At 39.8% G+C, this 127,728-nt stretch overlaps 7 protein-coding genes across 10 annotated transcripts; 2 read left to right on the top strand and 5 right to left on the bottom strand.

The window, feature by feature from the left end:
• Positions 1–6,976: 6,976 nt before the first annotated feature.
• Positions 6,977–16,219, bottom strand: pde9ac (phosphodiesterase 9ac). The gene is made up of 18 exons (XM_044354396.1): positions 16,095–16,219; positions 14,351–14,421; positions 13,669–13,746; positions 13,264–13,307; positions 13,048–13,102; positions 12,700–12,770; positions 12,449–12,536; positions 12,274–12,355; positions 12,101–12,175; positions 11,789–11,875; positions 11,598–11,702; positions 11,366–11,448; positions 10,935–11,091; positions 10,631–10,744; positions 10,196–10,300; positions 9,918–10,046; positions 9,724–9,819; positions 6,977–7,788 (listed from the first exon to the last, which is right to left on the bottom strand). The coding sequence occupies exons 1-18, from the start codon at positions 16,161–16,163 to the stop codon at positions 7,738–7,740; spliced, it is 1,560 nt and encodes a 519-aa protein (XP_044210331.1). The 5' UTR covers positions 16,164–16,219; the 3' UTR covers positions 6,977–7,737.
• A 3,722-nt stretch (positions 16,220–19,941) lies between these two features.
• hepacama (hepatic and glial cell adhesion molecule a) lies at positions 19,942–27,000 on the bottom strand. Its single transcript, XM_044353169.1, has 7 exons — positions 26,640–27,000; positions 23,866–24,213; positions 23,305–23,586; positions 21,897–21,987; positions 21,591–21,658; positions 21,385–21,455; positions 19,942–20,730 (listed from the first exon to the last, which is right to left on the bottom strand). The coding sequence occupies exons 1-7, from the start codon at positions 26,734–26,736 to the stop codon at positions 20,368–20,370; spliced, it is 1,320 nt and encodes a 439-aa protein (XP_044209104.1). The 5' UTR covers positions 26,737–27,000; the 3' UTR covers positions 19,942–20,367.
• A 3,099-nt stretch (positions 27,001–30,099) lies between these two features.
• On the bottom strand, positions 30,100–36,156 carry LOC122983661 (neurogranin-like). Of its 2 annotated transcripts, none has more exons than XM_044353628.1 (3): positions 34,264–36,156; positions 32,557–32,758; positions 30,100–31,066 (listed from the first exon to the last, which is right to left on the bottom strand). In XM_044353628.1, exons 1-3 carry the CDS (start codon positions 34,276–34,278, stop codon positions 31,011–31,013), a joined length of 273 nt encoding a protein of 90 aa, XP_044209563.1. In that variant the 5' UTR covers positions 34,279–36,156; the 3' UTR covers positions 30,100–31,010. The 2 variants fall into 2 exon arrangements, with proteins under 2 accessions (XP_044209563.1, XP_044209564.1); XM_044353629.1 differs by having other exon boundaries at positions 32,603–32,758.
• Positions 36,157–36,162: 6 nt separating this feature from the next.
• LOC122983660 (protein starmaker-like) lies at positions 36,163–39,913 on the bottom strand. Its single transcript, XM_044353627.1, has 6 exons — positions 39,812–39,913; positions 39,479–39,692; positions 39,299–39,369; positions 39,094–39,137; positions 36,516–38,313; positions 36,163–36,244 (listed from the first exon to the last, which is right to left on the bottom strand). Exons 2-6 carry the CDS (start codon positions 39,630–39,632, stop codon positions 36,197–36,199), a joined length of 2,115 nt encoding a protein of 704 aa, XP_044209562.1. The 5' UTR covers positions 39,633–39,692; positions 39,812–39,913; the 3' UTR covers positions 36,163–36,196.
• A 17-nt stretch (positions 39,914–39,930) lies between these two features.
• On the bottom strand, positions 39,931–42,792 carry LOC122983658. Of its 2 annotated transcripts, none has more exons than XM_044353625.1 (10): positions 42,539–42,792; positions 42,098–42,403; positions 41,914–41,955; positions 41,782–41,817; positions 41,500–41,616; positions 41,357–41,381; positions 41,191–41,231; positions 41,045–41,095; positions 40,841–40,953; positions 39,931–40,241 (listed from the first exon to the last, which is right to left on the bottom strand). In XM_044353625.1, the coding sequence occupies exons 1-10, from the start codon at positions 42,585–42,587 to the stop codon at positions 40,110–40,112; spliced, it is 912 nt and encodes a 303-aa protein (XP_044209560.1). In that variant the 5' UTR covers positions 42,588–42,792; the 3' UTR covers positions 39,931–40,109. The 2 variants fall into 2 exon arrangements, with proteins under 2 accessions (XP_044209560.1, XP_044209561.1); XM_044353626.1 differs by having other exon boundaries at positions 41,506–41,616.
• si:ch211-286b4.4 lies at positions 40,183–95,008 on the top strand. The gene is made up of 104 exons (XM_044353624.1): positions 40,183–40,214; positions 43,481–43,525; positions 43,651–43,765; positions 43,994–44,081; positions 44,598–44,786; positions 44,906–45,011; positions 45,125–45,358; positions 45,459–45,560; positions 45,798–45,989; positions 46,237–46,347; positions 47,021–47,213; positions 47,382–47,518; positions 48,017–48,241; positions 48,471–48,612; positions 48,769–48,892; positions 49,296–49,487; positions 49,604–49,741; positions 49,949–50,131; positions 50,292–50,486; positions 50,836–50,984; positions 51,099–51,267; positions 51,374–51,508; positions 51,681–51,833; positions 52,718–52,919; positions 53,233–53,373; positions 53,475–53,660; positions 53,955–54,026; positions 54,154–54,280; positions 54,395–54,528; positions 54,947–55,144; positions 55,374–55,523; positions 56,093–56,272; positions 56,680–56,796; positions 57,696–57,845; positions 58,053–58,205; positions 58,498–58,713; positions 59,248–59,352; positions 59,933–60,077; positions 60,223–60,434; positions 60,659–60,877; positions 61,089–61,195; positions 62,057–62,210; positions 62,604–62,703; positions 62,933–63,105; positions 63,321–63,557; positions 63,727–63,914; positions 64,283–64,403; positions 64,745–64,895; positions 65,102–65,241; positions 65,431–65,577; positions 65,925–66,053; positions 66,546–66,701; positions 67,670–67,786; positions 67,894–68,055; positions 68,219–68,437; positions 68,697–68,867; positions 69,214–69,348; positions 70,077–70,292; positions 71,003–71,181; positions 71,453–71,555; positions 71,697–71,855; positions 72,035–72,197; positions 72,571–72,674; positions 72,779–72,958; positions 73,338–73,559; positions 73,983–74,162; positions 74,287–74,478; positions 74,982–75,131; positions 75,243–75,346; positions 76,220–76,422; positions 77,658–77,878; positions 78,040–78,186; positions 78,329–78,493; positions 78,663–78,814; positions 79,035–79,203; positions 79,445–79,553; positions 80,080–80,216; positions 80,439–80,564; positions 81,205–81,384; positions 82,108–82,332; positions 82,484–82,610; positions 82,791–82,990; positions 83,118–83,330; positions 83,438–83,583; positions 84,019–84,146; positions 84,985–85,129; positions 86,075–86,207; positions 86,359–86,517; positions 86,621–86,747; positions 86,849–87,060; positions 87,164–87,326; positions 87,491–87,579; positions 88,933–89,093; positions 89,197–89,311; positions 89,836–90,032; positions 90,120–90,168; positions 90,263–90,409; positions 90,549–90,881; positions 91,037–91,134; positions 91,212–91,318; positions 91,405–91,484; positions 93,374–93,402; positions 93,510–93,641; positions 93,994–95,008. The coding sequence occupies exons 7-104, from the start codon at positions 45,148–45,150 to the stop codon at positions 94,537–94,539; spliced, it is 15,687 nt and encodes a 5,228-aa protein (XP_044209559.1). The 5' UTR covers positions 40,183–40,214; positions 43,481–43,525; positions 43,651–43,765; positions 43,994–44,081; positions 44,598–44,786; positions 44,906–45,011; positions 45,125–45,147; the 3' UTR covers positions 94,540–95,008.
• Positions 95,009–99,150: 4,142 nt separating this feature from the next.
• On the top strand, positions 99,151–110,436 carry scn3b (sodium channel, voltage-gated, type III, beta). 2 transcript variants are annotated; one of them, XM_044354664.1, is made up of 5 exons: positions 99,151–99,934; positions 101,543–101,730; positions 101,846–102,074; positions 104,692–104,830; positions 106,982–107,684. In XM_044354664.1, the coding sequence occupies exons 1-5, from the start codon at positions 99,880–99,882 to the stop codon at positions 107,043–107,045; spliced, it is 675 nt and encodes a 224-aa protein (XP_044210599.1). In that variant the 5' UTR covers positions 99,151–99,879; the 3' UTR covers positions 107,046–107,684. The 2 variants fall into 2 exon arrangements, with proteins under 2 accessions (XP_044210599.1, XP_044210598.1); XM_044354663.1 differs by lacking the exon at positions 106,982–107,684 and adding an exon at positions 107,711–110,436 and having other exon boundaries at positions 99,154–99,934.
• Positions 110,437–127,728: the final 17,292 nt, after the last annotated feature.

Below are 127,728 nucleotides of genomic sequence, written 5' to 3'. Positions count from 1 at the left end.
CACAATCAAGATTCTTGCTCCAGATTATCAAGCTGTAAACAAACTGGTGCGGGCCTCTCCCTCAGTGAACTGTCAGGCCTCTTTCATGCGCTGGGATTAGTATGTCCAACTGTCAGCTGCCAGACTGGGCTCACTGCTCCGCTCTACTAAGTGAATGTGTCTATAACAAAAGATTCAGATAAACAGTAACACAAATCCTTGCCAACCAGAGCTCCATGAGAGCATTCATTGATCATCATATTTGTTATTATTTATAATATTATAATCTCTTTGATCTGATAGTGGCATCCACATTTATTTCCGGTTCTCTGTTGCTCTGTTTTAATGGGTGGACTGATAGTTTAATTGTTTTTCCTGTGAGGAACAGCAAACCAGTAAAATGTCTGTTTTTGACATGTTGTAAATTGTAAATGAGGGAAAACATTAAAACTGTTTTTTTTAATAACAGTGAGCCATTGTTTTTATGTGTGCAGAGTTTAATTAAAAGAAAAGAAACACTGTAAGTGGTTAATATAACAATTGAGCCTGTGTCAACACATAAAAAATGTTACAGTATGAAGAAATAACCACAGGGATTTTGCCTTCATATTAGTGTATTTTGTTGTACAGAGTTTAAATGGAACAAAATGTGTCCTAGTGTTTCACAATAGCCATGACTGCTTGTGGAAAACAAACATCTTTCCATGTCCCAATTTTTGTTGTTTGCATATTTCTGAGAAAAGCAGCGATAAACACAACAATATAGACTTAGGTAAAGTCATTCTCTGACATGTATCACCAGAGTAGACTGGTCTTACTGTAGGGGTTAAAGCCTGCATGAGGGAGCTGAGAAAGCCAAGGATACTAACTAAACGCTGCTGGTATGTCGGAAATGGATACTTGAGCTCAGATAGCCTGTATGTGCACAGCTCTTTGGAAATCAGATCTTTCAATATTTACTCAAGCCCATGTTGCCTTTGATAGTTAATCCCCACTGACCTAAAAGTGAACCAAATGCACTGCGTGGTATTGGGTTGATGTGATATATTGATGGCTGATCTAGTCTATGAATGCAATGAATGACACATCATGAGAAAGCGGGAATACAAAATACAATAAATACATTGTATAAAGAAATGTTTTCAGTTAAGTTAAAGGTACTAGTTTTTGACCACTGGAGGTGCTGTAGAGCAGTGTTTTAATGAACATGTCTCCACATTGCGTTTTACAGCCCATAAACAAGGTTGCACATGTACACCTGGAGCATGGGGGTGATGTAATATAAATATAAATAAAATGGTGAATGGAGAGGGCAGAATTGCATATCAGCTGTTAGCGGTTACCCTTATGTGTCCTAATCATAGACTGTGAAAAATATGGACGTCACCCATTGGTTTTCGGACTGTCGATTTGAAGCCTCAAGTGTAGCGATTTGACCATCACCATCTTGGATTTGACTTGGATTTTGGAGCTAGAAGTGACCACATTTGGATGAGAGGGTTGAGCTGACCATAGTGCGAGCTGCTAGCTCTGTTAGCACAGTGCATTTATAATCTACGATTAACAGTGATCATGCTAATGCTAATGCTAATTTCTGCTAGCGAAAAACAGGCCTAAAACTGTTAAAACAAAATGTAGTCACCCGAAAAACTGATCATCGGACTCATTGATGGGTCTTTTATTAAAACCAAACGCTGAACAAGACTTTTTTTCTGAAAACACACTGTGAAATAGCAGCAGTTAGGCCTATGGTTACATTACGTAAGCAACGTTGTCGCCGTGGTAGCACCTTGTCAATCATAAGGTAGCCACACCCTAAAGCATACCCTGCTTTATTGTCAAATTTAAATTAAATGGGACCATAATTTACAAAATGGACATCATGCTGTATTGAGGAAGACTTGAAACTAGTGATTGAGATCATAAACTCAGTAGGAAACAGTTTACTGAGGTAATAAATCAAGAGAGACATAGGGTCATTTTCTCATAGAGTTCCATACAATAGGACTTCTTTTTGCAGCCAGCCCCCTGATGGCCATTAGATACAATGCAGGTTTTTGGCACTTCCGCATTGGCTTAATTTTTCAGCCTTGGAGGTTGGCGCTTGGTCCTAATGGTGCCAATAAAAGAGGAGAAGAAGACATCTGCAAGTCAATGTAACAAATGGAGGTTTCAAAACGTAAAAAAGGCTTTGCAAATTTTTATGATGTATGAAATGCTTTCAGTGTGCTAAAGGATATACACAAGAAAAATGTTTGTTTATAATGAAAAATCCACATGGATAAAAAATGAGACCAGTTTTTACACACAAGCCAGATGTCAAAAGAGCCTTCTATTTCTTTCTTAAATGAGTCATTTTCTCTTGACAGCACTTCATGGAAATTTTAAGACCTGTTTTATCAGGATGTTGCACAGGTGTCTCAGAGCCCTGTGGCTGAGTGTGTGAGGTCTGCTTAGCTTGTAAAAAATGGAGCTGTTCAACCAACTTTTGAGTTATTGGATGGGCTTATAACTAAACCTAAAACATTAACAAGGAAATTTTAAGGTGAGAGGGGGGAGCTCAATTAAAGAGAAAATTAGAGAGAGCCTCTGTTGCAGTAGATGTGGGTTTTTTTTTTTCAGAGAGAAAGATAAGAAAAACAGTTTTGTTTTGGTACCCAGATTTACACCACCTGACACTGCTCTTTGTTTTGTCTGTCACAGAGTCTTTAGTCGCTGACACAAAAATGCAGGGCCTGAATTTAGGGTTAGCTTTCTCTTCTGACCTTTGACTTCATGCCATTCTTTGCAGGGATGTAACTGTCTTCAGTAAATCTTGCTTGTGTCCTCACAGTCCAGTGGCCAAACAAGGAACTGGGCATTCCTGTGAATGTCAGTGTCAGGGGAAAGCGACATCCATGATGGTTTAACTGCCTCTCCCACAAGCAAAGCTTTGTCTGCGTGCATGTTTGCTCACACGAAGCAGGTCTGGGCCGCGACTGTTGTCTGGTCAGCAGAGAAAAGCCTGTGTGGCTGACTCATTCCCCTGACCGATGCCACAGTCTAATCTGTGGTTTGACAAAAGATAAATGGGGAATCGCATGTGTTTACATAGACGTAACTGTAGAGAATCCTACAGCTTACACACTCAGTAAATTCAGAATACATTAAAAACTGCTGCACAAGCTGTACCTAATGAAGAACAGATTAATGGACAGTGAGGTAATAAAACAGCTAGGTAGAACTACAGTCAGAATTTATTCCACACCATGTGTTTTGCATTTCACCCAGTTCCCCATGAAACTAGGCCATGGATCATCCACAGCTTCCTGCTGTAAGACTTCAGTTTTGGAAAGCCTGTTGACAACACACACACACACACACACATGCACACACACAAAATGCCCTTTTACCTCAACCCCTGGAAGAGCGCATGCTGGGAGGAATTCTCCACAGTGTGCTCTGACCTGAGAAAGTAATGTAATGAGAATTTAGCAGAACACACATGAAAATGAAACAGCTTTTCCGAGATTGTTCCAAGATGCTTTTCAAACAAAGCAGGAGAGAAAGGGGTTCGATTTAGTACTATCCATTTCTGCTCTCATGAATGCATGTACTATAATCGTACAAAAGTAAGTTCATCATGCAGCACAAACCTTTACAGGGCAGTAATACTGCAGACACAACAGACAGTGAGTATGTTTTTTTCTGTGTGCTGCTTTGCAAGAGGAATATTTTATCAACTTTCATCAACATTCCCGTATACTGTACATCCCTCTCACATGGTCTTTACCTGATAAGCTGCGATAATATGTGAGAGAAAAGCTTGTATCAAATTACCTTTTGGTTTCCAAACTTTCTCCTGGCTCAGGATAAGGATTCATCGGTAGACCACCAGTGAAGATCAGAGAGATCAGTTAAAGCTCTGACTGGGTGGTACCTGCACAATTCATATGGATAATATGTATCTGTACGAATTACAACACATAACTTTTGACAGACAGCCTCTAATGAGGGGATTTCAAAGGTTTTTCCATGTTAATAATGTATTAAATCAAACAAACATAAGGGAAGTCCGAGTTGAATCTGAGGCAAATTGTTGAAAATAGGACTGAAAATCAATTAAAAGAGCTCTCAGGAGCATCAGATGAAAATAAAGTGAATATAACATGGAATGAAAATTAAAGCCACTATGTTCAGAATTTGAACTTCTAATTATAGGGTTTGAATTTCAAAATTTGTCACTCCCAAGTGGTAGGGTCAAAAAAGACCCCATGGATCCAACTTTGGGATGAATGACTGAAAGTATTACACAGTCCGTAACAGTTTTTAAAACAACAGAAACTGTTGCCGTTTAAATAATTTGAAAGATATCATAATCACATAAAAATTGTACATATATGATGGCTTTAAGTCACATATCTCTCTGGAACATCAATGCTCAGAGTTTCTATGGCAGATTTTGGCCATTACTTCTCCAATAAACCAATAGAATACTGACAGTATAATGCTGATGCATGTTACCAGCAATGGCCTTTTCATTTTCATAGCCACAAAAATTGAGGATGATGGAACATCATGAAAATACATGAACAAGGTTTTCTTCACTTAAAATTGGACTTATTTTGTTTAACGTCCCAAAATTTCATAAAACTGACAAAAAGGTATTTTTACTTTATTCCCTTATTTTTGGAAATAAGGTAAAGGTTGTATTTGTTTTTAATGTTGTCATTGTAAAGCAACTTGTAATCTCTGGTTTTAAAGTAAGGACACTGAAAAATACATTATGAAGACTGTTTTATACCTGCAAAGTTAAACATTTTTGTTTTAGTGGTATGAAACTTTGCTTTGATTCCTGTTAAAAAATTCTATGCAGAAAAAAAATCATTATCATAGAGAGCATTTCTGTAGATCTATCTTTACACTTTTCTCATGTACAGTAATAAGTGATTAAAACTACTGCAAGTTTTGACTACTGACTGTGAGGTAGTACGGATAATGTTCCAAACCCCTGATCGAATGTCACTGTAATAGATGCCACACCTTCCTTTGCACACTAAGGTCCAATGTCGTGCACACCCAGTGAAAGAATAATTAAACACTTGCTCATTTCACCCAAATAATGGTACTTTTGTAACAGATACAGTGTTCACTGTCACATCAGAAAACAGGCCTAGTGAAGTTTTGTGGTAGTTTAAGATGTGACACCCGCCTCAAGGCAAAGAGAATGAATTAAGGGTTTCAGATATCAGTTACTTTAATTAGTGCTGCACTCATACTTGGCAGGCTGGGATGCTCAATCTGAGAGATTAATCTTTTGATGTAGGATAGAGAACTGAAATGTGAACAAATTATGAAAACATCAGAATACTGTGTGCGCAATTTGATGTCAGTCATTTACAGAGAATATAGAAAGAAGCATTTTAGCAAACCTTTCTTTCAAAACAAACAAGCAAGACAATAACAAAATATCATTAAAGTTGTGCCTCGACGTGTCACTCAGAAACTCCTTTTGCTTGTTGACCGCAGTGCTTTAATTATTTGCCATGCAGGAGGATGTAGTGCAGAATCCTTTAGACAACATGTTGTTTAATCAGAGCATTCCTTCAGGCTAATGTCAATACACTCTGCCATGCTATGTGGAGGAGGTGACGGGTAATTACATCCATTCAAACAACACATGAACTCAAATATGTTTACCCACTTCCCATATTTCTCTCATCTTAACTGCAATCACAACATGTGATCGAGTGTTTTTCTTTTTTATTGCTTTGAGATCATTAGCTTACAAGTAGGATTGCAGTAGTATATGCACACAAAAGATCAGATTATTCCAAAATAACCCATCAGATCATTTCTGTAATATGTGAATAAATGGATTAGTGGAGGGACTTAGATAAAGCTAACTAGAGAAGTGAAATTGAAGTTTATTAATTCTCCTACTTGATTTTTGAATGCACAAACAAACCTAAACAAAAAGATGCAGGACAAATAATGTCTTTGGTGATTCATAGCATGCGTTACTCTGTATTATTAACATGATTTCATGTTAGGTGTTGTTTGTGGTGTGTGAGGCGAGGCCAACAGGTGAGGCGTAATCACTCTGGAGTAATCAGCAACAAATTGTTGCCAAAAAACACAGTGATAAAATCACTGCAGAGTAGCTGGAGGAAACCACCCAGTTCTGATATGGCTGAGAGGGAAGCCGTGGAGAGAGAGGGGCGTAGTGCGGGCTGAGTTAAGTGGCACCTTTGGGTGGTACACAACAGGATAACTAGTCATATTTCAACACATGTTGACTGTATTCTAGCCCTCCAGTCTCAAATGTGCCAATAAAATGTGTCTCAATCAGAATGATGGGCAGAGAAGCAGTGAATAACTGGAATGTGTGCACAACATTTTACAATGCAGCCTTTCACAAGGGCTCAAGTAAAGCATCTATCCAGGATTGAAAAAAGGGTGAAAGAAGACTCGGTTTGTTTTCAGGTATAAAGATTCAGGTATGATGTGATATTGATGCTACCAAGTTTGTTTTTTATCAACATGATTCATTTGGTGAAAATTATGTATCATTGTTACATTTTTAACATTCAAATATTCAGTATAAACAGTATGTTGAAAAAGATGTACACCAAGAAATTATCAAATCGTTGAGTAGTGATTAGTTAGAGGAATCATACTTGCAACATTCTCACCTTTATAAAATAGGTAAACAAAATAAATGAAGTGTTACCACAGTGATCTAAATAGCCACTTGCTGTTGTATGTTATGGCCTCTCTGGATTAACAGCATATTTGTAATAAACAGTAATATGATTAATATGAAACACATGTGGAACAATGCAAAGCATAAATAAAGGGTTAATTTATGTCAATTAGTTGTTTTCTAGTATACAACACCAGGTTTATTTTAATGATCTGTAGCTGTATTTTTTTTAACTTCTTTTAAAAGAACTTTGACTAACATTTATTGTTTTTAAATGTGCTCTATTATTAAAGTGACAGTGGACAGACACTCTGAAATGTATGTTGTCTAAACTTTATATATAAAGACATAACAGATGAACAGACATATAAAGCACAGTTCTACATACATTTTGAGATGTAAAAACACAGAATGAATTGTGAAACATACTTGGAACTTACAACTTGTGAAACGTTTGCCCCTATGTGGCTTTTTAAAAAAATGTATAAGTGAACCAGAGAAGATACCTAGAATCGTGATGGTTTGCTGAACAGCTCATTGTGTGTGTACAAAAAAAAGTAAAGCATTATTCTTTGGAAAACACTCTCATAGTGCACCATGTCAATCAAAAATATTTATTGCTACAGTGAGGTGAAAATGTCCCACTTTGACGTAGTTTATTTTTCTACTGGAAATATTTTGGGGAAATATCATCATTTACTGTTTGTGCAAGCTATTTGCCTGAACCTTTAGCTCATGAGGCTTTTAAAAAATGCATTGCCATCAATCTAAAATAACATTTTTCTTGAAATTTGTTGTCAGAGAAACTGGTCTTTCAAGCTGTTGCAGCTCTATGAAATGAAAATAAAAAAAGAGTAGAGAGAAACAACAGAAACACTATAAATATACATCGAGGTCGCCAGGTCCCTCTCTGTTACATCCAGTGCAAAAGTCTAAGTCAAAGTTCAAGATATGCCACCTTGACGCCTAAGTTTAGTTCAGTATGTAGCCAAGCAGTCTCTTTTCTCTGCCTCCTGCTCGGTCTCTCCATCTGTCATCTTCAGAACGCAGCACAGAACGTCTTTGTCCAGGCCTCACTCACGTTTTTTAAAGTCTGTCCTGAGTTTGAACACAAAAGAAGACCCCTGCAATAAAACAAGAGCTTAAATTAGACAGAGAGAAACAGATGGGTTTTAAGGAGGAAAGCTGAGACTAAAACTAGGTTTAAACAACAACTCATCGACGGAGAGTTGTGCCTAGATCAGCACAAACCATGCCTGACCACCAAAAGATCGTCCATCACAGAAGAAGGCTATTGGACTGAAGTTGCCCTACAGCTGTGAGTTAGACTTGGCTTCCCTCTGCGGAAAGTCAAATCTTACCCTAAATCTAGTAGCAACTTCATTCTAGTTCTGTGGAAAGGTTCAATGTGAAATGGGAAAAGAAAGGAAAAGAGGTTATAATTTCAATTCATGAGCAGAAATTGTTGTCTTGTCACTGTAAAAAAAAAAAAAGTGTTTAAGAGGGTAACTAATGAGTGACAGTTTCATCACTTTCAGTATTGCAGCAGTGACAGTCAAAACTATAATGACAGCTGCAAAATTAATCTTTTCAAGGAAGTCATATTTGAGTCATACTCTGGTGTTAGTTTTAATAACTTAAGTATTTTTTGTAGGATTTCTTTCTCCTTTTGGTTCTTAGGCTGTAACATTTTCTCTTTCTTTGTAGGCTGTAAAATTTCTAATGCTGAACCAATTTTGCTTGAGCCAACTGAATGGGATTGCTCCGTTGCTTTTTCCTTTTTTGTGAGGGAATCCATACGAACTCCTTGGTGTTAACTTAAAAGGCGAATCCAAAGTGATGAAAGTGCTGCACATTCCTAAAGGTCTGGCTTTTGTCGATAGAGTTCAGTACAGAGAAGAGTTGCTGTGGAGGGGCCAGAGACAGCGGCAGAGACAGAGAGCACTCATGACACGAACACTAAACACTAAAGCACAACCAAGGAGTCAGTTGCTTTTACTTACACAGATACCACTGCACTCACTCACTGCAGAGCTTACTTCTTCTTCCCGCCTAATGACATATTTTCAGTTTTTTTCTTCTGTGCCTCATTGAACAAAAGACACACCTTTATGTTAGCAAGTGGTTTGATGGGTGCGTGCATGCATGTGTCCATGTACTGTATGTGTGTGTGTGTGTGTGTGTGTGTGTGTGTGTGTGTGTGTGTGTGTGTGTGTGACCCCTCCCATGTGAAACAAATTGCATAACTGTTCATTCGTAGTGTTTAGGTGGCTCCAGGTGATAAGCTTGAGTGAGCTTGGATCTGTTGACTAAATGCCTCCTTTTCATTGCAGAGAACCTGTTACTGCTATTGTTTTAACCCTTTACATTCCGATTAAGCTAAATTTCATTTGTTATGTCCACACAGGCAAAATGGCATGTTTGCGACCATAAAGGAGTGTCACTTTTGGCTTTTGACACATATTTCTCTGCAATGTGTGCAGGTTTAAACCTGTCTTCATTGCAGTTTTGTTCACTGCGTCTCCTAGTGTCTCAATAAAAAATAATATTGCAATATTGTGATAATTTCAGATTTAATTTTTTTCTTACATTATTTATGTTGCTTAAAATATTATATTGCAAAATTGGACATTGTGACTCCCCCACTGACAGCTTTACAATATCCAGATCATTTATAGCCATGGGAGCTGGATGGTAAATCAGATTAGTGATTTCCTTGAAGATTTTCTCTTTTTACGTGCATTTGTATGTGTCTGTGGGAGCAACCTGGCCAAAGTTACAGCCACTCTACCTTTGCTAGTCACCAAGGTTGAAAATAAGGTCGTTGTAATAGTGCTACAACTTGCTGTCTCTGTTTTGCACAGTATCATAGAGAATAGATGACTATTGACAGGTGATTTTTTTCGACTCATTTGACATCTTTTGAAAATATGGAGCGTTAGTAAGAATTTAACATAAAAATGTGTGTGTTTGAACAAAGCTTGACTGTACATCATGCTTTTTCCCTGATAGATAGATAGATATAGATATAGATAGATAGATAGATAGGAAGGTTCTACCTCTGTCATGGCATCGTCAATCTGTTTCAGCTCCTCATAGTGGTCACGAGAGTCTCTCAAAGGCTGAACCATGATCTCCTCAATCTGAGGGAAAAGCTGTCATAAAACACCGCAGCCGTTAAAGGACATTAACTTTTTTTTTTTCTTTATCAAAGTGTTCATATAGGCACACATCGTTAGACAGTTGGTCCTACCTTCATGACAGTTTCAAACATCGGGATGAGGACAAACTTGATGAATCCAATCTGAGCAGTGGGTTTGGTGACTTTATCTCTGTCCATGAAGGGGGCCACAGGGAGACCCTCAGACTTCTCCCTGTCACTCTGGGAGCCACAGAAGTGGAAATATTGTCATTTGATGCTGTAAGCTTCACTTATCATTGCTCATGATGTACAGAATCCTTTATTTGAGTTGACTTTTTGGCTGTAGATCATGGATTTAGGGGTAATGTAAATATTTTGGATGAGGTCACCTGCATGAAGTACTCCTCCAGTAGACAGTCCACCCATGGCTCAGCTACCTCAGTTGGCCTCACTTCGTTGGAAATATCACAGCACTTGATCAAAACCATCTTCAGCTGAAAACACAAACACATGCATGTACAACCACCCCCCCACCCCATACACACACACACCACACACACACACACACACACACACACAGACACACACACCAAACAGAGAATAAAGGAGCCTATTCATTTCCACATTTTCCACTGTATTTCTGTGACTACTTTCCCAATTACGCTAATACAATCCCTGTGGCTTCTGCTGATTGCAACACTCTCAGAAAGGATAAAGGCCTGCTTGTGCTGAGGGTCAAATCCTATATACATAGCGCAGTACAGTAAACAGCTGGTGTCAGCTGGAGATGTAACATGATCTTGTATGGCACAATGTATACGTACACATGTGACATGCTCTTCGTTGGTGAAGTCAAAGTTGTCCACTTTTTGCTTAAAGGAGTCTAGTATCTCTCCGTGTCTGGCCATGTCGGTGGCCAGAATGAGGGTGATAATTGCCTGGAGACATAAAAGCAAAGTCAAGGTTTGAAGGTTTGAATGAAAATTGGTTACATTTTAAGTTAAATAGTCTTTAGATAAATGTGACAAGACAGTAGAATTACAATAAGATAAATAAGATGTTTGTCATGAATCTGAATGAATTCTGTTTTTCCTGCTCACTAAGGAGACTTTTGCATGCACATTTCACCTGTCGAATCTGTTTGAATGCTTCAGGATCCACGTTTGCAAAGATATTGCACTCAGGAAGAGAGAGGATCTGGAAGGCCACGGCACAGTGATGGTTCTCCAGTGGAGAGATGTCGTTGTAGCGCACTGCCAACTCTGTGCGGGCATTGATTTGGTACCTGATAGATGGATGACATGGATGAAACGGATGGATTTAAGATGGATGGATATATTCTCACGAAGTTTCCTTGATAAGAGAGGTCTTCACCTGCCCAAAACTTCAACATGATAATCTAAATCGGCGTGTTTTCATACCTGAACTCTCCCCATGCTGAACTAGTTTCACAGTTCATTGACAACAGTGTTGTGTAAAAGATGTCAAAACATACTGGGGTCAACGGGCATCTGTACTCCATCTTTCAACACCCCTACAGACAGAATAGCGAGTCTTACGTGTTGTTGTAGCCAGGGTGGTCCAGGTCGTGACACACTGCAGCTGTCATTAAAATGCCCATATCTGTGAGAGTCAACTTCTCCTGGACAACAGTATAAATCAAAGGTGTTGTTACAAAATGCAAAATATCCAGCGTTACATAATTTTGTAAACATGGTTGTTGAATGGTAGATGATTCACTTGATATCCTTGACATGCATGAACACTCATACCCACAAACATACACCTCACCTGTAGGTTACAGAGGTGGATCATGCCATACATCATCTGACTAACGCAGAAGCAATGACGGAAGTTGTGGAAAGGGTTGTTTCGGTAGTTCTCCTGAATGGCCAACTAGAGGACAGAAAAAATACTTAATTAACTGTGAAGTGCAGATTAGAAAATATATGTGATGCTTCTACTCTCTTCTGTAACTTTACCAGCCAGCGTTTCAGTGTGATAGGGTTCATGTTGAATTCTTTCACCAGTCCCAAGTCATGGTACATATACTCCAGACAGCTCAGCATCTGCAACCACAAAGGAAGTAAAGCATCTTCAGTTCAAATATGCAAAAAAGGGTGAAAAAAGAGCTAAAATAGGCATAAAAATCATATAGAAATATACACTTGCAACTAAACTGCAACCATGTAAGAATAGTGCATACAGACTGATCAGTTGAATGTTAATTGGAGTCAACAAAACTTGGCAAATTATTAAAAGTGTTTTGAATTAAACTGAATTGAATTAAAAACCTCATTGTGTTCCCAATGCCAGACATCAAATGTTGGCTTCTTCAGTGCCTCAACAGTCTCCTGAGACAGTGTGTACTGTGGATGTCAAGCCAAATAAATAAAGTCATCAGAACTTCAAAAAATCTTCAGGGTTCCAGAAGTTTAAATGGTAAAAAAATAGGAGACAGACATACCTTTGGATAACTGGGGACATCTCGTCTAGGAGTGACCTTCTTCCCATCATCTGAGAAGTTGTATTTGCATGGGCAGTTTACTCTAAAGTCGAAAGGAAAGAAGACATTTTATTTTGAATTGAATTACATGATTTGGTTTCTATCGATGTTGGTGGTAAAAGTATAGTCATTTCACCTGCCACCACCTCGTGAAGTCATCTCATCTCGTAGCTTCTTCAGATCATTTTTACACTTCTCAATTTCCACCACCTTCAGGCCCTCCACTGGAACAAGATGACATGAAATATCACTGTTTGGCTTACTTTAAGAATGTGCCTGCACTTGAATTATTTCATGTTTTATTGATATCCTAGATTGTATTGCATTGAAATATTTTTTTTTCCTATGTGATCCTATTAGATAAATGACATAAAATGTACTTCTTACATTCCACTCTCTTCTCCAGCATGGCTAGCCTGTTGGTGACCTCAGTCTTCAGCTCATTGATGCGAAAGGCTCTGTGAGAGCAAAACAAATGACAAAAGACATGTATTTCATATGGTTCATAGGGTCATAATGACAAAACCAAACTAGAAAAGGACCTTCAAAGTTAATGACAAAAGTGAAAGAATTTCTTGTTGTCTGATTTAACTTGCCTCTATGGGTTGCAGCATGTATTATGACTGGATTAGGGTGTTTGAAAGGCACCGGTGTCAGGTATGAGTGTGAGGTATGTGCGAGGGTGGGGAAGGGCAGGCTTCAGTCATAGCATAACATAAACAACTGAGGTGTTACCTGCTGAACTGCTCAGCCACCTGGGACAACACGTTCTGAAACATATCCTCCTTCTCTGCAGACATAAATACATACCTGATAAATCATTGTGAACAGCAATCACGCTGTCAGGTTTGGTATGTTCAAAGCTAATCATTACTTTCACAGTAGATGTGTTGTTGATGCATGAATGTATGTGTGCTTGTCAGCTAGTTAAAGCTGCTGCAGACACTTTACCTCCAAGCTGACCGGTAGACAGGGGGATGATTTTGTACAGAGAGCTGTAAGGAAACCAGATGTGCAATTATTATTCCTAATTCTCACCATAGCAGTTTGCTTGTATTTTTTGCTTGTATTTTTTTTGGAAAGAATTACAGTTGAATTCTACCAAGTTTATAAATGTCTATAAAGAGTTAACAGAACAATTTCAAGGTTAATTTAGTAGCTGTTCTATAGATATGATCAAAAGCTCCATTTCAGATTGTTTTGTCACTGTTTCCAAGGTCAAGAACGAATTTTCATTCTCATCTTATAAAATGTTTGTCAAAAGAGCCTCTGAAATGAGGCACAGATTTGGAAAAAGATGACATGATAGACATGTAATTAGGATATTAATACAATATCATAATGATGCTAGGTTACTTTGGAGAGTTGGTGGGCATGGTGGGATCTATGGAGACCAAGGCACCTTCTGGATCCACCATCATGATGGCAGTGTTCCTGTGATAAGAGGATGAGAGGAAGAAACACTGAGTTGAATTCAGTCCTCTTAACTTTTTCATATTAAATTTAATGTTTAAGTCAAAGTACGTAGTGTTTAATGTTGTTGGAGTGAAAGAGAAATGATCGACATTTATGTTATGAAAGTTACAACACCCAAAAAAAAACAAAAAAACAACCCAAACATTTATTATAGTAATAACACCTTAACTGGGCTAACTTTTGGCATAGATACAATTTTATAGTTTTATAGTACACAAAAATGCATGTGTATTGTGCCTGGGATCTCTGTAGAGACAGAGTGAAGGAAAAGGAGGGAAGAAAAAGGCATGTCTAATGTAGTGTGTCTGACTCATTAGTACATTCAAGTCTTACTTTACTATATGGAGCTACTCAACAAGCTTTTTCTGTCTTTACTTATCATGAGTTATCATGCCTGAAAATAATCTTGCTTTGTTTTATGGCAATCATGCCCAGAGACATGAAATAGGGATCAATGGGACCTCACTGTCCACGTGAATGAAATAAATGAGCAAAAAAACAAACAAGTGAGCAAGCAATGAAGAATTTCTAAAAATTGAAGCTAAAAGCAGGTGAAACAAACCTGGGAATGTTGGATGAGGAACATAGAAGCTCCTTGATGTCGCAGGGACTGCAGTGCCGACTGAACACCACCTGTGAGAGACACACAGTTCTTTTATTGGTTCAAATTCAAATACAAGCAAGTTGGTTCTCCTTTTTGTATTAATGTAGTAATAATGTAGTAATAAAATAACATTCACACATATAGGAGAAAACTTGTTCTGTGCAGCCACTTAGCCCTCAAATCGAACACAGCAGATTCAGTGTATAAGGCTTTCAAAGGGACACCTGGACACAGCTGCTGTGGTTTTGATATAAAGCCTCAGTGCTCTGACAGGGGAGGAAGGTTATCAAATTTCATATCTTTAAGCGACAAAGTCACATGGGAATGTAAAGTAAAGGTTGGTTTGCTGAATATATAGTTGAATGAGGTCAAGTCAGCAGAGAGAACAATGTGACAGAAGTGGACAGCTGGAGTGTGAGAGAAGATAGCGACATTATCCACGGCTGTCATACAAAAACACTCTAGATTACAAGACTCACTACAGCATATGTACACAGATAAAAAAGGGTGTGTGCATATACCCTATGCAAAAACTGCAGCCTTACATCTTGAAGCCAGCAGGTGTAGCAGACAAACATTCAGCCTCAGGCTGTGGGCTTGGGGCTCTTGAACAGACATGTGTCATCGCCAGCTCTCTACTTGAAGCACTCTACATCACCAGATCAGCAAGTGTTTCATTTATCTGTACCTCAGTATGTTTGGAACGCTGAAACATGAAACTCGAGCAAGAAACCATTTGTCATGACTGTTTAAATGTTCACTTGGCCGTTGCTATGTTGTCGGATTAAAGAGCTGAAATAAGCCAGTGCTATACTTTATTTAGTACTTTTTCTGTTTAACTTAAATGCTGCCTCTGAAAAGTTAAAGACAGGAAGAGATCTAAATCCATATTTTGAAATACATTATATTCCCCAGAGCTTTAAGGGATCAGAAATTAATGCCGGAGTGTAAGCTGTTGACAACGGGTGTTTGGTTCTGTCAGAAATAAGGCAAACTGCTCTGCATCACAGTCTAATTTTAGCTCCTCCTCAGGTGAGGCTGGTCCACTGGGAATACCAACAACTGTGAGTCATGAAGGTAAATTAAACATTGAATTATTTAATTGCCATTGCTTAAGTTATTAAAGGATGCTTTTAGAATTCTTACTAATATGAAATTCTGAATTTCTGAATTTTCCGAATTCTGAATTTTCTGCCTCAAAATGGAAAAAAATAAATTTGAACTAACTGAATGAGCTGCAACTGTGATGTTTTTTTTGTTTGTTTTATTTACATATTTGCATTTTTTTACATTAATGTCAATCGTTTTACAGTTACGGTTTGTTACGTAATTCATATGCAAATGCAGTTCTGATTAAAAGAAAGAAATAACCTATTTTCATCAGATGTGTCTCTTATATCTACACTGTATCGTATATCACATTTTATAACACATTTTACAGGCAATTTTTACATCTTTGTAAACACATAATTGAAATCTGTATATGACTGCATATCTGTAACAGATTTTACTGCCAGAAAATTAGATTCTGTGACCATTTTTTGTCAAAACCAGTTGATCTGACACAGCAGAGAAGACATTAGTGAAATGTGTAATGTCACATTACATTTCTAATAGAAATGGGGGGTGAACTGTATTTTGGCAAATGAAATAATAAAAAAAGACAGAATAATTCAAACTTTTCCACTAGAATCGGACCCACCTTTTGCACCTTCCCATCCACATCCAGATAAATGGTTTTGGGGGCATAGGAGGAGGAGCTGGAGCCCATGTTGACCTCCCTCTCCTCTCTTACACACCCGGAGTGATTCTGGCTTGGAGCCCTGATTGACAAACTTTAAAAGCCGACAACCTGGGTGTTTTTCTGAGGATCCACAAGGTAAGCAAATGAGTGGAGGACATCATTTTTTCTCAATACATTACACTAATTCCTAATAAAAAACTAAAAAAATAATGACATGAGAAAAGAATGAAACATCAGCAACAGGTGAGCGTCCTTAGATCTCTGTCAACATATTTGAAATTACATAATTTGTTATGTTTTTGCCATTGCCAATCTCCAGAGGCCGGAAACAACTAAATCAAAGAGGAATACGTATGCAAAATGTTACCAAGGAGCATGTTAGATTCATGTGTAAAACATGATGGAAAAAATGTCTATTTGCCCACAACATTTTCCACAATCCACAGCCAATTTCCACAATATTTAGTTTAAAAAAAACTGAAAAAATGTGCAAATAATAAGGTTAAAAACTCACAGTCAAATTAAATCACAAAAAGCAGCAGCACATCTGCTAAACTCACAGTATCAGCGATGCAGCTTCCCCTGTGGAGACTGGCGGTAATGTCCCAGGTGCTGAGGATGCAGCTGACTCACATGCAGACACACAAGGACCCAAATGCAAAAAAAGTGAAATCTACGGTTACAGCGAGAGAGGCTGTGAGCGATGGAGAAGGTGAGGAAGGGTATGTGTGAGGGAGCCAGAGGGGTATCGAGTACTATGAATATAACTGGCTCTCTTACTGGTTGCCAGGGGACTGTTACTATGGTGAAAAATAAGTCAACCCTAATGTCTTAAGTGGCACAGGGCTTTTACCTGCGGACAAACCTCTTATATACATAGTCTGATTCACTGTATCTGTATCTGAAAAAAACACACAAGCATTATGTGTCTACGGGGCTTTATCAAATAAATTGTTTACTACACTCTTATCTGACTGGTGCTGGAGAAGGAGAATTATATTATACCTGTGTTCTGTTGAAATCAGCTACTATTATTGGCCCAAAAGGCTTGCAGGACAGGAGCAAAACACTGATTAGAGCACTCAAAGATGGAAAATTATATCTTATCGGGGGGACTCCACTTCTAACCGAGGGGCCCCCTAATTTCAAGTGTGGCCTTGTTCTTTTTGTTATAGCTACTATGTATGTGTGTGTGGTGGTGTGTTATGTTCATCTGAGAAGCATTTGTGTTTTTAATTTCTGTGTGTGTTTGTCTTATTATCCCCAGTTCACTCATCCACTCATTGTTGAGAACATGTCTAACAGATGGTTTGGTCAGATGAGTTCAGCAGAGCACTTGAAGAGATTTCAGAGTGTGTTTTATTTTTAGCAGCAATTCATAATTGATCATGTCGGGAATAAAATAAATATATGTCAAAGCACATGGTCTAATAACATTTCATTTGCTGATTTCAGGAAATGTTAGAGACTTACTGATGTTCTGAATCACCTGGATGATTTAATTTCATATCAATTTAATTCATATTAAATCACAAACTTGTCTCATAGGGCTGCACAATCTGTACAACATATGACAACTGTCATCTTTAGACCCTTGGTTTGGATGAGGAAGAACTTCACACACACACACACACATACACACACACACACACATACAAAAGCCATTTGAAGCGAATAAAAGGAGAAACCTCAAATAGAGCAACAGAGGAGGAATCTCTCCTGCAGGATGGACAAACATGCTGTAAAGAGCAGACAAGTGGAGAAACAGAATGACGATAAAAAGTCAATTAAGTACATAGTACAAAATATTAAGTAAATACAGTGTCATAAGTTAAAGCATTTCAGGAAAAAATGGTTTTGAGTAAAGACTGTGGATCAGAGAAAATGTCAAGCAACTACCAGCTGCAGTCAAAAGCTGGTAGGACATCGATCATAAAATCTTCTCTATTTTTCTTTTGTCCATTGACCTGTTACACTAAAACCGTGCTTTACAAGGGCATTAATTATCTGCTATGAAAGCGGTCCTGGCCTACACACACACACACCCACAAACACACACACACATACACAAGAGGCTAGATAAGAGCTTTCCAACAATAAAGTCACCCTCCTCTACTGGGAATTTCACATCAGCAGACTGGTGTGAACAAGGACATTAGTGAGAAGGCTCGACTAGGCAGTAGGAGGAGGTAATTAATTAGAGATGGAGAGTGTCATACGTCTCTATTCAACTCATAGGATACCTCACTCCCCTTACGAATACACACACATACACACATACTGTTTACACACAGATGTGATCCTGCTCCCTAGAGTCTAATTACACCCTGGGCTTCCAAGCTCCTCTGCCACGCTGGATGTGGAGCATGATGGGACGGACTTGGTGACTAATATACAAAATGTGAGATAAAAATATGATAAAATTTTCAATTTCAATTTCCAAAACAATCAATAAGAATGGGCCTCTTTCACTATCTGAGGACATTTCATTTCCACTTACTGTGAGCTACAAGTGATTATGCACATGTTTGTGTGCTTGCCTGCCTGTGCTTTTGTGTGTGTGTGTGTGTGTGTGTATGTGTATTCATGAGGCTGTGTGCCAAGGTGTTTCAAACAGAACAAAGACTGCAAAGCCCAGATCAAAACAGGCGGATCTGATTGCTTATGAAACCGCAAGACTCGTCACACCTTCAGCAACGGAAGATACATTTCAGGATAAAAGCAATAAATGAAATCATGCAGATTTTCATGACAAAAGATGTCCAGCTGGACATCTGAGGGGAACACATTATCCTGATAATAGTGACAGACCAGGCCACATTGTGTGTTTGTGTGTTTGTGCACACTTCCTCCCTTGCAAGCTTATAACTGAATATAGTTCAGAACATCCTTTAATCTTTAATCTTTTTGGTCTTTTTATGCCATGCTCACTGACAATGTGTTTTTTTTAGCAGTGGATAGAATAACATGCTGATGATAAAATAAACCACGTATTAAGTGATTATTACCCCCATACGTGGATACAGTTGCCATCTACTGTAAACTCATCTGGGCATATTAAGGAGTGGTTTATCCACAATCAAGAATGCTTCTATTCATAGCAAACTGATTGGAGGCTACATGATTGCGTGGCCCACTTTAAGTTAAGACTTACTGTAAATATTAAGTCTGTGACTGCGCATTATTGATTTAAAGCCTCCTCTTGAAGTTGATTAGCCCACATTAGGTAACTGTGCAATCAAACAAAGCTTTATCCTCATTGACCTTTTCATATCAAGTAAATGAATATTAAGAATCATCTGTCATCATGCTTCGTTTAGATAAAGCAAAGGGACCAAACGGTAATAAGACATCCACACAAGTATACAACCCAACATGGCACAACAAAATGTCATATGTCAACTGTTACACATGATTGATTTAAAAAGGTTCATTGAAAGTTTAGGAAAAGTGGTGAAGGTAAAATATATTTACAAGTAAAATCTACCCTTTGGAACTGTTTCATCACCAGTGTACACTGAAATCTAAGAAAATGTGTGGGTGACACCTAATGGACTAGAAAGGAATTACACTTGTACTCAGCAATACTCATTCAGCTCATTATGGCTTTGTTGTTTGGTGTGTGTAACATGATAATAATATTATAACACTGTAGTAACACACAGAATGATAGGTAAAAATAAAAAAATGCATGAAATTAATATGCAGGGTTGTGGTGGAGAATATTACAACACTGATGACACACACCATACCAGCTATTTGAATTTTTATTACCTTCGGTTATATAATGATCCAACACAGAAAGTACAGTTTGAGGTTTAATTGTTGAAAGGGAAAACAAGGCAAAACCCCTTACCAACCCAACCCCTTAAAACTATTAACTTACATATGTACAGGCACTTATCAAAAGTTCCCAGTAAAATTCACAATACATCAATATATACCAGAGCTGGAAATTGTTCACTGTCTCAGCATCATATACATAATATACTACATGCTGGTGGACAGGAAGTACTTTTTCATATTACAGGATATCATCGAAAGACTACAGAAAATACTGTGCATGGAGAGATAGATAATAGATAATGGAATTAGCAGAAAGTGGGCTCATCTCTTATCCTAGTGCATCAAATCCATTATCCTCATGGCAGGATACAACAAACTATACATGTACTTTACATATCACAGAATGAAAGCATATTTCCCAGGAATGCTGAGAAATGTGCGGTCGTCACTGCTGGGGTGGACAGTGAGTCTGATCACTGGGGTCTACACACTCTGCCTCTACAGGCAGGTGGCTGGTTGGGATGCCCACTGGTGGACGAACTTTTCTGATCGGGCTGAAACTGCGTGGAGATGAACCGGGGGAGTGAGCGGGGGAGCGTAGAGGGCGTAGGGGAGGACCTGGAAGGGGTTGTGGGAGAGGTTGTGCCAGTGGAGAGGGGCTGCGGGGGTACCTGCGTGGGGCAGTCCAGATGGGCCGCTCAGTTCTGTTGGAGGAGGGGGGAAGGACTGGGGCATAGGTAGCAGGGATACTCATTTCTGATTGGCTGAAGGTATTACTAGAACATTCTTCCAAACGCTCGAGGGTCTCCTGAAACAAGATGATGTGACACATGTTAGAATCATCATTTGCTATAGTGTTTTATTTAAGATTCTCATTTTGATGAAGCCATGATTTTTATAAACTTTAGCTTTAACCTTTACACACTGTCCATGTCAAATATGACCCATTTTTACATTTAATAAAAAGATCCTAAACACTATTCTTTTAACTTGAAATGTTATGACTTTTCCTACAGAGACCAAGAATATAAAAAATGAAAATATTAAAACTTTTTTCATTTTACACATTCACATTTTTGAGGTTGTTTCTGGGTAAAAAAAAAATCACCATTCAAAAATGTTGATGCATCCTTCACATTCAATAACATTAATTGAAATCATGATGGCTGCTATGTTCTCCTGTTTCAGGTAACATAGGACAATAACATAGTGTGATTGCGAATGTTTTTTTTTCTATTCACAAATATCCTTAAACCTAAAGAATACAATCTCTTTGTTCTCTGAAAGCTCAATCAAGGACTTATCACCCATTTATCAATGATTAATGACTGATATTGTGTTTATGAATGAAAAATACATTTGTGGTTCAGAAGTTTGGTATAGAGACTAATTATGAGCGATACTGTGAAGGGTCAGCATATGAACAGTATGTAAGGGTTAAATGGCTTGGAGCATCACTTACATCTTCGTTGAGAACATACAGAGGCATGGGACTCCTTCGACCAAGTGTGGTTGGTTTGGGTACAACATCAACTACAAAAAAAAAAAAAGAAAAAAGAAAAACATGAAACATATTAAATATATATTCATATAATAAAAAATATAATGTGTGACATGTGTATACAAAGGTGTTGTAAAGCTATATGAAAAGGAAACACTGTTGCTCACCATCATGGCCATTTTCACTCTGCTCTACATAGATGGGAGCTCTCTGGGGGACAGGTCTATGTTTCTTTCTTTAGAAGGAAAAAACAGATTAAATCAAAATCTTAAAATGTTATATAATCTACAAGTCACTGTGTTGATCACTTGTCCAATAAGGATAAATGTTAAGAATAGCAGAATATGGTGACACTGTTGAGCTACTTAAGATTCTAGCCACATCCTCAAGTGCAATATCAAAGCCAATGAGAGCGAGAGAGAGAGAGAGAGAGGAGAGGGAAAAAAGGAAAGAGAAGAAAGAGTGGCTCTCACTTGGAAGGTTTCCAACAGGCACACACTGTCACCAGGGTGATTAGGAGGAATATGCCCCCGGTGGACAGGATGATGTATAGCGAGCTCCTTCCTAAACCAGAGGGATACACAGGGAAGGCAAGAAAGAGTGAGAGTGACAGAAAGAAAGAAAGAAAGAAAGAAAGAAAGAAAGAAAGAAGACATTGAGAGAAAGAAAGAAGAAACCGAGAGGTCTGTGTTAACACGTCACTCATGTCTAGCACATTTCCCACCGCTTTTAAGCAGACTCAGCCCTCGGGTAACCCCACAGCTCAAAAAGCCGACACTTGATCCATCGAAAGTAGGAAACTACAGACCAGTTTCTCTTCTCTCATTCTATCCAAAACACTTGAACATACTGTACTTAACCAAGTGTCTAATTTTCTTTCGCAAAACAACCTACTCGATCCTAACCAGTCTGGCTTCAAGAGTGGTTACTCTACTGAGACTGCTCTGTTGGCAGTTCTGGACTCCCTGAAGTCAGCAAGAGCAGCGGATCATCATTTCTCATCCTGCTTGACCTGCCTGCTGCCTTCGACACAGTGAACCACCAGATCCTCATGTCCACTCTCTCCAGCCTCGGCATCACCATCATCAACCTTTTCTTGTTTTTCACAGTGGAAAAGTAAAAGTTTGAAAACATGAAGTTCTGTTTTCAAGGCAAGAAATTAGTTATTTTGGAACATCCTACTTTTCTTTTAAACCTATAATGAGATGTGGCCAGGATATGCAGTATCCAAAAGCAACATTAAATCTTTTTTCTACACTGCTTGGGAAGTCTTATTCATGCCAACACATTGGCATGAATAAGGTGCAGTGAAGTAGCACACTAGTGTAGTCACTTTGAGACTTTGTGCTGTGCTGCTATGCATGCAGAGGGAACAGAGAGCAGTCTGAGGGCCTGTAGCTGTCCCTTCAGGCAGCACATCACAGTACAGCAATAATGAAGTCAGGATTACTGAGGTCCACTGAGGCAAAGCGTCCTCCCCACCTGCTTTCTTTTTCTACTCCCTCCTCATAAATAACTGTCCATTCATTGGATCAGACTGTCTCTCCCTCTCTCTCCCTCTGCTTGACGTGTGGCTCTATAATGGCGCCCAGTAACAACTGCTCTCAGCCAACTCTGCTGCACTCACAGTCTGGATTTGCACTTGTTGTAAACAACATTGTTAGAGAGGCAGACATGCTTGTGTATGGGTCACTGTGAGATGATAATTGCTTCTGCTTACTACTGAAAATAGATTGCTGTTTTCGTCATCAGTTTTGCTGGTATAGAGGAAGAAATTGTAATTCTCAAAAACCATCTGATGTTACTATACCATTATCTCTTCAGCTCAAATGTAAACTTATATCACAACTTAAGATCCTACCGGTGTAACATGCCACCTACTGTAGACAGTGAGCTTGACAGCCATGCTCTTCATGCTGCTGATAGGGTTGTCCACTGTGCAGGCGTAAATGTCATCGTCTGACATCAGAACGCGCGAGATGGTCAGCACCTTTTGGTCGTGTGAAAGCTGCAGGCGTGAGTCATTGGATAGCACCTTGCCTCCCTTCAGCCAACTGTAGATGGGCTTTGTGCCATTATCGTGGGAACAGTGCAGGTGGAAGTGCTCGCTGTACTCCAGGACAGATGAAGCCATCATCTGGATGTAAGGTCTGGACACAGGAACTGAGGATAACAGGACAAAGACATGGGGGGGCTTCAGATTGAAATTCAAATATATTAGAGACTGACCTTTAGTTATATAAGAACAACTGACACTCATTTGAATGTGGTTATAAGATTTCTTAAAAAAAATACCACCAACACTGTGAATCACTCTGTATCGTGTTCTTGGGCAAGATTATGTATTTTCAACTTGTATTGATTTTCTGTTAGCTTATAACTCCTCTTCAGTGTCCTGCGCTGATTGCTCAGATATTTTGAAAAATGAGTAATTCTGCATACCATCCACAGTGAGCTCAATATAGTGCTCTCCAGTGAAGGTGTCATCCGTGATGGAGATCTCCACTTCGTACGCCCCTTCGTCTGACAGCTGCAGGTTGTGAAGCAGCAGTGAGCCATTCTCGAACACCAGGATCCGGTTGCGATATTCTGGCCTCAGGTTCCCTATGATGTCGATTCCTATGGACTGCACAACAGTGATAGGTTTCTCTTTGTCCCGCTTCAGCTGCCACTTAATTACAGGCTTGTCGGAGCTGCTGCTGGAGTAGCTGACTGACAACAGGGCCTCTTTCCCCACCGTGCCCCTCACCAACTGGGTTTGGCTGGTCACATTGACCCCTGACACCTCACCTGGAAAGATGGCAAAGAGGCAGTAAGCTAAGGAGAAGATAGAGAGGAGTACAGGAATAGTAGAGGGTTGCAGAGTAAACAAAGGGCAGCTCCTTTGCAGCCTTTGATGCTCCAGTGAGCAGAGATCAGAGGAATAAACTGTTCATACATTATGAAACAATAGAGGAGAAAAACACACTAATTACTGTTACACTAATTACTACTCTTGCTGCCAGTACAAACATAAATGAAAAATATGAGTATAGAAAATGGGCATGGGTACAGGGGCCCTGCACACCAGATGTAAAAAGTACGTACATTCACTTAAGCACGGTGTAAATACAATTAATTAAGTGCAAGTACAATTTTGAGATACTTTCATTTTACTCTAATACTCTCATCTGTGAGACTTTATCTTTTCCACCACTGCATGGAAATGGATTGAAAGGATGGAAATATCACATAGCCTTTTACTCTAAGTCATTTATATGTATGCTGTCGTACATTTTTAGAGTTAAGTTTCACAAATGTGTGATGTGACCACATAAAACATTAAAATAGTTCTTGCATGTTAATGTATCTTTAATGTAATAATCTCTATTTCACCTTACTTGCAACTCTTAAATTGTAAGCATGTTTTAATTTTAATCAGTAATTTATTCTATTGGCACTTGGTTAACTTGCTAAAACATTTAAAGCAGCAAAGTCACTTCTAATTGACCTTTTTCACAGCCGCCATTTTGACCATACTCCAGTAGGAAAAGCAAAGGTGTCACTAATAACATTAATGATGACTCTGTTCTATTAAAGTGACCCAGTGAGCCATGACAGTGTGTGTGTACTGAAACTGAGGGAGCTAACAGAACTCATTCTTATTAATTTTATATCCATTCTATTATTTATGCCTATACTTATCCTGCTATAACATGTCAAAATGCTGCATTTTTCAGGACTTTCAATACTTTTTTTTGCTTCATTATTTAGGCCTTTGTCTAAGATGTTTGTTTTTTCTTTGATGCAGACTTACTAAACAGAAATGTTATGCATTTTTGCCTTAATACAGCAATTAGCCAGCTCACTGTATGCTACGCACCCGCGTTATGTTCACTTGGGCCCATGATGTCTAGTCACATCTTGATCACTAATCTACTTCTCAGAAACTCCCCCCAGGAATTCCTCATGACCCCTCGTAGTGAACAACTAATACACTAATTTTGATTTGTGCTCCTCAATTATCCTCCACCTCCCACAGGGATGCGGGGATAAGGTATTACAGTCTGAGCCACATTTCATCCTTTATAGAGGAGCCCTGTCTTGGAAACCAAACACAGCAAAGCTATTATGTTCACAGTAGAGGTTCCTATAACTCAGTGCCGCTGGACACATGGAGGCCTAAACATTGGCTGCAGGCCTGTGAGGGGCATCCTACTGTTGGGCCTCAGTGATGGAAAGAACAACCTAGATGAGAGAGAGAGAGAGGGAAAGAGAGAGAGAGGCAGGGGGAGAGACTGCACTGTTCACTATTCTTTGCAGTGAGGCAGTTAGCAGGGCATCGCCTCATTGCCGTGGTAACCATTTGGTCCGCCTGACAGGGGTTGCCAAGGCGATAAGACAAAGGGCATGATTGTTGGAACTAGTTTCCTCCCTTGAAAAGAGTGAGAGAGGGTGAGAAAGAGAGCGAAAGAGAGAGAAAAACTCTTTGTCATTGGTGAAGTTGGAGATAGACACAGAATCCAGTGATTCTACCAAAACTGGCCTGGTCGGGTAAACTGGGCCCTTGGTACGGATCACAGAATTAAATCATACATTTTTAAACCAAAATCACCAAGTTGTTAATGTTTGACATCACTTTTTCTCACCCATGAACTCACCCAGAGCTTCCCAAGTACAAAAAGCAGGCCCTGCCCTTTTCAACAGCTCTTCACAAAACTTGATATCATCACACTTAACCTGCATGTCCTCTTTCTTACATACCTACAATAGCCACTCCAGGCTCCTCTTGAGCTTGTGATGGGGGCCCAGTTTAGAGCATCACACATGAACTAATCCATTGTGCAACCAGCTAGTGGTACACAAGGACAAGAAAAGAAAAATCTGCGACTAACCTGGATTAACTTTACTAGACAAACAGTAAGGATGTGAATTTTGATCTGGCTTTTAAGTGACACAGAGTGTTTTTTAAAACTGATGAAAACAAAGAAAGTAACTCAAGATTGTAAAAGAAAACCAAAAATGTTAAAAATAGGTTAATTGAAATGAGAGTAACTGAACAGGCCCAGTCTGGCTTTGTCTTTACTTGTTACCAACCAATCAGAATCTCACAATTCAAGGAAAAATCAACGTTTTCTGTCAGTCATCTGAAACATGGCACAGTCTCGGTGAGATCCTTTATCCTCTAATTTCTTTGTAGGCAAAAAAAAAAAAAAAAAAAAAATGTTTGGACTTACCTGTGAAGAGAAGGAGGAGGAGGCCAAAGAGCGTCAGTAGTGGAGGAATGTCAGTAAAACTGTTGCCTGTAGAGGAGGTCTTCCTCTCCACCTTCATCTTGTGTCTAGGGCAGAGTCTTTCTCCCACTTAGTGAGCATGGTTTATCCACCCTGGGCACGTCTCTACGAATCAACACTCTCGCCACTGCCTGACTGCCTGCAACACTGGCCTCTGCCTGGTCACACTGAGCCCCACTCTCCTCACAGCACCCCAGTCAGAGCCAACAACAGCCAACTGTGTGTGTGTGTTTGTGTGTGTGTGTGTGTCCATGTGAGACAGAGACATAGTGTAGATGAGCTCTTACATGCCACATTGCCCTTTCAAAAAAGCAGCTCAAAGGAAAATAGTGTTTGCTTTTTTGGGCAATTATTTATCTTAAAGTGTCTGTTTCTTTCTTAAAGCTTCCTGTAAAATAAACACTTTCTTTTTTACACTCTAAGCATACTCTTGCTATAAGTAATAAGGAGTTGCAATAATGAGTTGAGCTACTTTGCAGAAATTCCTGCTGGGAAGAACTAATATACTTCAACCAAAACAGTGGCTCTAAGAGGAGCCCACTTAAACCCTCAAATGTCTGAGTTTGAAAAACAACTCACTTCCCCCCTCTTTGGCCCACCTTTGTCACATTGTGCAAACTCCTCTCTGGACTGGAGCCTCTCAATAAACTCACAATTTGTCACTTGGCAACCAACCCTGCTGTTGACCCACACATATAGCCTTGAAGCATTTTGCTGCTAGACAGTACAGTCAGTACCTGTCAGGTGCGTAGTGCATGGTACTGTATGAAAGCTGCATGATAATAAAAGCAACAAATAAGAGGAAACAAATTAAAGGAAAGATGTTATACCTACTTTGTCCTCTAGGTGGCGTAGCAGCTACATTAAGACAGTGAACTGATGGAGAAATTAGAGGCAAACACTCCTTCTAAAGTGAAGCTGCCAAAAACAGTGTTTTGTGAAGTTGTGGCTTTTATTGCAATACATTTGCTCTTTTTTTACTGACCTTCTAATATTCACTATGCATGTGAAAAAACAGTGAAACACACAGGTCAAAAGGTGTAAAATGAAAGTAAAACATGCTCTTCAAGAATAAGACAGGAAGTCTGAATGAAGAGTCAAAATACACTATGTTGAGTTGATTTAGTTAACTTTATTGCTACAGATATATCTCCTGACTGCCAATCTACCACTAGCTTCAAAGGTCCCACATGCCTAGACTGTCACCATTAATTATTTTAGAAATGACGTGTGTGTAAAATCCGCATTTGCCACATCAGTCATTTGTACTGTGTTGTGAAGATAAAAGCATTAGCTTGTACTCTCTGATGAGTCAATTGCATTATAAGTCATCTCTCCCACTTAAGGAAAGCAGTCTTTTGTTATGAGTTTTTTTTTTCTTCTGAGCATTTTGTTTGACTACAAAGGGAGGTTTTATGCAGAGGAGGAAGCACGGTTGATAGAAAGCTCCAGGAATGTGGGAACAGCTGCCACTCTCCCAGGACTCCTGTGTAGTCGGCCATCAAAGCTGAACCTCTCCCCTCCACCTCTGCCCTCGGTAAGAGCAGCACCTCCCTCTTCCTCTCATCTTCTAACACACTCTAAATCAAGGGGGACACTTTCCAGTCAATAGAGGAAGAGAGAGGGAGTGCAGACGGGGGCCTGTGTACATGTATTATGACAGGAATGATTGTCACATTTAGCCCATAACAAGACTGATGTCATCCTGTGTGGCTCCCACAGTGCAGGTTTACAAGTATATGGATGCAATCAAGATGTGACAAAAATGTATCTTTAGGTTACAATGTGAAGCTGATATCACATCTTCTGAATGTAAATCCTTGATTTTATGGTGTCACTGATGGTGTTGTTTTTACAGCTGTGGTATTAAAGACTACACATTTCATCTCTACCAAGTTGTGTAACCTTAGTAATAAAAAATACTGTATCTTTTAAGATGGTGAGACCACAGGAATAACCACTGGAAAGCAGATAATTGCGCCCCCTGTTGTTTGTCTTGGCTCATACATCTCTAATTACCACCCAGGAGAGTAGAGAGATCTTTCCTCACTGACAAGCTGTCTGAGAAAGAGAACAAACTAACCAAGCAGATCTTTCAGATGATCTTCTCCTGAAATAGTCCATGTTCAACTTAACAAGTCACAAAAAAAGGAGGGGGCTGAACTATAATTCTCTGCTTCACTATGGTACATTTAACAGGCTACCTCGTGCTTCACAAATGTGCTCACATGACACATATGTGGATCTATTTAAGACCTGAACCAACACACTTTTCAGGCTCATTTTTGAAAACCTGTCTTTTCCCTTATTCTCAGAATTCAATCTACAGCACCAAGTGGGTGTTGTGCTATGTTTGGAGGTGTGCATAATATTGATTGTTCACCCACAGTCATTAAAGAGACAGGAGAACATGGCCATGGCACCTCTGGGACTGAGTAGGAGAAAAGAGAGAATAGGTCCATATAAAACCCATAGAGGATGTGTATAAAAGTGTGGCGGAGGAGGGATGTCAGCCTGAGAAGGAAGTGCTTTGCACTCTGCAAAACCACTGACACTCATGTTGGTTGTCCTATCTCTACAGCTGGTGTCACAACCAACATCCCATGTCTGTGTGCGTGTGTGCACAAGAGTTAGAGTGAGTGACTTGAGTGGGATCTGTGCACTAAAGTATGGGTTGTGTTTTTCCTGTGTGTGAATGCATGTGCAGTATGAGTTTGTGCAGAGTGCTGTATGGCTCAGATGTGTGTGGGTGGGCTGAGTGGGAGCACTGGGAGACTGAAGATGCTCTAGCCTGTTTCTCATAAAGTGAACAAGACTGCCTCTGCAAATGAAGCAAAAATGATGTTATTCTTTTGTGATTTAAAAAGCCATATTGCAATAAAGGTAGGCCGTGTATTGGAAAACATTCAACATGTACACACATCACTCGATGGCGTGGGTGTTTATGAAAATGCACCTGTTGACACCATGGATGCATTTTATAGCTTCATGCATACAGGCTTTGCAACTGTAAGCAATCAAATGATCTAAATGGCCTTTTAATAGCTATTATTATTGGTAAAAACTTAATTTGTCAAGTGTTACTGGCAGTTGTAAATATTACAAATGCATAGCATTATGTTTATGAATTATTTATGAAATTCCTTGTTTAAGAGAGCCACATGGGAGACAACACATTGTTTCAGCTTCATGGAAACCTGCTGTTGCCAATTAGCAGCCCCCACTTATGTTGCAGTGAAAAATGAGCAAGTTTGGCTACTGTAATATCGTAAAATAGAAAAACCTCAACTTTACCACCTAATTTAGAAACAGAGGTGGAGGTGACAGGTGACATAAAAGGTACTGTTTGAAAAAAAAAGATCCTTATGTTGAATTAATAAAGTTTAAAAGAGACATTTCACCATATATTTAAGGTGGATTTATTAGTGTAATGCCATGACTCTACAGCAAAGTTCAGCAGGGTACTTTTCAAGCATGAAGGCTCTGCAAAATCTTACAATGGAATTTCATACACCTGATTTAACAAAAGTCAAACCCACCAACACAACAACAGAGCATATTGAATCTATGTCTCATAAGATAAAGCTGTACCAGATGCATCTGGAAAAAAAAAGTGTAATTACTGCATGCTCACTGTTCTGGAAGATCAGATTTATAGAAAATGCTCGATAAGGTGAAAAGAGAACTTATTTGTCATGTGATCAAAAAGATAATCATGTATTTGCAATCTGAATAAGATAACTTAGAATGAATAGAACATACATAGCTACTTCTCTTTTGATGTTTTTGACGTTTAATCATTTTTGTAAGCAAGTCAAATAGGTAAATAATAGTCATGATACAAGCACATCAAAAAACAATGCAAAATAACATTAAAGCCACTAATTACGCAAAGTGTAAAGCTGATGCATACAAGGTTTTACACACAGATGGTATGAACTGATCCATCCGAAATAGGCCCTGTTTAGCATTTAGAGGACATTCATTTTCACATTCACAGATCATCATCTAAAAACTAGCACACTACCAGAAGTTTCACAAGTACATGCAGTGAGTTGCAAATTCTGGGTCAAAGACATCCGTACTGATGAGACTGCTGGACATGCAGAGTTAGAAGTGTTAAAGTTTACAAAATACACATAACACACCCTCAAAACTGTCTGTTCATTTTCTACTGCTAATTTGTGTTGAAAGGAAAATGACTCCTGGGGTAAAAAGGTGTGCCTAAAAGCCAGCCTAGCCAGCTTATGCCAGCCATCTCTCTTGCTACCTTGTTTCCCCTCTTTTCTCTTCATCCAGGTCAGGACAGGGGCGTCACTGCTCTGGCACAGATGTGTCGTCTCTCTCTACTGCCCCCGATCCTCCTGTCTCTAAAAACAGAAATAGGCAAGGTGGAGTTAAGCACTGCAGAGCCTGGAAAGAACAGCTTCTGTATACGCTCTTGTCGTCAAGGTAATTTTTAAGGTTACTTGTGGGTGGATCTATTGTAAAAAAAAGAAAGAAAAAAAAAACACTTGATGGTATTGGTATTAAGTTGCTACTTAAGGAGAATTCATTTTCAAAGGAGGTGAAAGCTTACCGTTATGCAAATATACATTTTTAGAATTTACTTTCAGAGTTTTACATCATTGTGTGATGCTGAGAACTTGATTATCTGTGAGAGGTGATGGCTAACATAACCAATGAACTCAAAAATCCACTTCTGTTGCAAAAAGGGGTCTCCCCCAGTGGGAGGTGCTCGGGATGCTTGGTTCCAATCCGACAGGTCCATTAATTCTGCTTGGCCCTCTGAAGCATATACCGAATGCACCTGGAGCTATAAATATATCTCCTACATGAGGATTGCAAGGCAGCCAGCAACTGGGTTAGAGAGAATCATTGACGTAGATCCCTTGTGTCAGCCACATCCCCAAAGAAAATGCTGCTTTGTCTTACAGGAAAAGGTGAAATTTTGAGGGCTGGAAGGTCTAAAGTTTTCTCTTGATTCTCAAAAGAACCTAGTTCTGGTTCATGTTTAAGAAAAAAAAAATCTGATTTGAGTGGATATCTGATGTAAATGTGTGGTTATGAGTCCTATGAGTTTTATTTATAGCTGTACTGAAATGACAGCATTTTAGCTTTGTGGAGATGTTTGCATAAGCATAAAATCAAAGCTCAACCCTCTGTTGGAATAGTTTATGTCCTCGGGAGAAAGCATTTTTGACTAGTAAAAAAAACTTGTTGTGAGTTGTGAGACTGTAATGTGACTGTTTCCCTGTAGAATTAACTCTAATTATTCTTCTCTTCTAGCGATTAACAGCACATCTACAAGCAGATTCATTTATAACCCTTTAACAAAAGAAGTAATTGAAAGATTCAATCATCTGTTGCTGCTGGAGACTCTATGGGGTAATTAAATGAGTCACTCAGTTATGTACTGCATTAATCACATATAGGGTAACTCATAAGGGGCTCTAATAAGTACATTTAATTATGTATAGCTATTAAGTGGTTTCTTTTTCTACTATGTAAAATGGCAAATCAATGCGTGCTGTATGTTCTGTGCTCCGGGAAAAGGTCACAAAATTTTCTAACATCTTAAAATGACAACTAATGCTCTACCAACAACATGCAGAACATACTTTCATTTGAATTATACCTAACATTATTTTGAATCTTGACTTGCTTTAAACTCAATGTCTCACAAGACACGGTCAAAGATGCAACTTATACTCAACCTCCATCACTTACCTCATATTACCTACTGTAGTTTCAGCTCCTGATAAGAGACTCTGTTACCATCCTTAACGTCACTAGCCATAATGCCCTCTTTAACAGCATTATGTGACCTAGTCTTATCCCGTGGTTCTACACCACTGACCTGTGTCCCCCTGGCTGCCGTTGAGCACATCCCCAGTGCTGCTCACCTCCTCCCCCTCTGCTTTGTCCTCCGGCTTCATCTTCTTACGGGTCATGTGACCACGGAAGCCAGCCTGGATCTTGGCAGCAGCCCTGTTGGCCTCGGGGTCATCCAGGGGGATGTCCATGATGTCCTCCTCCTCCTGGGGCCGGCTACACTCCTCCTGGTGAGAGGACCAAAAAAATAGTGGTTTACCACAGTAGGACAGCATATTACATGATCAAATGAGGATGTTTTCTTCCTGGAACACTGGCAAGAAAATATCATCTTTAACAGACTGTTACACTATATTTTGTAAAGTTAACTGTATGTGCTACAGCACTTTCTTTTTTGACAGTGAGGGTTGTGCGCTTGTTGCTGAGTGTCTCTCCCTTATTCCGTGACTTCAATGGTGCACTCAGGAGGTCAATAACCCACTTTGCCTCCCATTTTCTCTCCCTTTCTCCTCTTGTCATATACTGTATAACACTCTGCTGGCAAAAACATGTCTGAGTCAGCCTATTTTGTAATGAATTAATATTGTTTGCTGTGTTGTTTTGGATGGAACATGGAAAAGGTTCTGTATATTTATCAGACACATGGATTTCCAAACTGATCAATGGCCAATGATTATAAGATCATTGTTTATTACACAAAGAAATCTACATATACTATTAAGAGACAGTGAAAAGCACTGCTACCTCTTTGAGAATATATCCTTAGCTAGAGGAAGATTTATGATTTAAAAGAAACTAAGGGTGTGGTTGAAAAATAGTGAGGTTTAAAAATTCTTTCAAGGGTAACTTGCTCTGCAAACTGGGCTGAAAAAGATGACCCAGCAAAAATGCTGCTGCAGTCAACACCAGCAGCTTATTCGGTCACATTGGAAGTCCAGCATCCACTGTCCCAAAGGAAACATGGGGTGGGCGGAAGAGAAATTCTGGCTCGTCGTAAAGGGTCAGTGGAATAGCACCAAGACTGTCGACAAGTTATGTAAACACCAATCCAAATTCTACACCCCGTGCATTGCTTATGGAAACAGATTGACATTTCACACAAAGGCAGCCCACAGAACGAGCCTACTGTCATCCCACTACCTCGGTGAAGCCGTGCATCATGTCTCCAGTGAAACCCCTCCAGTGTAGGAGTGTGACCACCCACCTGTTCAGGCAGCATTCATTAGCCTCTCTGTCTGACTGCTCACAGACAAGCCAGCATCCAGCTCTTTTGCAGAGATGCAGGACTGGAATTTGCTGTCTATACACCTCAGGGGTCTTTTATTGTGGCTACTGCCTCACAGTCCTTACAAAGATTGATTTTAAATATTCTGATGCAAATCTTGTGCAATATTACCCACTTACAGTATGATGAAAGGAACATGAAAACTAATTCATAATTAAACAAGGAGTTTCTATGTTAGCTTCTCTGTGAAAAATTAATCATTTGTGAGTCATAAATATACACTTGGTTAGTGTAGTAAATTTCACTCTAGAAAAGGTCTATAAACAATAACACACACATGGCAGGATGTAGTTTGTGGGAAACCAAACACTTTTAAATACCATCAGTAACTAACAAAGTGTATTACCCAACTGTATGTGCATCTACCTACAAAACTGATCAGTGGGAAAAAAATTGAAAAAATTACATCTATTAAATTAAGAAAGTTAATCTGAAGCTTCTACTTACATTGTGACAGTCCATGTCTTACTCTCAGAGATGACTTCAGTCTTCAGGTGAGCTGACCTAGTATGACTTGTATGCCTAGTATGCCTCGATTTCTAGTTGGACCAAGGAAGCTCTCTTTAAATGAGTCTCTGGTATAATACAGATGCCTCACTGGCTCTTACTAACAATCACTGTATGTTCAGTAACACCCGCTCACGCACAGAGTGAGAGAGAGACATACAGTCAGAGAGAGGAAGAGAGAAAGAGGGAGGGAGGGAACGAGAGACCTCCTACAAACATGACAGCGTGTGTTCCATCTTTTCAGTCTCATTAAGGTTGATGACCTACTGTGTTCACATTTTTTTACTGTTATAGACCTTTAACAGACCTTATTTCTCAACATACACTGAGCACAGTCTGAAGACTTAAGAAAAGTAACTGACAGATGCTAATGCAATAATGTAAAGTTTGACAATACTGACACAAGAGAAAATAATGGAAGTATTTAGTCTGGGTATTAAATATGAACACAAAGTGACTACCACATGCACTGAGCATAAAAAAAAAAATCACAAGTTTGCAGTGTTGCAACAATAAACTCCACAAATAAAAACAAATGACTAACATAGAAATACTATGTAAAAGCCAGATGGTCATGAAACAATAATTGCTGACTTTCAAATTCTACTAATAGGGTGAAAAATAAAAGAGTGTAAGCATCTTGGACTGTTTTACACTACGAGGTGTTATAAATTTATTAGAGGCAGAGCGAGCTAACAGCCCTCTCCATCCCTCTGATCCCAGCTGGTATGGCCGCCCACACTCCTCTGCCAGCCTCAGAGACAAGACGGAGAGGGAGAGAAACAGAAAACATCCATTTATCTGAGTTATATCTCTGACATTAACACTCTCCTGCTGGTTTACTAACCATTCAGACAATATGTTAACTTATCCTCACGCCTAATTTCACTAAGATGACTTGTTTATCAATCATTTCACTTTGTTAATTTGTAGGAATGACAACTACTGTGTAATTAAATTTACTGTAATCAATCATTACATAGTTGGACTGCTCATATTAGCTGAATCCACTACATGTTAACCTAAGATGATTAGAGCATAGAAACATCTTTGTGGGCACTTGAAAACAGTGAAATAAAGGCATAAAAATTTAAATGAAAAAAGACTAGAGCAGATAGGTCACTTCTAGAATAGATGGCCTATATAGTGTACAGGTATATATTTGTATTTGTGGTAGTTCTGTTTCAGCTGAAATAAATTCTGCAACAGAATACATATAAATAGCACTTTAAATAAAAAATACAGAAAATGCTGTTTTACTGTGCTTTATCAGTCTTTTAGAAACTGCTATTAAAGGTAGATTACTGATACAGATGGTGCCTAGCAACTATCAGCATCACCATCTCCTATTAATTCCATGACGACACTAAGAGAGAGCAGGATAGTGAGGGGTTACCATGGTAACATTCTTAGTGCCGCTTCCTACACTCCCTCCGTGTTTGGAGCCTTGTTGGGTCCAGACAAATCAGACAGGGCTAACTGCAGTAAAATGTTAAAGGCCTAATTCACAAGACACATTGCTCAGTCTGTCTTTCATGATGATAGATTACTGAATCAAGTTTCAATTTGCGGAGGCTGCCGTGGCTCCCAGGAGGAGAGTGGATCTGGCGCTAACAAAAGCACCGTATTACAGTTTTATGACCATGCGGCTGAGCAAACGCCTCAAACAGCATCTCAAAAACTGAGACAGAATATGCTAAAACTGACTCCAAAGGTCTAATTTCCGTACATTTTTGGTTGAGATGATTTTGATCATGGCCGCCTCGATGACATTCAAAGTTTATCAGAACAACGTCATCCAGAAAATGAACTATTTTGGAGATATTTTCAATAACCTACCCCTAGTGAGTCCAGGGGAGAAAAAAAGTGAGGGTCACTGTTGATCAGACTCGTCCTTGAAAAGTTTATGTATATAGGCTACCTGAAACAGAAATGGGAGCACAGCAGAGTGTCGCCTAACAAAAGACACCTCTGTCTAAGACTCTGTGAACATTTAACATTTTATTATGCTGATGAATGTGGAGGCTGTAGAGATGTGGCGAGCCTCTATTAAATTAAAATCATAAAAGTTATGGCCATAAATGATAAAATATCTGGGGTATTTTCTTCACATCACATAAAGAGGTGTAGGTAGATATGACGTAAAATGGGATCTTTAATATTCTTTATTGAGAAGGTTCATCAAACATTACCTTGTCACTTCTCTGGCCCTCAGGCTCTGCTGTGTCCTCTTCAGACTCATGTGGCTTCAGACTCTGCTCTCCTTGTTGGTCAGCAGCCGCCTGATCTGCACTTTGAGTGGGGCTGATGCACACTGCATCACTCCTCTCTTGTGCTTCGGATTCATTTTTTCCTTCTTCCACATCTTCCTCTGCTTCTGACGTTGCCTCCTCTGATGTGACCTCCTTTTCTTCCTCTCTGTCCTCTGGCTGCGACTCTACGAGCGTTCTCTCTTCATTCTCCTCTGGTAGATGTTGTGCACTTGGCTGTAAAGTTTCACTCTCTGCCTCCATTTCAGCTTTTGATATATTTGGCTGGGTTACTTGTGATGAATCATTTTCCGCATCGCCATCATTAATTTCTTTATCCTTCATCTCACTATGACCTTCTGTGTCTTCTCCAGCTGTGTCTGCCGTCTCATCTTCTTTGATGACAGGGTCATTTGACTTTGTCTGTTTTTCTGAATCCTCATTCTGGTCAGATTCGTCTCCACTTATCTTCTCATTATCCTCGATTTTATGATTGGTTTCATCCTCTGGGCTCTCTTTTTCTGCCTCAGTGGTGGGCCGATGTGAGGATATGATGTTTTTAACACCTTCTCCCTTCTCATCATCATCATCATCATCATCATCATCATCATCACTATCATTTAAATCAGAGTCATTTGCATCCACCTTTTCCTTCATGATATTAGATGCCTCCTGCTGACTTTCCATTTCCTCCCTTTCGGTGTTAATTTCCTTTAGTACTCCCTCCATTTCAGGTTCATCAAGGTCTTGTGTACCAGATATATTTTGGTCTGTCACCACTGCAGCAACCTCACTGGACTCTTCATGTTTCCGCATCTCTGACATCTCGGAGTGTAAAACTTCTTCTGAACCCTCGTCTACTGGCTGTTTCTCCCCAATCTCAGTAATCTGCTGAGCCTCTGGAACATCTTCAAAGCTAATCTCAACCAAAGAGTTTTCCTTTGGTATAGCATTGCTGTCCAAACTGCCCTCTATACAAGCTAAAGTTTCATGTGTTTCCCCAGAAGAAGCCTCAGTCTTGGTTCCTTCCTCCTCCATTGTTTTATCTGCCTGATCTTCAGCTTCTCGTTGATTACCCGCAAGTGTTTCAGATTGAGGTAGTGATGACTGTGCGAAAGTTTCTTCAGCATCGACCGTGGTTTCTTCCACTGTTTTCTCAGTTTCTCCGAGTTCTGTAGCACACACGTTTACGTCAGCGAGCCCAGAATACGGAAAGACTTCCACTGGTACTTCAACTTCAGTGCCCTCCTCTCCCTCTCCAACCTCTGTATCATCAGCTGAAGTCTTTTCTTTATGAAATTTTTCACCTCTCTCATCTTCTGCAGTACTCAGCTCCTGTGCACACACTTCTACATTTGAAATCCCACCGAATGACGACAAGTCAGTGGTCTCAAACTCAGACAGAGGTATACCTTGGTCTGGAACAGAGCTGTTATCTTTTTCATTAGCTGCCTCGTCAACTTGATCAAGTGCAGTTATTGTTGGATCTTTCTCCTCCTCTGTCTCACTCAGTTCATCTGACTGTACATCTGCAACTGGGAGTCTGTTGATTGATTCTTCTTGTGAAAGTCCCTCTCCCACTGAAATAATGTGTTTCTCTGTAATGTTTTGTTTTTCTTCTCCCACTGTACTTTCAGTTAAATCAACCTCTTCAGAGACATTAGGTTGTGTGGCGGAGAGAACTGAGGCCTCTGCTGAATGACTGGATTCATCTTCAGTTTGGGACTCATATGATTGTTCTCTAAAAAAGTCCCAGTGAAAATGAAAGACTTGAGGTGAGAAATGTTCAGTATGACGTGGAGAAAATTTATGTGATAAAATGTGATGCTTCTTCAAAACAATACAAGGTCATACAATGCCCTTCTGGCTCATCAGGAACCTGTGAATGTCTTACTGCAGCTGGTGGTCTCTTGTGTAGTTCTGCCTTTCGTTCTTAACCTCAACACTGTAAACCTGACAAAGCTTTCAATAGTGATCTGACTTTTTGTGCTACCTTTCTACTCCACAATGTATTTTTGCTTTTGAGGTTATTTTCACTGACTTGTCTGAAAAATTGAAACATGACATTGGACTGTTCTATTCATACTGTAAACTAAATTAGTATTAATTAATGTATTTGCTAAGGAAATTGGAACACAGTGTTTTAACAAATGTATAATGATTATTTTCTAGCATTTAGAAAGTACACCTCCCATGAGGTTAGGACAATGCATGTATGTCCAACTTCATTGCAGGTGTAGGTGTTCAGTTAATATACTACAATAATTGCAGGTATATGATTAAGATTGTATATCTTGTCCCAATTTGATGTAGTAATTTTCCTACATAAGAAAAACAGCATAACCACATCTACAGAATACCTGATACCAAATGACTCATACTGAAACATTTAAATAATCAACATGAAAAAAATTATATTTTATTTTCATCTCTTCTTAACTTGTCACTTTCCTCTATCCTTTCCCTAAAGTCCACCCTGTCCCTGTCCTCGTCTGTTGATAGCACATAAGGTGAGACTCACTTGGAAAAGGTCACCTCTGTTGCAGGCTCTTTTTGAGGGCTAGCCTGTTGGAAAAAATAACAACAAAAACAACAGTGTAATGGTAAATAACTCACAAAAGCATAGAAACCAGAGTGGATATTTAAGGCTGTAGGTATGATGACAGTAGCAGGTTAAATTTATTTCAATATACAGACTATATAGGTTGATCTAGCACCCAACTAACCTTGAATGCATGGTTGTTATAGAATCTATCTTCCAGTTTGGCAGCCCACTCAGCTGGGTCCATGCCACTATCTATGAGCCAAAAAAGAAGAAAAAATAAGAAAATTATTTCTGCAGTGACACTGACAGCAGTTAATGGCACGTCGTTTCATTTTTTATCAGATATAAAGCTACTAGTTACCTTCTCTTTGTTTAAGAAGGATACTGAAGTAGTCTGCAGCATATTTAGGAATGTCATCAGGTTGGTCTCGTAAAACTTCTCTAACCAGTCCTTCCAGGATGGTACCAAATCCCCTCGGGACCCTCAGGTGATTGTTGGAGAAAGGCACTGACATGTTTTTAGGATACTGCTGTGACAGCTAGGGAATATCTGACCAGGAGAAGTCCAAGTTTTTCTGAAGAACATAAGCTAACGTAAATTAAATGTTTGAAAATGGCAGTAGCTAGTCGCAATTTTATTAACTGCAACTATGTTACGATTTAAAAATGTCTATAACTACTTATTTGTACCTACCTTGTCGTTTGAATGTTTTAGCGAACAACAGTACTGTAATTTGTTGGCAACTGTTTCTAGGCAACGGTTCTAACTACGGGCAGCGACAAGGCTCAAATGTCAGAAAAACTCACAAGAACTAATGGTATACATGCTCCTTTTATTAAACAAAGAACGGGTATATAAAACAATAAAAATACATACATTTAGCATTATTATTAGAAACACAGATAGCGTTTAATAGCATATTTACAACACAAGCGGCGTGTATGTTTATTCCTTCCTTTCTCTCCTCTTCCAGCAGCAGCAGCAGCTTCAGTCAGGCATATGTGATGACTGCATACTCAGAGTTGGTGCTCATCTTGCGGCTGACCTCTCTGGGCTGCGGGACGTGCAGTCTGTCAGCTGAACGTGAAGCCTGGAGGTGAGACCTTGATTCATCTCCCCACCACTGCGGGGGAAGCAGAGACAAACTTATTTAGTGTGTTGGCAATAGCAAGGCTGGCTACAAAACCCCCTAGTGCTCTTAAACATTATTTTCAGTCATTCTAAGAGGTATAACTAGTCTAATACATCATCCCTAGGATATATCTTACCTTCATGACGATTAAAATGTTCGGTTTTTGTTAAAACACTTGTAGAAAGACGTTGCTTCAACTCTGATGTTGAATTGTATTGTGTTTCACTTCTGGGTACTACTAATATTTAGTCTACCTTTCATTAATGAATACCAAGCAAACAGGTAACTGGAGTGTATACCCATGGGTTATGCAAAAACTTAAACATAAGTGATAAATTAGTAAGATAATTATTGATAAGTGCTTGAATTATGATTTAAAAAATAGCTTTGCATTTGTAAGTTTCTTGTTTGGCAGCCCTGTAGTGATTCCTGCTCATTATGTAACTCATTTGAACAACTTTACACTCAGGTGCCAGATCTAGAATAGCAAAAAATGCTCTTATCCAATAGAAATGAATAAACTGGTTAATTTAACTATTAATTTGGGATTAGGATTTGGAAGATGTTGATAGTGCAATCTCGTTCCTTACCTCTTTTTGGTCTCCAGGAGTCAAGTACCCGACCTGAGTGAGCTCTGGTGTACTGACACCTCGGACAGTGATCATTATGTCAGCATATGGAACCTCAGTGTCACTCTCATTATCTGTTTCAAAGGAATGATTTACAGCAATTGTCAGAATTTGTATGTGATGCTGTGTCACTAGTGGTATTACTAATCCGGAAAATGATCTTACCTGGTGTAGGAATCCTCAAAGTCACTCTTTCACTTTGTGTTGACAATGATCCTGAGGAAAATGAAGGGTATGAATGGCAGTATTGTATTTGGGGGTAAAAAAAAAATCTTGCATGTGATTCTTAATATGTTATGATAACTGTTTACCCTTCAATGGTGAAAGGACAGCATGAGAATGTGGTGGTGAGCTAAAACGGTAATGAATAAAGAAATAAACCAATAATTTTATTTGTAATTTTTTTTTTTCAAAAACATAGGTGAAAGATAATTGGACACTGATTTTGTGAAACATTCATTCTAAAATTGTACTCACCCTGGTCTGGAAAGAACAGGCTCCCCTGGAGAATGTGACATGATAAACACAATGACTTAAAGATAAAATAGTGTGTATTTTCATATTCAGAATTCAGAGTTTTTATTGCAGACAAGTGTTGAATGTAATATTCTTATAATCACCTTTACCATTCCAGCTCTGTCTGCTCCGGTTCAGACACAGATAAACAGCCAACGCTGCGAGCACCATGGCCACGGAAACAGTGACTGTTGCCAAAACCTTCATTCCAGTAAACTCTCCTGTTGACACGGAAAAGACAGCATTAACAGAGAGTGTTTGAATCGAAAGGGCGAATCTTACTTTTCAGTTCCATAAATAGATGTACACGATTATATAAAATGTAGTCATGCATTATGTACGTTAATTCATTTCATATTCTGCACTTATTCAAAGCGTCATCTTACCTCCACTCGAATCTTTTGGCTTAGCTGGAACAGATGCTGAGAAATGTAGATCATAGTGTATAAAAATAAAAGTAATGCGTAATGTGCAAGAAAATAACACGTATTTATGAAATATTTTATATCCATACTCACCATTTGTAGTTTCAGTCCTTGGAGTAACTGTCCAGTTTGGAACTGGAAAAAAGCGTTTTCATCATTTAACTTCATGAAATCTGCTTCCGGCTTTGTAACATTTGTTTACTTATAGCTTATTATTACTATAGATTTGTTTTGTCAAAAGCAAGATATATCTCATCTTATAATAATATTTCTGTACCTTCAACATGCAGTGACACAACACGCTCGATTTTTTTTTTAAGTTGAGGGTGATCTGTATCTTCTGTGTAGCAAGAGTAGTTATACTTGAGATCTTCAGTGGACACATTCGGTAGACGAAGAGATACTGTGCAAAAGCTGCCTTGGATGTTGTCCCCGAGACAGACAGGGCTCTCCGATGCTTTGCTCCAACAGCCGCGAACAAATCCAGCAGAGCAATTGTAGCTGCAGTTTAATGTAAGAGGGTCCCCTAATACTACAGTCACCAAATCAAAGGGTATCTTCATATTCACACAGCTCACAGAATCTGCAAGGAGAGGAATTTATATTTACTTTACAGAAAGACCATAATATTATCTAATACAAAGAAGATTGTATTTATTGAATGTGTATACATAATCAACATATTTAATTTCAAGAGAATAAATACTGTTTTCCATACCTTGGATCATCCAAAGAAAGAGCAATGTGAAGTGAACTGAGATCATCATTGTTGCAGCCAATTTCCTTGATAACAGCTGCCTTAAAACACGCAGTCAAATAGACTGTGCTCTTGTAGTTTTGAAACTCTTGCACCTGTGCAGAAAAGCACTAAAATACCCACACATATGCTCCAACCCTTCGGTAAGGGTACAGGAAGTGGTATACAACAGGATTTAGAGCTGCTAAAAAAATAATTCATAACTTTCCATGTATTGCAACCGACTTCCTGTAAATGAAAGTTCAGTTGAGAATGTGAAAGCAAAAAAGCATAAAAAAATAAAATTGTACTCATGCATTTATACTGCAAAGCGTGCATTTCACACCCGATTTGAAAGAAGGGCGCAATAGATGACAATGTGGTTTGCATTGCTGCTCATTAATTGCTCAAACAGTAGGAGGATGTGTCTGACAGTCATTTCTAAATTTTAAGAAAAAAAAAGGTGTGATTGTGATTGAACGTTTGATGTCAACTGCTGAGTCAATATGATTCATTCCTGAAATCTATTTGATTTTCCATATCTTTTCTTTCCATATCCCTCTTTGTAACCTCTAAATGAATTACACTGGTAACATAAATAATTGAAATGATCCACCAACAGAGACAATATCTAGGTTAGCTTTAGCACATGCTCATGCATTATGAAAGTGGAGGGTACTGTTACAGAACATCATTGCACACCATTATAAGCTAGAGCAGTCATCTGGGAATCGCATTTCGTGCTCGTGTTTCACTTTCACTGACTTAGGGCCTCTCACTTTCATGCCTTTACACAATCAGTCTTGTAGACTCAGACCAAACAGTTCCAAATGAGCATATAAAATAACTGAAATTGTGTGGACTTGATTAGAGATTTGTTGATAATGTACTCATGGAAAGTAATGCATCTGTTCTGTTTTTCAGCTGCATGGATTTTTCTGCTGCGGACACATTCTGGACTTGCCTCAGGTAAGAGCAATAACTATTTAAAAGTTATACATATATGTTTTATTTAACTAATTAAGCTAATTTAAGAGGAAACAGACAAACACTGATTCATTACAGACTTCCTGAAATTCATTTATGTGTCTCAGAATCTTTTGAAGCAAGTGCAGACCTCCCTTTCAGTGAAGAGACCAACTCTGATCAGTGTCCAAAAGGAACATACTTCTCCCACCAGCTTTGTTTAGAGTGTCCCTCTGGTCATTTGTAAGTCATCAGTGAATAACTAATATTATCTACCTGTATAGTTTTACTAAGAAAATATATAGGTAAAAACTCATTTTAGTATAAATACAGACACTATTTTTGCTCCTGGGGAACCATGTGTAAGAATTTGAAAACATTTTGATACTGAAATTTGAAAAGAAATATGTTTATGTATATATAAATGAATAATTAATTAATATATTCCTATTTCATTCACCTATTTCATAGTTGTCCTGGCAATGTATCTGCACCTCATAGATGCCCAACAGGAACATTCAACCTCTATACAGGGAAAAGCAGTATCAGTGACTGCAAGGTAATAGATCACTGTGACAAAATGTATCATTATACAATACACTTTTCTTTTGTCATAGCTTCTTTTGAAAGAAGGAAAAATTCATATTTACTTTAACAGCCTTGCAACACTCTTGTTTTGTTATGGTTCTTAAACAAATTTGATTTATATAACTTTTTGTATACCGCAGAGAACATCTTCACTTATCATAGCAGGAAAAGCACAGGTGGAACTAATAACACTAACAATAGCAGTTATTGCAATGCAATGCAGCACTTAATGATCTTATCAGTTACACCTGTGCTTGAAAGGTCAAATTGCCTGCTGTTGAAAAAGGTCTCTACGACTTAAGATTCTCTCCACCCCTCATGTGTTTCCCCCCTGCAATTGCACAGTTTGAGAGCCACTGATATAACAATACATATTACAAGATATTTGTAATGTGATCATCAGAATATTAGTTATTTGCTGTTAACCTCAAACACTGTGCTCAATGCTGTAGAACAGGTAGTCACTACTAATATCTGTATGTTGCAGCCTTGTTTTCCAGGTCTGATCAGTTCAGATGATAGAGTGGATTGCAGACTGTGTCCTGCGGGTTTCTCCTGTGATCCAGCCAATGGGACGCTCTCTTTATGTCCCCCAGGACATCATTCTCCTGAAGGGGTTGTTCAGTGTCTGACCTGCCCTGTAGACTCTGTCTGCACCTCTGGTTTCCCTCATAAGGTAACAGAAGGGCAGACTTTCACAAATTTAACCTCATGTTAAACCAAATGTTTCACAATAGAAAGAAGAAAAACAAATTGTATGTTTTTCACCCTTGTCTTGTATGTTTTGCCTCATAGTGTGGGCCTGGCAAAGAGCCCAACTTAGATCACAATGAGTGTAATGACTGTTCCCCGGGCTTCTATTCCACTGTGTGCACTATCCAGTGTCTTCAGTGTCCTGCAGGTATAAAAGACTATGAACACATGTTTCATACATGTGTAGATTTTAAATAAAACAGTTAATTTGTGATCAAAAGGTCCTTCAACAAGTAAAAGTGAGTCCTCTGCCTGCCACAGGAAGTTACTGTCCAGAAAGGGGGATGTCACAGCCTCTCCCCTGTCCTCCTGGTTGGTCTTCCACATCGGGCCAGACATTCTGCCGTAGCTGTAACAACACTTCCTTACTGTGTGGGGGAGCTGTGTCCCCCCGCTGGAGCCAACCAGTCTACAGGTCCAGTCAACCAATCATCTGTCGACCAGGAACATACAAAGACTCAAGGGAAGGGTTAGCCTGTGTTGTCTGTCCAATAGGTTAGTGTTTATCACGGCATATTGCCATTTATGTTACAGTTTCCTTTCCTACGGGAAGATGCCTAATATATATATTTGAATATGTTTTTTCCTCACCCAGGTCATTACTGTGTAGGAGGTGTAGCTATACCCTGTCCTGCAGGAACTTATGGCCCCAAAGAAGGTCTGCAGAGGCTGAGAGACTGTACAATCTGTCCTGCAGGTAGAGTAAACCTTTGCATTCTATACTGTTATTCTTGGAGTTTAAGGTTGCACACACCGTGATGTGTGCAGAAAATCATAACATCATATCAATGAATACCAAAAGTATGTATACCAATAGACTTGACTAAGTTAATAGGCCAATTTAATTAAGTTAATTGTTTTGCGTGTCCTTAACATATATGATATGCTGTTAATACCAGTTCTTGTGATCGCATCTATAAATACTTTTCTCTAGGGTTTTACTGTCTGGAAGGCATCTCACGGACACCCACCTCCCAGTTCCTGTGCCCACAGGGCTATTACTGTGAAGAGGGCACAGCCACCCTTCATGGGTCACCTTGCCCTGCTGGTACAGCGGGGGAACAACTGGGTCAGACAAGTAGGGCAGCCTGTAAGAGATGTAGAGAAGGACGCTTCTGTCCTGCAGGTAAGTCTTAGCACTAATACAATGACTTTATTGACACAACATGAAATACTAAAATACTAAAGAAATTACAGCCATAATTGTAAAGAACATGAAATGGAGCCTCACACAGAAGAAAATAAGATCTATATTAGAGATAAAATATGACAGCATGATGCACTGGGCCCACTACTTCTCATTTTGTATGTTGTGTGTGTGTGTGTGTGTGTGTGTGTGTGTGTGTGTGTGTGTGTGTGTGTGCACGTGACAGGCTCTTCAGGTCCTGGTCTGCCCTGTGCTCGGGGGAGATACTGCCCTGCTGGCACCTTGGAGGAAGTGATATGTCCTCGAGGCACCTTCACCCCTCATCAAGGAGCAATAAGTGAGGCATTTATATCCCATATCATTACTGTTTTATACTAACCACTCATCAATTAAGGTTTTATATTCGCAGTTATTGATTTCTTTCCAGCATACTGGACAGAAAGCTCTGGTTTGCTATTTATTTCAAAGTGAAATTATCATTTGGGAACAGCTCTGCAGTCCCTCAACAGCTCAGCTAAAACTGATATGGTGCTATAGCAGTCGATCATAGCAAAACTCAGAGATCATATAAAAATATATGTTGTTTAGTTTACATGATGAATAAGTATGTATGGATGAGGAATTGTAACAGATGGATGTTAAGAGGGCAAAGAGAGAATGCATCTAATTTAGCAAAAAAAAAAAAAAAATCCCAACAGCTGTGTGGTGGTAAGCTGGAGCTGTGAGTGCAGAATGGAAAAAATGATGCATGACTGTGAAGTAATCTAACTATGTGCTACATTTTATAATAGGAATAGATCACAAAAAAGTCCAGTTGATTCCTTTAAATATATCAAACAGACACCATAAATAACTTTTCCTTAGCAAATTAGGAGAATTTTAGTTACAAGTTTACAGTTACAATGAGCAATATCAACTAATATAAATAACGTTGGACTACATTGTACTATAAACCTACAACAATCTTAGAGTGACAACAGCATCTTTGTTCTGTTAACTATTTCCTCCAGGTGTGAAGGACTGTCTCAAATGCCCAGCTGGTTTCTACTGTCCTGTGGGGACAAGTGACCCTGTGCCCTGTCCACCAGGCTCCTTCAACCCCTTAGAGGGTCAGGATGAGTTGGCTGATTGCAGGGAGTGCTATGCAGGAAAAGCCTGCACACAGGTAGCTCTGAGAGCCCCTGATGTGGATTGTATGCAAGGGTAGGTAACCTGCTCAGATTAAAGACAATGTTTTCTGTCAGTGACACTCTGACCTTATTTTCTCAAATATATCTGATTTGAAAGAGGTCATAGACTTTCACATTCTGTAAGTATTTTTTTCTTTGTGTGATCTCTATGATTTTGATTAGTTTTCTTGAATTCTGGTAGCTTTGTGTGTCCCCCTGGTTCCTCTAAACCCAACGCCCCGACCAATGCTTGCCCACCCGGGACACTGAGCAACCGCACGGATCTCACTGACCGCTCACAGTGTCAGCGGTGTCCGGCACGATATGCTTGTCTGCGAGGTATATACACATGTTTATCCAGCTGGCTTTCAAAATCACCATTTGATATTTCATAATATCAGAATAGATTACCATAGCTATGATGCCTAATAGGGTTGGGCAATATACCATTATAATATAGAATATATGTTGTGATATGAGACGAGATATTGTTGGGAGCTTAGGTTACCATCGTGATGTAGCTTCAATTTGTGTTCTTCCTAGACCTGAAGGCTGCATTATAGTCAAATTATACATATTTATGGACTTATTTGACTGCTCTAGAGTAATGAAATTACAGTAACTATGAATACCTCTACCTTTTGGATCAGTATATCATCATTGATATTGACATTTTTTCTCAAAACTTTCTTAGGTGTAAACATGTTCTAAAAGCCAATAATCAACCCCCTCCGAAAAAATATTGTCACATTATATCAGTATTGAGGTGTTTGATCAAATAAATAGTGATACTTGATTGATCCCCATATTGAAGCACTTTTTTTTTGCTTTGAATAGGTACTGGTGGTGCCCAGAGACCACCACTCTCCTGCTTTGCAGGGCATTATTGTCCACCTGGAACTATGTTCCCCACCCAGTACAAGTGTCCTGTGGGGACTTGGAGTGGTCACAGTGGATTGGAAGCTGAAAGTGAGTGCCGGCCGTGCCCACAAGGCTGGTACTGTCTGGCAGGGTCAGGTGCTCCATCAGGCCGATGCAGCTCTGGACACTACTGTCCTGAAGGTACACAAGTGGAGAATATAGATAGTATTTACATTACATGAATACATTTGTTCAGTGCTGAAAAACACAAAATTATCTTCCAAGTAATTACGTGTTTTTCTTTGTAAACTGATGAAATATTTAGTAAAGCTATGGGTATAAAATTTATTCCTAAAATAAGATTTCTCTTCAAGAGGTGTCATCATGAGTCTTTCATGTGGATATATCTTTGTTGATGTTGCATCACCAGGGACAGCATATGGCACCCAGTTTCCTTGTCCTGCGGGCACCTACAGCATCCAAATGGGCAACAGGCAAAGAGAAGAATGCCTGGTTTGTCCTGAAGGCTCGTTCTGTCAAGAGGGCACCTCTAAACCTTCACCCTGCCCGCCGTAAGCAATAACTGTATAAGTAGGGAAGATGTAAAAATGATGTTGAAGGATGAGGAGGATGATAAGAAGAGAATTTGCAATATGGGGTAAAATGAAGGATTAAGCTGGTATAATAAGTATGATTTAGTATTTACCCTCTGTTCTGTCTTTCTCTAGCTCCAGTTTTCGCCGTCTGAAAGGAGGTCAGAGGCTTGAGGACTGCTCTGCTTGCCCTGCTGGCTATTTTTGTCCCCACTCAGCCACTGTCAACCCCAGAGTGTGTGGAGCTGGCAGCTACTCTGTAAGGCCCCATCTATAACACAGCCCACTGTGACTGGTCGACTGACAGAACCAGTGGAAACCAGAGCTCGTGTTTTTGGTCTCGTCCTTCCATAAGCCATTCTGATTGTCCTATTTTTAGATTAGCATTTTCCGCCCACAGTGATATCGTCTTACATTGCTCACCATGTATGTACATCTGTAAATGTCATCCACAGACGCAGTTGAAGTCAAATTTTATTATAGTTCATCTTTTGCTCTCAATATTGAATAAATATCAGTGTTTTTCCATCATCTTCCAAGTTAGATCCTCCTCTCCCTTGCGTTTTAAATTTGTATTTCGCTGTGGCCCTCCCCCATACTGGTTGATATCTTTAACTTCACCTCTCTGAATCTTCTGAATTTGAACGTCCTCTTGTGTGTAGGATGAAGGCTCTGTGGAGTGTTCTCCATGCCTGCAGGGCCACTACTGCAGTGATGAGACCACTAGTGAGGAAGCCATGTTAAGCGTCATGGTGTGCCCCCCAGGCTTTCTCTGCTCTCAGGGTTTAGCCAGAGACCCTCAGCGCTCAGCCACCCTCTGCCCTCGTGGCTTCTACTGCCCTGGAGGAGGCATTGTGAGTTAGAGCAATATACATACAGCAGAGGGAGATTTTTTTTTTAATTATGTGGTCTGCTTTTCAAAAATCTATAGCATTTTTGGTCGATCACAGCTGATTGTAATCTCTTATAGGATCCCAACCCCATTCCTTGCCCCAATGGTACCTATAGTGAATTTCCTGGTCTGCGAGAAGTCAGTGAGTGCGTCCAGTGTCCTCTGGGGAGGTACTGTTACTCTCAGCAGCCTCAGGAGCAGCCTATTACCAGACCTGTAAGATCCCAAATGAATGAGATATACAGTATTTGAGATGCAGAACAGAATAGTATGGTACCTTTTTCACTGTAGTAATCATACATAAAAATATAGTCAAATACTGAGTCCAAAAACTTGCATACTATGTTTATTTGATTGTAGGTGAAAATTATACTTGAATAGTAAATGATTTGACCATCTATGCTGTAATCTGTACTGTCTCAGACAGGGGTGTGTCCTGATGGGCACTATTGCCCCCTAGGAACTGGATACCCGTACACCTACCCTTGTCGGGCAGGACAATACAGGAACATCACAGTCGGTCACAGTGGAGAGGCGTGTGTTTTATGTCCATCCAGGTATTACTGTGACAGACCAGGAACTCACACACCCTTGGTCTGCCCTCAGGTAGGAATATCCAGCATTTTGAAAAACCATTTTGTTGCATATATGATAAAGTGTATCTTCCATTTCAGAGTGTTTGCCTCTATCTATGTGAGATCTCAGATAATAAATGTCTGTTTTTCTGTGTCTTCTTTTCTCCCCCTGTCAATCACTCTATTCGTAGGGCTTTTATTGTCAAGAAGGCACTTTCTTTCCCGAGCCTTGTCCTGAGGGAACCTACAGCTCACGCTCTGCTCTCAGTGATGGGTCTGAGTGCTCCCCTTGTGGCGGAGGCCAGTATTGCACTGGTGTGGGACTCAAAGAGCCCTCTGGAAGCTGCGAGGAGCGCTTCTACTGTAGAGAGGGAGCCAAGTCTGCAGTACGAAAATGTTATATTAATATTTTATACAGAGGTTGTTAGTCATTAATAGTAGTGTCCTCTCTGAAAGCTTTCTCAATAAGTGATGCTGCAAAAAGATTAGAGCAAATCTCTACATCTATGACTATAATAGAAAATAATGTCTTATATTTCACATTTAGCAAGACACGCACACTAAGCCAGTTTATAAATGATGATTCTTAATGTAGGGATGAAACTCATATTTCGAAACATTATGTTGTTTTGTGTTACATTCAGTTATTCAGAAAACCGTTTCAGGGATGAAATTACTTCACCATACAGTACAGTCTGGCTTGTCTTTACATGAATATACTGTGACAATGTCCAGACTCCAGTTGATGGGTCGACAGGAGGTTTGTGTCCATCAGGAAGTTACTGCCCTCTAGCTTCTTCCTCTCCCTTTCCCTGTCCCCCCGGCACCTTCGGCAACAGCACTGGCCTCAGCAGGGCTCAGGATTGTGTCAGCTGTCCACCAGGGTAACGTCACTCACACAACTCACTGTTCTCCTTTTGTAATGTGAATATTTTGATATCAGTTGATTTATATAAGTGAACTATGTAAAATGGCCAATATGTCTCTCTCCCTGTCAGTTTCTATTGTTCAGGTTCCAACAACACCTCACCTTCAGGTCCTTGTTTTCCTGGTTATTACTGTACCGGTGGCTCAGCTTCACCAATTCAGTATGAAGCAGAGGAGGGTTATTATTCCTGGAAAGGAGCAGTCAGGGCAGAGCCATGTCCTCTTGGCACTTTCCAGCCAGTAGGAAAAAATCTAGAATATACCAAGTTTAAAGTGTACTGTTAAAATTAGATAATGAGATAACAGCTTATTCAAGGCTATTCCCTTGTGTATAAATCCTCCACAGCGCCGAGGTGCACAGTCATGTGTCGAGTGTCAAGGAGGGAGACTGTGTAACCAGACAGGCTTTTCTCAGCCACCACTGTGTCCCACAGGACACTACTGTCCTCCAGGGTCTTCTGTTCCTCGCCCCTGTCTTCCAGTCAGTATCTGTGTGTTTGTGTGTCTGTGAATGTTTATTCAGCTGTTTATTGCTGTGCTTCAATCTCATCTTTTTTTTGTAAGTCAGTCACATTAGCTGTATCTCTTATTTCTGCATTTTCGATCAAGTTTGCATAATTGATACTGTAATATGAAACCATGTTATTATTCAGGGCACCTACTCTGACCAGTCTGGTAACGATGCTGTGCAGCACTGTCGACCATGTGAGGCAGGGTGGTTTTGCAGCAGAGCCGGTCTCTCTGACCCTCAGGGTCTGTGTGACCCTGGACACTACTGCACCTCTGGAGCCTCCACTGCCTCTCCAGTAAGACATGGAACAACTTTGATAACTGGACTTTAAAAATCTGAATAGTTTGCAATTGAAACGGATACAAAATTACATTCAATCACAATTAAATTTTGATTGCCTGAGTTGTGTTCTGGAGGGTATAACAACATTTTTTACTCCAATGACATATGTTTGATCTCTTTATCTAAAGTATAGACCTGGGCATCTGTCCAAGGATCTTAGGTTATGGACAAATACTGACAGTAACCTGATCACGAATATTATCACAAGAATTGTAATGAATTGAACATGAATTTAATTTACAACTATGTATGGATGTAATATTACCAAACTGTTATACAAATTTATTTTTGTTCAGTCTCTAAATATGTGTTATAGTCTTTTATGCCTATCATATTTACCAAATTAATTTGTGAATAATATATATGATGGAGAAATGTTTTGTCTCCTATGTGCTTGTTGATGATTTATGCTTATAATTTGTCTTTTTGCTCAAGTCAGTCAAGTCTGTCTGTTGGTTACATTATATGAGACAATGTAAAATAGTGCAAGCAGGGAAAATATGAAGCAACTAATGAGGTGGAAACTTACATTTTTTGCTTTCTAGATCATGGCAGCTGTTAATTTCCCACACACTTTAACTGCTAAAATGTTTCCTGCCATTTGATATGAATATTTATTTAGAGGCATGTTTAATACAAGTTTGCATTTATTAAATAAATAAAATTTGTTCCTCAAAAGTGTTTTTTTTGGATAAGCTGCTGATAGTGCGTGGGAAATGAATGACAGCTACAAACTCAAACTGCCTACAGCTTTAACTTTTCTTCTTCTGACTTTAACTGAAAGCCAAAATGGTCCAACTTTGTGGTATTCTGATGATTACGCCAACACTCCCACAGGTGGCTGTGGCCTCTGGCAGTGTGTGTCCTGCAGGCTATGTTTGTCCACGAGGGACCAAGTTCCCCCAGCAGCACCCCTGCCCTGTAGGAACCTGGAGTAATACTGTAGGAAGCCAAAACCTGTCCTCTTGCTGGCCCTGCCCTCCTGGACTCTACTGCAACAGTACTGGGCTCAGCCAGCCCTCGGGAACCTGTGATACAGGTGTGGGAATAAATTATCTGCTACAATGGAAGAAAGCAGATTTGATGTTGTTTCATGTTTTTAAACTGTCAGTAAATACAAACAGCAGTCAACAGAGAATAATATCAAATTATTCGTAAAATTGTAATGAAGTAATTTAGATTTTTGTTGATTGACCATTTGAAACCTGTCCATATAGAATGTCAGTTCATTGTTAAAAACACAAAAACAGTGCAACAAGGAAAAAAAACACAAACAGAAAAGATTTTGTACATGAGATCATCATCGCTTCAGTGTTTTAAGTTACTAAACTTTTGTATCCACTGATTTATAGGATACTACTGTTCTGGAAGGGCAGTGTCCCCGATGCCCTCAGATGGTGTGACAGGGAACATTTGTCCAATTGGACACTTCTGTCCCATGGGCTCAACCTCTCCTGCACTCTGCCCTGATGGGACTTACACAAACACTACAGGTATAGAAAATTCATCTGATGAAATTACATAACATATGAGTTATAAGGATTTTAATGCCTGCATTCCTTTCATTATGTCATTCTTTCTTTATTGCCTAAAGGGGCAGAAGCATGTGATGACTGCCCCTCAGGGACCTACTGTCTATCAGGAGAAGATGTCCAGCGCTGTCCAGCAGGACACTACTGTCTCGGTGGCGGTGTCGAGGGCATCCTGCCCTGCCCTCCTGGCACATACAGCCCCCAGTTTGGCCTCAGCCAAGTGGAGCAGTGCCTCATATGTCCAGCAGGTGAGAGTATTGTCACATGGTTGTCTTAATATCTTTGGAGGACACTGGAAATCCTGCCATTAAATATTTAGTAAGTTGAATTGGGTTTTATTTAATGTAATAAATTCTTATTATTTGCTTGCAAGTGTGGGAAGTTATTGCTTTAAATGAGAGGGAATTAATCATTTTGTTAAGGGAATATTTTATGATATTTAATTAATCAGAGAAGGAATATTTTCTATGCTGACAAGTGTGATAGCCTTTTTGTTCTTCTATCTGCAGTGATGCTTTCAATTCTTTGTGCTGTTCTAACAGGGTTTTACTGTGAGGACTGGGGTCTGTTTGAACCCACTGGGCCATGTCAGGCTGGTTACTACTGCATAGCAGGTACACTTCATGTACACTATGATGCTAGCACAGTTGTTGAGTTTGATAACTACACCATGTGGGCTGCTGATTTGCTGCTAAACTGGATTAGACAACTAAACCTAACTTAAATGTGCAACTTCTCAAGGTGTAAACTTTCAGAATCCGGATGGCAACTTCAGCACAGGAGTGGGAGGAGCATGTCCAAAGGGGAAGTACTGTCCTGAGGGCACCAGCCGTCCACTGCCCTGTCCAGCAGGAACATATTCTAACAGGTTGGTGTATATCAGTATCACATAATACACATTTTTAAGCAGCTAAACCCTTTTGTTTTACCACGTAAATCTTTATGTTTGTGTATGCATGTGTTTATATGTGTATGGTTGCAGTCTTTATTTGACAGACATCTCTGGCTGTAATCAATGTCCAGCGGGTCAGTTCTGTAATACTGCAGGTCTGAGCCGTCCATCTGGACTGTGTCAGGCAGGGTTTTACTGTCCAGGAGGAGACACAACAACCACAGGTAGAGGCAAAATATTGACTTTTATGTTGTTATGAGAAGTTCATTTCATGTGTGCTTGTGGGATAATTTCAAAGTTATTTGCTCCATTAATCCTGTCTGCAGGGTAATGTGGTTCCATCCTCAAATATCAGCACAGATGTTTAATGCTTAATTAATCAATGATTAATAATGACTGTAGTTCATACATAAGTTAAATAGCAGAACGCAGAACTAATATATAATGTGTGGAGAGAAATCTTATGAACAAGCATCAGAGAAACAGATGCTGATAAATGCAGGAAATCTCAATGTGTGAGGGTGTTTTGTTGAATGACTGATTACTGAATTAATCAGGGTTTATCACAGGATTCATCACATTAAGGGCTTAGCAGTCATAATCTCCATGATTTACCACATCTAATTGGTTTTCCCTTTCCAGGCTCAGAAGGAGGTCTTTGCCCACCAGCTCATTACTGCCCCATGGGTAGTGCAACCCCAGTGCCCTGCCCAGCTGGAACCTACACCAACCTCACAGGCCAGTCAGCCTGTTCCCGCTGCCCTGCTGGCTACTACTGTCCAGAAAAGACTGGCAACTTCACCAAGTTCCCCTGTCCTCCTGGATTCTACTGCCCTGATGGTAAATTTACCCCCAAAACAGTCATATTTTCATTTCTTCATGAATTCATTGAAAAACCTGACACAGCGTAAACTCAGCATAGCCTCTAAAGAAGCTAGGCACTTCTATCTAGATTTTATTTTAGTATTTATTAGCATGTACTGTACATCACAGGTAAATGTTTATAGTATTAAAAACACCAATATCTCATGTGGCACTTATCTGAAGTCTAACTGTATTATGTACATAGGTACTAGGCATGCCACCCAGTTTCCCTGTCCTCGTGGATACTACAACCCAGAGCCCATGACTCAGAGTCTGGACAGCTGCCTGCCTTGTCCTCCAGGACACTACTGTGAGAAAGAGAGGCTGACCAAAGTGTCTGGAAAATGCAAGGCTGGTCAGTAATAGTGTTTTTGTTTATCTCTACCAAAGATACAGTCACAACAACCATACAGCCTAGTTTCTCAGTGTCAGGACTTTGTCCTCTGTGTCAGCCAATTTGTCTTTAAGGGCCGGCAAGCCAGTCCAAAGTAGTCAGGAAGACTTGCGAAGTAGTGAACAAAAAGTACACTTTAAACACAAAACATCACAACTCAACACCAGTTTCAACAACAAAAACAGCTTTAAAATAATGATTTACAAAGGCATTAACAGCCTGGCCCCACATGCCAAACACACAATGCACACAAGTGTTCAAAAAAAGAACAATGGCTACATGGTTTATTAAGGGTTTTTCTTCAGTGACTCATCTCTCTCACCTTGCTCTGTATTGCTGTCTGTCTGCCTTGTTGAGCTTCTTCTTGCACCCTGCACTGAGAAAGATATCAAGTGATATCTATGGTGATGCTGCTGCATATGTCAACAGACAGAGTGTTTGTATACCACAGAGACAGACAGCAGTCAAAACATCAGTACATCATCTAATGTGTCCCCTACTCTGTCTCTCACTGTGTTTGTTCCTCTCAGGTTGGTTCTGTGTGTCAGCAGCTTGGAACTCCCAGCCCTTTGACCTGGACAATTACACAAATGCCAACTGTCTTTGTCCAGCTACCTCCACAGGGGGGCGCTGCCAGGTGGGCTTTTACTGCCCCTTAGGTAGCTCAGAGCCCATGGCCTGTCCACCTGGAGCCTTCTGCAACATCTCAGGTATTTCAACACTGATAATCAGAGACATTATGGTACACACAAGCCATATATATATATATATATATATATATATATATATATATATATATATATATATATATATATATATATATATATATATATATATATAATATAAAAAAAAACTTTTGAGGTGGCTATAAGATTTCCTTCTATGTTTGATGGCAAATTTGTTCTGGTCAGTACATATGTTAAAGTTATACAAATCCACAAGTATATAAAAAGAAGTGTAAGAAAAAGTAAATAAGACAGCTTTAGAGCAATTTAATTGCCTTTTAAGTGCGCACACATTATTCTGCATGAGAGGACATCAGTTCCCGGGCAACATAAATAAAGGATTATTTGATATATAATATGAAAATAACACATTTACTTATGTTGCTCACCAGGTCTGGCTCTGCCGATGGGCCCGTGCTCCGCTGGGTATTATTGTGTAGGTGGAGCCACTGAGGCCAGACCAACAGATGGAGAAACAGGCAGCATCTGTCCACCTGGGACATACTGTGGTAAGCCCTGCTTTACTGCTTTGGAATGGTTGTATCACTGACTTGCCAACAAAGTTTTTAAGCTTATTAATAGTCATATAATAGAGCACTTAGTGATAGAGACAGTACATTGAGTCCACAGATGACTGACATTATGCTTAATTTTAATACTTATAATTGAGTTTAATAGGAAAACAACATCTGAAATAGCAGCAGCACATATCAGCTTCTGCCCCTGTGAGGGAGATTTAAATAGTGGTTATCATTTGATGTTTTACACCCCTTAAAACTGTAGACCAAGGGCTTCTTTATACTGTAGAATCACAGACTGAATGGAAATCCAGGGGGCAGATATATCAGTTCTTCTTCTGACAGAAGCCTTGATACACCATGACATATTGCAGTCATATAATGAATATGAGCCAGTCCACCAAAAATGTAAATATTACTGAGATTGAAATGGTTGATTTTTATTTTAATGTCCTCTTAGATATCATGAATTCTATATTTTTAAGTCTCATCGCATCATGTGTTATATTCTTTGGGCTGCTAGTTGGTATTGATTGGATTTTTTTTTTTTTTACAGCAAGAGGGTCCCAGCCTTTTACATTGGAGTTTTTTCTTTATTCTGCAATGTCTTCCCACAGCCTAAAGGCATGCAAATTAGGTGGACTTGAGACTCTTAAGTAGCTATATTTATGACTGAGGTGGACTGGACACCCTAAATTACCCATGGGCATGAGTGTGAGTCATCATGTGCATTGGTCCTAGTCTGTTGATAAACTGTTGACCTGTGTGGGGTGTTTTCACACTTCCTGTCTGATGTATTCTGGTATAAGCTACAGTACCCTATAACCCTGAATTTCATGTAAAATCAATGAATGAATGACTGCCTACTCATGGTATTTCTCACCCTCCAGTTGAGGGCTCAGGAGAGCCTGAATTGTGTCCAGCTGGTACTTTCTCCGCAGTGCCAGGTCTGACCAGTGAGGCTGGCTGTCAGCCCTGTACTGCAGGTTTCTACTGCAGAAGAGCAGGTCTCAGGACTCCAACTGGACCCTGCAGCCAAGGTCAGTCCATACATTGTGACATTGAGTCACTACTATCATAAAACTTAAGTAAGTTTCTGGGACTTGCCTGTTTAATAAAGGTATATGTGTTTGATACATCCTTTCCATCCTTTCACACTGATTGACTTGTGAAACAATGCTTTAATGATGAGCTAACCACCTGCTCAATGCTACTCTATAGTATTGTGTCTCTTGCCACCTCCATAGGCTATTGGTGCCCTCCTGGTCAGACTGTGGCTACAGCTCTTTCATGTCCTCTGGGCCACTACTGCCCACCGGCTAGTGCAGCCCCAGAGCCCTGCCCTTCAGGAACCTACCAGGACAGAGAGAAACAGGCAGCCTGTACTATCTGTGAGGCAGGTAGGAGCCCTCTTCACTCTTTTTACCTTAACACAGTTATTTAGTCTTGTGCCATTTCTGTTTTGCTGAACAGGCTGCTCTCAAGCAACCCAGCAAGTTATTTATTTATTAATGTTGATGGATTGTTCAAATACGGGTGCATTTATTATAAAGCACTTTGCCAGTTTGTTGAGAGAAGTACTCTGCAAATATCGACATTAATTTCACATCACCATGTTTTCAGTACTTTCTGATGCTGACAGGGCTAATTTAGAAGCAAAAATAGACATTTACACATTTCTCTTCTTTCAAGGTTACTACTGTGATCTGAGACTGGGTCTAGCTAATGCCTCTTTGCTGAGGCCCTGCCCTAAAGGACATTACTGCCCTGCAGGTACAACCCTGCCTAATCAGCACCCCTGCCCTATAGGCTCCTTCAACCCAAGACAGCGCACAGACAGCCTAGCAGGTTGCATGCCATGCACTGCTGGACAATACTGTCCTTCTGTGGGACTGTCAGAGCCAGCAGGTGAGAAACAGAGATCTCTCTTCCCTTCTCTTTTCTTCTCTTTTCTTCTCTTCTCTTCATGTTTTTTATTATTAAACATTTTAATGTTTAATAATAAAAAACACTTAACTGTAATTCCAACAAACAAGCCCCCACACTCCACACGCTAATGATATTCATTATGTGTTGTTAGCTAAACTATTTGAAAAATTTAAGGTTCAGAACGAGGCTCCACATGTTTTGTTTAATATTTAAACACGCAGTTCATCCAAGTTTCAAATAAACATATTTTCTCACTTACTGCGTGTGCACATAGTTTTGCTCTTATGTTTTTGTCCAAGTTTTGAGACACCTATTTCAGAGATGGATATCTCAAAAGCTAGGCAAACTCCAAAGCTATATACACTGGAGGTAAGTGAGAAAATATACTTTATAATTCAGATGATCCAGTTGTATAAACCCAGAAGTGGTAGTCTGTATCATGTAGGGCTGTAAATTTGTCTACGTTAGTGTGTGATGATAATGTTGTAATGTTGTAATATTCTTTACCCATAGGACCGTGTCATGCTGGTTATTGGTGCAGAGAGGGAGCATCCTCTCCTAGCCCACTGGATGGACTCTCAGGTTCCTTGTGTCCGCCTGGTCAATACTGCTCCTCAGGTTACTGGCTTATTTTCCCTCAATAAGCAATCAGCCACCAGCAGCTGGCTCAGTGCTGCTACACTGTTGATGCTTAAAATGTATCAAGGGGATCTACATTTTCCAAATACTAGTTTTTGTAAAACAATGCTGATTCAGCTTGTTTTATAGGTTAATGTAACCAAATTTATACTGCATGAGGCTATTAACATTCTTGGGCTACAATGTTTTATTCATGCTAATTATCATTCGGTGGCCTACAGGAAGTTCTGACAACATTTATCTTGTAACTTTTGATATAATTTTCTTTTGATTAATTTGTACATTTGTTCTCTCTGACTTGGGGCACTGACCCATGCTTAAAAAATACTGCTGTAGGGTAAACTCTGCCTTGTCCTGAGTTGCTCAAAAGTGCACGCAGCAATGGGTACTTTTAAAAGAGTGCCTCACTTAAATTCTGCTTACACAAAAATGTCCCCCACTGTAATAGTATATTGTATAGCTAAAACCAGTATCTGCATTGTTCTTGTCATCTTTTAATTGTTTTCTGCATACTTTACTGGAGTTTAAATGTGAGTTGGTTCTTATGTCATCTTTACAGGCACCACAGCTCCTGTGGCCTGCCCTGAAGGAAGCTGGTCAAACAGCTCAGGCCTGCGTAGCCAGGAGGACTGCAATCCCTGTCTTGGGGGATTTTACTGTGACTCTGCTGGCCTAACAGCACCTACTGGACGCTGCAGTGGAGGGTACACCAGACTGCAATAAATGATATGAATGATAGAAATGCTTCCCAGCAATTTTATCATCCCCTGTTGTAAAACTAGCCACCACTTGCCCTTGCACACATAAAATGTGTGCATGAGTTTTAATACTCTCATGTTTCATATCCAGATATTACTGTGTAAAGGGAGCTGTCACATCCACCCCTACTGATGGAATTACAGGGGGACCTTGTCCTGAGGGTTATTACTGCCCAGAAGGAACTGTTCAACCTGTGCCCTGTGTTCCGGGGACATATGTAGCTGTTACATATGCTACTCAGTGTGAGCCCTGTGTACCAGGCTGGTACTGTGTGACTGGCTCTTTGTACTTGTGTCCTGCAGGTTTGTGTTTTGCTGTTTATGCTCTGATAAATGCTGCCAAAATATATTTTCAGTTGTATGCTGATTGTCTGATATTATTATAAAATTTCCATGATGAAAGATCACTGTTTCTGGAGTAAAATGATTGATAAATACACATAAATATACACTCACCCAACGATTGAAACAAGTTTTTGTATTCGTCATATTTATGCATTTCTTTGTGTTTGTTTTGCGGCCTCCAGGATTCTACTGCCCTGAAGGAACTGGATTTGACATGAGAAGCTGTCCAGAGGGAACTTATGGTCCTGACCCTGGCTACTGGTCTATCTCTCAGTGCAGGCAGTGTGACGGTGGCCATTACTGCTCTTCCAGAAATGGCACAGCTGTCACTGGACCATGTCAGGAAGGATATTACTGCTCACATGGAAACACTTCTCCACAACCTCTCTCACAGGCTGCAGGTAAACAAATATCTTCACCAGACATGTGCTGAGTGTTCACACATTCAGGAAATACAATACAGTATAGTCTGATAATACCACATTTTTTCTAATGTATATGTCAGAAAATGGATTTGTCACCTCCTGGGTCTTATAATTCATATTCTCCAGCAGTGATCCTATTTTGAAGTGGTCGAGAAATGGCAACCTTGTTCTCTGTGTCTCTTACTAGGAGAGGGAGGGCCATGTCCTGCTGGTCATTACTGCCCCCAGGCCACCGTCCATCCTCTGCCCTGTCCACGTGGAACATTCTCTAACCTCACCAAATTAGTCTCCCAGGTCGCTTTGACTCATCACACTCACATGTCTCCATGGCTATGATTGAGAGAGAAGTCTTTACCTTTGAATCTCCTCAAGGATGAAGTTTTGATTGAAACTGTAAACATTCGTTGTTTAGTGATTTTTCTTTTTTTGTTGTGTGAATTGTGAAAATTAGTTTATGGATTAAACAAAAATGAACAACTGCATAATTCAAGATTGTTTTGTGCAGCATTATGAAGACCCAAAGTGTTCAATATTAAATTAATAAACAAGACATGCAATACATTATCATTAGAATATATACAAACAAAATATATATTCATGCAGACCAATGCAACAACTTATCCCATAATTACAACGCCTTAACTAGCTCTGTCCTGTTTCTCTTGATTGACAAAGACTTATGAAATAAAACAATCATTTAAGGAAAAAAAAATCCTCAGAAAAAGAACATTTTGAAATAAAAACTGATGTCAAAGAAGCAGGATGACATAACATTTCATAATAATGAGCTGACTTCAAAAAATGTATTGGATTATTTGAGTTTCTTATACATTGTCTGTATTTATTCATATGATTATTCATCTCATAATGTATAGATTATTTAATACTGAACACTCTGGGTCTCTGTACAGCATCATTTTGGACACTAGCCACTGCTACACCACCTCTATACAATATATTATATACAGCAGCTTTCAGTTTTGTTCAGTTCAGTTTTCTCTGTCTTTCAGGCAGACAGTCAGTATCTACTCCCAAATCAATGTTGCAATGAGGCACTCTTTTTCAATTTTCTTACAGCCACTTTATCTGTCTTTCTTCCTCTCCTCCTTTTCCTTCCTCTCTGTCTCTCTTTGTCTCTCTCATTTCCCCTCTCAGGAGGATTGCCAGCCGTGTCTCCCTGGTTACTATTGCAATGCCGTGGGTCTCTCAGCACCTTCAGGAGAATGCTGGGAAAGCTTCTTCTGTCTGGGAGGTGCAGATCGTCCTGACCCTCCTTTGAGAGACAGCCGTGGAGGACCGTGCCCAAAAGGTGATCGGGTCTCTCAGCATAAGTTAGACATCTGTGTCTTAATTTGTTATGTGGACAAATGTGTCCAAGGCAACACAAAAAGGAAGAGCACATGGGTATAATGTAATCAGGTAGCCATTGTGTAGACAGTAAATAGCAGCCAAAAGCAATACCATGCATGGTATTGCAGGAAACACAAAAGCACATAATTAAGTTTAGAACTTACATAAGCCCAGAGACAGCTTACTGAACAGGTAAACAAAACACTCTTTCAAGTTAATAGGGCTAAACATAAGCAGCTGCTCTGTTGTTGACACTGGAAATCGAACCCTGTCCCCTGTGGATTGTACGTGTTTGTGTGCGTGTGCTTGAGTGTGCGTATCTCTTTCATGACTCTCGTCTTCACACAACTAGGTTATTACTGTTCTGAGGGCTCTGCGGCTCCTCAGCAGTGCCCCCTGGGAACCATCAGTACAGAAGATGGCCGAGCCAGCTGCAGTGTCTGTCCCCAGGGGTAAATTTGCTTATCACGGAGACACACAATCACTCTGTACCATAAACATATACACATTTGCGCATTTAAACACAGTGGATTATGCAAGAACTGTAAATATACATACAATACAATTTCCCTCTTACTTTGCACACACATATACACGCACAGACACAAGTACATCCACGCATCACTGCCATCACCAGCAGCCAAGAAGTAAATTATTCCATCTTTGTTTTTGTCTGGATAGTTTTTATTGTCCTCGCAGTAGCAACGGCTCTCTGTCAGAGAGTTATGAGTGTCCAGTGGGTCATTACTGTCCGTCCGGGACCTGGTCCAAACACCAGTACCCGTGTCCAGCTGGATCCATCAATCCGAACACTCGGATGGCAAAACCCCAGGACTGCTTGCCCTGCCCTCCAGGTCACACATCATTTACTGCTAATGATTATGAAATTCCTTAAAGTATGTAGTTGACTCAGGGCTTAAAATGAACTTATTATATTAACAAAAAGTGCACTTCATACAACAGCTATTGTTAAAAACCAGGATCAAGAGGAGCATTATAATGATATACTGTATCCTAACTGGGATAAAGGTTTTCCATTTCACCCAGTTTCTCTATTTTTACAAAAAAGGTTCATTCTGTGCATCCTCTGGAATGGGTGTTGTATCAGGCCAGTGTGGTGCTGGGTATTACTGCCTCTCTGGGACTTCGTCCCCCACACCAGAGGATGGAGGGATGACAGGTGACAGGTGTCCTGAAGGTCATTACTGTCCCCAGGGTTCCTCTGCACCATTGCCCTGCCCAATAGGACGTTACAGCAACAAAACCAGGAACAGTCATCTCTCTGACTGCCTGCCTTGTCTTCCAGGTTGGCACTTATTTACCACAATTTTGTATTCACTTGTGTTTAATTATGTGTATTTAATCTGTCAGAGGGTAAAGTTCCCATTACATAACTTGATTTATCAGGGATACTCCCTTCACACAATATATGTGACTGCTTGCGACTGCTTAACAGTGTCCCTTTTGTTTTGCAGGCTTCTTGTGTGTCACCAGAGGGCTCCCTTTCCCTTCTCAAATCTGTCCAGCTGGCTTTTACTGTCCAAGTAGAGAAAACAGCAGCCTTCAAGCCTCAATACCCTGCTCACCTGGAAACATGTGCCCACCTGGAGCTCATAGACAGGTACCCTGCTTTCCAGGGACCTACCAGAATTTACCCGGGCAGGTAAGGAAGATGCAGATCTGTTATGTCCTGCAGTCACAAAGGCAAGGAACACCTACTATATAATGCTTTACAAGTGACCCCATAGTCACTGTGCTCCTGCCTTACACAGTAGGTGACTTGATACAATGGATTCCTACATATTTGTCATAAACAGTGCTGTTAACTAACTGTATATGACCTGTAAAAATGGAATTTTTGTGCAGTGTGAGACTGTGTAATCTGCACATTCTGGAGGAAGTTATGGAGCTTTTATATCTAAAGCAGGAGTCTGACGTGTTTGTATCTGTTCATATTAGAGACCATATGTAGTCATAATTTTGTGTATGCACTGTGTAGCAAAAATTATATCCATGAATACTCCTCCACAGGCAGAGTGTGTTAAATGCCCAGCAGGATTTTACTGTGCTGGCTCAGTCGATGCTGACATTGGGCATGTGTCTGGGACTCACACTCCCATGCTGTGTCCTAAAGGACATTATTGCCCACCAGGTAGGATACAATAGTGCAGTCATTGCAACACATTCATGCATGACAAACATACAAAGTTATCAGACTCATTAGACAGAAGTATATGTGGGACACAAGTGATGTTGCTCACATAATTACACTGATTAATTAACTAATAATGTGTTGTATTGCATGGGATATGTTGTTGAATAGTGCTCTTGTTTCGTGTGTACTCCTGAACAAGTGGCTGTAACAGTAAATGGCTTTCTAATTATGCAAATGGCCATCACAGAGCGTAATCAAGATAAGGATGGTCTTCACAAACTGTTCTGTGATGTTTAGTCCTGGACCATCTGTAGATATTAAACGCTATTTATCTACAGGAACGCAGTCTGGTGTAGCATTCCCATGCCCAGCTGGTGCCTTTAGCAGGCAGATGGGGTTGTTCAATAAGTCGGGCTGTGAGCTCTGCCCTCCAGGGAGATACTGCCGTTCCTCTGGACTGGCTGCTCCCACTGGGGACTGCTCTCCTGGGTAAACACAGGCAAACTGAACACGTATTTCATCATGCTTACAGACAGACTATGAGAGATATGACATCCTGTTTCTGTTTAATTCTGTCTCCCTTGTCTATAATTAAACCTCCCTTATGCTCTGTCTCTCCCTCTGTCTTTCTCATCTATCACTTCCCACATCCCCCTCCCAAATCTTCTCTGTCCTCATCATCTCTCTGCCCATAGTTACCTCTGTATCCACGGTTCTGTTTCTGCCCAGCCAGAGGGAGGCCCAACAGGAGGCCCTTGCTCTGCAGGGTCCTACTGCCCTCAGGGTACCAGCTATATGGTTCCCTGCCCTGCAGGCACCTTCAGCTCCATAGATGGTGACATATAACAATGAATGATTAAACAGATACACCCTTGGTGACATTTGAACATAATAGGCTGTGTTAACGAAAGTTGTTGATGGTGTGAATCTTTGTAAATAAATGAGAAAAATTCCTACCCTTCTTTATCAGAAGGGTAGGATTTTTAATTAATTAAACATATAAGCTGTATTTTTGGTGTTCCAGGGGCAGTGTCTATAGAAGTATGTCAGCCATGTTTGTCAGGCCATTACTGTGCGGAGGTTGGCCTCTCTTCCCCATCTGGACCATGCAACCCAGGCTTCTACTGCACAGAAGGATCCAAAACTGCCGCACCTTGGGGTAATATCACAGGTAACAAGATTCTTCTACTTGCGCTCAATGTAGTGTTAATAGAAGCATGGAAACATGCACAACGGGTTGTTTTAAAAATGGTATTTGTAATATACGGACTCAGGTAAATCTGTCATGAGGTTATAAAATGCTGTGCTGTTGACCATTTTTCCTCCTTAGTTATTATTTAACCTTTTCATGGATTTTGACTACATCAGCTGGAGAGGTCTCCACCGAACATTTACCAGTCCCCACTGCTTTCTCTTAGCAGTATATTCCTCTGTGGAATTAGAGAAAATGGCTCTGGCCTTTTAGTTCACTCACTAACCTAATGAGTAATGACATCCAATAAAGGTCTATTGTCTCAGTTACAGGAGATACCACGTCACCATCCCCACTTCCTGGTGTTTCAACCCCAGGTCAGTTCCATGGTGATGTATGTCCTGCCGGTCACTATTGTCCTAAAGGGAGTGAAAGGCCAAGCCCCTGTCCTCCAGGTACCAAACCAACATATCCAGAGAGGTCTGAAAGAATTTCTGTTGTAATTTATCATGAACCTGCTAAGTAGTAGTAGTAGTAGTAGTAGTAGTAGTAGTAGTAGTAGTAGTAGTAGTAGTAGTAGTGGTAGTAGCGGAAGTATATAAGCCCCCAGTCATTTCCCCGAGAGAGTTATGTGTCCGACCTCCTGCTTTTTATTACATTGCTTCCAAAGGTAGTGTACAGTGCCATAAAGCCCCCAGAGGTACAGTATACTGGCTTAATGTATCCAGAACTTTAGAGGAGGTAGTAAAACCTAATGGGAGTCCAATAAAACTGTCATAATGGTCAGCTAGCTACTTAACCAAGTGAATAAATGGAGCCATCTACGGTGTGCACACAAGACACTGTTACATCATGCTATTTCCTTCTGTGTGTGTGTGTGTGTGACAAAGAAAAAGAACTAGAGGGAGTTATTTTTATTCTCATGATAATTTGTCTCCTCCATATAGGCACTTTCCTGGGGAGGTCTGGGGCTGAGTCTGAGGCAGACTGTGGAGCTTGTTACCCGGGTTTTTACTGCCCCTTGTGGGCTCAGATCTCTGCTGACCTCCTCTGTCCCCCCGGGTGGTTCTGTCCACCAGAATCAGTGTCTGGACATCAGCCAGGTACAATGTGCATCATCAGGGGTCAGCTCAGGTTTAACTACTGTAGTCTTTGCACTTCATCATTTTCTTTTTTTTTTCACTTAGTGTCTGATCTCATCGACCATGTCTGGTTTCCCAATATTTGGTTCAGTACACCAAGCTTCACTTACTGTAGTACTGTACTATACATCTTTAATTAGGGAATGGACAGAATACTATAGAGAAAAAATGGTTGTATTGAAAGTAGTGAGGTAAACTTTACTTGTAAATTATACATCAGGTTGCATGCCAATTAGCCAATAATGTATTCAATAACTTATCAGGTGGCACTTTTCTAGGAGTGGTTTTAACTGTAATAACTGCATACTTAACTTATTTTCCATGAGATGTTTACATTACCTGTCTTTCTACACCCTAAATTTAGTTATGGTGTAACTGTGTAGTAACCGGTGCTGTAACTAGTAGTGTGTAGCAGAACTCATCAATTACTTTACAAACCGTACATCTACATGTACCATGGAGATTATTTTATGCCTCAGATGGGGTTTTCTTCTCCTCCTCCTCCTGTGTTACATGTGCACCTAGAGTTTCTATGAAAGGCATCTTTGTCCCCTTTTCGCCTTTTATCAGGAAGACATTTTGCTAATTTGAGCATGAAATGGCCCAGAAGCTATAAATAGTTTCCAGCTCGTCGCTGTCAGAGTCAGGGCACCTGCTGCTGAGCCTGCTTTCTCTTCTCCTCGTCTCCCCCAGGATTTTCATACAGGACGAGTCATTCTCTTCTTCATTGCTTTGTTTGTGTGGTACCACACTGGGCATGGTGAAATACAGCAGCCATGCTTGCTTTCATGGATAATGCCCCCCTAAATGAACTTATGTGGATAAATCATAGTAGCACTACATTTCAAATGCAAATTACTCTTGTTTTTATTGTTAAAATGGAGATGAGAGTTTGAAAATTCTTGATTGCTTATCTGATTGTGTCACAGGATGCCAGTGCCCACCTGGCCATGCGTGCCCGCTTGGTAGTGCTGAGCCGGCCATCTGTAGCCCTGGCACTTTTCAGTCTTCATCTGGACAGTCTGCTTGTAACATCTGCCCACCAGGTTAAAAAACACATCTGCACCCTCATGTTTATATACTATAAACTATACACAAAGAAACAAAGGTGAACTGGAGCATATTATGAAATGGGACACCTCACCTTGCCCAGGTTTTTACTGTATGGAAGGTTCATCTGTGCCATCTCCATGTCCAACGGGTGCTGTCGGTCCATCAGCTGGCAGGACGTCCCTCATCGACTGCTCCCCCTGCCCCTCTGGCTTCTTCTGTAACAGCACTGCTCTGGCAGAGCCGTCTGGACCCTGCAGCCCAGGTCTGACAGGCCCCTATCACCAAGGGAGAGGATGTCAGAGAATTGTGTTATAAAAGTGTCTTTTCCTCTCTTGTATGTGTGTTCTGTATTAAGCCACATTTATCCTTCAGTGTAAATGTTGCAATGTTCTCTGTGAGATATCTAACTACATTGTCTACCACAGGACATTTTTGTTCCCTGGGGTCCACTGAGCCTTCTCCCGTCTCCCAGCCTTACGGAGATGTTTGTCCCATGGGACACTTCTGTCCTCAGGGTAGTGGGTCACCCAAACCCTGTCCTGTTGGCAGCTTCCTCACAGAGCCTGGAGCTTCCTCTTCCTCTCACTGCCACCCCTGCCCACCGGGGAAATACTGCCTCAGTCCTGGAGCATCACAGCCCACAGGTGGGGGATTACACCAGGTTTCCCATTAGTCAACAACAGTCAGGCTTATCATTGCTCATTGAGTATTGAAGGCTTATTGTGTAAAATCCACAACATTTCCTATTTCAGCTGTACACTGCAACTAAGTATAGGTTCAGGAGTCATACACATCACATTATCTGAATCTAAATGAAACTTAATGGCTGATCATCAGGCTGAACTCCCATATAATTAGATGTGTAATCATTCCATTCCAATTTATAATACCTCCCGGTGGTAGGTCTGTGTTTTGCAGGTTTCTTTTGTTCCGGTGGTGCAGATAGCCCCACACCCCAAGCCACCCCCTCTTCGTTCAGCTGTCTTCATGAAATATTGGAGGTTTATACCACAAAGACAGACGCCGCCTCTTGGATGCACAATATGTCCTGCTTCGATAACTCCAGTAATTCTGGTAAAATATGGGTTTCTTCAGTTTGTAATAACACAATAAATGCTTCCTTTGAAAGGGCAGTACATCAATTTTTTTCAGGCTATTCAACCAGAGTGCAAAGCCTTACGTGCCTTGATAAATGTCCCACAAAGCAGTGGCTTTTCAGTTTGACCTTTCACTTAAGTATTCTACAATTAATTATTGCCTTACAGTGTTACATTGTAAAAAGATGTTGTTCCCTTGACAGTCAAAAGTGTTAAATTAGCATGTAGAGAGAGAGGAGAGGCTCCTCTTTGGTTTCCTGTCTGCGAGACAAAGATATTAACTTAGACATCTTTCATGTTTTATCTGCCATGTTCTATTATAGGGAGAGACGCGAGCTGGATCGAAGTGGTAATGGCGCCACGGGCAGATTCAGACCATACTGTGACTCACTCACCGCCATGTCTCAAGAGTCCACATTATGCATGTACCACCTACAGAGGAGATATATGCCCCAGGGGTGGGTAAATCCTGACAGTGAACTTGTGCACTCAGTGCAATACTTGTTCATCCCCTAAAGTGCAGATATGCACGTTATTTTCCTTGTTCATGACACGGTAGTCCCACTTAATATAATTGCTGTGACATATGACTGATTTTATCTGATCTGCCTAGTGTGTGCAGTATAGTCCAGCTTTAACACCACTTCATCTTGATTTTCTTTGGACTTTGTTTTTAAAAATAATGAATGGAATATGTTTCAATCAGGGCAAAACTATTTGGTTTTTGTTCATGCACAAATGGAGCCAAGATGTTGGTGGTTATCACATTAGAATTCCTCCTGCAGATGAAACTCAATCTTGAAACTTCAAATTCCCCTAGTTGTAGACCTGAAAGTCTAAATGCTGGAGTTGGACTTCCCTCTTGAGGAGCTGAAGATGGTTGGGTGGTAGTGCGGATAAAATAGCTGCACTGAAATGAAACAGCCGATGTCAGACCAGCAAGGAACCGATTTAAATTCTTGCAGCAAAGTAATTACTGCCCCCTGGAAACCTTGAAAAAAATCTGGTGGGTTAACTGTAAATAGAAGAAGCAGAAAATAAGAGTGTGGGAATGGAAAGTTCAGACTTTGAGAAAATCCTCTATCTCTAGAGGGAGTGTGTGCATAAGACCAGTAGACCTCTTGATTGGACTTTTGCTCTCACTGAAGTTGATTTACTTCAGTGATACTTTGTGGCTATTTTTCAGGTTTCTATTGTCCACTGGGTTCTGCCTACCCCCACCCCTGTGAGGCTGGTTCGTACTGTAACCAAGCTGGTCTAGATGCCCCAGCAGGATCCTGTGCGGCAGGATACTACTGTCCTAGAGGCTCTTTAGACTCTCATACCACCTCTTGCCCTGCAGGGCATTACTGCCCACTTGGAACCCTTCTCCCTCTCCCCTGCCCTCTTGGAACAATAAAAAGTAAGATGTCACTCTTGTTATTTAGCTGTAGCTTCTAGATTCGATATAATCTTGCATATTGTTTGATTTTTGTGAACAATTTTATTATCAATAGAAAACTGCATGCTACCTGTTTTCTCTTCCTTTGAAAAGAGAGACAATTTAGGACAAGTCAGTAATCCCCTGCCCTTTTTGGTCATGAATTAATGATGAGTGAGTAATCAAACACAATACTAAACTGTGAATTACAACACCTAATCCTCTTTGTTGCACCAATTGTCAGTTTTTCTTGCTTATGTTCTTACATGAACCGGTGTCTATCTTTGCAGTTCAGTGATGCAGAGAAATATGAAAACTTGCATTGAAGCCTTTTTCTCCCCCTTGGGTGCCTATGAATAATTTCAGTCACAAAGTGGTTTAATCGTGTAACTGTATTCTTGTCTCGCGGCAGACAACCAGAATCCTATTAAAATGTGCTGTAGCTCCTTTGTATGGTTATGAATTAGAAACTGATGAGGGAATAGGTATGTACTTTTCATTTAATTAATATTGTTATCTATTTTAATGCTTTCATTACATTAACTTATGAAGTGATCAGTGATTTAATTTTGTATGTCAACAAATTCTGTGTATACAATGATGTATAGATAAAACACAAAACAATGAAAAACATTCAAAAGTATATAAATGAATAAATTTATTTCTAATTGATGTATATTGTTTGCTATCAGGTTCCCTTGGTGGATCTACAGTTGAGGATTGCCAGCTGTGTCCTCCAGGTCATTACTGCCACCAGAGAGGCATAGCAGAGCCAAGTGGCCAGTGTGCAGAAGGCTACTACTGTCCTGAGGGACAAAGCTCTGAAAGACCACAGCAACATGTCTGCTCAGTGGGACATTATTGTGAGAAGGTCAGCCATGCAGTACAAGTCTTCAAGCTATTGTCAGTCATCATTGTTGAACATTGCATGTGATGCCTTCCTCCTTGGCCGTGTCTTTCATTCTGTCATGACAAATGCATTGCTGCATGCCATGAGTCAATTGTTTTCCTCCTGTTTGCTTGACAGTTTGTCCTGTGTTGTCTTTCTTGGTCTTCACTGTCGTTGCAACCATGATAATGCCTAACGATGCATGTTGTTCCCCAGATATAAAATCTAATAAAATCACTAATGGTTGCTTTAGGGCAGTGTCAGACAGACAGCCTGCCTCCCAGGCAGCTACCAGCTCAGACAAAGCCAAGGCAGCTGTGAGACATGTCCTGCTGGTTTCTATTGTGAATATCAAGGTAAAACTGATGTGTTGACAAATCATTGAATGACAAAGCATTTAGCAGCAGGGGACGTAAATATAGTCGACATTAAGGTAATGGCTGTTTTTTGTAAGCAACCAAAATGAAAAATGTTCTTTTTTTTCATATGCACATCAGGAATGATCCTTCCACTTTCATGTGAGAAAGGATTTTATTGTCCTAGTGGATCAGCAAATCAGCATCCCTGTCCAGCAGGTACCTATGGAAACAGGACAGGGTTGGTTGAGGAACTGCAGTGCTCATTGTGCGACCCTGGGATGTACTGTAAAGGAACAGGTACAATACATCACAGTTTTTGACCCTTATTAGTTGCTTGTTCTCTATTTCTCACAGTTGACCATTTTGCAAATGGCTGCAGTTTAGATTTATAAGTGTAATCCAGAAACAATTAGAAGTAAATAGCTGCTCTGTTATTTGAGTGATAAAAATCTTGCTTGAATGATATTCCTTTTAAGGGAGGTCTTCCCCCAGTGGCCCATGTGCTGCAGGGTTTGTTTGTGTTGAAGGAGCCTCTGAACCTTCACCATCAGACAGTCTGACTGGATTCCCATGCCCTCCTGGTTTCTATTGCTCTGAGGGGACTTTTATACCAAGACCATGCCCCAAAGGAACATTCAGGTGGATATTGAGCAATATCTCTATGTACTTAATAATCTTTGTTTGAATTACATCTATAGGATTTGAGCCACTGTTGTTGTAGCTGGTGACTAAACGGTGTAGTCTAGGTATCCTCAACTAATATTGATTTTTTTTTTTTAAAAATTAATAGATCTCACAAGTAGATATTTAGGCAAAGTCAGGTAATGATCCATGTCCAAGTTTTTGTTGGTGTCACTGCCACAATGTGTTTAAACACGAGATATAATCTGATGTGTCATCCTTTTTAAAATTCTCTAAGGTGATGCAATACTCAGCAATTATTATCCAAACAGCATAGCACTCGACTTCTCTTGTAGTTTATTGTTATTTATATATTCACATCTTATGACAGTCAGCAAAGCAGGCTTGTGGATGAGTCTCAGTGTCGTAGCTGCAGTCCTGGTTTCTACTGCTCAGAGACTGGCCTCTCTGCAGTCTCTGGATCCTGCCTGCCTGGTAAGAAACAAGACTGAAAATTCAATTATGTTAGTGTGACACATTATCCCACTTTACATGAAAGTGTTGCTTTGCAAACATTTTATAAAAGTGTCTCTCCCCAGGATTCTACTGTCTAGAGGGATCTCATACTGCTGCTCCAATGTCAAGTGTATCTGGAAGTGTTTGTCCAGCAGGGCACTACTGTGCAGAGGGCAGCAGTGTACCCTCACCCTGCCCAGCTGGCTCTTACCAGAATGAGACTGGAGGAAAAGGCAAAGATGACTGCAAACCTTGTCCTCTTGGTAAACAAAAAGATTCTGTATAAAACTGTAAAATATTACTTTTTCTGTCACAATTTCTGTCTGTCGCTCAAGATGTTGCTGCCGTTTAAATGTGAGGCAGCTGTGGCTCAGGGTCATCCACTAATCGGATGTCAAAGTGTCCTTGGGCAAGATACTGAACCCTAAATTGTTCCCGATGGCTGTGCCATCGGTGTGTGTGAGTGCATTAGATTCTCCTCCTGATGAGCAGGTTGCATGGTAGTCATCGGTGCTATCAGTATATGAATGTGTGTGTGAATGGGAGAATGTTGGCTTGCAGTGTAAAGCGCTTTGAGTGGTTGGAAGACTAGAAAGGCGCTATATGAGTGCAGTCCATTTACCATTTAAATGTCTTTGCCAGGCTGGTTCCAGGATTTATCCGGCCAGAAAGAGTGTAACCCTTGTCCTCCTGGGTACCACTGCCAGTCCCCCAGTCCCAGCCCCACCAGGGGGAGCTCCACTGGACTCTCCAGCCCTTTGCCCTGCCCAGCTGGCTACATCTGTCCTAGGGAGAGTCCAGACAGTCAGCCTCTCCCATGCCCTAAAGGCACATACAACCCCAGCCCGGGTCTCACCACCACAGGTGAAAAGGCAGAACCTTTGTGAAAAAAGGGAACAAGTGGAATAATAAACCCTCTTTGAAAAAAGTATAATTTGGAGACTGGATATGAAAGTAAATTACTTGACTATGCAAATATTTTGTGGTGTACTCTCGAGGCCTTTAGGATGTTATTGATTATTCAAATAAGATTTTCCTTCAGACAAGATTAAAAAAATCTGCAGTCAAGGTAAGCACTTTTCTACAATAAAATAAACCAGGTTCAAGGCCTGTGAACCAAATTTTGTTTTTCTTGAAATGATCTTCCTCAATTTTTGTTTGATTCAAGAAATTGACACTTCCATCTGTGTGCAGTTGTTTCGGAGACATGTTGATGGATCTCACCTAGCAGGTGGCTTGTTTTGCTGTTAGGACTGAAGTCAAAGCTGTCACTCTCTTTGTTTACAGGTGAGTGCCTAGTGTGTCCAGCAGGTCTGTTCTGTGGGTCTGACGGTTTGATTGAGCCGTCTGGATCGTGTGCTGCTGGGTTTCTTTGCCTGATGGGTGCCACGGTTCCCAACCCAACTGACAACAGAACTGGATCTCTCTGTCCCCCGGGGGTTTTCTGCCAACAGGGGGTTATAGCAGGTAAACAGAATGAAAGACAGCTAGGTTTCCATGTTTTAATGCTTTCCATGTTTTAATGCTGATTTAATGGGTTATAAAGATAATCTCTTATATTTAAATGCATTTTTCCCCTTGTGTGTTTTAGGTGATTGTTGGGCAGGGTTTTATTGTGACTGGGGCTCTAGCAGAGCAGACCAGGCTCTGTGCCCAGCTGGTTTCTTCTGCCCCAGTGGAGCACCAGTCCCCATGCCCTGTCCTGCAGGGACATTTAGCTCTGGAGCAGGCAACACACACCAGGACAACTGCACCACCTGTACCCCTGGATACTACTGTCAAGGTGAGTCCAAAAGTTTTCTTCAGCACGAAGAGCAAGGGTGTTTTTCCACCACGAAATCCATGCAGGATAGAGAGGAAAGAGGAAGAAGAGAATACAATTTATCTTCCAATAGTAGTCACCATAGATTATCATTCAGTGCAGCCACAGGACATGTTTTTCATGAGTTGATTTTTAAGCTATGATTATAGACACACCAAAAGGATACGAATCATTGGCTAGCTAGCTGCTGATTATTTACAAACTCATATGCTGTCTTTTTAAAGAAAGCAATGGATTCATACCCATTCCATGAGGGATACTCAGTGTCATTCAGGGGAGCACTCAGTTTTATTAATTGAAGCAGATATTATACAATACATCTTTAGGGAAAAGGGTACAACTGATCTGACAACTGATCTGACAGTGTCAAAGTGTCCTTCATAATACAGCTGTATCTTTTCAAAGTCTAAGAAGGTTTCGTCAGATATGTCAGTCTTTTATTCATTCTCTCTGATGTGGTTCAGCTGAAGGCACTGTACAGCCCGCACTGTGTCCCTTTGGATACTACTGTCCTCCAGGACTGACACTAGGACTGGAGTTCCCTTGCCCACCTGGGACTGTGCAGAACCAGCTCGGAGCCTCAAGTCCTGATACCTGCCTGCCCTGCCCTGCTGGTATAGAAAGGATAAACCCCTAACTAAATAAAAAAAATACTTGTTCACAGTTAAGTGAATGTGTTTCATATTTGATGATGATGAGTTCTATTTTGTTGTTTTTTCTGGCAGGAATGTTCTGCTCTCAATCTGGTCTATCGCAGCCCACAGGACTCTGTGAGGCAGGATACTACTGTCCAGCTGGATCAACCAGCCCTAACTCTACTGAGTATCAGGTGTTGTTCTTCTTCTCTTTTGTCTCTGTAGGTCCATAACCTTGTGATGTTGGTCAGTAAGTAGTTGGCCAGTCAGCTCTTGCCCCCAAAGAATGATTCTTACTGATATTGGTGACCTTTTGACCTTTCATGTCAATTCACAATTCATGTCAAAATTTTCTTATGTCCACAAGAAAGACCAAAGACTCCTCATTAGCTTTCTTCCAACAACACCATCAAGTGGAACTTTGTACACAAGCTATCAAAATCACATTTCCTGGAAATTTGTTGTGGTTATTAATGGTGTCTTGGCAATGGATTGCTTTTCCTCTAGCACCACCATCAAACTTAAATTTCCACTGGTACACAAAAAATATCAGAATCTAACTGTGTTTACCATGAATTTCACTGAACTGATTTCTGCTCCCCATTTTGGTCAGCCCATAAGCTTTCCTCAATATCCCCCTGAGGGGAAAAAATTTCAGCACAACATACTGCATAATCAAATAGAAGACTGCCATATTGCTGAGCATTTTTATACTATGATAAATGATAATTAATGAAATTGTAATAAATGGGAGTAAATTGCTATAGTTTAACAACCACATGACCCTTCCAAATCACATTTTAAGTCCCACTACTTATAAGGCTTTAACAATAGGAAAATCATTATTTTAACTTTCATCAAGCACCTTTGTATTGCAGGATGTAATATTTTAGCTTTAGACTTGACCATATTCGACTTTAAGTCTTGTTACTACATGCAAGCAATGCATGCTTTACCATGCATGCATCCTTAGGACATTATGCATCAAAGCATATAAATAAACGCTGTCATTTTGTGTGTTATGACACAGACTGCATTAGAGTTTTTATTTTTTATTTCTATCTCAGGCAAATTCTACCAGAAACCATCTTTGCCCCTCTGGCTACTATTGCCCCTCCGGCACTGGCTATCCACTCCCTTGCCCCACAGGCTCTCTCTCCATCTTCCAAGGACTGAAGGGGCTAGAGGAATGCCCACCCTGCCCCCATGGACTGTTTTGTGACAGACCTGCAATAGCTGAGCTCTCAGATGCTCTCCCATGTCATGCTGGGTAATCACCTTTGCTCTTTCGCCTTTTCAGTTTAAAACCTCTCCACTCTGTCTGAGAGTAGAGAGACATACTGTTCTTTTGTCCTTGATGGATATTATTCAGACAGTTCACTTGACTAGCTGCCTTTGACCTAGACAGGAGGTGGTCATGAAAATAGTTTTGCTTTGAAATTGTTTTTCTTCTTTCTTAAAAATAAAATAATTTTATTATTTCTCTGTCTCTCCCCTACCTTTTCTGTTTCTCACCTTCTGCCTTTATTTTAAGATTTGTGCAAAAGATTTATACATAGATTCAAGGGACCATTCCATTATGTCAGCAGGATATCCGGTGTTCAAAAATCAATTGCAAGCCAGTATACTCACAAACAACTGAATCAGACAGATAATTGAGGCAAGCAGACAGTCTTTACCTGAGCGTCTGTTGAGTCTCAGCAGGAGAGGGAGCAGTGTTCTTCAGCAGGACAAAATTCAAACACTTTGGTAAAAGCTGCATTTTGGTCGTAAAGTATGCTCTGCAGTGAATACTTAAACAGATAAAACCCACTTTAAAGTGGCTGTAGCAGTGTGTGTGTGTGTGTCAAGGTTACAGAATCTCAGTTTATTTTCTATTCCATCCTTGAGGTATAAATAGGATCTATGATCTGAGTCGACTACAGAATTAGACTTCAGTGAAATTAAAAAGTCATAAAACAAGTTCTATTTTATTTGACACTAATCACCACCAGATATCAAAGCATTTACATTAATTTGGAAACACTACTCTTTACAACTTATGATGCTTGCTTCTGAAACTAATTTCAACATATGTCATTTCAATTTTCAGTACCTGCATTCTTGGGGCTATTTATCACAGATTTCTGGTTAGACATTATTTTAATTACATTGATTGAACAATGTGAACTGCCCTGAATTCAAATGTACTAGTTTCAATGTATCAATACAACAGTGACTGTAAACAGAAATGCTGCTCATTGAAAATCTGCCTTTTTAATTAACATTCCATAGCCATGCTCTACTTGAGAACACTACCTACCATTGTAAAACTAATAATTCTAATAACCTTCATCATTGAAATTTGAAGTGGCCTTGATTGACACTGAATACTTTCATTAAAATGTTTTCTCAAACTTCTCCAAAAGATGATATTTTCTCACTGACAGATTGTGGGATCTTACTAATGGCAACTTGAAGCAATATTTGTGATATGAAGTTTGTTTTTCCTGTTTATGCCTACAGGTACGTTTGCCTGGGTGGCAGCTCCAGTCCCACCCCATCTGATGGTTCCCATGGCTACCTCTGCCCCGCTGGCCATAGCTGTCCTGTTGGCTCAGCAAGTGAAGTTCCCTGTGAGCCTGGCACTTACAGTCCAGCCCCTGGAGCAGCCCACTGCATAATATGCCCCAGAGGGACCATGTGTTCCTCGTCAGCCACTAAAGAGCCCTCGATCTGCCCAGCTGGTGAGGATGGTGATAATAATCTTCAAGTATAAATCAGATCATTACTGCAAGTCTACACAACTCTAAACTACATAACAGCAGTACTGTCCAGTGGGATAATTCCTAATGTTGCTACATTAATAATAAACTAATATTTGATAACTGTTATGATCTCTTTCTAGGTCATTTTTGTCCTGCTGGGACAGCCCTGCCTCAACCCTGCCCTGTAGGGACTCTAAGTAATCAGACAGGAGCACACTCCCTCTCTGTGTGCACAGCCTGTCCCTCTGGAGTGTACTGTAGCTCATATGGAGCATCAACACCACAAGGTGCACAGATACAATAGAGATGTTTAGTGATATGACTTTTGTCTTATAACAAAACGTATGCACCTGTATGCTGGTTCAACAATTTAATAACAGATAAGCAAATTGATGAGGAAATTTATAGGGTTTGTGTGTTTTTGTCTAGGTTTATGTTTGCAGGGTTATTTCTGCCAAGGTGAAGCAATAGGGCCAACACCGCAGAGCTCTGACAACTTCCCCAGGAATGGGCCTTGTCCTGTGGGCCACTATTGTCCAGCAGGTTGCCTCTCCCCAATTCCTTGTCCTCTTGGCAGTATCCGCAACACCACTGGTACTCATAATGTTTACACACATTATGAAATAATGTTTTTTCTGTTAGATACCATGTCTTGGCTTTTGAAATAGATTCTAATATCATGCCATTTTCTCTTCTGTGAGAAACAGCTTTCTGTCACTGTCACTTTATCTCCTCACTGGTATCTGTTGTTCTTCTTTCATAGGAGGTGTGTCGATGGAAAGCTGCTCTGCCTGTCCTGCAGGTCATTACTGTTCTACTGAAGGTCTGGCCAACCCCAGTGGGCCCTGTGCTGCTGGTTTCTACTGCCCTTTTGACTTCTCTTCAACCATTCCATATGCCTTCCTCTGTCCCAAGGTAAGGCTATTCATGTACTCTTTAATTCTTTCTATCTGTGCTCCCTGTCTTCCACTGAATTCCCTTCCCTGTCCTTCACATATCCATTGTTGTTATTGTCTACCTAACAGTATCTCTAAGCTATCTTAGAGAAGCTTGTGCCACGTTGATTATCATTAATGTCCTGCTGCATTGAATGCCACCCCTCAGTTGCACTTTGGTCATTTCCATTCTCTCCTAGGGCCACTACTGTCCAGAAGGCTCTGCCCTAGCCCTGCCTTGTCCAACAGGAGAGTATCAGCCAAACCTGGGCTCAGATAGCTGCATTCCCTGCCGACCTGGATTCTACTGTGAGGAGGCCATAATAGGAGAGCCATGGCCCTGCCCACCACACTCATTCTGCCCTGCAGGTATGCTATGTACGATTTTGACTGCAGAGGATGACAACTTTTATTTAATTTCCATGTATGTATAATATTATAAACCATCACAAAGAAAACAAAAAAGACACAAAACTCCCTTTCAGATTTGTGTTTTAGTCCAAAATAAAACAACAAAAAAAATTGTACTTAATGGCACTTATTGCCATTGTGGTAATTACTATGTAATAAATCATGCAGCCTGTCTCTGTTCTTCTGCATCTTTTGTCAGGCACCATGGTGCCTCAGCCGTGTCCTAATGGGACATATACTCATCCAAACCAGGGAGGGCTACAGGAAGAGAGAGAGTGTTTACCCTGCCCCCCAGGGAACTTCTGCAGGTAAAGAGCGCTGGTTCACTGGAAGCATCACAGCTTATTTGCATGCAAGCATGAGCACGCAAATGTGCACTTGTCTCACATACTGTACAATACACCCAGACACATAGTGTGTACACACACACACACACACACACACACACACACACAGATATGTATATAGACATACTTTACAGTTAGGCACATGCACATCCTGTGCTCATGCATACATGCTCAAAGGCAAACACGCTCTCTGCTTTGATTATACTCACAATTAGCAGAAGGAGGGAATACTGTATATCATGCTTCGGGAGTCACGGTTCACTGAACAGCCAAATTAACACCTTAATATGGATGAATATAATGAATTTGAATATGACTATGGGAGGTTAAAATGGTAGAAATTATGTAATTATCAAGCTGTTTATCTAATGAAGTGTGCAATCTAGTGTCTTCAGAAATATTCTTGCCCATGCTTGTGTGTGTTTGTGTGTATGCAATGAATTTTGTGGTTTTATGGATAAACTAACCTAGTGTATATTTTCCAAAGAGCTGGTAGGATCCAGGGTGTGTGTGCTGCAGGGTATCTTTGTCTTTCTGGGAGTGCAGATTTAACCCCGCAGGGACCAATGTCTGACTTGACCCAGTGTCAGTGGGGCATGCAGTGTGCTGGACCATGTCCACCAGGTACAATGCATCAATTCTTAAAAACAAACAAACAAACAAACAAACAAACAAACAAATAACCTAAATGCTAGCAACAATTGATATTCAGTTTATCCGCACAGTGTTGTTCTCAGATGACCTTTGAGATTAGTTATCTCAAACTTATAAGTATAGTCAGACAGTCAGTTTATCATTTAACTCTTTAAAGTTAATTGTAAAAACCTAAGCATTTTTTTATTCTAGGTTTTTACTGTCCTGAAGGCACAGAGGAGGCTGTGCCGTGTCCTACAAACAGTGTCAGAAGCTCCCCAGGAGGTGCCAACCTACAGGACTGCTTACTGTGCCCACCTCAGCATTGGTGTAAACCTGGTACAGACTGATAACAGTCTTAATGTTTGAGTGTTTTGAAGTATTTTTGTAGCTAATGCAGTCAGGTTTACAGAATTACAGTGCAGGATAATCTTTTAAACATTATGAAGTCTCCTTTTTGTGGACAAATTGGGTTTGAGAAATGATTGAAAGCAATGCCTGAGTTTGTGACATTGATTTAGACAATTAAAACTTAGCAGAAAGGGCATTGCGTAGTTTTGGAATTCTTACAGTGAAAGTCTCATTTTGTCTTTGGTGAGCAGTTTTTCAATTCTGATGCTTTGTACACAGCATACTGCCTGCTGTCTATCGTACCACGTAGTTAATTACAGTCTTATGTGTAAACTGATTGGATGCCAGCATGATCTGGGACTAAAAACCACTGGCTGACAGCCAGGTGAGCCCTGAAAATGATGACTAAGGCTGGGATCATGAAGTGTTTACCGGTCAGAAATATTGCCAGGGGCAAGTGCTTGATGAGCCTTAAAAGTAATCAATAAAATATTGAAATCTTGAAATCAACTCCTCAAACAGAAAGCAAGGAGTGTAACAAATGTGCACTGAAACAATCTTCACATAAAAATATGAAACTGTTTTTTTCCCCTCATAATATTTCAGCATTTTGTTTGTTTGTTTGCAGGAGATGCAGTCCTTCATCTGTGTCCTGCTGGTCATTACTGTGATGGTTTACCTGGCAGCAGCTCTAATGGAGAGACAGGACCCAGGCCATGTCCTCTGTACACCTATCGAGCTTCCCCTGGCGCAGGCAGCAAGAGTGACTGCCTGCCCTGTCCTCCTGGTTCTCACTGTAATAGCACAGGTCTGACACACTGCAGCTCACACCATAGACCACAACCTACTAATTTAAAAGGTTAATTAAAATTACAAATGTAACAGATTCCTTAAATTACAGGTGATATTTTCTCTTTTCTTTCTGCTATATCTTGTAATGAATTGTAAAATAGTGTATAACGTTACACCTTAGTATGCCTCTCTTGAGTGGGTTTGAATTCACATTTGGAAGGACAGTTCAATGCAGTTTGCCTTTCTAGGTTGTATTAATTTCACTAGGCATGCACACCTTTATACTTGTGCCTGAGCCTTTAGCTGAGATAAGAGTGGAGAAGGTATAATGTGATTGAAGGCCTTGAATTTAAAACATACCTGGGGTGACAGTTATGACTGAGGGGTGGATTTACAAAGGAAAAACTTATTTTAATCTCCCTCACAAATGCTTAATGTTTGAAATTGAAACCATATTGTTACTTTATCTGCTGGATGATGTGCAGCAGATGGTCTCCTCCCTCTCCTCTCTCTGATTCTTTGTATTCATACATGAAAGCTTTGTAAATAATGAGTAGCAAAGAACTTCACTTGTGTCTGAGTCATTTTGATAAGTTTAATGGTTCAGGTGTTTGTTACTTCATTGAGGGTCCCACTCAATTTGATAATTTCTTATGCAAAGATGAAATTAATTTATTTAAATTATGGTTTCACTGTGTGAAGTAATATGTTTTCTACATTTTTTATTTTTATTTTCCAGGGCTTACAGACTACTCCAACCATCCTTGCCCACCTGGTTATTGGTGCAGTGGGTCTGGACCCCCTTTTCTCTGCCCACCAGGCACCAAGAGGTCCCTTCCTGGAGCTGCTGCACCTAGCCAATGTGAGCCCTGTGCAGGGGGAACCTTCTGTCCAGATCCTTGGGCTACAGGAAAGCCCAATGTGGAGGGGATACCCTGCAGGGCCTCTTATCATTGTCCCATGGGTAGGTTTATCCACACAGTTTATAATATTACCATATATCTGTAAAATCTGTATGTGATGGCATGGAATATTTTATTTTAATAATAAATATAGTGATTTTAATTTAATAAATAATAAGGTTCTGCAGTAATGAGTTTTTGCTTATAATTCAGGTGCAGTCACAGAGAGGCTGTGCAGAGCTGGCTCATACTGTGGACCTCAGACTGCTGAACCTCAAGTCTGTCCTGAAGGTTACATTTGTCCAGAGGGATCCCATTCCTACAACACCCCCGAACAACTGTGAGTGCATTCAAATGGTCCGGCATTCTAAAACATGGCACATAAGGAAGACTGTCTGTAGGACTGACATGGAAATGAGAGGCTTTAACCGTTGAAATGATAATAGCTTAATGGATTTGGACTGATTCTGCAAGGTGGGGGTTAAAGTTTTATAAATAACTTTGTTACCATGCTCCACAGCTGTCCATTTCCCTACTACTGCCCAGCCAACAGCTCTGCCATGAAGTCCTGTGAAGGGGGCTCCATGCCTGTCAACACCAGTGGGCTCAGAGGATCCAAAAACAGCTGCTGTAGTGTGTGTGAGGGTGGCACCTATCACCTCTACCTCTCCCCTATCCCACAATGCCTTCCATGCCCACCAGGATACTATTGTCCCACAGGTACTTTACATGCAAAGAAAGGAATTACTCACCACCACAAATCATTCCTGATCTCAATTCATGTTTAAATTATGTATTATTTCATGCCTAACTCAAAATTAAGTGTAAATTGATTTTAATTGAACAGGTACAAACCACTACAAGAGTAATCCTTGCCCTCTTGGGTATGTCTGTCCGATGGGATCCACCCAAGAGATACCATGCCCCCCTGGCTCTTTTGGTAACCTCACTAATGCTGAGAAAATCGAGGACTGTCACCCATGTCCAGTTGGCACCTTCAACCACCTGCTCGCCCAGAAGGCCTGCTTTCCCTGTGGCAGCTCCTCCACCTCACCTGCAGGTTTTACCCTTTCAGATGTTCCTCAGATCACATAAAATGCTTTTATCTGAACATTATTATGTTCATTTTTTTATCAAATTTGTCCTGCGTCTCATTTGTTTCCACAGGTTCTTCTTCTTGTACCTGTATTGGAAAGAACCGTGCATTCCAGCACTCAGATGGTTCATGTTTGTGCAGAACTGGTTTTATCTTCTATGACGAACTGGATTTCAAAAGCTCTACATCTGACAGTGAATTGGACTGCCAGCCTGAGGTCAGCATTAGGCCTGAAGTCAGCAATAATTTTGTTTTTATTTCTTTTTTAATCTAATTTTCCCATATTTAGACAGTGAATTTGTAATTTCTTCCTTTCAAAGATTTTATGGAAATACAGTAAATGTGTTCTTGTGCAACTGTATAGACTGAAAATATTATACTCCTTCAAAGTCAACTTTGAATGTGATGCTGTATTGCAGCCAACTCTCAAGTGTCTGTTTTGGTGCTTTTCCACAGCACATGAACATAACCCTTGCCTAACAGTGTCGCCCTACACAAATGAAATCTCTGTAAAAAAGACCGCCTCTAATGTCTGTGAGATGGGGAAAATACTCTAGTGGATCAAACATGAATGATGTAATGACCAGTAAGGTCTGTTTGTTTGAAGTCCTTTAGATGTGTATGTGTGTGTGTGTATTTGTGTGTGTTTCAGGTGAACAGACGGTGTGCCACAGGACAGGTACGACTGGCAGCATCCAGAGAATGTGTGTCCCCATCTCTCCACTCCTGTAATATCACCTGCGGACTGCATGGAGGAACTCTGGATGTGGAGATGGGCATGTGAATCTCACTAATATTTTTCAATTCAATTTGCACCTTTACAATGGCCTGCAACATCCATGACTTTAAAAAAAATATTGCTGCAAACCACATTTGAATTAAAGGCTTACTATGCAGGATTTTCCTAAAAAAACAAAACAATTTACAGACTCATACAAAATAATCCCTCTCAATCATCAGTTATGACCCACTGGAAGTGCATGTTCAGGACAATTCTGGGCGTCAAACTTTGGGCAGTTGGTATGTAGCCCCCAGCCAATAACAGAACGCAGAGCGTGAGGTCAGGACTTGTAGCATAGCGACCAGGTTACATTGCTGTCTCTCTCTTCTGCTCTCTGTCTGTGTCCATTTGACTGAGGGGGGGCTGAGCTCCACACAATCACAGACACGCACGTAGAACAGAGAGGCCATAGCAGACAGGATGAAGCGTGTGCTTCAGCTGCATTCACATAAAATTTGGCAATGCAGCATCTTCCTGCAAGGTTGTGTGGAGGTGTGTAGGTTTATTTGCCCTTTAGAACATAGCCACCGTGAAACAATCAGAAAATAATGTTTTTTTAAATCCGATTCACTGCTTTGTTCTTGCTACCACCGCTCTCTCTCTCTGTCTCTCTCTCTCTCTCTCTCTCTCTCTCTCTCTCTCTCGCTTGCGCTCTCAGCTCTCTCTGGTGTCATTGAGCTGGGGAGGAAGGGCCAACTTTGAATGTTGTGTTTACAAACAGCAACCGACAAATTCTGCATAGTATTCCTTTAAAGGTATGAAGTGATTTAAGTGACAAATAATCTGATATACTGTCTTTTTGTCTTTCGCCTTATCTGCTTAATCCTGATGCCCCAGCTGCCAGTGTGAGCGATATGTGTCTGCTGAGGAACTTTGCAACACTTCCTGCCTTTCCAGAGTGCCTCATCTCTCTGCCCAGCTCTCCCCAGATGGACACCTGCTGCTCAGCGTCAAAGAAAGAGACAGCGTGGTGTGGGCCAGGGTGAGGGAGAGGTGGCAGGGCCATTGAAAATCTGATATTGCAGCAGTTTTTATTTACATCACAATTATTGATTAATTACACTAAACCTGTATATGAATTAGGATTTTTTGAGGCGGCTACTACCAGACACATATAAGCACAAATACAACATTAGTATTTAGCTGATGCAGCCTGGAGACTTCTCAAACTGTGGAGTCCAAGCTAGATCGATTATTTGTCGGAAAGCTTGGTGTAGCATTTATCAGAATTTTGCAGTCTCAGCAGGATACCTGGAAAAATGTTGCAGCTGCAGATTTGGTGATACCATGGCATTATGGCCATAGGAAAGTGTTAAATAATGAACTCTTCTCTCCATGCAAGAATAAATTCAACAAGATAGCCTTATGGATGTGGATGTTTTGTGTGTGTGCATTTGAGTGGGTCTAGTTAAATTGAATTTTACCTTTGGGGGTTTGTTTACCTTATGGGAGAGGATTTTTGTGCTTTGTGACTTTGATTTGGCTACACAGTAGAAATTAAGCTGTCTGATTTAGAGATGCTTAGTGCCCCTAACTTTTATAACTTTTTTAAAACTTTTTTTTAACATTATCTGCTCTATAAATTATTTTGTGTATATATTTTGTATTATTATATATGTAGTCTACATGTTTAGCGATGGTAATGCATAAATGCATAAAGTATAATTATTCAAAACAGACATTGAATACACAGATACAAATACAGAAATATGCCAAAGTTCTTCCTCTGTTTTTGGTTCTCCAAAATGGTGCAAACACTTCAGCTCAGTAACCATATGCAAGATGATGCCCTGTCAGATTTATTATAGAAAGCAACTCATAATTAGATATTGATATCTCATCATTTTATTCCTTGAATTTATGTAGCATGCTGTGGTATAGTGCTGCAGTAGCAGTTCTCATTGGGCTTGTTTGTGTTTGTTTCCAGACTGTAATGGATGTTTTAGGACCAGATATCCATGCGAATAATATTGGGAAAATCCATTTGGTCCAGTTTGACTCTGAAGGAGTGTTTGGCTGGATTCCGACACAAAAAGAGATTATTAATCAGCTTCTCTCAGGTGACTAGACTTGATTAATTTTCTTTTCCTAATGTCTCAGATCAAACCATGTGATTTCTGCATGCAGTATTATTATATTGGGAAATAGTTGAACATTTAAATTGGTCGTCTAATCTCCAAGCATTTTAATTTGACACTGACCTCTACTCAGAACCAATTGAACTCCTAAATACAAGACCCCGGAAGAGGAGAGACACAGATGAAGAAGATGATGATTATGACTTAGCTGTCCTTCCTCGTATCCCAAACCCTGTCGCCTGTCTGTCCTCTGGTGACATGCTCATTTTCCATCTCACCATCAACCACACGGGTACTCACTCTATTTTCATTTAATGTTGGTTTTATCATAACAGTATGAGTTATATTTCTTTTGAATCTTTAAATCTTTCTCTAAATCTATTTATACCCCAAAGATCGCCATCTCAGCCACTTTCCAGTGTATCAGAAAGACCATCTGTTTAACAGTAACCCCAGCTGGGACTTTGGTGCCTTCAGACGTCTGCAGATACTCATGAAGCAGACAAACTTCAACTCCACAAGGTAGTGCACAGATAATATTGCAGGTAGAGCTTCAATTTTTCATTATTTGGAATCCTATTTTCTGACCATAACCTCTTTATCCTCACATCTCCCTTTCTCAGATTTGCCCATGTGTTTTCAGAAACAGGGAAATATGTGTTTGTGGACAATGCTGTTCCAGAGTGGAGTATGGTGGTCGTTGTGAGTGAGGAGGGGACAGAGTGTGACCCTCGGGCCGCTGTCTTCCAGCCCATGACCCCGGCACAGCTGGTCAAGTATGGGATTGTCAAGCAGCACCGACTCAACCTTCTACCAGATTGGGGACTGATTGCAGGTGGGTATTTTTGTTGTTTATTCACAATTTTGTCATACAGGAGTATGACAGTGATGAATTAGCCCTTGGTATTTTATAATGACACAATGGTAACTGTACGTAGGGATCCTGAGTGTGCTGCTGGTGGTAGTTGTGGTTGTGACCACCACAGTGCTGGTTCTACGGCCCGGCAAAGCAAAGCTTGTGTCCCAGTGGAGGACAAAGCCCAAGTGGCGCAACCTTGGGGAGCCCTTCTGTCCAGTGGAGTGTGTTTGCAGTGGAGAAAGGTGTGTTGCCTTGGCAAAAGAGGTGATTTATTTTATTGTCAGGATGGTAATGGTGGGTGTCCTGGTAGCACATACCATGTCCCTTTTCTCTCATTATCATAACATCACATAACGTGTAAATGTATGGATTTATAAAAATAACACGGTTTGCATCTGTGTTTCAGCCTAGTTGTCCCAAACTTAGATGGCCTCCTTGGCAGAAGGGGTGTAGGAGAGGGAGCAGAGGCCGAAGAGCCTGCTGTTTCAAAGGGAGGTAAGATCACTATTTGTGATGATGTGCTTTAGCTTTACCCAAATCCTCTTGAAAATGTTGTATCGGTAATGATGTAAGGAAATTGTGGTGGAATCGGTGGGTGTGGTGGAATGCATACTCAGATAGCAAAATTGCTGTGGCCCAGATCCAGCCCACACCTGACACTTTCAGCACTTTCTTTCGGCCCACATACCGCTTGGAATGATGGCACTTAGGCGGTCCGCTCCTGTTTCCCAGATCTAGGCCACAAGCAAGCTGTATGTCAACCAAGAACAAACCAGATAAACCAGAACTGGCCCACATCCAGAATACACATACCTGAGAGGACCGCATCTTTACCCACATTTGATTTGGGATATTTGGGCCATATTTGCCATTTCATATGTGGGCCATTTCAGGCTGACATTCATTTTGTGTGGGCTAGAAGATGGCCAGCAGTGCCACATTATTGTCTGAAGTGGCTCACCTCCGTAGGCTATCTGTGTAATGAATTTGTGGCCAGTTAAATGATTTTGTGAATTGTTTTCTGGCATACGCTGAAATTACCACCACTGGATGTGTCTGTCTACAAGATACATCACCAATCAAATATGGAGTATACACTATTTGGAATTTTTAAACTAAGGTCTACTAAAGCCAGCCTGATGAGTAATGATCTTTCTTAATTATTCTGCAACCATGTTTTGGTTCAATCTAATGAATAAAACTCTTCTAAATCTTTTTATTTTCTGCGCCACTTCAGTAACCTAATCATAAACCAATCTTTGAAAAAACAAAACATAACAAAAAAAAGAAACACTTAAGCTCTGTCTGGTGGTTGAAATGTTTGAAATGACTATAAGGTAGAACTGGATTTAGTGTTTCTCACTTACTGCTTATTGTATTATTCATGCAACTTGATAAGGCGTTTAAATGTCCATTGGCCTAGCTATTATGAAACCATCACGCATGACCTGGTAGCAGTTAACAGCCTATTCCCCATTTGATTGATGATAGAGAAAATAATGGCTAATATCACACTAATGACTTATGCTGTTATCTCTAGCTCTCTAGTTAGCCTCTGCAATCTTAATTCAAGTACTTATCATCCATTGCATGCTCCATCCTGGAATGGCTAAAAAGCTAGAGAGACTCTGCTGCATTATTATGGAGCCTTTGATTTCAAGGTGCAGTCAGTCATCATGATAGCGTCTCCTCAGTTCTTAAAAAAACAAAAAAACAACAGTTGGTCATATAAAAATATAGGATGCATGACAAGACTTAAACTATAGTCGTCTGCTGGACTTTTGTTCAGATGTGATGTTTTCCTTCATATCTCATCATTTATTGGTGACATTTCCTGGTCCTATCTAGGAGGCGTGTTGGGGCGCTGTGATTTAGAGGAGTTCAATGTGAAAACTCTGTACGACAAACTAGAGGATCAGAACCTCCACATAGCCTCACAACTGGCCCGACACCGCAAAGACACACAGGAGTTCTACAGAAACATTTGCCAACAGACTGAAACGTTCAAGGTGAGATTTACTGCATTGACAAAATATGACAACGTCCAATGACTTTTCTGTTTGGTAGAAAATGAAAAAAAAACCCAATGTGAAATTGTGTATTTTCTTTCAGAATGTCTTTGAGAATATGGATCATAAAAAACTGAGTCTTCTTAAAGAGCTGCTAGTCCATAATTCTATGAGGGATGAACCATCAAATGGCAGTGCGAGAGAGAGAGATACACAAGGTAAAACTGAATGATGATCACATAGAGAGACTGATGTTTTCAAAGAAATGCCCAGGGAACAAAGAAGACAAATGTCCATGGCTCTGTCTGGAGGTAACAAAATCCGTGTACCAGCACCTCTAAAGCTCAAACAAGATGTAATGTGTGAATTGGTGAGCTTAAGAGGTCCTCGGAGGTGGATTGTATTACCTTTGGCCTTTTCCCCCTGCTTCCAGTCTTTATGCTTAACTAAGCTAACCAGGTGTTGGCTGTAGCTTCAACATGAGCATGGCATCAATCTTCTCATATAACTCTCAGCAAGAAAGCGAATGAGCGTATTTCCCAAAATGAGGAACTATTCCTCTTAACAATATTGTCACATTTTACGGCTAAATTAAAGCTAACACAGAAGAACTATCAGAGTACATTGTTTGAATTTAAAGTATTTTTTTGTTGCCATGTTTTTAGAGGCTGGAGCCTATGTCACATCCTTCCATTTTACTCTTATCTGTTGTATGCATGGGACTGACTACACCATCACCCAGCTGAGGCATCTATAGCATTATTGGGAGCTGTTCTCAGGTCAGTGGAAGCTCTTTTATACAGGCTGACGGGAGATGCTTGGCAGAACCAGGATTTGCCTAGTCCCCCATACTGCCATACTGCTCCTCCTGATGCCAGGGAATGTGAGCCACAAGCTGGATACACCCAAATCGGTGACACCAACATGTGTTACACACAGGTATTATAGTTGTCTTTGTTCTGTTTGTAACATATCTTGGAATAATCAAGTGAAGAATAATTTCCTCTTTCAAATTTATATCCCCAGTTTTCATCGATGAATATGACCAAAGCAGAAGCTCTTCCCCATGAGCCAAGTAAGGAACAAATCTACACAAGGGTTTCATTGCATTTCTGAGAATATTAGGAGGTTACAAAGTGTCACTCATATGTTAATTTTCTCTACCCTAGTCCATCTACAGAGCACAGCCCCTTGTCTAAGTGATTATGACCTGTCCAAGTTGGTCAGCATATCTCCTTTATTCAGGACCCTGCAAGAGATCCAGCTGTCTTTGCATAACCTCACCGCAGGTGATCCTAGTCAACAGCTCAACAATGGTACAGATGCGCCATAAAAAGCTTCAGTATTTAGTCCTCAATTAAAGATCTCAGAAATAGATAGTGAACTGGATGAATGTAACACCTAATTATGCTAGATATGATGCCTAAATAAAGTATTTTCTATCTGTTCTCACAGTTCTAGGGCATTCGGCCCAGGAGAACCATGATGTCCAACTTATCCCAACTGCACTAGACAAACTCTCGCCTCAACACTCCGCCATTTTCCTGTTTGGTTGCCAGGTGATGCAGCTGCTTGCAAACTGCCCCTTGTTCCCCTCTGTGCTTCTGCTACTGGCCAAATCTATCCCTGTTTCATCATCTTCCTCTAATGAAGGTCTGCTGGCACATTGCTTAGGGGACTTTTATTTTGATGCGACCAATCAAATCCTTTATCTGTCAGAGGCCAAGCTTCAGCACGTGGGACATTTTATCGCTACCATTCTGCAGTCCATGGCCCACATAGCATCAGGTAATCAGAATGAGAGCCCTGGATCCCAATATTGTGTGCTGGTTTTGCAACAGTCATATATAATACAATATAATGGCTCTAACAATCATCTTTGAAAGCACTAAGTATGTAATCTTCTTTGGAAACAATATATAGATTTTTTTTTTTAAATCCAGGATCCAAACCCCAGAGCTTTATGCAAGCTCTCCATGAGGCCATTTCAGCTCTAAGCCTTCAACTGTTCAACTTTTCTTTCAAATGGATCACAGCAGAGGTGTGTAAGTGCTATTTGAATGAATCCCCCAGACTGCACAAGTTGCTATGGATAACATTTTAGATCTCTTTTTACAGTCAAAACTCGATGCATCAGACGGGCAACAGGGTGCGTTAGTTGAGGAATTTCTCAACATTAGAGTTCCCACTGAGGCGCAGTTCACTGAGCATCTACTAGCCAGCAGGTTGGTGAGAAAGAATAAACCTACTACAGAGTGTAGTATTCAACTTTAATAATGCAATGAACTTTTCTCCTTGTCTCCCCATCTAGGTTTGAGAAATACAAATACTTCAAGTTAGAGCAGCTCATCTCGAACATCAAACCGAGTTCAACTGAGGACACAGAGAAAGGTAAGACATATTTCACGTATGATGTTATCATATCAGGTTAAGTAATATGCAAAAGGTTGACAATAATTACTGTAAAATACAAAAAAAACATTAGTTGACAAAAAAAAGGAAAAATAAATCTTAATTCTAGGTCTACTCACTATCTTTTTCTGCAGCACATTTTTTGTCAAACTTCTGTTTCCAAGATCAAGAATGAAGTATTACACTCAACCAGAGAACAAGTTAATTATCAGTATCAACAGTAACAAGAGTATAAGAGGTCTGATAATAGTTTATGACTTTGGCAGTTGAGCAAAAATATAGTAGTGGTAACAGCCATACATTAACAAAAAACAACAGTGGCTAAAATCACAATTTATCATCACTTAGAAGTCTGATAAATAACATACATAAACCTCAGTCCTCAAATGTGAACTCAGATCTGAATCACAATCGACACAATCTTTATGTTATTAGTCTTTAGTCCATTAGTCAGATATTTACAGGGTTCAACGGTAATGCTTTTTTTTCACTTTCCCGCTCAGGTAGGTGGGTCAGAAATCTACTTGCTCGAAGTCAATTTTTACTTGCCCCTATACAAATTGTTTTATCTGTGAGCAGTTATCAAATAACAACAAAGACTAAAGCTAATTGTCATATTTAATCTTTAAGTACATGAAACAAGCCAAGGACACAGAGTTTCATAGATGCAAAGCAACAAACATTCTTGCATATTGAAATTGGTATGACCACCCCTTATATTTCATTGAACACTAAACTCTTTTGATAAGCCAGTTTCTTTCAATAATGTAATAGATTACCTAACCCGATGGCTCATACATTTTTAGACTCATTTCTTCCACTCCAATCTTCTTGATTTCCCTCTTTAATATTTCTCATTCTCAAGAGTATTTATAGCAGTGAACAATTACATGCTCCTCTGATTCCTCTATTTGACAGTGCTCACATAATCCTGTGGGATGTTTGTTTCATGCATAACACTATTAGCCTACTCAATTCTTGATTGGCCAACAGCGCATCCCAATATTCTCCGATGTGTACAAGGGAAGGGAGCTATGTTGCGTGCCAGAGAACTGGAACATAATTTATGATGATTAAAAAAATGATTGAAACATTTTTTATTTTATTATTTATTTTTTACCTTTTTTTTAACCACTTGCCTGATTGGGCAAGTGAGTTGCTAGATTTACAAGCCCGATGTGGCATTTTATTTGCCCCGGGCATTCAGCAAGCTTTACTGTTGAACCATGATTCATGGTCTTCATTGTCAATAAACAAAGATGCATGAACTGGTGATGATCAATGGAAAATTTATAAAGTTCTGACTTGCTATCTTCTTTCCTTTTTTGTCTTATATGAGATGGGTGTAATGCTTTCAAAACATACATTTGGTTTTAGATCCATTGATCCATAATAGAACTAGCAAATAATCTTGTTAAACTCATGAAGTTCTCATATTCCACCATGATAATGAACCCATACAAACAAATAAACAAAGTGAATTGCGGTTTTAAATGGAAATCAAACCCTTTTCCATTTCTCTCCAATTCACATAATCTTAATATCACCATTAGAGGAAGACCTAGAGAGAAAGAGAGTGAAGTCAATTTTCACTTCCTTCATCACCTAAAGAGCTTTTGTTCCAGAAGAATAGTCCAATATCCTCCAAACACAGTTCATGATGTCCATGACAGCATGCCAGTGAGCACTTAGGCTGTTCTGAAGGGAATAAGTGGTTGTTCTACCGCTAGATATGCAATAATAATATACTGTAATTATTAAGTGTGTCAATTGTGTCTTCCCCGTTAATGCAGATTCTATTAAAACAATTACCTAAAATCAATTTTTTAATTCTCGAGAATCAAAAGTCTCATGTTTAATCTCTGCAGGGCTACCACCAAAAGGGACTCCGATGCAGGTATCTCTCAATTACAAATCACAAGTCTTCTTAATTTCTGGGAGAATAGTCATTGTCTTCAGAGCTACACTGCCGTACAAGTTACTTCATGGTTTCCTCTGTTCCAGATGTCCTGTATAGAGGAAGAACTAGACCGTATGAATGAGTCTTTCTTGCAGCTGAGTGTGCAGCTACAGAAGAGAGCTCACATGAGCACGTGGCAAAAGGAGAGAGAGAACAGTGCTGGCAACCATTCTGCGGTAATTAGCTTGATCTCAGTATAATAATATTATATCAACATGCTGATATATTTTGTTTGACATTCTCGCTTCTCATTTTTATAGTATTTCACACATATAAATGACATATTACATTGATAAATCAAGTTGATTAGTGATAAATCATTACAATGTACTTGATGTTCATGCTCATTTTCTCCTATTCAGCTGTGACTTAAGAGAAAAATGTGTGAATATGTATGCATGAATAAGATGCGTGCCTGCATTTGCATATTTGCATCATTGTGTGTGTATGTGTTTGACTGTGTGCATGAATTCACTGATGTCTTTTCCCACACATCATCTACAATATATGCGATCTATCCTATTGCAGGGGGCAACTCCGACAAGCATGCCATGCCTGAGTCGCAATGGAACAATCCTGCTGGAACTGAAGAGACGCTATGTATCACAGCGCCTCAATGAGCTCCAAATCACGTTAGGCCAGATCCGACAGTGCCAGCAGCATGACGACAAGTCAAAAGACAGGACAAGAGGCCATACACAAACAGACAGCAACACCACTCAGCGGGGGCACAGCGAGCATTATCCTGGCGTAGATGGCTGCAGTCCCTCTGAGGGCCAGCGGCAGGACAGTATTCCAGCCAGCCAGAGTCATGGCCAACAAACAGCAGAGAGCAGAGGTCTTGGTAGCTATAAACCTGAGAGTCATATTTCTGACCAGCAGAGGAGTGATACTGTCCAGACCCCCAACCTTGACACATTACTTGACTGCCAGATGCAAAAGAGCCAAGATCTGCTGCATCTCAGTGTCCCTGGAACAGAGGAACTAAATAGTCAGATTACAATTGAAAATACAACTGGACATACCGATATTGATGCCATGTGGGGGGCTACTGATCTGAATATGGATAAATGAAGATGAGAAGTGTGTTGTTTTATTTGCTTCTCTCACCATTATTTCTCAGTCACCTGCCTTTTTTATGTGCTTTCTATTTTTAATCGCTGTTTGTTATGTGTGAATGCATTGTCAGGATTGCTACTCAATTTCATTGTACTCGGTGCAATAACAATAAAGGAATGCAATTGTATTGTATTATATTCTATTCTATTACATCCTAAAATATATTGTCTTGTTTGTTGAATGACGTGAGTGACCTCCGTCTTATTTTGCACCAGCTTTAAAACAATACTCAGCTATGTTCTTTTTAATTATCTGTGATCGTGGACAGAAATAATTTCTGGCAACAAGCAGCAGTGTGACACAATCTGTCATCTTGTCCAAATAGTTTCTCAGTCAGGAGTTAATACCGGCTTCCAAGACAGGCTCTGTTCATTACCACATTCTAATTGAGACAATAAACTTCAGCCGGATGAACAAAAGGTGACACTTGTGCTTCTGTGTTGGTTTCTGATCATAACAACCTCTCCCTTGTGTAAAGGTGATGACCATCTTGTCTTCATGAATATAACTGCAATAACTCTTTCCGCCTTTCTCTGTCTCACACAAATTCAGGTTTTCTTTCTACTTTAAGCTCCTTTCATCAATGAGTTTTCTCTACAATCAACATGCATCAAATGAAACTAAAAGTAGCAATCCAAACTTAAAAGCTTGTTGGACTTGCTCCAGTAGAGAAGTATATTCTGTAGGACTGCTGCTTTCTTCTGGTTCGATGGTTTATTGGCACACAGGGTTCTGGCTCTTATAATAGAAAGTGAGTATTCCTACAGGGGGCTGTGAGCCAAATCAGAAGGTCAGATGGAACAAGTCTTCACTTACTATCAGTGTTAGCTTAGAGCTCTGTGCCAAGTCCCCCTGGGTTGAATCTGACTTTGCCCTGTAGCTCTGTGTCTGAGTGTGTGTTTGTGCGTGTGAGTGTGTGTTTGTGTGTGTGTGAGGGGGTGGGGTTCAGTGGCTCCCTGAGATTATATGCCTTATCATTTAGATTGGCTGCTATGTGCCACTGATCTGGCGTGTATGTCTGCATCACTGTGGGACATTGTATCATGTAACTCCATGCTGTGCTGCTCTGGAGCTGTGTGCGTGCGTGTGTGTGTGTGTGTGTGTGTGTAAATCTTTGTGTGATGATCTGCAGTGGTACAACATTATGCTTGCTCTAGTTGTTTAGATCAACACATGGGTTATTTTTAGGAAGACTGTCTTTGTGTGTTCTATGTATGTGAGTATATGTGTGTACATATGTATATGCAAATGCATAGAGTTGTGCGTGATCTCCAGTTTGTTTTGATGCCTGTAACATCTTTCCATCTTTCCACAACATGGAAACAGCCTAGTTTAATCTCTCTTATAGCTCATACTTTCAGTATCTTGTTTTGAAATATAAATATATATCTCTGAATAGTGGCAGATGTCATGTGATATTTTTTGTATTGTAATTCAAATATCCTGTGATTATAAATTCCAAAAAAAAGATTATGAGTGGTGGAAGCAGTACTCAGATCTTTTACTTAAGTAACAGTAGCAATACAACAGTGTAAAAATTATCCAATCATCCGCAAAATGTACCTAAAGTATCAGAAGTAAACATATTTTTTGAACAGATAAACAAAGTGACATGTCATATATTAAATTACTGGATTTTTTATTTACTATAAGCTGGGGACAATTTTACCTGCGTCATATACTGTTGGGCAGTTTATTCTGTAATAAAATGATAATATATGTATTATATATTATAATGTATATGATATAAATAAAACATAAAATGAGAACATTTAAGTAAAGAACATGTACCTTAAAACTCTACTTAAGTACATGACAGCGGGATTGTAGAGGACAGGAAATATAGACACAGTCGACCCACAAAAGGATCAGGAATATATATGATATCTGTTAGAGAGATCAGTAAAGTCCTGCTTATAGTCCGAATTACAACACTGAGAGGTTTTTATACCAGGCTGCACACGAGATTTACATCTCAATTTCCAACATGTTTCATCCATGGCAGTCTGCTGTAATCATGTTATAATCTTGAAATCCTTCCAAATCCCTAGAAATCTGCTCTCTGCAGTACATCCTCGAGGGGCCTTAAACATACGCACACAGATACATACATGAGCAAACACATATTTTCTCTAACCTACTTATTTATACACTCAGTCACTCCATTTACTCGCTTCCTAATAAACTGCTGGTTTATGCAGTGCCTTGACTACATTTTTCCTCAGGAAACTGTCCTCATGATGTTCTACCAATTTATAATTGGTGCTGTCTTTGGGATAAGTTTGCCCACAAATACCTCAAAATGTGCTGTATTCATCACATGCATTGTACCCTTTGGTGAAAGCCTTTAGACCTGAACTCAGGACAACACATTATTTACTCAGCCTTTTCTTTGAAATGCTCTGCTTTTTGTAGAAAGTAAGTCAAACACATTGGATGCCTTGGAAAGAAAGAGCTAGGGTTTGAAGCTTCCCGTTATCTTCCTGAGTCTGTGGGCTGTCGCTAAGCAGGCCTCCTGTTGTCACCATGGCACTGCATTACTGTTGCTATGGTTTCCTTATCCACAGGATGTGGTTCAACCAGGCCTGCCATATTTAGTCTGCTTCTGAGAGTCCCAGCCTATTGCTGATGCTGACAGCAACACAAGAGTAAACTCAATTGCCCCTTTGTTGTTCTTTTTACATTCAAATCTGCATCAGCAACTCTAATCTTACTGCAAAAACCTGTTGATTCACTCTTTCAATTGTTTTCAGTGTTTTATAGCTCTAATACAGTGTGCCATCGAAGCACACTCATGTTGCTGTTTACAGATACACACTAAAAAGAAATTTTAAATGGTAACATGCAGATTTAAAACTGAATAACTATGATGAAATTCTTAAACCCTTGATTCCTATTCTCCTCTGGAGTAATCCTCTCTTCAGATACAATAGCTGCTAGATTAAATACTGTGATGTCACAGTGAGATTACTGTGGCTCTTGGGGGCTTGAGGATGCTTTATCTCTGGTTCATCTCAATCTTTGTTTTTCTTTGTTGGCAGATAATAACATCAAACACCACAGCAATCCTGACTTCTTGATGGGTGTCTCAGAAACATTTGGGGCAAAAAGAAAAAAATAACTCCCACTGTTTTTCTCATGGTTATATGTAGATAATGATGACAACGCTAATCAACTTACTTTGAAAAATTGGAGAGCATGACTTCACTCAAATTTAGAAGCCAAGTAAGCAAAAAGTAATACAAATCAAACAGATAAAACATTTCAGCATGTAATCATTAAAAGGTTTCTTTGTAAAGAAACACAGTCCTTTCACAGCCATTTTCATACAGAAGGAATACACATAGATTAAAGCAGGTAATAGATTTATGTGTACATATATATATATATATATAGCTCTCTGCCCTCAATCTGTTGATGTTGATGTTGACGTTCACCGGATGCACTTCAGGTCTATAGAACAGAGAACAGAAAAAAGCTAAATACACACTCTAAATTCAGTCTGTTTCATCACTTACTACATCATAGTCACATTTTTCAGTCTCTACAAAGGAGTCAAAACACTGCAATTTTCAGTAAGTGAAAACAGTGATATAATTACACTGTTCGGCAGGCACTTCAGCCCTCTCTGGTGCAGATTGTGCTTGTGTGATGGGCAGGAGTGAGGTTTACTTGAACCAGTGAATCATTGCAACTGAATTGGTTAAAGTAAGATTTCCTCCTCACCCTTTATGTCTAGCAATGTTAAACCCTTTAAAATAATATAAATTGGAATAAGAGAGAGAGCAAAGAAAGACAAGTGTTACTGCAGCACAATCATGCAGCATGGAAGGGTTTGTACCCAAATATAGACAGAATATCACAGAAAAGGTCAGGCCCTTTTAAGGCTGAATGTCAGAGGACAGAAGATCATTAGATTATTGAGTTGTATCCTGCACATTATATCATCAGCTTAATTTCTGCAAAGATATAGAATAGTCTGTGTATGTGGTATCATTCATTTTATTGCAAAATATGGATCCAGGCTATGAATTAATACTAGTCTGTGCTTTTATGTATGGATACATGTAGATATGCATGCATACTGTGCGCAGTATATGCATTTATTCCTGCAGCTACACTGTTGTCGGCCTACAAGATTTGCTCTCAACACTGGCTCTATTTGTTGTTTTGGAACTTAGATGACATAGTTAGGACTTGAGAAGTAGGAAGAATGCAAGTACTGATCTGTATCAAATGAAATGTCCTTAGAAAGAGCACTGCTAGCAGCTGCTACACAGGGTTATATAACACATGACAGCTACAGTATTGTCTCATTGTTCTTAACTAGATAAAGATAAAACTGTTTTGCCTTAGAGTTTGGTTTCTATATGTAGATATGGTGTAATTAAGGGCGTTGTCTTTGTTTAGCTCCTCAGCCTGCAGTCAAAAGAAGAGCAAATGCAAACAGGCACAAAAGGCTTGCAGGATGAGTTGGTCAGGCCTAACCAAATGACAACAATATGGTCATGCACATTGTAGTGTAGGAGGGAGTTACTCACGCATGCGTATCAAAGCCTCTGCTTCTGCCAGCGCTGTGACTTCTGAAAAACAAAGGCAGTGAGCCGCGGCAGCGATATGTCATCAGTCATCCTTAATTGAGGAAATAGACTTCAAACTATCAAAAGTGTTATTCTTTGAGGGCTGAAATAATAGTATCGTTAGCGTTGCTTTTTGCTGTTTGTGTGTGGACAAGACTCCAGATCTCGCAACAGTAAGTGGCAAAATCGGCTTTTGAGAATCCACAGGTTCCTCCTCTTCGCTTTTTTTTCCTTCATCGCCTGTGTATCTGGATGGATCTCGACTGAATGACAACAGTTGTGTGCGAGGAATTGTTGTACCACTCTGGGTGTCAGCCACATATGACGGACTCCTTTATTTCACCGAGTGGAGGGAATAATGAAGTTATAGGTCAGATAGACGATGAATGAGTCAGGGGGTTGTTGGAAGACCCAGATTTATAGATGAGCACGTAAAAATTCACGACCTCGTTTCAGCCGCTTTTTTTAAACACCTTTTTTAGTTTGACATCCTGCCTTTTAGTCGACAGTGGGGTTTTGATTTTCAGCCGTGAAGAGGGAAGTTACCTGCGCGCTCATCTGCCGAGGAGAGGCGCTGTCCGTGGTCCTGAAGTTATCTCAAAAACTCCTGATATCTTACTCCTGGCCTTGTGTGTGTGAAGACAACTTGAGGGTTTCTCCACAAAGCAACGTTTAGAAGGACACTGTCCACAAGTAGCTCCAGAAAGAGCTGAATATGCTAACTCAAACCACAGTTCATCTGCAAACTTTGGTACTTTTGATTTTGGTCGGTAAGTATAACTGTGCCAGATGTTAAAAAAATGTCGTTTCATTGTGAATTTTGCATGTGTTATACCAGATTTTTCTCGGTTGGATAAATTAGTAATCACGGGCCTTGATGATGGTTTGTGAACCTTCCAACTGGCTGTGAACTCCGTTTCAAATTAGTCCCATTGATGTCTGCACAGTGCCACACAGCTCAGTGGTGTCAGCATTTAAATTAAATAAATTGATCCAATGAACAGAGAACACTAGGGGCAAGCTTCCCCCCTTTCTATCCCCTTTCTCTGTGCTTCTCCACATGTCTCCCTGACTCTCTCTGTTTGTCTCCCTCTTTCTCAGCCCACTCTACATGTGTTCCTATGAGCCCTCAGGAAAAAAAAAAAAAAAAAGATGAGATGGAATCGATGTTGTCACTGTCTGCCCAGGGGGGGCTTTGGGTTATATAAGAGTACTGGACCCAATGCTGCAACAGTCACACAAAGACATCCATCCATATGGCGAGCTCACTGAGATGACTGCCTCACTTCACTTTACAAGAAATCCTGTCTTTGTGTATATAATCCCCTGGATTTCCCTACATGCTCTCATCCACTTCCTTTCCTCCTCACATTATTGTTTTCCATAATGGATTTAAATATATATTAACCCTCTCTCATCTTCCTGCTTGCCCACAATACCTTGCTTTCCTCCTCCTACACTACACACAGTTGCTGCACCCAACACTCTCTCCCTCCATTTATTCCTCCCTCTGCCAGCTAATGCTAATGGGCAGAGGCCATCATTAGTGCTTACTGGCCTGGATGATCTTCAGTTTGCTATCAGTGTTGTGACTCAAGTCTCTCTCAGTGCTCACAGAGCTGTATAATTGAATTTATGTCTTTTTAACGCTTACTGAGTTTTGTGTTTGACTCAACATTGGATTCAATGTAACTACAGAGTGAAAGAGCTGATGACCTCAATAAGGAAGACTGGGCCATGAGTTTATTACTGTGGATAAAAACTGTGCCTTTCACAGCAGTGTGTGTGATTTTATTCTCACAGTCACTGTATAAGAACTGAAAGTGGTGTCACCAACCATGGCAGTTTGTGCTTATACACTAAAAAAAAGATGCAATATTTGCATGGGATTTGTACATGATGAATTATAGCTGCTTCTTTAAGCACTTGTACTTCGAAATGCTCTTGCATTTACTGTCGGTTCAAACTTCAGCTCAGTAAAGTGTAATTTTGAGTTTCTTGCAAAAAATCAAAAGAAAAAGTACTATTGCATGGTGTAGGCAGCGAACAAGCATATAAACTTGCAGCGTAGACTTTATTTCATACATTTCCTTATAAAATAAATTTTGCACTGCATAACTGTCAAACTTCTCCTGCCTATTTGTAAGTTTTATACTTGTTCACTGTCTGCAGTTTGAGCACCCCTCCATGCAGTTTTGAACATGTTATCTACACAATGGACTACTGTTGCATAGTGTTTATACTTCCATGATCTCTTCTATTTTCAATATGTTATTACTGATAAACTAAACATGTCAGTTAAACTTCGACACTTTGACTGAGCTTTCATCATTTTAGCTGCTGAGCTGAATGTGTGTAACATTTCCATGCACCTGCAGTCCACCTGAGCCAGCCAGTATGTGTCGATGTCCCATCGGGGACAGAAGCTGTCCTGGGGAAAACCATGAAGTTGACCTGCATCTCCTGTATGAAGAGGGAGGAGGTCAAAGCAAAGACACGTGTGGATTGGTACTACATGAAACATCACGAAAAGAAAGAAAATAGCACCACAAATCCCAAATTCCATGTAGGTTGCTACTACATTATTGAGTAGTTAATGTGATGTGACACGTCCTATGTGTGTTCATACCAAATAGTGTTGACTTTCTATATAATTTATGCATGCCTTTCCTCTCTCCTAGATATACAAGTATGAAGGTGACAGTCCAGTAGCGTTAGATGGACCACTTAGTGGGCGTCTGACCTGGAATGGGAGCCAGGACTTGCAAGATGTCTCCATTAGTATCATTAACGTCACCTTTAACGACAGTGGTCTCTATGAGTGCCACGTGCTCCGCGAGTTTGAGTTTGACTTCTTCACTCCCTCTGTCTCCATCTTAAAGAACATCACGTTGAGGGTGAAAGAGGAAGGTGCGGCTTATAGCTTTTCCACTTTCTTCCATGTTGTTGTGCACTGTTCTGTGCCACGTTTGGCCAAGTGCTTGGTTGCCATATCAGTACAGCTCAGTGTTGAGTACAGCTGTGATTCTGTGCTGAGAGATGTCAGTTTAGCAGGGTTATTCTAGAGCTGCACACAAGGTTATTCAGATCTCAGACTTGTGTTTGCTGTTAAGTGCTTCTCAGGCGGTGACATGCCTCTGTGAGGTTACCAAAAATAGACATCATTCCAAAGAGATGCACAACTCAAATCTGACACTGAAGCTTTTTTTGCCATTAGGATAATATATTGCATCACACATTTGTTTCATTTCGACATTTTAAAAATTAAAAATGCAAGCAATGTTTTTACAGCCCCAGAGCAAATGTATAATTCATATTGGCCTTAATATAAATTTAAACTCTAATACAGCCAGTAGTGGTCCAACAGTGTCTCAACAGGAGTGGTTTTACTGCAAAATATCTCAAATATCGACCCAGCATTAGTATGCATACAATATATTTTCCCTGTAGGCTTTAGAACTCACAATCACTCAATCGTTAGAACTTCTCGATATTAACCAATATTCTCAAAACAGAGGTACATTTTATTACAGGAAGTTGCACTGCAGATGCAGGACAGCATAGCTGATCATGTCACTGGTAAATTGCTTATATTTTAACATTGAGCTGATTGAATGGCTCAGCTATTATTTTAAAGAAAACACTAGAAACACTAGTCTGTACTGACTTCTCTGTACTGCGTGTTCTCTTTGTGCTGTGCATGCCCCTCCTTCAGTGTCGCATTAAGTGTTTATGAGACCACTCTAAATGGGTTTTGCATTTTACTGTATATTTCCAACTCGTTGATTTTGCTAAGTGATGCATCAGTGTGAAGGCAGTCTGCCACTAACAACACCACTTTCCTTCTCTCCCCTTTGTTGTGACTCTGTACTGACTGAAGAGGAATAATTGTGTGTTTTGTTTTGTCTGTCTTTATTGTCCATCAAAGCTTTCTTCTGTTGTCAGTGAAGGGGTTAATTCAAACCAACTACTTTGCTATCTTTTATGAGGGGTAATGTATTCTGCTTCCTGAATGCTTGGCTTGCTGAATGTGTCATTTTCCACCTTGATCGAATATACAATATGACATGTATATTTGGAAAGACTTAACTCTCCCCATTTCCTTTAACTTTACATTATTCCAATCTGCTTGCACGTGGTATATAGTTCACTATCAGAGGCATATAGAGATAGGCCAGTTTGTATCCCAGTGTTTGGTTTGTGTCTGGAAAAAGAGGAGTGCAGTTTGGATGTGATTATCCTCCAAAGTGCAACTTTAAAAATATACTACAATTTGATCTTTTATACATACCTAAAAGGCTCTCCTTCACATCTCATACTACTGTGGTATCAAATTTCACAAAGCCGTCAGCCAGAGTACTTTACCTTATAACTGGGTATCATGTTACAGTAATGATGTTCATGGCAGTAGAATAGATTAGCTCATAGCAAACAGATCTGCGCTTTCCCATGTAAGGGATTATATTACACTAATAGCCTCTATTTGCAGAGACTGCCGATTCAAATCAGTGAAAGCTGTCAACTGTCTGGTCAGCAGGCTTTCTGGAATTTGGTACACTCACTGACACAATGGTTCACAGTGGCTCATAGAGATCTAGAGATTATAGGAATTAAATATAAGGTAATGAGATAAAGCGCGGATTGTAATTTTGTATATTATTACATTAAACCAAATGTTGACCTAAAATATGAGGTAATCACATCTCTGAGCTTAAAATCTGAGTCATGCCCTGAGAACCACTGTGACTTTGCATATCCATCTTATTTCATGTTTAAAGGTACCTTGTGGAGTTTTTGACCACTAGTAGCGCTACGGAGTGATGTTTTTACAAGTGGGACACTGTTTTGTTTGTATCGCAGGCAGTGTGATTCACGTCCTGATGTCAGTTTCATACTATCTCACAGATCAACAGTTGGTGGGGGTAATGCACCAACAAACATAGAAGATTAAGACTGCTTGCTAGCAAACATAGATGCAAACAATGCATGATTTAAGCATTAAACAAAGTCTTTTATGAGGAACGAAATGCATTCAAAATGTCATGGATAAAACAGTGTGTTTTGGTGAGAATCACTGAATATAAACATAACTTTTGATAATTTATAAGAAAACTCCGCAGGCAACCTTTGACTCCCCAGGCTCTATTATCACTGTACCACAGGTATGGTCATAATGTTCTGTACACAACACAGTTCATGCATCATTTAAAAGTGCAACCTATACGAACAGGATGCAGACCGAAAAACATGACTTTACTTTGCAATTCAGCTGCACAATAATAATTATTATATATAAAGTACTGAACTGGAATGTTGTTATTCAGTGAAATGAAAGTGCTTTTGAGTATACTATAGAAATATCACCTTCTTTATTACGACTGATTGTGGGTCAGCAGTGTCGCACGTGTACAAGTTTAGCATACTTTCTAAAACATGAATGAAGGAGTCTCTCCTGCTCTAACACAAAAATATTCAGATGAAGGATGTGTGCTGAATAATCCACATCCCCTGCTTTTGTGCTCCACAGCCAGTGACGACACCACAGCAATCTACTCTGAGATAATGATGTATGTGCTGCTGGTGTTCTTGACCTTCTGGCTGCTGATAGAGATGGTCTACTGCTACAGGAAGATCTCCAAGTCTGATGAGCAGGTGCAGGATACAGCGTGAGTCTCACACAGAGATAAATGCATTGTAATTCAGAGACAGACACAAACACAGATAAGTTTGAGGGGGGGGGTACAACCTGAAACAACTTAGTGAAACACTGTGTCTTGAAAACAAACCTGCTGTCAGTATGTCCAGATACATATTTATGCTAACTTTCTCTTTTCCATGATTCATAACACAGAAAATCTGTGTGTTCATATTATGAGTCATCACGACTGTACACTCTGTGTCACATAAGTAAAAATGTTACCCGTCTATGCATGAGTTTTTGGTGATTACATAAATAGTCATTTAAAACATGTTGGAAAAAACGATTTTGGAAGCAATCAAGAGGCAGAGAGAGTAAGACAGAGAGGAAGGGAGACAGGCAAACAGGTAGACAGACAGGGAGGTAATTGAGTCTATACTGCATCAGTTTATAACCCTCCTGCAACGGTAATCTGTCTTTTCACTTACACTGCCTGACAGGTCTGAATAATTCTAAGCACTGCTGACTGCACTTTTTCTCTGAATAACCTTTTTACATCCATGGTGGATTTGCAGCTCCATCAGAAACTGACTTTTTGCGTCACCTTGTCAGCACTGACAAAGACCCGAATGCACCTGTATACAGTAGTCAGCTCCCACCGGATTGTCATGGTGCTGACTAGTCCAGCGACTCAGGCTAACAACTTTTGAACAGGCAATTTATGTCCTTATTGTGGTTTTGCAGACAATCAAGCCTGATTCCATATCTGACATCTGCAGTGACACATAGAGCCCATGTACTGCAGAAATTATTTCTTACACTAGGTATGTTTTCAGAACAGTCAGTATACAGGGGGTGGATAACATGAGTCTGGGTAATATAAGGATTATTTATCCTTTTATTTAGCTCCAACCATTATTATTAATTTATTATTCATAACTTAAATGTCCATATACTGTATATTGACTTGTATGTTTGCCATGTAACTTTAAGTTAGTGGTAACTAATTAGAATAAATGAATTTGAAGTGTACCAATTAGACTTAATTTCTCTATTTTTAGAGCTGAATTACAGAGTTCTCTCCAGGAAACCCCCAGGAAATTATCAGGAAATTATAGAAAAAACAAACAAAAAAAGGACAAAGTAATACAACAATAGCATTCATTATGTCACAAAAAAACAAAACACAAAACAGAATTTAAGAACATCTGTGTCAAAAAATATTATACTAATATATAGATTCACAGAGATAGTATTTATTATAGGGCTAATTGTAATTTACTGTAATTTACATGCATTGCCTTGTATATTCTTAATTGTATATTAAATAACTGAAATTTGTGAAAATACAATAACAATAAAAAACAATACATTTACTGATTTTGTTGGATTTGAAAAATGAAAGAAAGCGAGATCAAATCAATCAAGTATTTTTCAAAATATGTAAATAATGACTATGGCTAGTGATGTGGAGTAATATGCTACATTTAGAGGCTCAGTGAAGCCATGAGAGGGCTGTTGACTGATGTTCTTTGAAGTAGAAATGACATCCCACTTTGCCCTTAGCATTTAGGTAAAGTTTATCGATCCACAGACAGATCAGGAGTTCACATTAAGTTCAGCATCAAGCGAATGAATGTGTACAACTCAGTAAACTTCATCAGTTCCTGCAGCTCGAAGAGTTAATGGGTTGTGGCCACTTTCACAGCCATTATTGACCTGTATGACAACACATTTCGCTTTGAGAAACTACACCCATTCAAAGAGGCTGTTTTGTGGCCGGCTTCTTAGCTACCCATGCTTAATGGATATGTACCACAGCTAGAACATTCACTTTTCACTATTATGAGTTTTACTGCGCATATACAGTTTCTGTGTAGCTCTTGAATATTGTGGTTTTAACAATTTAAAAGTTTGCTATTAAATGCTGTATGTTTGTGCAACTTGAAAACATTATAATTATGGTTTTTATCTTTTAACATTAATTCTCTCCTGGGATATACATTGCTGTACATAACAAATTAGAGAAAATGTTTGTACAGAAAATCTCCCATGTTTCATTGTAATGAATGCTGTTCAACCTTTAACCATCACTAGACTGTGATATGCAGTATGGTGGTACAGGCGGGCCTACCACTGGGTCTTAGACACTCTTGTTTTTCTACCAATCTGCCCGCAGGACAAACTACCTAGCCATTCCCTCTGAGCAGAAAGACAATCCAGCTGCTCCTGTTACCGAATAAAAGTGGTTGTCAGTGACACGGTATTTTACATGTAACTGATTCCGATCAGTGAAATCATCCCTGTCTCTTTCAACTCATTGTTTGTACCTTTAGTACTCATGACTGTGCAGCTCTGTAGTGTAGTCCTGTTGCTTCAACACCCTCTGTGTCTCCTCTTGCTTGTTCCCTTCAAAGGGCCTTCATTCCTGCCATTTTTGGAATTGCAGCCTAATCATAAGAACTCCATTTGTACCCTTGTATTCAGTGTACAGTCTCCCTCACTATCAAGAATTTTCCATGAGAAATGTTAGAATATATTTGATGTAGGGTTAATAGTCATAAATTAAGTTTCAAATTATACAGTATGTAAGAAATACTAAATGTGTCCTCTGTGAAAACTGGTAGTTCATTCAGCAGTTCAACATGAGCATGACAAATTCAAATATGCAATTCAGTCCCTGTCCCTTCTGGCACTGACCTGTACAGTGAAGATATCATAGCAATGTAAAACATATGGCATTTGCATGTATATGAAGTAGGGCTCCTGATTTATAATAATCCTAAAGGACACAGCTGTTTATGTGAGTTAGATGATTTGTATATTGTTTCATACTGGAAATATAGGTATTTAGCATATAAATCAATCCATGTTGAATAAGAGGGAAAATATTCTCTGCTCTTCTTAGGTATTGATCCAATCACAATGGGACTTCAGTGTCACGTGACAGAGGCATAGATTCTGCGACCTCATCTATGCCACTATGAAGTTATCATTACTCCCAGACAGCCATTGGAATCCTGCCAACCGACCTCCCCTGTGTATCGACTGCGTCCTGTGAAGAGCCAGTCAAAAATGTCCAATTTTTCTCCTCCTTCTCCTCTCATTTTTTAAGCTCTGTGCCAGGCATCTGGAATCAAGTGCTTTCACAAATACAGCAGGTTAAAGAACAAATGTCAGTTTCACACACTTATTATCAGATAAATACCAGCTGTGCTTCAGGACCTGCCAGTGCTTAGAATTACTAAACATTTTCTTAGTAGTTACTAACTACTAGTTAGTTGCGCATCTGTGATTTATAACCTCTACAGATAAGATCCAAGGAAAGAAACTGTGCTGTTAAGGCTTTTTAACCTATATTGACTCTGTAGTACTTGCTTAGATCATTTTGTTTTGTTTCTATTTTATAGGCAACACTTGAGAGTTTGGGTCACAGTTTTATTTGTCTTGGCCATCACCTTTTTGATGTCTTTGTAAGGAAAATGGATTGCATATATAGCTTTTATACTGTATGGATGTGCATTTCTCCCTTTTTTGCTGTATGCATCAGTGTGACCACAAGTAATGGAGATATACAAAACAGATAATTCCTATCAGGTCACTCTACTGTATTTCAGTTGATCTGAATTCATCTAGAGGTCTTTCCTATACTCCCCTCTGTGTTAATCTTTAACCCATATTCAACACTGACATCAAAGTTCATTCAGTAGGTTAGATGTCACTGCATATAAAGTAGTTACTCTAAAATGTATTATTGAAGCTTTGACTGTTGCTGGTGTTCTTCAATAGCATTGCTATTGAGACTAAATGTGTGCCTATTTCTATAGTATAACACTGTAGAAATGTATATATTTTGTGATTCACTTATGCCACACTGTTCATTGTCTGCTACAGATGGTTCCTCCTGTGTGAGTGAGCTGCTTATGAACTATTAAATCCAATGCATTCCACACCATCTGTTCACTGAAAACTTCTTACTTTGTATTTGCATAGATGCCACTGAAATTACACCAAAAGATGAGTCCACTTTTAGACTTTTTGTAAGATGCCATGAGGAAAGTGGAGTATAGACTCTCAGCAGTTTCTGTCTTATGTTCCCCTTATTATCTGTGACTGTGCTGATGTTGAAAGGAAAGAAGTGGGCTCTTAATCAACCACAGCAAGCACCTCTGGTGTTTTTGGCTCTCATTAACACTGCAGAATAGCAGCTAACAAAAAGACGTGATTTGTGTCTGCTTGAAGTAAACCCCTGTGTATTTTAATTGTCAGTCTTGGCAGAGTTGAGACACAGTATAGCAAGAGTTTTATTCAGCAGCAGCAGAGCGGGTCCAGATAAGCAAGGCCAGGAAAGTAGAGGAAGACAAAGGTAGAAAGCAAAAGGTGAGGGTCCTGGAAGCGAGAAAAGGAAAAAGACTGGCAGTTAGAGAGAGATGTGATGGTGATGTACGTTGCTCTTTTAGCTAGCCGTGACCCACAGCAGCGACAGATATAGCAGCAGCTGTTGTTATAGCAACCCAGGCATGCCTGTAGCAAGGCAGATTGCCTGGCAAAGATATTACCATGCAATAGTTGAGACAAATTCATTTATGCACAGCCATAAAAAAAGAATGTAGAGAGGTTTATTGCTAACTATAACAAAAAAAATATGCAGGAGCCAACACTCTCCCAGCATGCTTTGCTGTGAGAGGAATGGAATAGGCTTGATAGATTATATCCTGGAAGAGAAGAAATGCCTTCACAAACCTACCAAGATCAGGTATATTGCCAGTAGCAAATAGGTGATGTAACAAGTGCACCCTTTATCCATCCATCACATTCACATAAATTGGTTATTGATTCTGCAATATGGCATTATGGCTTCAAGATGCATTGTTAAAGTACAATTCTGAACCCCCCCCCCCCCCACACACACACACACACACACACACCTCTCTCTCTCTCTCCCTCTCTCCCTGTCTCTCTGCCTCTCTCTCTCTTCCCTCTCTCTACCGTTACAATGTAGCTCCCTGAGGGTACAACCCATTATTATGGCCCACATTCTACTAAAATACGTTTCAATTAAACCACCAGGCCCTTACTGCCTCGTTGCTCTGGTAAGCATTTTAAGTCACATTACACTTGAGTTAATTTTCTTTACTCGTAAACGGAAACAGTCAATCCCATGAAGTGTCACTAATGACAGAAAGGGATTTACTAGCTCAATATCCCACTGACAAAAGAGTCAGCACATACCTTACAACCTTGCTTTTTTCACATGTGGGCCTGTAGTTGATGAATTTAAAACGTTGCCACCACTTTCTCATTTTTTGCTAAAGAATGACCAAAAGAGTTGCAGCAATTTTTCATTCTGACATCATAATGTGACTTTGAATCATAAATCATGTAATCTGGAGTATACAACGTTTGTCCATCTATGAAGGGTCTTTGTCTCCCTCTAGTGTAAAGTGTATTATGTCATCAAATGTTGACATGTAATCAAAGACCAGTTATGAATGTCAAACTCTCTCTCTCTCTGTTAAACAAGCCTCTCATGCCCAAATCAACATGCTGTTTAATGGGTTGATGGATTATTTGATTTCTGATTTGCAACTTGCTGATGATTGCAATATTTCACAATAAATGCTGATATTTGGATCATTGATTTATTGATCTTATCTGTTTGGGAGGTAGGTTAATCAGAAACGCTTGGCTGTGGTCCGAGCATTGATGATACACCATGCTGTATGCTGGCAGACATTGCACTCATCCAGAAACAAAGGATATTGATTGTTGATCAATGGTCACTTTGCCAGAGCTGAGTTCTTTCTGTTTTGGCATCAAATAATTATGACTGATGGGAACATATTGATAGAACACAAAGTGAGTGATTATTATGCTTTGGTTTTCTACTTTCTTACCAGGATAGCATGTAATCTGTTAACCATGAAACCTCCTTCTCTCCTCTACTCACTTCCTGAGAGGTCCATGTATGGTACAGTTTCTAAAGGGATTTTCAAAGCATTGTACCAGACTGAGCTGGAGCTAAGAAGGGGTTTCTACTGTAATTCTCCTGCCTGCCGATTTTTATTTCTTTTAGCGGCTGAAGACGAATGCACACATTTCAAATGGAGGCACAGAAATTGAATCATTCCTCCCAAGGAAGCTTTTCTAAGATAACCACGGGCAGCCCACTCATAATTATAAATCTTCACACATTGCATGCTGTATACATCAAGACAGGGCAGGGCTGTTGACTTTGCCATGCAAAAAAAGCCAACAACTTATTAATTCAACCCTGGAATGTGAGAGTTTTAGCTTGATTATAGACTTCCAGCCAGGGAGAGATGAGAGATATTTTTGGATTGCAAACAATCTCTCTTTTAGTACACATAAATTAAACTGGAATCTAGAGTCTCAGACCAAAGATAGAATTAAAGCAGGCTGTTTTCTTCTGACTGGGCTAGGTTGATAATAAATCAGCAATAATTAGATTCACCTTATGAAAAAAAACCGATGTGATAGAGAAAAACAGTACAGCTTATTTGAAAGGTAAGCCTATTTAGAAGTGTAACAGATCACTACACAGTGTTGTCATATGTTGATTAAGGGTAAATATCTCTACAGATACATCACATTAAACATCAATAACTGACTTGACAGTCATGGGATCTTTTAATCCAACCAAAGAATTACACAAAATGTGATGTTCAACTTGATATATGCTATATCATGCTGATATTTGACTTCAGTGCCATTTTTTCTCCATTTCTGTGCTTGACACACATCACTTTTCTTGACCAGCCAGATCTAGACAGATCTCTAAGAATGAGAAAAAAAAAAATCCTCACAATTTTTGCTTTTGAACAAGACACACTGTCAGCACAGTTAGATACTAATGCCTGGCTGTGATTCTAATTGGCTACATTAGCAAGCTATTATTTGACCAGTATTTGATTAGAGATTTACCTTGCCCCTCTGACTCATACATTCTTCAAGGTCAATGCTTATTATAGAAAAAGACAGTGTGTCAGCACACAACACATCATTCAAGTCTTTATAGCTTCTTTATTGGCCATTGAATTGCACCTGCACAACGCTGAAGCACCCCAGGAGCGCCTTTCCACTTAAATTTAGCATAATCAGACTTTGGACAATGTACACAGTCCCTGAGAGTTATTCTTCTCAGGAATATTCATTTACAGTCATGTAATCCATCAAAGCTCCTTTTTAACAAAAGTGGTCTGTCGGGTATTTCTGTTTTCTCACCCTCTGTCTCCAGCAGTAGATTTTTATTATGCATGTATCTCACTTTAGTCCCCTTGCCTCTCTGCACAGGTGTGTGATATTTGTAGAACAATATTCCTAAAACGTTTCACGCCTTTTCTAATCTGGCATGTCTTTTGTCTCATATCCACAAAGCTCTTGTGGTTTATTTGATTCTCCTTTAAAATACAGTCGAAACTCAAGACGCAGCATCAGTTGCAGTACACAAGTAAATAGATGTTGAATAAACAACAAACCATATGGAAGACTTGTTGCTGTCAGCCACAGTGTCATTATCATCATTTCATACACATGGATCAAGCACCATGCCATACCTCTGCTCACCTATACAGTGTGCGTTAGAGAAAACAGGTATGTGTTTGTTTCTAAATAGCATTAGTTTAATGATGTAGCCGATATGGGATGTTTTCTTTATCTGAAGTGTGCTTCCAAGTAAATCACTGCCCTTGCATTGTCTTTTGTTAGTCATCAAATGATAAGGTTTGTTACTGAGGGCTGATACTGAAAAAAGAAGATAACATATCCAAAACCCCAGCTGTTTAAAACTCCAAATCAAAACCAAATCCATGAATTAAACAGAAACCCCTCACCGTATGCCTTAACCTTTCCTCTCTCCCATCCATCTCTCCTATCCATCATCCCATCCTCCATTTCATTCACTCGCATTTCAAACAAGAGGCATCTTTGATTAGCAAGACAAAGAGGATGCCTTAAATAAAAAGACCATTTACAAGTCAGACTCGGAAGCGAGGCAGTGACTGGGCCCTGCTTTCTAATTTGTGATGAGAGGATGGAGCTGGCCCATAGCACAATGACGTCGCAGCTCTATTGTTAGTAAAATGAACACCTGGCTGCCAGAGAAGTGCTAAATCACTGCTGTGTGTTTAGCCACACCTGAGGCCCTCCACACAAAGTGGCACAAAGCAGAACATAACATCGCAGACTGGCTGAATTCATTGGTAAATGTGCCTGAGATTCTGATTTTTCATCGAATCAATCAACGACTGGTTTGTCGATGAGATGAAAATGTGTTGCTATATTAACTGCAACATTGTTTCCTTGGAGAAGAAGCACTGACAATTAAATTATACGAAACCTGATCAAATAAAAATGGCAGAGTGGGAAATTAGCCTGGAGGATTTCTGAAGATTTCTAATTATGCTGTGTAGTCAAAAGTTGATGAGGGAAAAGGGGAAGGTTTTAAAAATTTTGTGCTGCAGCCAAGGCAGAAGTTGGCTGATATTCTTCTTGACATTAGTGATAGAGAACCCCTCCATCTCTGATAAATGTTATTTTACCCTGTGGTCATAAATGCACACACACTCTTAACCCAAGTATGTTCACAAGCATGCCTCAATCAAGGGCAATCATTAGAAATGATATCCAAGAGACTTATATTGCTAATGCTGTGGATCAAAATGCAATTAATTAAACTCTTCAATCCCCTCTCACGCCAGCAGGTTCACTCTGTGGAGGATAAAGTTATAGATCGGCAGTGTGAAATAACAGCTGCTCGTCTCTGCCGCTATCTCATGCAAGGTGATAGACCCTCATTTGAACAATAAAGCCCAAGGCTGCAAAATAATCCAAGTCAAAACTCCTCTCCACAAATCCTCTGGATCAATTAACACAGGGTGCAAAGGATATAGAGTTTTACCTACAACTTTAATCTCTTCAAAATGCCAGATTATTTTCCTGTGTAAGGTAGTATTATTTACATAATTCACAGCTTGGCCTCTGTACTTTGATTAAGCCTTCAAGCTTATCTGGCAGAGATGAATGCAAGCATTCTCTGTGACTTAACTAATAATTTGGAGCAGCAACTAATGCTCACTGGATCAATAGCAAAACCACACAGCATAGCAAGTGACTGGAGTATTCCTTTCACATCCCTGCAGCAGGTTAGGAGAAGCCAGTAGGAACAGCTGACCTTATCTGCTTCGGCTCAGGTCGAAGGCCAATCAGGAGTTGAAACCGACATATAGCAAAAGTAATACCAAATAGGTGTCTAAACAAACAGTAGAATGTATACACGCATATATGAGACCAACAAGCCTAATATACACAAGACATAAAAGTCTCTGTCGGGCTGTACTTACTTACAGTAGCGCTTCAAGCCACACGCTAATGTCAGAATACTAACATACTCACAATGACAATGCTAACATGCTGATGTATAGCAGATATAATGTTTACAACATTCACCATCTTCAATTTACATGTTAGTGTGCTAAAGTTCCTGTGACAGACATGAATGTGTGAAATAAATATCATGGCCATCCATCAAGCAGTTTATTTATTTCACAAATACAGACACATGTCAACCATATGGTGGCAGACGATAACTGAGTGAATTACCAAAGTCAGTAGGATTCATCCTCTGGGGATCATGACCTCTGGGGGACATCTGTGCAAAATTTCATGGCAATCCACCTGATATTTGGTGAAATATTTCAGTCCAGACCAAAGTAGTGGACTGGTTGACAGAATGACATTGCCATCCATAGAAATGGTAAAGAAAAGGATCCTAGTACTAATACTAATACTAATACTAATACTAATACTAATATTAATACTAATTGTGAAGCTAAATAAAATATGTATATGACACCAATGGGCCCAATTCAATGTAAAAGACAAGAGAAATAGAGCGAAAAATACAACAGCATCATTACCACTGTCTCTCCACTCAACCCAGTATATTTCCCCTAACAGCACCTTTCTGTTGCTCCTTTCACCAGTGTAGATCAAATTTACTTCCCCAGGTGAATTTGATCTACACTGCACCATAAAAATCCCTTAACCAAGTGAATTTGATCTAGGTTGAATTGGATCGGATTACGTGTTGTGCAACTGTGGAAACCAGCAAAGAAAAGGCATGATTGAATACTAGTATAGACCTTGACTGAGGTGAGGCTTTTTCCGATAAGAGCAGACAAATTGCTTCTCAGCAGCTGTCCCGAACCAATTAACCTGCGGACACTTTCAAATATGAATTTCACACTTTCATTGTAAACTGAGGATGATGAAAACAAAGCCTGCATGTTTAACTACTTACCCATGAGGGTTAATGAGAAAAAATAATAACAGAATTACATCTTTTGAGAAATCTGAATTTTAACCATCTTTATACAGAGCCCTCTTTGAATTCTGGGCTTATGGACTTCAAAGTAGAATCCTTTGCTTCTCCTAACTTCGAGGTTTATTTTGACAGTAAAAATAAATAAAGACTATGCCCAGTATTGGCAATTATTACATACAGCCAGCTGATGAATATGAAAGGAATTGAGCTGATTATCCTGTCAGCCTTGACTCAGAGCAAAATCAGCACAAAGACCACATGCGTCTTAGTTTTTGTTTTTATTCCAATTCATTTCCCAGTTTCCTAATGGCTCAGATAAGTCTGTCTCTGTTCTGTGACTATGACTTATCTATACAAAGAGAGAGAATATGTGCAAACAGTATAAACAAGGGACAACTGAGTTTTGAAGGTACACTATTCTAGTTGCAACTCTAGTTTCTGGTGCATTGTCCTTCAAACAAAACTACTTCCTTGTAAAAGGCTGCCTTAATTGAGGGTGATGGAAACGCACACACACCTAAACAGACACACCACATGACACCATGACACGTATTTGTCCTGCACTAAATTAATTTCCGGGGGGGAAAAAAGCTGACTTATGTGGGAGCTTTTCTTGTTTCAATCTTCCTGTAACAGGCAGACTGAATATATTAGTCAGCCAGTCACATAATGAATTATATATGTACATTTCTCTCTTCACTGGGATTGCCAGAGGATAAACCGAAAATTTCAAAGTAAAAATGAGGAAGCAGATACAGTATATGTGTCACTGAACTCAATACCTTTCAGAAAACGAGCTGTGTGGCAAAAACAGAAACATGTGTCAGTAATGTAATAGACAACGCAAAGTCATTTTCCTCTAATACAGTGCCTATGTGTGTGCGCTCATATATTACCACCCCTGATTTTGGAGTAAATTACTTATTGTTCTTGTGGCATTTTAATCCTCTTTATATTCATAAATTGGAAAAAAAAAAAACTCTCTCTAAATAATTCGGTTGGCTGCTCTTTTAAAACCACACTTGAAGCTTTCATTCTTACAAAACCTCTTGATATCTATTTTTCAATGAAACACACTTGAAATAGTTTCACATTCCCTGAACCATCTGTTTTTTTTTAATATGATATTTAAATATCAGCATGCAAAATGAACTGCTCCCAGGGAAATTTATATTCCAATAGTTTGTACAAATACATACTAATGCCAAACTGAAAAAAATAGGTTCACTGTGAAAACTGTGGGTAGCTTGAAATGAGTAAATTCCTCTAACACTATAAAGATGAATATAAATAGGTTTCAGATCTACTGGCCTGAGGTTTCAGATGTACAAACAGAGGGGGCTGAAAATAAGACAGGTCAAGCTTGGTGAGAAAGAATAAGGTTGGTTGACCATATTCTTAATAGATCTCTCTGATTGCCAACAGCTCTGCAGAACCAACAGTGGGGGGTTGGTGAAAGCCTTAATGGTTGAGAACAAGACTGATGCTGCTGAGGAGACGTGGGTTCAAAATCAGTGATGCTCGATAGGAATGAGTGGGGAGGGGGTAAAGTGATGCTTATCATTCCTCTGTCGCCAAGCAACACATGTCCATGTGCTCATGAGCAAAGCATCCAACATCTAACTCCAGCTGTTTAACAGCTGACATTAAGGGTCTGTAATTTAGCAGGACTGCACAAAGAATAAAGATTTTAAAAAATGTTCCATTTATTTTCTTGGTTGTTTCTTTCATTTGCTTTGAGGTGAGATCTTACCTGCATAACACTGTAATGCAGGGATCAGATTACATTATATTTTTATCTTTCAAGATGGTCACTGAGTCATATTCTAAGTTGATAGAAAGAGGTTGAGTGTGCAGGTGAACAGCATACCGTACAGTGCACAGAGGGTGACATCGCACCTGTAACAGGGTTTGTATAGTATGTGATTCCTCTTACTCTACATCTCGTAGTAGTGGAGGTTTAGTGGCTCGGGGGTGAGCTGAGTAAAATTCCCAGATTGACAGAAATATGTCAGAGGTAGTTTGTTAAGCTCAGCACTCTGCACAAATGAAACAAAGTCATATCATTATGTTCCCTTTTGAGAATGTTAGTGTTGTGCCTCATTGAAATGCTACTAAGTTGTGTAATAAGTAGATGTGTGCATTCTACAGTGCTAAATTGGATATGAAATAGTATACGCTGCAAATTAGTTGAGGCTGGACACTGTGCTAAAATAAATGACGTGCAGATTTTGAAAAGTGAGTTTCAGGTAAATATGTTGCTAAACAGTAGCACTGTGCAAGCTCATTGTGGGATTTTGGTCCTAAAGAGAGATTTGATGCAACTCGTCTTTGGTCGCTGATGGTCTTAATAGGTCGTCAGTGTCTGTCAGTCTCACAGTTTGATGTAAAACTATTGTTTGTGATTGGTGACCAAAGATTTCACCACATTCCTCTCACAACACTTTCTGCCAAAAATTGCACAGTGTAACGAGGCCTTTACGCCTCGTCATCTTTACAGTTGTGCATGAAAGAGCACTCTGCTCTCCCACGGTTTACTGTCATGAAACACATTGTAGAAGCTGTCAAACTAGGCGATGGATGAGTAAAAAAGATAAATTCTGACATGCTAGTCTGGATCAGGATGTCGTGAGGCGTCCCTGATGCTGTGTTGGTTATCTTCCACTATGACAAGCTACACTGAACAATATGAGCAAATGTCATGCCTGATGCTCATTGTTCTGACTGATATTGTGTAGTCTGATCCCAGCATAATTAAGGATTTCTCTTCTTTGTTTATTTACTTTTTGAGTTATACCTAAGCCAAAGTAAACTAAACTAATCTACTTCTTGCTGGTGTAAGACAAAATAAAGCAATTAAGTAACTGAATGTTTAAAATCTATAATCCTCTTTTACTCCATTATATAGATCGATGTCAAAAAGTAAACTTTGCAGACAAGCACTACAGCCCCTGAATGAAACTATCTCAGTCCTTTATAATCATCATCAACATCCCCTCTTCTCTGAACATGAACCTCTGCCATCAGGAAGAAGACTCTGTGTGCCAAAGTGCAAATCAAACTGCTTGAAGCTATCGTTTGTTCCAGCCTCCATCAAACTGCTGAACTCTAAAGCTAAATCTTAGTGCAACAGAGCAATGTGAAATAAATACACAAACACTATAGGACTTAGCACTTTTTGCACTTTACTTCTTACAGTTTCCTTTTAAGCTCTTGTGTTGTCAATGTCAAATGTCTCTTTTTTGTTTTTAAGATGTTTTTATGTGAAGCAACAGACTGCAGCACTGTGCCCAAGACAAATTTCCCCTCAGGGACAATAAAGTTTACAGTACTCTACTCTACTCTACTGTACTCTACTCTACTCTACTCTACTCTACTATACACTACAATTATTCCCGCTCACACAGATTTTTAAAATAATTTTGCAGTGGGATTTTAAAATAGAGATCCATATCACTAACATGGACACTTTCATTCTAAATGAACGCAACTTTAAATTTAGCCAGCACCTTTGCAACATCTGAATTCATTAGTTGGAGAATTTGTGCTATGCAGTACATGGTGTTTTGGCATGAGGGGAGAAAGATACATTAGAGAGTACTAATGAGCAGTGTTTATGGAAGGTAGACACCTACAGTACATGCTGCTGATTCAGTGTATTATTAAATAATCCTTGAGGGTTCTTTTCTCCTGCATGTGTAATAGGTGGCTGTCACTTGTTTTTCTCTATTTCTGTCCAATCTGATGACACATGTTTTGTATGTAAAGTATGAAATGTCCAAATTAAATTTGTTGCTGCTCATGTTGGCCGCTGCACTCAATTGAACAGCTTTTCTTCTGATAGTGGTTATTTTGTTCCATCATGACGTTTGTCTTATTTCCTCAGTGTGCGGATAAGTCATTCTAATAAACTGTGTGAGTGGATTATTGGGGTCATATCTATGTTGCCCTTGAAATCAAACCCCACAGAGACACTTCTTGGCTATATGATAAGACATTAATTGATTGTGAAGGTTGTGAAGGTTCCACTGAGTGACAGTCAATAACACATTAAGTAGTGAGGACTTCTGTCACCAGTCATTCCACCAGATACAGACCAGTGTACACTCATGTATAGCACTCACTTAACACACAACCATATATAATCACGGTCACGAACACACATGACAATCAAATGGCACTATCACAGAGGGACAGAGAGAACAGGCAATGCCACGAACACTCCAGATAACATTGTGGCCTGCAGACCTGTGAGGCTACAGTACATCTCCCTTTAAAGACTGCATCACTAAATATTTCAAAGGCCTGGTTGACCAGATCCACTCAGTGAACAAAAAAACAAATAAACACAAGTTTGTTTACACACATAAGCAATGGTGTTTGGAGCCGCAATGCTGACGATATGAATTCCCTGTGGAGTGTCATGGTACTTGATTACAACTGAATAAATGCCTGAATAAAAATGCATGTTTAAATCCAAAGCAAAAAACCCCTCAACTGTATTCCCTGTAGCTTTTTAGACAGCAGGGTACTTCAGATCTTTCCTTTGTGGTGTCATTTGATATTATTCATGGCCTTCCCCCAGCCTCCATATGTGTCTCTTTTTCATTCTTCCCTTGGCCCCCTGCCCATCCCATCTTCTTATCTTTCTCTACTCCTCCTCTATTCCTCTCTTTGAATCCACTTTCTGCATCCTTTCCACATCTTCTCCTACCTCGCAGCATTCATACGTCAGCAGCAGAGCTTTGGCTGTTAAATACTATTGTGCTCCAAACAAAAAGGACACAGAAGACCCATTAGCACTCAGGCTGCAAACACACACAAATACAGGTTTATAGTGAAAGAAAATCTTCTGACACAAGCGAATGACAAGTAGAATGGCTCTTGATGGGTTCCTGCTCTGAATTCCCCCAATGAATGTGCTGACTTAAGTTCCACATTAAACTTCTAACAAAAAATGCTGATGTGTGAAAAGACATAATACACGCAATATACAGATACAGCGCAGTGCTGTAGTGATGGCACCAAGAAGTAAGAAAGAGGAGGGTAATGAGGAGGGAGAGAGGAAAAGGAAAGTGGAAAGAGAGAGAGACAAAGATTACTTTTGCTGCTCCAAGATGACTGTGACAGTGGAGGCAACACATGATGAAATGTGAGTGAGGAGAGAGAGATCAAAAGAAAGAAAAGGAAGAGATGGAGAGAGAGAAAGAGGGAGAAGGCATGACAGTTTTGAAGTTGACAGGCTCCATGGACGAATCCAAGCAGTACATAGGTTGCCTGAGGATGTGTGTCTAAAGTCAGAGGAGACAGCGCACAGAAACACCAACACACCCTGGGCAAGGAGACCTCTTGCCTGGTCCAGACTCCTTATGTAAATACAGATCACAGCTTCTTAGTGTTTCAGGGTGATGAATAATCCTAAAAATGCAGATGAGGAGCGTGTTAGCACCGTAAATTCTTCCTGCTGTGAGCCAGCAAATAAGCTCCCGCCAGGACACGAAAGGAGCGAGGCCTAAAGGAGCAATGTTGTAACATAAGCAGGTAAGTCTAAACTGGCATGTGCAGCCATTACACTGTCATGAAAATCAATGCGTGGCCTTTGACTCGGACTGTGCATGCTTCAGTTACACTCCCTGTGATGTAGGTGGAATGTGCTGGGTGAACTGTCTCTGCGGAACCGTGTTTTAGACATGGTTCATTTCTCCATCTTTCATGCATTTGTTGTTTGCTGACACATCCACAGAGGTCTGTGCTCCCAGGCCTTTCTCTTCATTATTTTTTTTTTCCTGGAGTAATGCAGAATGAGACCTGTTTTGGTCACAGTGCCTGGCTTTGATAATTGCAGGCATAAATTAAAAGATTTTCTCAAATAACATTCTACATAGAGCTCCACAGTGACCTCCTCTAATAAAATATTTAGCTGGAACAGTGGATCAACTTGTAACTAATTAGAGAAGGGTACTGTGGTACTGTGGTCAGGTGGCAAGATCTGACAGTCTACAGCTCTGCCCAGTGGTAAAGGGCAAAGACCTTTCACATGGTAGATAGATGGCAATGAATTAAGCAGAATAAGAATTACCAGGTCTTCTCTCATGATTGTGTGGGCTGTTGTGTATGTGGTATCACATATTAGTGGTTACAAGACTACAAACTCCCAGCAGACTAAGTGGTCACAGTTTTTAATATACTGTAGCAGCTAGAGCTCCTGTATCCACAATCAGGCCCTCTATGGTGCTGTCAGGACCCGAGGCAAACCTGTAATAGGCACATTTTCAGTCAGTAATGGTCTCAAGTTTCTGTTTAAAATGTCTGCCTGAATGTGCCATGCTGCAATATTGATTCCCAAGGAGAAAGAGGCACTTGTTTATGTTTATGTGTATGTTTATGTTTATTTCAAACATGTAACAAATAAGTAAAAAACAAAAACAAAACAAGAATAACAAATAAAATGAACAGTAAACATATACTGCAACCTCTCAATAAACAAATTCAGATATAATTTAGACAATCACCTCAGTGTTCATCCTACCAACCCTTCCTCATCACTGTACCTCTTAAAAATGAACTCAATGTTGTTTTTTTTAAATTAAACTTTCCTCTTCAATTATAACCCCCCTCTCTGTCTAAGAACATGTTTTGTATGTTACCTGGAAGTAAATTGCTTCTTGCTTCATACATTATTTGTGCAGTCTTAAATTCTACATGATCCATGAACTTCAAAGCATGTGACTTTAAAAACATCATGTTAGTGTGTTCACGATATCCTACATTGTTAACTATCTTTATAGCTCTTTTTTGTAGTATGTATAATGAGTGTGAGTTGCTTTTATGCTTTTATACGTGTTACCCCACACCTCCACACAGTAATTCAGATACGGTAAAACAAGTGAACAACACAGAGTGTACAATGCTTTATGATCCAATATGTGTCTTGTTTTTCCCAGAACTGCCACGCTCTTTGTCAGCTTTGCTCGCACATATCTTATAAGAGGTTTCCAGCAGATTTTGTGGTTTAATATCACACAGAGAAATGTATTTTCATATACTCTTTCTATGTTAACATTGTCTATCATCACTTGTACGTTTCCAAACAGCATAATCGTTGTTTTGTTCAAAATTAAAGATCATTTGTGTATGTCAAAACACCATTTTAATTTACTCATTTCCGTTTGTGATCACCTCCAAAAGCTGCTGTAAATTCTCCCAATTATGAAAAATATTACTGTCTTCTGCAAATAAAACAAATTTCAGTATTTTTGATACTCAAATACCATTTATGTACAATATGAACAACTGTGAGCCTAATGCTGATCCCTGAGGGACTCCACAAGTAATATCCATGCATGTTGATCCATGCTCACCTATCTTTACAAATTGTTGCCTGTTTCTTAAGTAGCTCCTAACCAATTCAGCACAATCCCTCTAATACCATACTTTCTCAATGTATCTAGTAATATGTTGTATCAATGGTATCAAAAGCTTTTTTTTTTTTAGATCTATAAACACTCTCACTGCGTACTTTTTGTGATCTATTCAATTAGTAATTTCTTCTATTAATTCAATTTGCAATTTGCAAGATGTTCATCTGTTTGTTCTACATCAATACTGACTGTCAGTCAGCAAATTGTGTTTCTCAATGAAATTGTCCAACCTTTCAATAAAGTTTCAATAAAGAGTTTTCCCAGTATCTCACAGAATGGGGAAAGTCCATCCTCTTGTTTCTGGGTCATTGATGTCTTCTGCCAATTTTTTATTCTCTATATAGAGTATTTTTCTTTTTGCAGGCATTTTGCAGTCCTTTTGAGATCCACGATCTATCTGTTTATTTTTGTTTTCTGCTGTACTGTTTTGTTGGACAATTTTTGTCATACAATGCTTTGAATATTTTAAAAATGCTACATATGCTTTGTCTATATCTTCTTCTTCATATATTATTTTCCAGTTCTATTTCAGTAATTCACTTCTAAATGCATTCATAGATTCTTCCATTCTCACTCGTTTGTATCTAAAGTTATTGGCATCTTTATCCTTCTTATAATGACAGTCATAGACTACAAAAACTGGTAAATGATCACTAATGTTAATAATTAATAGACCACTCATGGTATTGTCCTCCATAAAATTAGTGAATATATGATCAATTAGAGTGGTACAGTGTGATGTTATCTACTAGGTCTAGTGATATTAACTCATACTATACATTGTATCAATAAACTCTTCAATCATTTGGGTATAACAGGTCTGTATTGAAATCACCACAAATGAACATCTTATGATTTGTCTTAGCAAACATTCCCCCCATACTATCCTTAAATACTTCAATGTTAGATCCAGGTTTTCTATATACACAGCTAACAATTACATTTTCTTTTTTTCCATACAGATTGCTATGGTAATACATTCCAGCACATCATCAATAGTAGTTGTCATATTTTCCACTACTTTATAATTGAAGCTTTTATCCACCTTCAGAGTCACTTAATGCAACAAGCAATAATGAGACATGTGATTGGCAGTGGTTTCTGTCTTTTGTTGTGGTGTTGAAGCCGATACCATTCATCCAACAAATTAAGTTGGCACTCTTTTAAAGCACATTCCTTTGATCTGCACTGAGGCATGCATCTCTCAAACAGTATCCAGCCGCTGCTTTCACCAAACTGAGACGAGGTATAGTAACACAGCACCAATGGCCCCATTTCTCAAGTTGCCATACAATCCAGCACAAGCAGCGCCAGATGCTCCCCACAGCTCTTTCTGACATAGATTAATTGTTACACTCTACCTTTACTCCTCACAGCTCCGTGGATGGAGTGTCAGTTGGTGTCCTCGATGAATCAGATTATTCTTGGTGTATTTCCCACCTCTGTCAAGTCTGACCGTTATCCTCCTCCTTTCTCCATCTCTCCATCCAGACACTGGGGATTTTGCACTTTGGAACCTTTAAGATGTCTAAAAAAATCTTTTCCTCTTGGCCTTACTTGTCTCACCATCTCTGCTCATTGTCCTCTCTCCTTCTCTCTCTCTCCTCTCTCACTCAGGAGGAAACCTCCATACTTGGGCTAATGATCACATCATAGACTCACTTCTTGGCACTCACAAGCTCCCAATTATAGTCAAGAGTTGGCTTCTTTAAAATAAAGATCCTTGTCCTCCTTCTACCCAGGGCACTTCAACTCCTGCCGCCTTCATTACCAGAGGTTCTCTATTCATCTGTCCATCCGCCCGGTTTTCTGCCCCATCAGCCTTTTGTCCATCCATCTGTCTTTCTTTTACCTCTTCTTCTTTCGTGCTTTTGCTGTTTATTTGTTTCTTATTTCTTTAATAGACCAAGCTTTTCCTGAACACCAAAAAGTCTTGATCCAACCTTTGCCTCCTTCATCAAGTGATGCCAAGCGTAAGGAACTGACTGACTTTACTTTTGTTAAAGTAGTCAGCTACAACAGAAATAACTCCTCATGCTGAACTGAAGAAAAAATTGTTCTTTTGAATTTAGTTGTGTTCTTTACTGGCTAGAACATGGTTCATCAAATGGAACGGATTTTCTGACGTGATTTGCTGAAATAGTGTGCGCATTGGAATGCCAATAAGCATGGCCACGGCTGCTGGGAGCTGGAAAATCTGGGAAAATTAACAAGCTTTTTAGTTTGAAGCTTTACAGTTTAATCAGTGTTGTCAGGTCTGTATGTTTAACTGCATCATGGTGCGTAGTCTGATGCAAAAGACAGGAATATTTCCCTCAGCCATTACAGCTATAAGAGAAAATGAGACCCTTTCAGGCAAATGTTGAAAATAATGAGGCAATCTGGGCATTAGTGTGAAGATAGAGGGCAGTTGGAAGCAGTGCACTATGGGGGTTAAAAGCGTTCAAATTAGATATTCAGGCTAAATGATGTATGTGTGTATTTTTTCCACAAAATGACAGAACTTAATGAAACATAAAAATGAAGACACACAGATGACTACATTCTCAACGATACTCACTCTAACTAAGCCAGACACATTTCAAATGTACTGGTGGTACACCAGTACATTTGAAATTTTAAAAGTGATGCGCACGTCTTCGTTGAATACCAAACTAGCTTTCAGTTGACATTTGTGAAAGCTGAATGCAAAAGCCTAGTTTCTGAAGCCACAGTGATGCAATGAACCTTGGAGAAAAAGACAAACACAGAATTTCAAAAATGTCCCCATTCTTAACTTTTCTTATGTCTCTTTCTCTCACACTGTGTCTCCTTATATCCATTTAGCTGTTTTCTGCTTTCTCCCACACAGAAAGTATGTTTGTGTGTTTGTATGTAGTTAAAGAACAGGGGGCAGACTGTGACTCTAGGAAAACAGGTTGTTTTCCTATCTCAGTATATGATGGTCAGGGTTCGAAACAAAGTCTCAGTGGAAAGAATAGTTTGGCATTTTTGGGAAGTACGCTCATGTTAGTATGTTATGAATGAAGCTGGAGTAAGGAGACGTTTAGCCTAGTTAAGCAAAAAAACTGGAAGCAGGGGAAAACAGCTAGTCTGGTTCTGTTCAACAGTAACAAAATCCATCTATGTGGACCTCTAAAGCTCACTATTTTAGAAAGCAGGTTGGTGCTTTGTTAAAACTTTAACAATGGCTGAATATTGTCACTGTACAGCATGTGTGCTTTTTTCTGCTTGCTTTTTTGTTCTCATCTTTAGAAAGTTAGGGTTAGGGTTAGGGTTAGGGTTAGGGTTAGGGTTAGTTTCAGTTTTACAGAGAGTTAGTGTAAGTGTGCCACAGTGTTTCATGGCTTGGAGTAGTGACTTTCTGAAGTCTTGTTGTCACCAGGAAGTTGCCTGGCAACCAGCGACTCCAGGAACACATAACCCACCATAACTTTGTGTTTTGCATGGATTAAACAAATAAGATATAATGTGTTAATTAGTGATTTTAAGAGGTGCTGGTGAACATTTTTTCTTCTTTGGACAGAGACAGGCTAGCTGTCTCCCCCTGCTCCTAGTCTTTATGCTAAGCTAAGCTAACAGTCTCTTGGCTACAGCTTCATATTTAAGTGACAGGTACGTTTCAGCTAGAAAAGGAATAAGCATATTTTCATAAATGTATGCTGCTTACTTTTTGCCTCTTCCAAACAACATGACATGTGTTACAGTAGTGGTAGTGACAGTAACAGTGTGGAAGATTTTGTTCTAAGTCTTATGTAAAGCAGGCATAGTATCTAATAGGCATAGTATGCATTTGAAAGGATATACAATCATAATAATAAAGGTTCATCTCATCCCTCCCATCCAGTTATGTAGAATCAGTTAATTATGATAGAGGTGAGAAAGGGATGACAGCTTCAAGTCCTTTAATATAACATGACATGTGTCCCTCTGTGGAATCGGGCCCACGCTGAGCTGATTAAACCACCGGTGAAGCCTCTGAAGGGAGTTGACTGTTTGTCTGCAGCACAATATAGCCAATAAAGCCAGTCACATGCCACAGTGCTGCTGCCATTAACAGCAATATGGTACAAGTGGTTGTATTGTTTATATTCTGTAGTATTTTTACGGTTTTCTTTTTACCTGCAGTTTATCTGTAGAATTGGCTGTCTTCTTCATCTTGAGGTTCAGCTGTGATTAAATACTCCCTTGCATCAGCTAACAGGCTGCCATATATACTGTAGTTATGTATTGCATTCTTCACAGTTTGCTTAATTACTGTGGCAGGTATACAGGAGAAAAAAAGCAGCATAGTACCACCTGATCACTGTATTACTGCATCACCTCTCTGCAATCAAAGATATTGTTGTTTTCCTATCTATCTATCTATCTATCTATCTATCTATCTATCTATCTATCTATCTATCTATCTATCTATCTATCTATAAATAACAACACTGTATATGGTCAAAATTAAAATCCAACAACAATCAAGTGCAAACAACAGCAAAAGTATGAATTGATTATGGATTTAATCAAACTCTAAACAGCTACTTTTCCATTTGGCCTGTAGAGTGCACATAGACACTCCAAACTCAGTGACGGAAAAGCTTTTTCAGTTTTAAATCAGTCATCAGTTCCAAGCACAGGGAACAGGGAACATAAAAGCATCTCAACAAATGCACCGAAGGCAAACACTCCTTGTAGTCAGTCATGGGCAGCCATAAGACTAACAAGCTTGTTTGTGAATGCAAAGGCAACTCCACAGTGCCCCATCATAAAATCCACATGCTGCTTGGCTTGGCAGCTTCAGCACTTAGTGACCTTGAGCTCCACAATTACCAGACTGTTTTCTGTCCCCCCTGCCTTACCTTTCCCTTTGTCGTCTGTCTGTTCTGACAAAGCCAGAATTTGCATCCGATTGTCCTCATGGACAAAGATTCAGTGCCTGGCCATCATGAAGTGATGGAACTGGAGCCGATAAGATTTTAAAACTTCCAGCATCAATTATTTACCTCACAGCTCCTCCTTCTCCTACACTTATATTTCATTCAAGACATCTTTTTCTCTTGCTTCCTCCTACTTCTCTCTACCTGCAGCGCTGTAGCATCTGATAAAATGAAACAATGAAACAAGATGGAAAGTTGCCGTGTATGCTGTAAAACTCTGAGCTGAGTTTAA

This window comes from Thunnus albacares, chromosome 6 (assembly GCF_914725855.1).
Source record: "Thunnus albacares chromosome 6, fThuAlb1.1, whole genome shotgun sequence".
NCBI lineage: Eukaryota > Metazoa > Chordata > Actinopteri > Scombriformes > Scombridae > Thunnus > Thunnus albacares.
Note: the sequence above shows the minus strand (reverse complement) of the source record. Positions and strands in the feature narration are given on the sequence as shown.

What these genes read in the sequence shown, in the direction of transcription:
- si:ch211-286b4.4 (XM_044353624.1), top strand. Translation starts at nt 45,148, where the DNA reads ATGTCACAGCCTCTCCCCTGTCCTCCTGGTTGGTCTTCCACATCGGGC. An exon ending in CTGTACAATCTGTCCTGCAG is followed by an intron (nt 45,561 to 45,797) that starts GTAGAGTAAACC and finishes ACTTTTCTCTAG; the next exon opens with GGTTTTACTGTCTGGAAGGC. An exon ending in TGGAGCATCAACACCACAAG is followed by an intron (nt 78,187 to 78,328) that starts GTGCACAGATAC and finishes GTTTTTGTCTAG; the next exon opens with GTTTATGTTTGCAGGGTTAT.
- LOC122983658 (XM_044353625.1), bottom strand. Translation starts at nt 42,587, where the DNA reads ATGATGATCTCAGTTCACTTCACATTGCTCTTTCTTTGGATGATCCAA. An exon ending in AAGGACTGAAACTACAAATG is followed by an intron (nt 41,818 to 41,913) that starts GTGAGTATGGAT and finishes TACATTTCTCAG; the next exon opens with CATCTGTTCCAGCTAAGCCA. An exon ending in ACAGAGCTGGAATGGTAAAG is followed by an intron (nt 41,382 to 41,499) that starts GTGATTATAAGA and finishes CACATTCTCCAG; the next exon opens with GGGAGCCTGTTCTTTCCAGA.
- scn3b (XM_044354664.1), top strand. Translation starts at nt 99,880, where the DNA reads ATGCTAACTCAAACCACAGTTCATCTGCAAACTTTGGTACTTTTGATT. An exon ending in GGTACTTTTGATTTTGGTCG is followed by an intron (nt 99,935 to 101,542) that starts GTAAGTATAACT and finishes ATGCACCTGCAG; the next exon opens with TCCACCTGAGCCAGCCAGTA. An exon ending in GAGCAGGTGCAGGATACAGC is followed by an intron (nt 104,831 to 106,981) that starts GTGAGTCTCACA and finishes ATCTGCCCGCAG; the next exon opens with GACAAACTACCTAGCCATTC.
- LOC122983660 (XM_044353627.1), bottom strand. Translation starts at nt 39,632, where the DNA reads ATGTCAGTGCCTTTCTCCAACAATCACCTGAGGGTCCCGAGGGGATTT. An exon ending in ACAGAGGTGACCTTTTCCAA is followed by an intron (nt 38,314 to 39,093) that starts GTGAGTCTCACC and finishes GGACTTTTTTAG; the next exon opens with AGAACAATCATATGAGTCCC. An exon ending in AGGGCCAGAGAAGTGACAAG is followed by an intron (nt 36,245 to 36,515) that starts GTAATGTTTGAT and finishes TTTCTGTTTCAG; the next exon opens with GTAGCCTATATACATAAACT.
- hepacama (XM_044353169.1), bottom strand. Translation starts at nt 26,736, where the DNA reads ATGAAGGTGGAGAGGAAGACCTCCTCTACAGGCAACAGTTTTACTGAC. An exon ending in GCCTGTTGGAAACCTTCCAA is followed by an intron (nt 21,659 to 21,896) that starts GTGAGAGCCACT and finishes TTCCTTCTAAAG; the next exon opens with AAAGAAACATAGACCTGTCC. An exon ending in GAGTGAAAATGGCCATGATG is followed by an intron (nt 21,456 to 21,590) that starts GTGAGCAACAGT and finishes TTTTTTTTGTAG; the next exon opens with TTGATGTTGTACCCAAACCA.
- LOC122983661 (XM_044353628.1), bottom strand. An exon ending in CGGCAGCCAGGGGGACACAG is followed by an intron (nt 31,067 to 32,556) that starts GTCAGTGGTGTA and finishes TTCTGTTTTTAG; the next exon opens with AGACAGGAGGATCGGGGGCA.
- pde9ac (XM_044354396.1), bottom strand. Translation starts at nt 16,163, where the DNA reads ATGGGCTCCAGCTCCTCCTCCTATGCCCCCAAAACCATTTATCTGGAT. An exon ending in GTGGCTGAGCAGTTCAGCAG is followed by an intron (nt 12,771 to 13,047) that starts GTAACACCTCAG and finishes TTGCTCTCACAG; the next exon opens with AGCCTTTCGCATCAATGAGC. An exon ending in TGTTTGAAACTGTCATGAAG is followed by an intron (nt 9,820 to 9,917) that starts GTAGGACCAACT and finishes GTTTTATGACAG; the next exon opens with CTTTTCCCTCAGATTGAGGA.